The 140,654-nt window shown below is 38.3% G+C and overlaps 18 protein-coding genes across 26 annotated transcripts; 7 read left to right on the top strand and 11 right to left on the bottom strand.

The window, feature by feature from the left end:
• Positions 1 to 5,131: 5,131 nt before the first annotated feature.
• Positions 5,132 to 8,082, bottom strand: LOC116215348 (N-alpha-acetyltransferase 40). Of its 5 annotated transcripts, none has more exons than XR_004158453.1 (10): positions 8,052 to 8,082; positions 7,678 to 7,880; positions 7,491 to 7,593; positions 7,273 to 7,352; positions 6,820 to 7,149; positions 6,470 to 6,546; positions 6,208 to 6,363; positions 6,063 to 6,131; positions 5,679 to 5,738; positions 5,132 to 5,462 (listed from the first exon to the last, which is right to left on the bottom strand). XR_004158453.1 is itself a non-coding variant. In XM_031551029.1 (9 exons), the coding sequence occupies exons 1-8, from the start codon at positions 7,909 to 7,911 to the stop codon at positions 5,727 to 5,729; spliced, it is 948 nt and encodes a 315-aa protein (XP_031406889.1). In that variant the 5' UTR covers positions 7,912 to 7,947; the 3' UTR covers positions 5,132 to 5,462; positions 5,679 to 5,726. The 5 variants fall into 5 exon arrangements, 1 of the variants encoding a protein (XP_031406889.1); XR_004158454.1 differs by lacking the exon at positions 8,052 to 8,082 and having other exon boundaries at positions 6,208 to 6,250; positions 6,333 to 6,363; positions 7,678 to 7,954; XR_004158452.1 differs by lacking the exon at positions 8,052 to 8,082 and having other exon boundaries at positions 7,678 to 7,955.
• A 1,750-nt stretch (positions 8,083 to 9,832) lies between these two features.
• On the bottom strand, positions 9,833 to 10,527 carry LOC116212743. The gene has a single exon (XM_031547419.1). It carries the CDS (start codon positions 10,460 to 10,462, stop codon positions 10,097 to 10,099), a length of 366 nt encoding a protein of 121 aa, XP_031403279.1. The 5' UTR covers positions 10,463 to 10,527; the 3' UTR covers positions 9,833 to 10,096.
• A 3,001-nt stretch (positions 10,528 to 13,528) lies between these two features.
• Positions 13,529 to 18,063, bottom strand: LOC116215086 (pentatricopeptide repeat-containing protein At5g16860). Of its 2 annotated transcripts, none has more exons than XM_031550655.1 (2): positions 15,147 to 18,063; positions 13,529 to 14,994 (listed from the first exon to the last, which is right to left on the bottom strand). In XM_031550655.1, the coding sequence occupies exon 1, from the start codon at positions 17,931 to 17,933 to the stop codon at positions 15,336 to 15,338; it is 2,598 nt and encodes an 865-aa protein (XP_031406515.1). In that variant the 5' UTR covers positions 17,934 to 18,063; the 3' UTR covers positions 13,529 to 14,994; positions 15,147 to 15,335. The 2 variants fall into 2 exon arrangements, with proteins under 2 accessions (XP_031406515.1, XP_031406516.1); XM_031550656.1 differs by having other exon boundaries at positions 15,153 to 18,063.
• A 2,186-nt stretch (positions 18,064 to 20,249) lies between these two features.
• LOC116214932 (putative 3,4-dihydroxy-2-butanone kinase) lies at positions 20,250 to 26,727 on the top strand. 4 transcript variants are annotated; one of them, XM_031550441.1, is made up of 20 exons: positions 20,251 to 20,540; positions 20,636 to 20,709; positions 20,806 to 20,869; positions 21,250 to 21,362; positions 21,611 to 21,658; positions 21,966 to 22,037; positions 22,118 to 22,207; positions 22,476 to 22,649; positions 22,905 to 22,988; positions 23,377 to 23,432; positions 24,020 to 24,150; positions 24,226 to 24,327; positions 24,603 to 24,667; positions 24,813 to 24,956; positions 25,047 to 25,090; positions 25,353 to 25,436; positions 25,558 to 25,625; positions 25,704 to 25,816; positions 25,909 to 26,004; positions 26,331 to 26,727. In XM_031550441.1, exons 1-20 carry the CDS (start codon positions 20,501 to 20,503, stop codon positions 26,454 to 26,456), a joined length of 1,788 nt encoding a protein of 595 aa, XP_031406301.1. In that variant the 5' UTR covers positions 20,251 to 20,500; the 3' UTR covers positions 26,457 to 26,727. The 4 variants fall into 4 exon arrangements, with proteins under 4 accessions (XP_031406299.1, XP_031406301.1, XP_031406300.1 ...); XM_031550442.1 differs by having other exon boundaries at positions 20,252 to 20,540; positions 24,226 to 24,318; XM_031550439.1 differs by having other exon boundaries at positions 20,250 to 20,540; positions 20,636 to 20,869.
• A 1,095-nt stretch (positions 26,728 to 27,822) lies between these two features.
• LOC116213041 (calmodulin) lies at positions 27,823 to 30,081 on the top strand. The gene is made up of 4 exons (XM_031547846.1): positions 27,823 to 28,025; positions 28,460 to 28,617; positions 29,611 to 29,691; positions 29,782 to 30,081. Exons 1-4 carry the CDS (start codon positions 27,950 to 27,952, stop codon positions 29,914 to 29,916), a joined length of 450 nt encoding a protein of 149 aa, XP_031403706.1. The 5' UTR covers positions 27,823 to 27,949; the 3' UTR covers positions 29,917 to 30,081.
• A 1,370-nt stretch (positions 30,082 to 31,451) lies between these two features.
• Positions 31,452 to 32,362, bottom strand: LOC116213059 (zinc-finger homeodomain protein 9-like). The gene has a single exon (XM_031547863.1). The coding sequence runs from the start codon at positions 32,256 to 32,258 to the stop codon at positions 31,686 to 31,688; it is 573 nt and encodes a 190-aa protein (XP_031403723.1). The 5' UTR covers positions 32,259 to 32,362; the 3' UTR covers positions 31,452 to 31,685.
• Positions 32,363 to 41,284: 8,922 nt separating this feature from the next.
• On the bottom strand, positions 41,285 to 43,188 carry LOC116215344 (protein BASIC PENTACYSTEINE2-like). The gene is made up of 3 exons (XM_031551022.1): positions 42,996 to 43,188; positions 42,790 to 42,851; positions 41,285 to 42,666 (listed from the first exon to the last, which is right to left on the bottom strand). Exon 3 carries the CDS (start codon positions 42,541 to 42,543, stop codon positions 41,647 to 41,649), a length of 897 nt encoding a protein of 298 aa, XP_031406882.1. The 5' UTR covers positions 42,544 to 42,666; positions 42,790 to 42,851; positions 42,996 to 43,188; the 3' UTR covers positions 41,285 to 41,646.
• Positions 43,189 to 50,711: 7,523 nt separating this feature from the next.
• Positions 50,712 to 53,526, bottom strand: LOC116212681 (zinc finger protein SHOOT GRAVITROPISM 5-like). Its single transcript, XM_031547324.1, has 3 exons — positions 53,279 to 53,526; positions 52,767 to 53,166; positions 50,712 to 51,741 (listed from the first exon to the last, which is right to left on the bottom strand). The coding sequence occupies exons 1-3, from the start codon at positions 53,388 to 53,390 to the stop codon at positions 50,979 to 50,981; spliced, it is 1,275 nt and encodes a 424-aa protein (XP_031403184.1). The 5' UTR covers positions 53,391 to 53,526; the 3' UTR covers positions 50,712 to 50,978.
• Positions 53,527 to 71,897: 18,371 nt separating this feature from the next.
• Positions 71,898 to 73,205, bottom strand: LOC116214957 (CASP-like protein 4D1). Its single transcript, XM_031550488.1, has 3 exons — positions 72,850 to 73,205; positions 72,459 to 72,594; positions 71,898 to 72,327 (listed from the first exon to the last, which is right to left on the bottom strand). Exons 1-3 carry the CDS (start codon positions 72,999 to 73,001, stop codon positions 72,070 to 72,072), a joined length of 546 nt encoding a protein of 181 aa, XP_031406348.1. The 5' UTR covers positions 73,002 to 73,205; the 3' UTR covers positions 71,898 to 72,069.
• Positions 73,206 to 79,484: 6,279 nt separating this feature from the next.
• Positions 79,485 to 82,080, top strand: LOC116213040 (methylecgonone reductase-like). Its single transcript, XM_031547845.1, has 4 exons — positions 79,485 to 79,877; positions 80,644 to 80,884; positions 81,361 to 81,540; positions 81,774 to 82,080. The coding sequence occupies exons 1-4, from the start codon at positions 79,576 to 79,578 to the stop codon at positions 82,002 to 82,004; spliced, it is 954 nt and encodes a 317-aa protein (XP_031403705.1). The 5' UTR covers positions 79,485 to 79,575; the 3' UTR covers positions 82,005 to 82,080.
• A 7,673-nt stretch (positions 82,081 to 89,753) lies between these two features.
• Positions 89,754 to 91,674, top strand: LOC116213376 (methylecgonone reductase-like). The gene is made up of 4 exons (XM_031548264.1): positions 89,754 to 90,126; positions 90,418 to 90,661; positions 90,894 to 91,073; positions 91,245 to 91,674. The coding sequence occupies exons 1-4, from the start codon at positions 89,795 to 89,797 to the stop codon at positions 91,467 to 91,469; spliced, it is 981 nt and encodes a 326-aa protein (XP_031404124.1). The 5' UTR covers positions 89,754 to 89,794; the 3' UTR covers positions 91,470 to 91,674.
• Positions 91,675 to 94,555: 2,881 nt separating this feature from the next.
• On the bottom strand, positions 94,556 to 96,181 carry LOC116215125 (RNA polymerase II C-terminal domain phosphatase-like 4). The gene has a single exon (XM_031550716.1). The coding sequence runs from the start codon at positions 96,002 to 96,004 to the stop codon at positions 94,724 to 94,726; it is 1,281 nt and encodes a 426-aa protein (XP_031406576.1). The 5' UTR covers positions 96,005 to 96,181; the 3' UTR covers positions 94,556 to 94,723.
• Positions 96,182 to 98,227: 2,046 nt separating this feature from the next.
• LOC116212955 (methylecgonone reductase-like) lies at positions 98,228 to 100,546 on the top strand. The gene is made up of 4 exons (XM_031547724.1): positions 98,228 to 98,694; positions 99,048 to 99,291; positions 99,397 to 99,576; positions 99,960 to 100,546. The coding sequence occupies exons 1-4, from the start codon at positions 98,363 to 98,365 to the stop codon at positions 100,182 to 100,184; spliced, it is 981 nt and encodes a 326-aa protein (XP_031403584.1). The 5' UTR covers positions 98,228 to 98,362; the 3' UTR covers positions 100,185 to 100,546.
• Positions 100,547 to 101,939: 1,393 nt separating this feature from the next.
• On the top strand, positions 101,940 to 102,925 carry LOC116213649 (methylecgonone reductase-like). The gene is made up of 3 exons (XM_031548671.1): positions 101,940 to 102,053; positions 102,378 to 102,557; positions 102,641 to 102,925. Exons 1-3 carry the CDS (start codon positions 101,940 to 101,942, stop codon positions 102,923 to 102,925), a joined length of 579 nt encoding a protein of 192 aa, XP_031404531.1.
• A 101-nt stretch (positions 102,926 to 103,026) lies between these two features.
• LOC116214728 lies at positions 103,027 to 105,081 on the bottom strand. The gene is made up of 4 exons (XM_031550163.1): positions 104,792 to 105,081; positions 104,198 to 104,280; positions 103,389 to 103,444; positions 103,027 to 103,288 (listed from the first exon to the last, which is right to left on the bottom strand). The coding sequence occupies exons 1-4, from the start codon at positions 104,961 to 104,963 to the stop codon at positions 103,210 to 103,212; spliced, it is 390 nt and encodes a 129-aa protein (XP_031406023.1). The 5' UTR covers positions 104,964 to 105,081; the 3' UTR covers positions 103,027 to 103,209.
• A 266-nt stretch (positions 105,082 to 105,347) lies between these two features.
• On the bottom strand, positions 105,348 to 114,064 carry LOC116214726 (potassium channel SKOR-like). The gene is made up of 14 exons (XM_031550162.1): positions 113,875 to 114,064; positions 113,470 to 113,771; positions 109,541 to 109,765; positions 109,388 to 109,451; positions 108,737 to 109,076; positions 108,366 to 108,661; positions 108,164 to 108,244; positions 107,886 to 107,984; positions 107,572 to 107,793; positions 107,103 to 107,291; positions 106,907 to 106,982; positions 106,418 to 106,712; positions 106,201 to 106,319; positions 105,348 to 105,963 (listed from the first exon to the last, which is right to left on the bottom strand). The coding sequence occupies exons 2-14, from the start codon at positions 113,757 to 113,759 to the stop codon at positions 105,671 to 105,673; spliced, it is 2,589 nt and encodes an 862-aa protein (XP_031406022.1). The 5' UTR covers positions 113,760 to 113,771; positions 113,875 to 114,064; the 3' UTR covers positions 105,348 to 105,670.
• Positions 114,065 to 119,562: 5,498 nt separating this feature from the next.
• Positions 119,563 to 120,763, top strand: LOC116215318 (mitogen-activated protein kinase kinase 9-like). The gene has a single exon (XM_031550976.1). It carries the CDS (start codon positions 119,645 to 119,647, stop codon positions 120,587 to 120,589), a length of 945 nt encoding a protein of 314 aa, XP_031406836.1. The 5' UTR covers positions 119,563 to 119,644; the 3' UTR covers positions 120,590 to 120,763.
• A 3,393-nt stretch (positions 120,764 to 124,156) lies between these two features.
• Positions 124,157 to 134,710, bottom strand: LOC116213648 (NF-X1-type zinc finger protein NFXL1-like). The gene is made up of 11 exons (XM_031548670.1): positions 134,444 to 134,710; positions 130,549 to 134,027; positions 127,525 to 127,750; positions 126,920 to 127,162; positions 126,767 to 126,820; positions 126,626 to 126,670; positions 126,257 to 126,517; positions 126,118 to 126,170; positions 125,902 to 126,025; positions 125,530 to 125,784; positions 124,157 to 125,342 (listed from the first exon to the last, which is right to left on the bottom strand). Exons 2-11 carry the CDS (start codon positions 133,897 to 133,899, stop codon positions 124,288 to 124,290), a joined length of 5,667 nt encoding a protein of 1,888 aa, XP_031404530.1. The 5' UTR covers positions 133,900 to 134,027; positions 134,444 to 134,710; the 3' UTR covers positions 124,157 to 124,287.
• Positions 134,711 to 140,654: the final 5,944 nt, after the last annotated feature.

Raw genomic sequence — 140,654 nt, 5'->3', positions numbered from 1 at the left:
ATGCATAAATTGACAAATAACCGGTAACCGCATCGATAATTTAAGAACGGGTGATCTTACCTTTTTCAAACTCAATTTTTTGCAAAGTATTGAAGCGCGTGATCCGATGTAGCATGGATGTCTGAGAGTGACTCGCGTACCTTGACTCGGATATTCGCCTGATTCTAGGCGGTTCAGGTCGGGGCGCATGAGTCTTTTTCATACCACTTCCGAGCAGATCGATCAGTCTTTTGATTCCTTCGAGGTCCTTGCATAACCCTAGAGGACCCAATGGATCGGTTGGCACCGGCTACAGGTCGAGCTGGCCTGCATCACGTAGTTTCATCTTTTCTCAAAATTCATTTTCAATACAAGGACAATATTGTTTGTTCTTAATTTACCGACAACCCTATGGTTATGATAATCGAAACACTTCGGGCAACGGGTGGAGATAGGCAGCCTGTGTAGGCTCAGGTTCATCTGCATTGTCCGCTTCACCTGACTGAAGTATTCCCGTTATCTTAGCATAGCTCCGGGCATTTAGAACGGGTTCATCTATAACAAAACGTGAAATTTGGCTAATTATACACTTTGCATAATCAAACATGGGCAATTAGGCAAAAGGGGGATAGATTTTGGGTCCTTAGGCGAAAATATGTCTCTGTCATAATTTGTAAAAAAAAACTGTACTGTCACCATGCAGAACAATCTAAAACAGACCCATACATACTTAGTTGGCCTAGCACTGCGCCCACCCATATTCTGTTTAGGGTAGGGTTTTGTTTGCCAAGCAACCCCGGTTCATAATTTGTTATTCACGTAAATCCGACAATAACACACAATTTGTCTATTCTCTTCTGTCTTGATATGCTTTTTATCTATTTTGTCTATTTTTCATGTGGTTCAAGCCCAAGACTATAGGATACGAGGCACACAGGGTCCAAGGCCGTGATGTTCTTACGAAATCTGAAAACAACATTTAAGGAGAGCACGTCATGTATGCCATGAATCCGCACACAATTTTCGACTTTGAGCTCATACAGTTTGGGTGCATCGATCGCCAGACCAGCTACGCCGTCAGACAAACAAATCAATCTCACCTTCTCTAGGAGAGGGCAGCTGGATATGAGCTTTTCGAGCAAGTCTTTAGCAATCTCGACATAGGAAAGCTCCAGTGTTCTCAGGTTCTTGAATGCTCCTCCTAATCCGGACGAAGGTGGTCTTACAGCACAACGGCATAGATTCAATGGATCAAATCATGAAAGGAGAACAGACTGGACGACAACTTGCAGATGCCCTCCGAGAAATGCAGAACCAGTTCACTAACTTTAAACCTTGACAGACAGGAAATCAATCGCTCGACCTCCGGAACAGGTGGAACTTTTCTGCTAGAGATCATGAACTTCCGTATCGGGCCAGGGTGAAACAGTAGGACACGATACTTCATTTTCTCCCACTCAGAAAGAGCGGCATCCAATGAGGATTTATTCCCAAAGAAACTACGTTTGGGTGGATCGCGCTGATGATCGTCGAATACGAGCTCGGGCTCGGGATGCATTGTCCACTGATACCTCCAATTGCTGGACAAGACGCTGGTTCTCACTGCCTCTTTGAACGGCAAGAATGACAGAATCCGGTCTATGATCCCTGGCAATTGGCCTAGTCTGTCCAACTCTTCCTCCGCCTCCTTATGAGAGGTCATTTGGACCGGACGTACGTTCTGTTCACATAATTTGATCGATCACAATGAAAATTTCAGTGCATGCATGGCAGGTTTTCATCAGATTTTAGATCATACAATTAGTCATAACAAATTTCGTGAAAAATAGAATTAAAACAAAAAGAAAAAAAAGGATATGTAAAGAGCAGAGAATATAATCAAATCGAACAATCTAAAACCAGATCTCTAGCCGGCCACAGATGCTAATAATTTTTACGAGCGATCAATGACATAATCAACTCAAGAAGCCAGGTTATATATACTGCTATAGTGAAGAATAACAGAATGATGATATCACGGCCAAAGCCTTCTATCGATGTGGAGAAATCAAAGAACATAAACGTTTTTTTTTCTTTTTTGGTAATAAAAGAACATACACGTTGGTTATAAGAAAATCAAAAAAAAAAATAATCATCTTTTCTTGACGAGCAAGCAGGCTGCAGCATGCAAACGCATAGGGAAGACGACAAACGAACCACTGAACCATGGTTGCAAGTAAGATTACAAACACAAACTCAATAGCATATATCACAGAACTTTGGAGCTCAACATGGAATATAAATAATTTTAAAAGAATTTCACCTAATACAGAATATGAACCATGGTTCTCGTGCATAAGAGATCGTATGGTTGTAAGTAGGAAATTTATACATGTGATTTTCTCGTAGGTTTTGCGGCTTCTGTCTCAAAACTACTCTGCAATTTGACGATTTTGAAAATAATTTTGCTATTTACAATGAAGAATCCTAAAAACATATAATTTGATTTTTAAAAAATTTGGTAAGATTTTAATTTCCAAAATATTTTGGCAAATAATTTCAGAAAATATTAGATTATATAAGTAAGTATAATTATTAGAATAATATATATAGATATCTATATATGCAGCAGCTGGGTCTTCGTGTTTGTGTCTTTACTTGATATACCGCAGCAACTTGTGATATCTATATTCTATATTATTATAATATTTGTGTTTCTATATATATCTCTGTATATAATATATATATATAGATTATATATATATATATATCTTATATCTATATACAGATTCTATATATACTATTGCGCTCGAGCTTTCCTGCTGGTCCACAGCGTAATTTGCCTAGAAAAATTCTCGACCACAAGTATGTCGTAAAATATATCATATTCTCTTACTCCAGGGAAAAAAAAAAGATTGAGTTAATAACCATATGCTGTCTATTTGATCAATGAACTGTAATTTGTACGTGCTTGTCATTATTCTTAAGTTTTTCTTTGTTGTCTGCAAGTTGGCCCGGAAACTATAACCTGACCGACCGTCCAAACCAAAAAAAAAATATCAATTGATGCCATGAAAAAATAAAAAATAAAAAAGATCCAATGCCCGTGGATTTGTTAATTAATGCATCATATATTTTAGATCTAGGTTTGTCATGGAAATGCCCAGTAGGTGAATCGATCTAGCAAAATAATATAGACAACAACAATAATATCGCGAATCAGAACAACAACAATAACAATGATAATAATAATACGGGAATCTATCATGTCGATACCTTTGCATATACCTTTGTTTTGACCAAACATCCTTCCATCAGCATCTTTAATATATAAACATGAAACATGTTTAGTAAATTGCTGCAACTTGTCCACCAAGTTGTTCAAGATATGAATAAAACAGTTAACCCTGACGTATAATTTTATGCATGCACCGGCCGGGCGACGTCAACTTGTGCAGCCGGGTGATATGGCTTGGGGATCTCTGCCTGATGCTACAACTCGATTGCTAGTCGAGAGTAGGAAGTGCAATGTTTTACTGGAAAATGATCAGGTAAATCGTCTGTTTAATGACGGAGCAAATATTTCATAGGATAATTTACATGTTTTCTCAAGTTCGTATTGAAGTTCTCAACGACGTCCATTACATGTTCATAGATTACATATAACTGTCAAATCCTTCTGCGATCTAACTGAATTATCATCGATAACTATTCAAAAGATCTCGACCGGAAGTTTAACCGTGTAAAGCTTTGTCTCACCGTACTGTCTGAGGTCACGCGATCGTTTGCTCATCGGATGTCTCGCATCAGCCTCTATGAAGGGGAATCACACTTACTCATCAATCTGTCTCTAATGGTTGCATGATTTTATATATTGAAATTCCTCATAATTTGTCCCTCCAAGGCACTCAGAAGAATATTAGGCCTCAATATTATCAGTTGTCTGTTCGTGAAGTTGGGTTTTGTCAATCAACCACCGTTAAAGTTACGCAGTACTTAATTCATCACTCGACGTCCTCTTGATTGGTTTGAAGCAATCAATCCTGCCCGATATGAAGCACTTGAAATCCAACGCGTTACGAAAGAATTCGACCTCTGTGCTGAAGATTGCCCTCTCCAGCCTGTGGTCCGATAGTTTAGACTCGCCCCTGTCATACAGGCTCTGCTTCAGGCCCTGCCAAATTATCCGGTCATGCCTGCAGGAAAGGCCCATTACTCGTATATGTTCATTATCAAGCATGACTTTATCTACTGGCTCCCCATCCAATAGATCAGATCAGGTAAGATTTACCATGCAAGAGCTCGGAACTTCTTGCTTTTGCAGATCTCTTCATTGCAGCCATAGTAAACTTCAGAATTCGGGCAATATTTGTAAGTTCGGGAGGGAATTTGATCGCTCCTTCTTGCCAACCTTGGAAGACGCGGCCCTCCGTGAGCTCTGCCTTCAGCTCTTGTATCCGAATAAACCCATATTTTTCAATAAGAATCCATGACCACGACCCTGCACAAAGCTTAGGGTGGACTCAAATACAATGTCTAGCCATCACATCGTGTTACTTGCAGAAGCCCTAATCAACTATTGACGAGTAAGGTTCGTGTTACTTGTATAATGATTGCGAAGCTCATTGTTGATGAGCTGCCATAGAATCTTAGCCTTATATATCACCAGTCGGATGTCCGTCAATGTCCATGCAATTACACTACAGAAGGAAGGTTCAGCTTTCCCTAAACAGCAATCAATTGTTGTCCACAAAGTAGACTGTCATCGACAACGGCTTGATGAATACTACTCAATCTTGACCTTTTAACTGCTCTGAAGTGCCAAGTCCTCGAGTAGTCCAGAACCTCCCAATAACCAACACCTATAAGCTATCTGTAACTAATAATTCATTTCTTAATTCGGCAACTTGCCACCATCGTGCTAAACAAATCAGCCAATAGAACATTAACCTTGAGTGCGAAGAACAACTTCCTAGTGGCATGGGTCTTTTTTTTTACTGTAATATTCTATGCAGAACAAGAACAAATAATGGAGTAAGTAGCAGATAAACACGATCCTGCGATATATTAATAGGATTGTTTAGCTCCTTTCTCTTCCAAAGGCACACTGAACATCAACTACGGGCTCATCGGATTCTTAAAAGCAAAATAAAACAACTTGCTGCAATTGCAATGACGACAAAGTGAAAGACGTAACTTAGATATTAAGTGCACTATTATAACTGTTCAGAATAATCAAGAATCACCCCCCGTATCGACTATTTAAATAAGAGGAAAGTTAAACAATAAGGAGTCAGAACTGATAAATCTAACATGTTCAGTGTCAACTAAAATCTAAAACTACAACTTGAATAGAAGCCTTTTTAGCTTGTGAAACGAGGATGATGAATGTATCATCAAACATTTGAACTCTTTGAGATCAAAGCACACTGAACCTTCAGCAATATGCTCTTGTCGGTGATGTCCTCTGATAGCCTCTGTTATCACGATGCCAAAACATAAACCTGCCAGTGTTTCATGTGGACAGAATCAGCCTACTCAGAGAAATGCGAGACATTACACATTAATATAGCTCCTCCAGACACATCTTACAGGTAAAGAAAACACTGACGACTAGATCAAGCCCCAACCACCGGAGCAATTATTCTACTAGTAATCATCATGTCATTTCATTTCACATAAATGACAGAAAACATTAGAAAAAACAGCGGCAGACAAACCTCAGATATATAGCATTTGGAGCTGATCACAGAATCATCAGTGTCACCTCAACAACCATCCTAAAGCAAAGAAGTTATCACAACCATCAGTTATGTTCTTCCCTACTAGACGAACTCAATGGAGAGGGAATAAAGGTAAAGCCCTCCAAAGGGAAACTCTCCAGAAGACAAATTAATTTCATGGTCTTATCATTATTAGGGTAACCACAATCTACGAAAAACAAAATCAAGTGGAAAACTTTCATCTACAGTCGCAAATGTTCTTTGCACGTTAAAGATGTGGCACAATATCTAATGTTCGAGTCAGTTCTAGTGCTTAACATCAGCACTGACTTAATGAACAACTTATGTTTGTGATAAGAATATTTTGAGATTTGATTGTACCTCCAGTATAACTTTTGCTTCAGGATCAAATGCTTTGCAGAGAATTTCATAGCTCTTTTCAGCCAATAGCTGTCACAGATGAAGTATGTGAGAGATGTTGAAAAGAACATGGGGACTTGAATGACTTCATAGTTTAAAATGGTACCACTAGATCTACTCTTGATGGAGATATAGCTGAAACAACATATCTGCAAAAGAGCAGGAACATTCATTAATTATCAAACACCGAATGAAAAGGATGGACATATTGGGAGAAAGAAAAAACACCACCTGATCTACAGCTTCAATTTTTTTCTTTTCTCTGGTCACAAGGGAGGCTCAAAAATTTTTAAACAAGAGTCGTGATTATAACCATGGAACCTCGTCAGTCAAAAAAATCAATTAGAGAATTTCAAGATAGAATTTACCTCAATCTATTTGTGTAGAAATTCAGAGCCGGCACATTTGCTTTTTGAACAGTTAGCATCACAGCACCCATGCGATTCTAGAACACACAAAGAATGCGATCGTAAAAGATTTCATGCCCGATGAGTTTCTTACATAGGAGTGACATTGGAAGTCAACGGCAGAAAATCGAAGCAAGATCATCTTTGGCAAGGAAACTATAACCAGTGCAAGATGCTCACAGATATGAGTACTGTATTTATTAGGAGCCAAATGTATTTCCACAAACTTGTCCATGTACTAACTATTTTATGAGCTCAAGTTGAGATATCAATGAATTGTTTTAAAAGCCAAAGAAGAAAAGGTTTGGCACCTTGCGAGCAATTAGCTCAACCAGTTGCATTAAGAATTTCCCCAGTCCCTTTCCTTGAGCACGAGGTTCAAGCTGTAGCTCGTAGACATAGAGGACGGGTAGTTCCTCCTCCACAATAAACCGGTAGTGGACAAAACCAATCAAAGAACCCATCTGTCCTGCAGTTTTCTTGGTAACAGCTTTATCATCTGATGCCAGTGGCACCACGTTCACACCTTCGTTGGTGGTCTCATGCACAAATAAATAAAGGGCTTCAGGAGCAACCGTTTCCCGGCGCTTCACCTTCTCCTCTTCGGGCCATTCTGGTCCATATGGCCCCTCCATGTTCATCTAAATGTATACACTCCAAATAACAAACGCCACTGGAAGATTCAGTTCCAAGACAACATTCGGAAAGAAAAACCGTCCACTATTAAATTTCTGAAACGATAAAGCAAGTGCGGCTTCTGCTACCTTGAGTATGTTTTGTATGTACTGCTTAACCGAAGACGAGAGGTGACTCCCGTGCCCAGATTCCAAGCACACAGATAGACCTGAGAATCATCAAAGAACGATACTTTTTTCCTTCCCTCCCTTTCAAATGAATTGTCAAAGCACAACCCAATAGCAAAAGCAGATCAGAGCAGAACAGGACAGAGGAACAACGTGTTACTGCCAGAACGAGGAAGTACCATCTTTACTGTAACGGCGGAAGTCAGGGAAAGAAGCGAGAGGGTCGCCGTCGGAATAAGCCGCTCCGATCAGCTCATCCACCGCCTTCTTCTTCTCCAGTACCTGCGATGATTCGCACTTCATCAGTATGCCTATCTAAATGCCGAAGCCTCAGTTCAGAATTCAAATTGTCTCGTGCTCACCTACCTCCCTGCGCTTGAGCTTCTTCCCTCGGTTGCCGCCGCCGTCTGAGCTCGGCCTCTTGGGATCCATCACCGAAACCGTAAATGACCGTCGACTCCGCAGCAAGCCCTCCTCCCCCACGGATGAACCGTTCCCTGCGATCGAGCTTCTATGTCTATGTCCCAGAGGAGGACCGTGGGCTTGGGTCCCGTCGGGCAGCTGGTCCACTAAAATGGAGAGAATTATTAGAAAGGGCATTTTGGGCTTTTGCAATTCGGGTTTGCATCAGTTTCAGGTTCGATTCTGGTGACATAACTCGATCCTCATTGAACAAACTTCTATATCGTGCATGACTTCCCCATTTCCTACCCTTTACTTCTAGGCCAATAGGTTCGTACCTGATGCTAAACTCATTGATCCAGGTCCGAAACCCAAGAGGGGGTTATGGTTACGGGTCGGAATTTCTTCTGAAGTCAAAAAATGTTAGCAAATATCCAACCCCAAATGGACCTTGTATCAGCGTAACTGGCCGGTATGTCGAGATCATATGTGTTGATATGATCAGATAAGGGACCCTGGATTGGATGGTGGTTATATGCAGATTATGCCGGTGAAGGCTTCTGCAGATGTTAACTTTGGAAAGGATTGGTCGAGCTTGGTGATGGGTAACAGTTGTAGTCGTATAGCCAACTTAAAATGCTGCAAGAACCGGCATCCTCTCGGCCTGGACTTGTGTACTGAACATATCGATGTTTTTAAGACCATTACCTGCATCTGGAGAAACCGAACAGACAGATGCGGTTGTTCGCTACATATGAGTGCATCTGTTAGGTGAATTAGGTCACCAGAGCAAACTACAGCTCGACAGTAGATTATTTCCGAGTCTTAATCACCATGGCATCGACTTATGACCTTGGTTTTCCAATACTAGAAGGGAAGCGGAATTCACACGATGGTTTCACCACGATCCCGGTTGTACCTTGCCAAAAATTCTCTCTTCAACTTCAAGATATCTCCATGAGACCAAGAGAGATGCTAGCCGTGTATCAGTGATACCAAGGACTCTCTTGCTACACATATTGAATCACTTCTCCTCATGTCCATGATCAGATGCTGAGGCCCCGTTTATTTTCCCGAAATTTGATTTTAACTTTAACTTTAACTCAACACACTACACAACAAAAACACACGTTTTCCAAGTCAAATTTATAACTACATCTTATTTGTCTTTTTCCACAATCAAAATCAAAATCAAAATCAAAATCAAAGTAACTTTAACTCTGAATCCAAACGGCCCGTGAAGTTCCAAAGAGTCACGAGCTTGTTCAATGGCTAAAACCCACCTATTAGCCTCACCATATACCATGCTGATTTATAATGGGAGGGTTCAGGAAATTTGCTTTGACAAAGTACGTATGAGATCAATTATTTAATCAGGACGAATCTAATCGAATGCTTATTAACGAAACTAAGAATTCATTCGCTTTAGATTGCCCCTCGACTCTCAACCGGAAAATTTGAACCACTATTCGGAGTTACTCGTGCACATGGATCTGCAAATTCATTTGCCTATCCAATCTTCAGCTTTCAGGAGATCCTAATAAGAACACCGGATTCATCCAAAGCAATATCGATGGCGGTCAAATCAAACCTTGCAGGATATAAACCTCCCACTGAGAAATGCAGTCTTCAAGAACCAAGAGGAAGAAAGCATTCTTCATGCCCATTGAATCATTTCATTCGATTTCCACACAAGTATCCGTTGCGAATCTGCCTTCGAACTGAAGCCCCACACAACATTCCAATCGACGATAATTTGGCAATAAGCAATCCCGACTATAGTATTGCATCAATCTTCCTAGTTTCCCAGAGCTTCTTTCTTCGAGATATTACTTCCCTCCTCAACACTAACAGCTAATCATGTAGCAGAAGCAACTAACTAGCAATCTCGAGTTCTCAACCCTAACATAAACAGAGATTCCGCGAACGAACATCTCAACTAACTACCAATCTCGAGTTCTCGGCCGTAAAATAGACAGAGATTCCGGGAATGAACATCGCAACTAACTAGCAATCTCGACTCTAATGTAAACAGAGATTCCGCAAACGAACATCAGCAACTAACTAGCAATTTCGACTTTAACAGAAACAGAGACTCCGCAAACGAACACCGTTCCGGTTCACCCAAAATTCAGATCCATGAAATACTAATCTTTTCTGGAAAATTAGCAATTTCGAGGTTTCCCCTGATGCCAACAGCTGAATAGGCAGAGGAAATCACCCCCTTCGTTTGTACAGAAATCGCCATGGAAGTGACATACATGCTTTCTCCAATGTCATAGTCATACATCTAAGTACTGCTACAGAATATCAATCAAACTGACCGTTCTAGGTTTTCCAGCCCGCAGCAGGAAGAAGGAATAAGAATCAGGGCGGGAGAGAGCTATTTACAGTAGCGGTCGGCCTTCTTCTTCACGCGGTCGTCGAGCGCGTCCTCGACTGACTGGGCCTTGAGCTTGGGGTCGTACCCGAACTTCTTCGTCTCCACCGGGAACAGCTCCTCGTACTTCATCTTCTTCGCCGCATCGATCGTGTAGATCCCCTGCCCATCTCCGCCGCCGCTGGCGTCGACGTCGACCTCACCGTCAGGGGCGGCGGCGGGGTTATCGGGATCGCCGCCATGGTCCTCGGCCGGCTTCTTGTGCTTCTTCTTCTTGTTCTTCTTGTCGATGGACTTGCCGCGGGTGGCGAGGGCCCCTCCCTTGAAGGACAGCCTCCCTCCCTTCGCTCTCTCGTAGGGATCCGACATTGCCGAGTGGTGGACGGACCTCTGTGAGCGGGCGGATGACTGGAAGAAGAAAACTCTCCGGCCGTCTTCTTAGTCGGCCCACCGCCGCCTCCAGAAGGATCGATTTGGGCTCATCACAAAGCGGTTGGTTGGGCTTTTTTGGGCCGCCAGGCTTGAGTTTGAGACTTTTCATGGCCCGTGGTTTGACTTTGGGTCTGCTCTCCTATGTTAATCGATCGATTGATTGATATTAGAGGTGTTCGGTTCCGAGTACCCTGTTTTTATCACGATATCTGGACCCTGCCCTATAAAGAACAGGTTCCAAGATTTTGGAACCGAACCTTACCATGTTGAGTCATGGAACCGGAACCTACCCGAAACCTGTATTATCCCACAAGTTTCGGGTACCCTGTTGGAACCTGTAAATTTTTTTGTCTCGCTAAATAAAATCGAAAATATCTCATCTATATTCAGTAATTATGCATAACAGAATGTCGACATAGATTTAGATTAAATCCACAATACATTTACAACAAAAAGTAATATGTCTTATCAATCTATCTACAAAACTAAACATTTGTAATATAATTAGGCCTCACCAATGATGAACCTATCATCGTCAGACCAAAACTGCCGACGATAAGGAATGCAAAGCTTCCACCAAGAGAAAAGAGAGACGGAGAGGGGAATACGATAAACTAAAAGGGATAAATATATCTGAATACAACTATGTAAATTATTATTTGGTCCAAGTATCCGTTCCGGTTCCGATTATGGATACCTTATATGTAGGAATCAGAACCGGAACTTGTTTTTACTGATTCCTAATTTTAATACTCGGACCCTACCCTATTTTCAATACAAGCTACCCGGACCCTATCCTAAATGGTAGGTTCCAACCGATTCCTAGTATACCCGGTATCCGTGCACACCCCTAATTGATATCAATCGGTTGATTGATTAATTATTAGGGGGTGTTTGGCATGAGAATTGTTAGATCTCGGGAGAAATTAGCACTGGAACGTGAATTTCAGCAAATATGTAAAATAAAAAACGTAACATTGTTGTGTTTGGTAATTGATTACAGTCGTTTTGTTCTTAAACTCTCTCCTTCGTTAAGGATATCCTTTGAGAAATGTGAGTCATTTGAATAGAAAACAACTTTCCAAAATTTTCTGATAGATTGTCATATCTACAAGTTACATTATAACGGTGACAAAATTCGAACTCATGAACATTGATTGCGCAAGATAAAATTAGGCGACGTTTTCATTTTATCCAGCCTATGAACTGCTGCTCTCGGGGCTCAATTCGTCCCTATCCATAATTTACAATAACTCATCAGCCTCTTGCCCCTATTCATTTTTCTTTTCGCAAACTATCTTTATACATCTCAAAATCGCATCGAACGTGGCAGGCAAACTTACATCATCCCCTAACTTCATAGATAGCATGCATTTCATTATTGGCAAAAAAAAAGATAAAGAAGATGGTTAAAAAGGAAAAAGAAAAAAGGAGGTACCTTGAACCGGGCTGGCTGGATAAGGGCTGAGGTGCGACTGAATCGATCGAGTCGGAACAAGGTTGCTCTCCAGACCAAAATGGTGGAAAAGTGCTATATAACTCTTTATTTATTTTTTTTATTTTAAATATAAAAAAGTTAAATATATATGAAAAAGTTAACAGTAAATTCTGAAAACATCAACAGAAAATCAAAAGGAATAAATTAAAATTAAAATTAAAATAATCAAAATACAATTTTTCATTTCATATGTTTTAAAATCTTAATGGAGATTTAAAAAAAAAAAAAAAAGAGCAAGGAGACGAAAAGGACGGAGGGGGTCGGCAGGAGATCGAAGAAAACAATAAAAAGAAGAAAGAGGAAGAAGAAGAAGAAGAAGAGATAGCCGAGAGAGTTTGGTCCAAGTTGGAGTTTCATTGACAGTAATCGACTTAATTAAACTCACCGTCGAGAAAATTAGGTCCTTCTCTAGAGTTGAGCATTCGTCTATTTGAACTCTGTGTTGACAAAAACGATGTGGAAACCCTTATAAGAGCTCTGTGAGTTTGATGATTGCGTTAATGCGGTCCTGACCCGAACAAGGGAAACACACCGCATGAAGTTTTGTGGCTCGGCCAATGATGGAGGTCATGTCTCATGATCGAGCAGCAAATTATTACAAAAAATGGAAGAGAAACAGAAACAAAATTATTCAGGACATGACAGTTTGTATATAGTTGTTAGTGTCTTTCCGTTTTAGGAAATAAGTTAACAAACAAATATTAAAATAAAAAAATGACATCGTGCATCACAGTTTGAAAATAATTTTCAGAGTGCATCATATTTTCATGGCCAGACGGGACTCAGATGCAGAGTAAGCACGGTCACATTAGCACCGTTTGTCCAAATAACGTGCCATGTCAGCTTTCCGTCCATCAGTTGACGGAAATAATGCATGGTGAAAATTTTTAAAATTTTCGTGATGCACCATGTTAATTTTTCGAAATATGATGTACTGTAATACTTGTTTTCAAACTGTGATGTATGATATTATTTTTCATTATTATTATTATTATTATTTACTTCACAACTAAATAAATATATATATTATTATTACATACTTCATGGTTAAGGAATGTATGTATTTACATTAATTTATTCGTAGTTTCTAAAAATAAAAGAAACTCGAGAGTATGAAAAACGAACGTAGAACTTCCCAAATACTTTCAGCTTATATAGATATTTAATTAGATATTGTATTAAAATTTACTTAACGTGTATGGATCATTCAGTGTGCGTCTGGCTTGTGTTGGGCCTTAGGGATTTTGTACATCTCATAGACATTTTGAGATAGATCAATTCATAAGGCGAATTTACTCTCCACGAAAACTTCCGAAATGCTTTCGGTTTATATAGATATTGTATTAGATATTGTATTAAAATTTACTTAACGTGTACAGATCTTTCAATGTGCGTTTGGCTCGTGTTTGGCCTTAGGGATTTTGTACATCTCATATACTTTTTGAGGCAGATCAATTCATACGGTGTATTTTGAGATATTCTTCAATCACAAAAGATTCTGTTAGTTATAGACCTTCAATGTTAAATTATTGGAAATATCTGCCTTTCAACTTCTGTTATAATTCAACTACAGACGGATGTCGAAAAGAACACAATGTACCTTATCGTTCGTTGCATCTTCCCGCCTCGAACAAGAGCCTTTACTAACAAGTATATTTCACATATGAATGCTAACTGAATCGATGTCAGCTAATATATAAATAAGATCCAAGTTCTCGAGCTTGTTCTGTTCGGCCCATTGACTTGAGTGAGGCTCAAAACGATTTCTGCTAAATGCTTCAAAGTGGTTAATCTTTTCGAGCTGATCCTTCACCACTACAGCATCTATGTTTTCCTCAAACCACTGATATCGCAGAATGGGTATGTCCGTAACCCCTTTTCCTCTTATGATGAAGCTTGTTAGATTCCACACAACATCGCTCAACTCGGGCAATTATAGCCGGTGTAGCATTAGATTAAATCCCAATGAGCAGGACCTTATCAACAGCAGAATCACGCCACATCAATGAACGAATTACGAACAGCATAAAACAAACTAGCATCTTCCGTTTGCTTTGGACCAGCTTTCTGCAGATGTATTTAGAATCCAACAATCTGTTCCTTACTGTACTTTTGACACCAGTCAAGTTCCTCTCAGCATCAGGGTATAGCATCAGAATGATTCCCCGTTTCCAGCTTTCCAAATGAGATCAAGACGAGCTTGCCAAGCCAGTTTGTAGAAAAGAGCTTTGGACAGACCTTCCCTTCATATATTTCACACCCCAACCGAATTCAGTAAACCCGTCAGTAACTTCTCTTGAATAACCATTAAGCATCGAACTTGCTCCTTACTTGTTTAGCAAAATTGCGGCAGAAAAACAGGATTCTTATTTTCACTAGTAGCAACGCGGAGCACTCGAAACTACTATTCTCTCCTGAGTAGGGAGTTCGTCCAAGCAATAAAGCTATGCTTCGGAATGCTAGGATGGAACCAGATCATGCTTTATAATGCGGTCAGCTTGTTCTCAGACCAGAAACATGTCATCTCCTGATCCATCCCATGCTTTATATGTCATCTCAAAGCATAAGAGCAGCGGCTGTGAGCCGAGAGTGACCAGAAACTTCTCTTCTTAATAAGATAAGCAGGGTCCAAGCTATCCATGGAGGTCCGGCTTTGCTGAACAAAAGGCCAAATATATATATCACATGACATTAGCTTCATTCCATTCCAAAAGCAGTCAAACCCCAAAACCACCTTCCCTTTTTTGGAGGCGAACAATGTTCCAGTCTGCTCTGGCTCCTCGTGCATCAGAACAGACACAAACCAGTGGCTTTACTTTTACAATCACGTAACTAAAGCGACTAGATCATGATGCATATAACACAAGGATCTGCAGCGAAGAACCGTGCCCTCTCAATATTTCCGTGTAATGTCCCAGCTCAGAATCTAACCTTCGCATTTGCATTAATAACCTGCCAAGACTTTTAACACCTGCATGTAACAGTTGACACTGATAAATTTCGAGGACCAGAGGAGTAAGGGGATAAATCTATATGAGATGCAAAAATCTTGTCTTCTTCTTTAGAATGACTAAAGATTTGACGATGAAAAGAACAGGGTTCAGCATATGAATCTGTCTTTACATTTACCGAGTGTTGTCTTCATCACAACCAGGGCCATCATTCAACAGCTGGTGATGTTCTAGCACCAAATTCACCAATACCCTCTGCAGGAGCAGGACCCCTTCTTGAAATGATAGAAACGGCTCGAATCTCTTACTATGATATCGTGATCGACTAATACCCTCTGCAGGTGATGTTCTAGCACCAAATTCACCAATACCCTCTGCAGGAGCAGGACCCCTTCTTGAAATGATGGAAACGGCTCGAATCTCTTACTATGATCTCGTGATCGACTATGATCGATATATAGGTAAAGGCACTGTGACAGTCACCGCAGACCCGTAAATTCTTCGTGATCCGTATTGGCACCCCAGGAGCTGAAGTTAAGATCCCATAAGCGAGAGCAAGCTTCTCACTGTGTTCTGAGAGAAGATCACCTTTCTCCTCATCATCCACGTCATGGAGGGCAAAGCTCGTCTGTGGGACATACCCGATGGCTCTAATCCTTTCGATCAGATCAGCAAGAAGATTGCATATCTCTTCAGACCGTGGGTGAGTCCGATCTCCCACAAAAAAGCTCACAGTCCCCTTCTTTCCCTGGACCCAACTGCAACCTGGTCTCTTCTTAATTCCCGTATGCCTCATCAGAGACCTTATGCGGGCCACATCTTTCCAGCGTCGGGCATTTGCGTATATATTCGAGAGCAGAGTATAAGACCCGTCGTTTTCACACCCCAATTCCAAAAGTTTGTTCGCTGCATACTCCCCAAACTCAACATTTCCGTGGACCCTACAAGCGCTGAGCAGTGCAACCCACACAATCAAGGTTGGCTCCAGAGGCATGTTCTTAATGAGCTTCATGGCCTCACCTAGTCGACCTGATCGGCCCAACAGATCGACCATGGAGGCATAATGCTCAACTCTGGGAACTACCCCAAAGTCCTTCTCCATGGCATTGAAGATTTCCATCCCTTGGTCGACCAACCCCGAGTGGCTACAAGCATATAGGACCACAATAAAGGTGACTCCATCAAAGACCAAACCTGCCTTCTTCATCTCTTCAAAGACCCAAAGAGCTTCCTCTCCTCGGCCATGCATCCCATAGCAGGTCATGAGGGTAGTCCAAGAGACATCATTCCTCTCCCTCATGTGATCAAATACAATTCTAGCAGAACTAATATCGGCAGATTTGCAGTACATGTCCATGAGACAGTTATTCACGTGGACTACAGACCTATATTGATTTCTCACCATGTAAGCATGTATTTCCTTCCCAAATCTTAATGTGGCCAATCGGGAGCAGGCCATCAGTGCACAGGACATTGTGAAAGCATTGGGCTTCAAGTAGTAATTTTTTTTAACCAACTCGGAGAAAAGCTCAAGAGCATGGTTGGCATCCCCATGTTGTGCATACCCACCAATCATGGCGGTCCACATAACTACATCCCGGTTCTTTGGTGGCACCAAGTCAAACATGAAGCGGGCAGTTGCGGTGCTCTTGCACTTCGCATACATGTCAATCAGAGCATTGAGGACCATAATATCGTCTCCATGCTCCCCATTATGGTGATTCAAGATGCGCTTGATTGCATAGCAGTGAATCTCCTTTCCATTAATTAATGCCCCCGCTGAAGCACAACCCGAGAGTAGAGAAACAAAAGTGATCACGTTTGGCTCTGATCTAGACAGCTGCATTCTCCGGAATACATCAAGGGCTTCGTAGCCATGTCCTCTCTGGGCATAACCTGCAATTACAGCAGTCCATGTGACAACATCAAGCTCAATGTTTTGTTCCTCCATCTTCTCGAACAAACTGAGAGCATCATTAAACCTTCCTACTTGGGAGTACCCCGTTACCATAGCATTCCAAGAGACTACATCCTTAACTCTCATTTGCTCAAACACGCGATTTGCTTCCTTTAACATCGCGCACTTTGCATACATGTCCAACAACGCATTCCCCACGAAGACATTCTTAAACAACCCACTCCGAATTGCATAACAGTGGACCTGCTTCCCCCTCTCAGAGGACCCCACAGAAGCTATAGCAGGCAGAATGTTCGCAAGGCTAATCACATCAGGGCGAATGCTGAAATCGCTCATCATCCTCTTCACCATCCGATCAAACAGATCGATTGCTTTCACAGCATCGCCCGCCTGTATGTAGGCTGCCACGATCGAGTTCCATGAGACAACATCAGTGATCCCTCTAGCAAGCATTTCGTCAAACATTTTCTTTGCGGTATCCAACTCCCCGCACCGACCGTACATGGCCACCATCGAGTTGGAGACGAACACGTTGGAGTCGAACCCGAGCCCACACGCAAGGCCGTGGACAGAGGCCCCGGCTCGGAGAGAGGGTAGGTCTCCGCAGGCCTTGACAACGAAAGGGAAGGTGTAGTGGTCGGGTTGCCACCCTAGCCTCATCATGTCCCTGAATAAGCCCAGGACGTCGCCGTTCAAACCCAAGTGGACGCTCCGGCGGATCAGCATGTTCCACCAGAAGACGGAGAAGTCGCAGGGGAGGGTCCGCTTGAGGAGGCAGAGGGCGTGGGCTGGGGCGTCGGAGGTTATGTACGCGCCAATGATGCGAGTGGACAGGTGGGTGAGGCCTTGGACGAGTACTTGCTGGTGGAGGAGCTTCGCCCGGAGGAGAGAGCTGCATTCTTGCAGGTGTTGAACAGTGATAAGAGGAGGAGAGGCGGTTGGCTCTGCGTTGGAGAAGGACGAGATGGGAGCTCTGCCAGTGGACCAGTGGAGCAGGAGACAATGCTGCTTTCGGGACACGCGGAGGACGGGACCGAGCATGCTACTACTGCGGCTGCGACGGAGGCGGAGGCGGAGGCCGTGGCGGCGGAATGGATTGCGGCCGGTGATGGGAAGTCATGAGAAAGGATGAAAGGATTGCTCCGTGTTTACGCGCGGAGATGGGATGCGATGGTACCTTTAATTGATTTATTCAGACAAAACGTACAATTTGGTCCGGAAAAATAGGTCACTACTAAATTCATCCCTAGAAGGTTTTTATTACACAAATTGATATCGCCGTTTGAAATATCTTGACAAATTAGTCCTTCTGTCACATTTTCCATCTCGTCCCCTACGGAGCACGCTGACGTGGCCGGTTATCTTATATCCGTGAATCTCCGTCGTTGTTGAGCTTTTACTTATATCTCTTTTTTTAAAAAAATATTATAACCATGTTGTCATAAGAGTGATGCTCATAATTGGGAAAATATCCATAACAGGCAGTGCATAAATGACGTTAAAAGTATTAGGTCAAGTAAAATATCAAAGGTTTCGTTAAATTTCTCTTTCTAAGACTTTCTCCTGTATGTCATTGAAAATTCGGCGAAGCGGATCCGGCAGCACTCTCGAGGGCTTTCGCACTCACTATTTCGAGCATGTCAATGACTCTAGTTCATCCATCATGTGCATGGCGCCTTTTGTTTTCTCCGCAGTTCATTCCCTCTTCCGACTATATTCGGAGCTCATGTCCTCCTGCTCTTCTCCCCGTCTTGCACAATGACTGTCGTAGCGATCCTTGTTAAGCTCTGTCATTTGCGGATGCTCAGAGGTAATGAATTGGATTGAGACATAACAAGGATGGTCCAGGGTATCGACAAAGATATCTTCTTAAACTGGGTTTTAGTGAGATACAATACAACCATGGGATTGCAATCGAGATCTACTCAAGCCCAACAAATCAAGTGAGATTCCCGGTCACCGTCGCCCAAATACTAGCCAATTAATTAGCTTTGCTACGTTTGTTTCACGATAATGGAATAAGCCATGAATGGAATTGAATGTGAACTAATATGTAAAGAAAATAAAGATTTCATATGAACTTACTTGTTTGGTTAAATGTAATAGAGGAGATAAGAATTACAATTCAAAATGGCGGTTTGTGAAAATTAATAGAGAGGTTTAGGATAAAAGTATGGAATTATCCTTCCTGTATAAAGAAGAAAATGTCCCCAACAAATATTAAAATTTTATTTATTAAAAAATAAAAACTAAAAAATTAAAAACAATTAAAAAAATAAAAATAAAAAAGACGAAGAAGTGTTCAACTTCTTCCTCTTGAGCTCCGACAAACCAAAGGCTTCCAAGCCACGGTCAGGGGTCCGAGCCCAAGGCCGGGTCTTACACTAGGGTTGCGAACCCTGCCATTGGGCTTGCGGGCCCTAGGTTCGTCAAATTAGGGCTCAGGGCTAGAGAGAGCTTAAACCAGGCTCTCTCTCTAGCTCGAGCCTTGGTTCGACAAACCCAGGGCTCGCAAGCCCCATGGCAGGGTTTGTGACCCCAGCGTAAACCCGACCATGGGGTCCGGACCCTTGGTCGTGGCTTCGGAGTTGTGCTGGTGAGAGGGATCAAAACCTTAGGGAGGCTTCGACTCTGATCTAGCCTGGTGAGGTCAAATTGGGCCTCATCGACGTCGGATCTAATTCGGTCGGCTCGAGAGCATTAGATTAGGTATCTTTGTTTCTCTGGAGATGGAAGTCCGGCGAACAGCGAAAGGGGCGACAACGAAGGAAGATGGGTGGTAAGTTTGGAAAATTTGAAGGATAGTTTTAGCAATTTCGTTTCTAGCACTTATGCATAACACCTATTAGGTACAATGAAGTGGGGGGTCTATTAGGATAAAAAAATCTATCTATAATTGTGATTACGATTACTGGTCAAAACAAATAGAGAAAATATATTACGTATGTAATAAATCTGTAATGAAAATCTCATTCATGTGAACCAAACACACCCTATAGTAGACCCTAATTATTTCGAAATACAAATCTAGTGAAAAGCCTCCTATCTTTCTCGATTTTCAATATTGGATCAAGCCATCCGTTCTAATGGGATTGCTAAAATCAGAAGTGCCATTGCCGGCCAACTCTTTCATTGGCTTGGTTTGGGCCCATCACATGCCTCAGTCGAGGTCGTCGGGCGCGATGTCTTCCAAATTTGACTGCGATAGGGAACGTTTTGACAAAAAAAAAAAAACAAACAGAACTAGAAAATTACCACAAATGGGGAAAATTGAAGAAAGGAAGACTTTCTTGGACTGGACATAAAATTATAAATAAATTAATAAATAAATAAACAGTTGTTTTCTTTCTTTCTTTCTTTCTTTCTTGCTCCGACCATCATATCATAAGCAATTCAGCTCCTCTTCTCCAGCAGATGGACTCCCGGCGAAATCCGTTTCCTCTCTCCTCCGTATAAGTAGAGACCCACCACCTAAAATTTCAACCACTCTCCTCTCATTTTCATTTCCCCCTCCCTCTCCGACCGCCCGCCCGCCCTCACTGCTTCCTGCTGCTGCTCCTACGGTTTGATCCTCCGCCGCTAGGGCTTCGATCGCTCTCCGATCGGCAATGGCTTTCGAGGCGAAGAAGCTCATCAACGACCCAAACAGTAAGCTCCCTGCATTTCCTCCATGCAATTGGTTCGGTAAATTCCCGTGATATCGGCCGAATTCAAGCACGATTGCTGAGTTTGTTTTGCCGCAGATGCAGTGACCGAGTACATCGAAGGCCTGATGGAGACATATCCGGGGTTGCAGTATCTGGACGGCTTTCCCGAGGTTGATTACGGCTTATATGTTATTTGGCCTTTCTGTCCTGTGCATGGAGTAGTTTTTATCTGCTCTGATGCATCCTTCTCTCTCACTATTGGTCAGGTGAAAGTTGTCCTGCGCGCTGATGCCGCAGGCGGCGATTATAGTAAAGTAGCAGTGATATCAGGTTAGCATTCGAACTGCATTTTCTGCCTTCTCGAATTGATGCTATGTTTTTTAGTAGTGATGTTGCATTTGCATGATCAAACGCTCTGTGTCTGTTTTTAGTTCTCCAAACTTCTGCCAATTATCTTTGAATTGGATGGATATTTTCACAATCACATGAAATCTGTGGTTGTTTTAGTTTGCCTTTACGTCACTCATGAACATGCATAATGTGAAACCTACTATAACAATTCCAAAATGTCCTTACGCAAGTGACTCCGGTGTTGCTTCGAGTGGAAATTTATATGTCAGATCTTGTCTGTTGTTCGTTTGTGGTGCTTCTGGTTAAATTAATGAAGTACAAGAATAAGCTAGCGAGCGTGTAATCTATTCATACTATAGGAGGTGGGAGTGGACATGAACCTGCCCAAGCTGGTTATGTCGGTGAGGGAATGCTTACTGCAGCAATATGTGGAGATATTTTTGCTTCTCCACCTGTTGATTCTATTCTAGCGGTACCTTTCCGCAAACCCTGTTGCTCCTACTCGATTATATGTTTGCTCCTCTTATTTTGCACTGAATCAGGGGACCGTCGACTCACAATACCCGAGTAGTGTTTTATTATATATCAAGTTATTTTGCATTTCTCCCTCTTTATTGGAATGGGTATGACCTTTTTGTATTTCCACAATATCATACTCGTTTACGTCTTGATATGACGTTGATTTTTTATTTTTTTTTACACCATTGTTATCAATGATAGGGCATACGAGCTGTTACCGGTCCTATGGGGTGCCTTCTTATTGTTACGGTAATTCTCCCGACCTATTAGGATTAACGTGTCACATTTATTAGTCAGTAGTTGCTTCAAGTGTTTCTGGCTATTGAGATTTCATATTTTTGTTTGAATTTTGATGTTGTTTTAGAGCCTCATGGAAACTCATCGAAATCGAGATTGTGTTTCATTTGCTAATCAGTGCTTGGCAATGGCTGCAATGTGCTAATCATGCATGGCTTCAATTGTATTTTTTTGTTTGTAGGTTAAAAGTTTGGGAGTTCATCCTTGGCATTGTGTTTCTGTTTTCGAATTGGTAGTGTTCTTATTTTTGCACTTGCAGAATTACACAGGTGATCGTTTATACTTTGGTCTGGCTGCTGAGCAAGCTAAATCAGAAGGCTATAAAGTAGAAGTATGTTCTGTTTTGCTCTTTTCTGAATATCATTACTCGTAAGTCAAACGAAGTTCTTGAAGTGATCTTTGTACTTGCAGACTGTCATTGTTGGAGATGATTGTGCTTTACCTCCTCGTCGAGGTATTGTTGGACGAAGAGGGCTAGCAGGGACAATTCTTGTAAATAAGGTATTCTTTGTCAGTCTCCCCTCATACCTTGTCTTCCCATTAAAATTCAGCCATATGCCACTGAGTACTAACACAAATTCAGTGTACACTTCCCCGTGTATTTTGTACCTCAAACTTAATAAAGACTTGTAAGATGTACCACTATATTGAACGAGTTATTGTTAGATTAATCCCTCATTGCTTTCTTCTTCTTTTTATTTCCCTCCCTCCCCTTTGATTGCTGTGATGCTAAATTCTTCCAATTGTTTGACTATTAACTGAATGACAGATTGCTGGGGCTGCTGCTGAGGCAGGTCTTCCTCTTTCTGATGTTGCTGCTGAAGCAAAGCGTGCTTCTGAACTGGTTGGAACAATGGGGGTTGCTTTATCAGTTTGTACTCTACCTGGGCAAGTCACCTCCGATCGTCTGGGTCCTGGAAAGATGGAACTCGGTCTGGGAATTGTAAGCAGTGCTAAGTCTCTATTGTCTCGTATAATTAAGTACTCAAAACAACTTCAGGTTCCAACTGCACTTACAAAGCTAGCAAAGGAAAGAAAAGGTTACAGTCTAACTTTATATACAGCAGATAGTTTACTTCTCCTGGTGAACAAATTGCTAGGCCTAGCAGATTTAGTTCTCATGAGCATTTCGCCTCCATTTCATTTCAGTAGGCTCACTGATTAGAGATACTGTTATTTTTCGATTTTCTTATTTCAGCACGGAGAACCTGGCGCTGCTGTGGCCGACTTTCAGCCTGTGGACATTATAGTTTCCCATGTTCTTAAAGAAATTCTGTCAACTGTATGTCCCAATTTCTGATTCTAGTACCATCAACAAATTCAATGTTCTTTGTTTTCATAGAGAAATTCAAAGGTTTTCATGTGGCACATTTAGAAGTATTTTACACATTGGTCATAATGACAACTTCTGTTCTCTTTGAATCTCTCAATTATGCCTTGGATAGAAATGTGTGTTGGAAATCACTTTCCTGTTGACTTCTTAAAATTCTGATTCCACTGTTGATCTCTTAGCATAATGTACTAGGTTTGTGATTAGTAGACTTCTATTCAATCAGACAAAGCCTAGAGTCCTTATTCTAATTTGGATGTTTTTTCTACTTGGGATAGCTTATCTCTGTAAATATTAATAATGATAAGTTTCTTGACAAGCTACACATGTATTTTTGCAGGAAACTGGTTATGTTCCAATTAAACGGGGTAATAGGGTGGTCGTCATGGTAAATGGGTGGGTCACTGTTTCTTCTTGATGCTGTAGTTGATCATGTACTTGGTGAAGTCATTGAAACTGAAAGGTTCCTATAAAAGACATGCATGCATACTAAGCAATTGAGAAATTATTGTTTCTTTTCATTGTTGAGCTTGCATATTGTTTAAGAATAGGAACCTCAAATGACCTACAAGGAGTGAATAAGAACAACTTGTTGAAATTGTAACTATTTGCTGTAAGTTACTCTTGATTATTGTGCAAATTACTGACTATATTGATCCTAGAAATCTAATAGGCAGCTCATAGGTGCTGCCAGTACTGCTCATAGATAGCAATTATTACAAGCTCTGTTTGGAGTTGTCAAATAGCCATTTGGTTGCCGGAAATAACGTAGTAAGGTCTTTAATGATGCAGAATCGGCCGCGGTTGTGTTTGCCTTTTCCTTGTCAGATTCATATGGAATATCTGACTTGCAGATGCTGTTTCTCATATATTTTTAGTGTTAAAGAATCTTTATTTGCCATTGTCTTGCATTTATTTGAAAAATCTGAGCTCTTTCTTAGAGTTAGTTGTTTAAGCTGTTGGTGTCCTTACTGCTGTTTTAGGTTAGGTGCCACTCCAATGATGGAGTTGATGATCACATGTGGAAAGGTAGTTCCAAGGCTGCAGCTAGAGCATGGACTGGCGGTTGACAGAGTGTACACGGGCTCTTTCATGACTTCCCTTGATATGTCAGGTTTGTTATGTCTGACAAGAACATCATTCATGTGGAGAGCTGTTTTAGTTATTTCATTCTCTACACTGTTGTCAGGTTTCTCAATTACCGTCATGAAGTCGGATCAAGCAATTCTGCAACGATTGGATGCTCCTACTAAGGCCCCTCACTGGCCTGTTGCTGTTGATGGTACTAAAAGTACATTTCAATGCGTGATTTCATTTCATGTGTGCCATATGTTTGCTTATCCGTGTTATCCTAAGCATATTGTTTATGATGATAAAATGACACCAGATTGTGAAATAGACAAATCATTTGCTGCTATTCTTTCCCCTTCTCTTTTCCTATTTTGACTTGTATACTATGTGACTCTAGAAATGGTACTCTAAATCTACTAGTAGTTCATACAATTATTGTTAAGAATGAAAATATTATTCGATATCTTTTTCAGTCTATTGCTTCTTAATTTTCAGGCAATCGCCCACCTGCAAAGATTCCCATCCCAATGCCAGCATCTCGTGTAACAAAGAGTGACGAGGTTTGTGCAATTATTTTTTTCCTTTCTGCGCATCCCATTCCAAACCAAGCGATCTTCTTTGTATGTGCTGAAATCAATTTTGATTTCCCATTTGTGAAATATTATCACCACGCATTTTAATTCATCTTCTGCCGTATTTGATTAGTCATTGAGTCGCCCAACACAATTAACTCCTGAGGGCCATATACTGGAGGTGGCTATAGAAGCAGCTGCAAATGCAATTATAAATATCAAGGACGACTTGAATGAATGGGATGGAAAAGTTGGAGATGGTGATTGTGGATCGACGGTTAGTTTATTTCTCTCTTATTATTGATCTCCTTTGGTGACATATCAAACTTAGATTATTGATGTTGTGCACTATTTACTGCTTTTACAGATGCACAAGGGGGCAATGGCAGTCCTTGAGGACATGAAAAAGTAGTAAGCCCCTATATTCTGGTTCTATCCCACAATATCTTCAAGAACAGAAGCTCTGTTTTATTGTGCTCATTCATCTCCAGAAAGCTTGTGCCGCTGATTTTAGTAACCCCATGGTAATATTTAGTGATAGACTTGAATAGTCACCAATCACAATAGCATAGGCATTGAACCTACAGATGAGGTAGACCTGCCGCTGGTTTCGCGCTTGCATCCAAACATCGACTTTTGCATGTGAAGTTGTAACACCTATCTCTGTTCACAGTTATCCACTGAATGATGCTGCTGAGACGATAAATGAAATTGGGTTGTCCATCAAGAGAGTAATGGGCGGTACCAGCGGGATAATGTACTCATCCACCCTATGGATGCTTGATGTTAGTCTAATTTACTCGTAAATTTTAAGCCTGTGCTCATCTCTCTCTCTCTCTCTCTCTCTCTCTGTTCTTGCCCTTTTACGTATTTTGCAGATATCTCATATTCTGCAAGGCAGCATACGCTCAACTGAAAGCAAGTGCCCAAGTCACAGCAAAAGAATGTGAGATGATGCCAATGCTGAATCATTTGAATTATAGGTCATCAGCCATAGAGATTTTTTACCAGAATTTTGATTCAGGGCTGGAAGCACTCGAAGCCGCAATTGCCGCAGTCAGTAAATATGGAGGTGCTAGTGCTGGATATCGCACGCTGTTAGATGCTCTTATCCCGGCATCAGAAGTCCTGAAAGAGGTTATCTATTCTGTATTTCAATTATATAACGGAAGTTTGAGTTTCAGGTTAAACACGTACACATATATATTAACAAAATATAACCGTTTCAGAGGTTGAATGCTGGAGATGATCCGTCGGCTGCTTTTGCTCTCTCATCAGAAGCAGCATTGGCAGGAGCAGAATCCACCCAACATATGCAGGCACAGGTAGAGATATGATCTTTTAATTTGGTGCTTTTACTCCGCTCTTCGGTCAGATTCCTTGTCTCTGTTATTATCATTTTAGTGCTGTCATCAAAAGTAAATTTTGACGGAACAGGCTTTAAGGATAAGCTTTGACTTTTGAATTCGCGATTGCATTGTGAGTCTCTTTATGACTACAAGTCAGAATCCAATCACCCTGGCTTTGGTGTGATCGGCTGATTCAATCAACTCGTCTCATTTGTGCTTGTGAAGGTCTCTCTGAGATCGGACCAGAACTGTTGGTATGACCATTGAATGAATACCTCACCGAGACACTGCTTGTTTTGCAGGCAGGCCGTTCGACCTATGTCTCAGAAGAGGCACTTGCGACTGCGCCGGACCCTGGTGCGATGGCTGCAGCCTCATGGTACAGAGCAGTGGCCTTGGCTGTGAAGGACAATTGCTCAGCACCCTAAACGAGCTGTAAAATGCACTTACTTCACCCCAAGGCTATAAATTTTTTGTGTCCGACTCCGTACACCGTTCCCAGTACTTGTCTAACCATTTTGCTTTCCGCTTATGCATCTTCTAAATGCATAAAGCCGAGAGAGCCAGTTTTCTCCCCTCCCAACCTCGATTGCTTGAATTTTTCCTTTTTAACATAATTTGTACATCTAAACGGGCTGAGAATAATGACAGTGGATTGTAAGGCATAAAGTTTTTCAAGCGGAGTTTATACATGTTTCATGTGGCTTGTGCTCGATAACCATAGAACTTCAGTTTTAAGTCGGATGGAAATACATGCCGACACGGTAGGGACTCGGTCCAAGCACGGCGTTGTCAAATGCCAGGTCCGTGCACGTGCTGTAGGAGTGGGTCAAAGATTGCCACCCCTCGGCAGTTGTACTCAACAACGTAACCATTCTTTTATGGACCGAAACTATGTGCCTTTTTCGAATTTCTGTTTGAGAAAAACCAAGGATGCGACAAAAAACAAAGTTGTCTCTTCTACAAACTCTTTATTGGTACTTGGAACTGCAAAGCATCTCTCTCGATAATATAATTACATAGATGCCCCATTACCAAAACCTTTTCTGCGTTTCAGTCTTATTGTAGGGGGGAGGAGGGCTGTGAAGAAAACTAATAACATCAAACTGAACTATCGATCCTAATTGAATTGAACGAAAATTATATGAATATTTCAAACCGGTTCTAACTGGATTCAATTTTATCCAAAAAGATTCGATTGACGACTTATTATCTTTAATTTATATTATTACGATTCATTGAACTGAACTGCTTTAATTAAGATTATTTTTTTTTAAAAATAAAAATATTGTTAAAATAAGATATACTAAATGATGCAAATCGTAGCACAACTTTAAGGGATCTAATTCAAGTTCCAATTGGACTGGTTATGTGAACACGAGCAAAGAAATTTTTGGCGGGAATCGCATCACTAAATTAAGATAATCAAATTAACTTAAAAAAATAAATTTAAAAATAAAACAATAAAATACTAAAATTGGCCCCTTTTTTTTTTACGGTTGGACTTATAAAGATTGCGTCCAAATGAGCCGAACCCTTTTATTTTTTTTTCTTGGCGTTTTATGTTTTTGTTTAACAAATTGGAAAAACCGGCTACATGGTTTTGGTTTTTTTTTTCTCCTTATAAATTAGTTAAAATTCGTACTATAGGGAGTGAAATGGTCCATAGTATAAACCCAAGGGTGCAAATTGAAACTTTCCCAAAACATAGACACTTGTGCGAAAGTATCTTGACGTCCAATTTAGAGCAAACAGAAAACAGTTCACCCCAACAAAAATAAAAGCAAACAGAAAACAGAAGTCAAGAACTGAATCAAAAACAAACTACAAAATCAAGGCCCAAAAGATTTCAGACACATTCTCTCTCTCTCCCCCCTCCTGTCTCCCTATCTCTCTCTGTGTCTATCTGTGCTTCGTTTTCATGGCAGAGCAGCTGACGGAGGAGCAGATCGCGGAGTTCAAGGAAGCTTTCAGCCTCTTCGACAAGGACGGCGATGGTACTCTCTCTCTCTCTCTCTTCATTTCAGCTGCATTGATGTTCTTCAGACACCCATTGGCGAGTTAGCTCTGTTTTGGTTCTGCTCTTGCGGAAGCTTTTGTTTGCAGACATTTTCGGCATTTCTAACTAGTAGCATTTAGCAGCTTCTGGGTCTGCCAGGGAATGCTGGTTCTTATGTTTCTTGAAGGCGGTGGTTTATGGGCTTAAGAGCTAAATAGTCCATTCTTCGGTTGTAATTAAAAATAGGACCTTGTGCTCTTTGACTTCCCTTTTATTGTTTCTTTGGAGCCTGTGATTGTTGACAGATCTGTTCCCTGTCACACTTTGTGCTTCATGTTCTTATACAGTTGCTGCATGTTCACATTCCATCGAGTTGATGCCGGTTGAGGATTTCTCCTTCCCATCCATTGATATCTGCATTTGTTTGTGCAGGCTGCATAACTACCAAGGAGCTTGGAACGGTGATGAGGTCTTTGGGACAAAATCCTACGGAAGCTGAACTCCGCGATATGATCAATGAGGTCGATGCTGATCAGAATGGAACAATTGATTTCCCCGAGTTCCTGAATTTGATGGCGCGTAAGATGAAGGTTAGTGTCCTTGTGCATCCGCTGTCTTCGAACTGGAAGTATGTAGCAATTTACGCGTTTGTCTTGCTGTTTGCATCTGAAGTTGCAGGCAATACGTTGAGGGGTGTATTATGTATCTCTTAAGAGTTTATGCAAAATCATGTTCTTCCTTCCGACCAAGAAGGAATACAATATTTTGGATGCAGCTTTGATGGCTGATGAACGGTCAAGAATGATTGGTGGCTTATCGGGCATGCCATTATTTTTTTTTAAAATAAACCTTTAGAAATATGATTTTTGGAATTTGACAGTTCTTTCGTAAGATAGTAGAATGCAAAGCTGCTTGGTATTTGATGGAAATATGGGTTCCTTTTTTTTTTTTTTGGTGGTTTGCAAGAGGAAGTGAGTCATGGTATGTCTTGTTACAATGTTATTTGACAAGTCGTATGCACCCAAAGCGGAAAGGAGTATTCCACATAAGTATCAAATGGCTTCTGTTTGTTATAGTGCCTGTTAGGACCAAATGCGTTTAATTTGTTCTTTCCCATATTTAAGTCCTGAGCTAGCAATTGTAGGTCATCCGTGTCGGTTACTATTTTATTGAATGTTTAGACATGGAGGGCTAAGGTGCCACCATGCCATCTGCAAGATTTATTCCGATAGAAGAAGTAATTATCTCAGTTTTATTTCTTCGTGATATCAACCTCTTGTACAGTTGACCTTGCGTCGTGCTTCTCTGTGGGTATGAGTTGTAAGCTACTCGGTAACTCTGTTGAGGACAAAACCTCTACTTCTCTTAGCACTTGTTGGCTTGTCATAAAACTTGTAGGCCTATAGGTTTTGGGTTTGATTCTCATAGTTGTCTTTGGTTCAGTTGTTAAGGTTCAAGGGTTCTAATAGATTCTTATTTCACCGGAATTTCATCATTTGTATATGTCCACCCTTATCTTTGAAAGGACTGCAGACATGAACCCCTTGAGTTGATTTCTTTTTCCTTTTTTGTTCTTTGTGAAGGATACCGATTCAGAAGAGGAACTCAAGGAAGCTTTCAAGGTCTTTGATAAAGATCAAAATGGCTTCATTTCTGCTGCAGAGGTAAACCCAAATTATCCCTTCGACTTATCTGCCTCTTCCCTCGATATAGATCTACTACTAATTGTCCATCTTTTTGACTAATCAATGCAGCTCCGCCATGTAATGACAAACCTCGGAGAGAAGCTAACGGATGGGGAGGTTGATGAGATGATCCGGGAGGCCGACATGGACGGCGATGGCCAGGTCAATTATGAGGAATTTGTTAGAATGATGTTAGCCAAGTAAAATCCATGGAATCCATTCGTCTGTATCTATGAGTTTCTTATGGTTCCTCTGGAATGAACTACAAATTATGGATCTCCGGAAATATTCGATTTGCTCGGATGCTACCGGGCTTGTTTGACAGTTAATCTGCGGTTGCTTTCAATGAGCTCGTATGTCTTAAAAGTGGGATTCATGTCTCTTTACTATTTACTGCTCTTTACTATTTACTTGTTGGATAAGAATATTCTGATGGTCCTGGGGCTGGAATGGGGAAAAACTATTCTAGCCGTTTTACTGAAAGCGTAAACTGAATGTGGATTCCCGCACCAGGTAAGCGTCATATAATGTTTAGTTTAAACTGAGACTACAGTGGTAGCAACAGGGAATGATCATATCTTGTTTTCTGAATGCGGGTTCTCCTCGAAGTATTGGACCAAAAGGAGCAAAATCTTTGGCATTTTGTTTTCAATTTCGTCCCACTGTATGACTGGGCTGGATGTGATTCTATTTGGCATTTTGGCTACAATGCAGCGTTAATTGTGAATATGGTCGGGTTTTAAACCTAGATCAATCTTGAATCTAGGATTGAATTATGTTTAAAACTTAGTAGGATAATTCTCTCCTTTACATTTTACTTTGCGTATCAGGTAAGAAACCTGATCCCTCCCTACTAAATTATGACCGTTTTGATTTGATTTCAGCTCTTTATCTGAACTATCACGAGACTCGGTAAAAAGTGAACGCCCGTGGTCTCATCAGGGGAAAAAAAGCCCAATACACATTTGTTTCACTAATTATAGATTATCATGAATGAGTTGATGAACCTAATCACCAAAAATTGTTTTTCAATAAGAGTCGAATTTAATTGTGTAAATATGCATAATTCTAGTGGGACGGTCTATTTCTTCAAGCCTTTTCCCTTCTCAACCTTAATAAAATCTATAGCATTTCATTTTGAAAGCCATTTTTTGCGCGATAACATGGATTCATATCAAGCATGTGTAATCCATCTTGAGCAATCCACTGGTTAATAAACGAACTGGAACTCGGAGGCGGACTAGAGGAAATTACTTCCTTGGCCGGCTGGCGCAATTATCAAGCGAAATTACTCTTACCTTATTATCATTTACCAATTCCAGTGTCCCCTCCAAATAGCAATGAAACAGAAGACTACCATATATGCAAAACCCCACATATTGATGGTCCTTATATATATAGATTATTATAATTCGAGAAAATGGGTTTCGTGCAGCAACACTTGCTCTCCACTTAAATTTAGGAGGTGCCAAACTCGATTATCATCGATGAACTTCTCATATCCCTTTATTTACAATCTTCTATCCTTTACTATCCCATAAACCTTTCTTGTGATAACAAGAACCATCATTTTTTTTTTTGGATGGAATAATGTTGTTTTTAATCCTTCATCGAGCCCATCACTTTGGCTTTTGAAGCCTTCATGTTCTTTTACCTTTTGAAGATTCCTTTATATTGTGAATAATGACACATGCAAGATTGAAGAGAGAGGGGAAAATGATTCCAGAAGTGGACACAAAGGCAAGGCAAGAGGACATTTAGCTCCTTTTTTCCTGATATAGCAAAAGGGCAAGAATTACAAACAATTAACCATTATTAAGCCAATTGCCAAGGCATCCTTGGCCCTCGAAGTTAGTCCAATAGATCAGGCCAGTCACATTATATGTACCATCTTAGCTATGAACGGGAAAGGAATGTGAGGCCTACGTAAACACTACTAACGGAACTGTGATTGGCTCGGTCTATCTATATGTCTACCCGGTGAGGGAGGAGGCATTACCCGTGGAAGCGGAGGAGGATGAGGAGTTCTTATGGTTGTGCATCCACACCTTGAACACCTGCCGGCTCACCCCAACGCTCCTGCAGAACCTCTCGATCTCATCCTCCAGGTCCTTCCTCTGCAGCTTCCACCCGAGCTTCTCTGCAAACTCGAGCATCTTCTCCTTCTGCTCTGGCGTGAACTTGGTCCTAAACCTCTTCTTGCTGCCTCCCCCGCCGCTCCTGTCGCTCTCCGAGGGAGACTCCGCTGCGGTGACAACCAACTCGAGGTGCTGGTCTCCCCGGCGGCTGCTGAAGGCTCCAGGAGCTGCCACCAGGAGCCCTCTACCGCCGCCGCCGCCTCCTTCGTTGGCAGCTGCAGCAGCATACGTCGTGACCTTCCGGTGGAAGTTGCGGTGGCAGCCGCAGGCTGCGCAGTGGAGGCTGCCGCCAGGGGAGGAGGAGGAGTCATCTAGTGTGAACTCTCCGCAGCCATCGGTGGCATAGCTTCCCAAGCTGGCCGCATGGTTTCTAAGGCACTCTCTGTATACCTCTCTCTCCCCTTCCATCTCTCTCTCTCTCTCTCTCTCTCTCTCTCTCTCTCTCTCTCTTTCTGCAGTTTATTTTGTGTATATGTCGGGAGGTATATATTGAGAGGTTTTCTCAAGGGAGATGGTTTGATGGATGAGTCATATTGATTGGTGCTCATGGGAGGTGGTAGGATGGGACTATTCACATTGTCCTAGCCAGGGGTAGAATTGGAATTTTGAAAGGGTCGAGGGCAAAATTGAAATTCTAAATAATAAGGATAACATATAAGAAAACAAAATGATATTAGTCAGTAATAATGAGAATGTAGTTCAACGGTAAACTGAATTTTTAGTAAGCGGATTTTATCTGCAGTGCAATAATTTGAAACTCGCCAAAACAAGTCAACCCTTAAACGGGATTAATTTCATCTAATAGATTGATGATACCTGTGATTACACCAGTAAAAGCAAAAAAAAGAAAAAGAATTGATATTACCGAGTAATATTTGGTCTAGTGATGAGCTGATTCATTGAGCAAGTTAATTAGGCTTACAATATTAGTAAGTTCAGGACATCCTCATGACATACATTGAAAGAAGAATCGACAATGGTGTTCGATAAGAGTATACCGCGTCTCCGTAAGGAAGTTACACTACTTAAGCGAGTACTATACATAGTCTGAGATACCTTTCTAGGGGATTCATTCGCGATCGTTGTCACCTCTATCTCTCTAAACTAACGTTCCAGTAGATATAGTATACCGATGAGTCATGGGAATGATCCTAGATCTAGGCTTGAATGATAATGATGGGAAAACAATTGAAGAGCGTTCTACAAAGACCCAACACAAAACTGGGCCAAGCAGCTAGAATGCATATCTCAGGAAAGGGGTTTAGCTATAATCTTAGCTTTTCACTAGAAATCAAGAGGTCATAATAGATTTTCATCAGCGAAAGTTTTCGTAATTTAAAAAAAGAACGAAAAAAATAATACATTTAATCGTTTTTCACACTATCAATCTTGTCTATCCAAAAATGCCGATCGTTTTTCACACTATCAATCTTGTCTATCCAAAAATGCCGAGTAGATAACTTTTCTTTTTTTTCCCCCTTTTTTTTTGGGTGATATATCTTGTCGACAATAGTTTTTTTATGAATGATCGCCAAAAGGAGTGATATGGTGGTTTCAAATTTACTCTTATATGACTTGATAATCCTAAAGTCATGGATTCATATTTCTTCTACGCATTTGAGGCGAATACTAGTTAGAAGTGTGCTTTTTCAGTCAAAACTTAGGACACACCGGTTTATATGGATTATACTATGTCTTTGATGGTGCTAAGCTAATAGAGTCAGTACTTAGTCGGTTATTTAATCCGTCTTATATGTTTGCAGTTGAACACAAAAATTCAAACATTGCAAAACGGGACAGTAAAATCGCCTCAACTGCCGTCACCCTTTTATTCATAAAAGAATTGTTTCTATGAATGAGGTGAGTTACGGAGCACTATGTTTGTTTGATACTGGGGCACCTTCTTCCCTATGCTGGGGTAGAAAATGTCCCCTTACCAATGATGGGCTTTTCTATACATCTTTTAGCATGCGTCTACGCTACAATAAGAAGACTCATCACGTCACTTCCTCTATGGAACTAAACAAAAACATATATTGGCCATTAAAAAAATAATAGTAATCGCCTTAACAAAAAAAAAAAAAAGAGTTCGCCTTACCGAAAAAAAAAATAATGGTAAACAATTTAAAACTATTCCAACTTTAAGTAATTTGATTATATATTTCCCATCAATTAACCGCCTCCTTTTTTTATGGACAATACTTACAATTCGATCTATTCTTTGAAGCTTATATCGCATCTCATGACATGATCATGGCCATACATGATTATGTACTATTTAAGAAGAACCAATAATCTAGCATTCCTCCCTGCAATGCCAGCCTAACCGGATAATTTGTTCAGCATAAATGATACAAGATTTTAGAAAATTGATTTAAGATGCCGATAATGATACATTTTGATGCACAAATATATATAGTAACCCTTGAACAACACATGAGTCAATGGATCAAATTCTGGAAATTCTCTTAATTTTTGATGATTTGATAGTCATAAAATGTCAGGACAGGTCTATCAAGGGAACCGTCAATTTTTTTTCCCCTCTCAAAGAACAACTGCTTGGGGGAAATTCCTTTATGTAAGGAAAAGGGGTGGGGAAGCTTTTAATAAATGTCTTCGGATTTGCAATCATCTCCCTCAGATATACCATTGTCTACCAATATTGCAATAAGCCACATGGTCTGCCTCTCCACAAAATCATTTGCCCATCATGTATGTATACATAATTGTTTTGCAACTTGCAGATTAATTAAGCACATATGTACCAATATTAATAGTCAATGCTATGTGTTTATAATCTCCAAAATGTTCGCAAATAACAGACAAGAAGCTTCTCTAGCTAGAGCCAACTCAACCAAACTATATATAACATCATGAAATGCGGTAAACGTCATAATTTCAAGTTAATATGGGGTCCGGGACATAACCAATTCTAAACATCGTGCAATTAAGTCTACACAAGAGATACACTAATTGCACATATACGCCGGACTGTCCATGGGATCCTCAAGACATGAACGATTAGGCTTGTAGACAATTATACTAGACATATGTAAGGTTTGGAATTGATCAGGAGTTGGAGTTTAAATCATTTCAATAGGATCCGACGCTTAATTAGCATTAATAACTAATTTAGGAGGTCAGGGTACGATAATGGTCATAATTGACCACGTAAACGTGGCATTCACCATTCCAGTCTCTCTCCTTGTCAAGGCATGGCCTGTCTAATTTTTTTAAATTTTTTATGTGAGATTAAATGTTGTGCATATATTTTATATAGTATAAAATGCATATATATTTATGAGATAAGTTATTTAAATTTTTTCTATAGCTTTTGGGGCTATTATTTTGGTAATTGTCTTGTCTAGATTCACCGTGCACATAGCTGATTCAATCATTCAGGACAACCTTTGATGACTCAGCCCAACTTAAAATCCGACATTTATGTGTTCATTAGCATCCCTTGTTTAGGTCCTCTCAATTTTCATTATCATGGTGGACAAATGCTCTTATATATTACATCACAAGCGGGGTCAGGATTTAGGGGTGACGCCAGGGGCGCTCGCCTCCTTTAACTTGCAAAAAATTAAATAAAACTTATAATATATTTTGGCATGTTCATCATATTCTTCATGAAATTATCGTATTTCGTCTTCTTTAGTTTTGTAGTTTTACTATTAGTTTAATTTAGCTTGAGTTTTGCTCTCCTTGAACCATCCATCCCCGATCATAAGAATAATACACGAAATAATAATAGACATGTAAATTTGACCTCTTTTTTGTATTGTAAATGCAAAAGCACTCCTAGCATGACATTACAAAATATTTGACATTGATACGCAAATAATGAAATTAAGTAAAAAAATTAAGCTGGTTTTAGATGGACCGATTTGTGATGGGTTTTATATAATATTAGTTATTGAAAATCATTCTTTAGATTTGAATGTGAAAAGCGTAACTGGAAAAGAGGGGAGTGGGCTCAAAAGCAAACCTTCAACCTCTTGCTTAAAGTTCATGCATGAGAAGAGGGAGCGGCCCTTCACGGGGTAAGGAGGTTTCATTAAATAATGATATCATATTTTCATTTATTGCAAGTAATAATAATTTCACGTTGGGACTTGACAATTCAATTAAAATATATTTCAAATGGAAAAGAAAAAGAAAAAAAATGAAAAGCCAGAATTGTCGTTGGGAATTTCATCATTTCATCAGCAGTCCTTTTGTACTTTAGCATTTTGTGTAACAGAAAGATAACCCTTCATTTTTTTTTTGGTCGAAAAAAAGATAACTCTTTGTTGCATGTCATCCACACGATACTGCACTTCATGTGAAACTTATTACTAGGGTTTACAAGTTACATTACAGCTACTCTACCAACACGTCGCGAATCGTCTAATGAAAAGTTTGATCGTTGAGAATTAAGTTTTAGTGGATATTTGATTCTTTAGTCGCGATCTAAACAATTCGGTTAGGCAAAGAATTTTCTCGACAACTATCCCCCTAATGAATATGACACTTGAGAGAAGTAAAAGAAGCAGCACATGTTGCCCTTAGCAGGAAAAGTGAAATCGTTATCATTTGCATATTGACCCTAAGGGGGAAAACAATGACACAACGACATCATGCGGGCTCATGCATTTAAAATGTTAACTCCCATCCTCGCTAATTTCCCGATATCTGCATGCCACTACGGGGTCATGTCCTGACGACAGACTTGAAATAGCACCACGCGGTCGTAAGCAATATAATTCATACTTCGAAAACAGGCCTCTAAGCTATGCACACGATGTGAAACATCATACAGGTCGACGTAAGATCCCATACATCCGATCTCTATGCAAGAATCTTTACGTACGGTAAGTGGACGGTAAGAATTCAAGAACCGGACCGAAGAAAAGCAAAACAAAGGGGTCTAATGCCCCATGATTCACTTGGCATGTTGGGTTGCGGGGACAGTGTCTTTGGAGGCATCCCTCTGCCTCCCATCGTGGATTCAGTGTCCAGTCACTGTGACATAAAAGCCAAGCCAACATAGCCAACAGCCAAACACTGACTTCACTACCCGACGTTTTTAGGGCTGCCATTGAATTTGGATTATTGGGAACAGGCAGCTTCCCATAAGGCTGCAAAAAATTTTCTACTTTGGCACATACCAATTTTGCCAGTGATTGGCCCCAAAATTTTCATAATTTATCCTCCTCCATTGCTTTTCAACAACTAATTATTATTTATCTTATCTTTTTCTTTTATTTAATCAATACCAGTATTGTCGACTCACAAAATCTAATGGACCGCAATGAAAACTCGAACAAAAAAATAATTCTAAACTCGAAAATTTGAATTAAACTCCACCTATTGACTAAGAGTTTATATTTATCCCGCATTTGTAACAATTAAGTATAAAACATTTCAAAATGTTTCAATGAAGTTCATTTTGTTAACTTCGCGCTGACACCGTCAATATTTTTTGACGTATATGACTGTAACTTTAATATAAAAAATTCTTTTTTAATTAAATTAAATAAAAATAAAAATAAAAATATGAAAAATGAAAAATGAGAAAAACTCTCTCTTTTCCCAGATCTCTTCCTCTGCTTGTTCACTGGAATCGTGGTCTCAGGGGAAAAAAAAAGGGCTGGATTGTTGGTGTTTTCGGGAATTCATTGGAAGCTCGAGCAATAACATCCAAAAAAAAAAAAAAAAAGCGAGACATACCCAAATAAAAAAACGCGAGACATACGGGCTCTCCTTCGTCTTCTCCCTCCTCCTTTCCATAATCACCATTCCTCATTGCCATTAGATTGTGTAATCCCATGCAATTGTCAATTTTGCTATGTTTATCTTTTCTGATGTGCTGTACCATCAGATATGCAGATCCACACATTCTTAGGACTATAAAAAAAAAATACATAATTGAGGGAGGCAACTTATAGTACAAATCGCCAACTCGAAATCATGAGATTTTAAATTCAATTTTTGTTAGTGAGACTTTTAGGTACATCTTTTATTTAGTTCTATCTATTCTTGTACTAACCCACGAGCCTCTTTCGTAACTGAAAAGTACATAATTAAGTCACGAAGAATAATTTTGTATGAGCTTTTGAGATTTATGAGTCGGCAAAAGTATGTATATTTATTTAGTTCCATTTCTTCATTTGCAGGGACAACAGGACCCATTCCACCAACATCGATACCACTGACATCGGGCATTCCCGATTATATTTAGGTTCGTTCATGAACCAGCATATGCATGGCGGTATAAGAATAATAGGATGTTGCTGTATATAGCTAGCAGCCAGCAGCATTTACTGTATCACTTATTAACTAAATGCACATGATTATCTCTGTTAATTAATCATGTCTGATGCAATTGAACAAGCAATTGTACTTGCTATAACCTTAACGTCCCGTTGACTATTCAACCTCATATTTTGTACGACCTAGTCATACCTGTAAGACCCAAATTTTCTGGGATTCATGGGCTCGTAAAGTGTACCTATTCAGATTTCGAATCGATCATTGGCAATATTGAATTTTTCGGCATGTGCTATTGGATTTGGTTTCATGCATCTTGCCTCCATTCATCGGACATTTCAAGACATGGAGAGAATTACTTTATGTGCTGTTGCCAGATCTCGTACTATATATATACACAGACATAATATATGTATTGCTGCATATGTATAATATGTAGCCAGGGAAACGGGAAGTCAGAAGTTTCTTATTTTAATCGAAACGTGCTTAATTATTGATCGACTCCCTCCACAACTAATAGACCATGCAGTGAACTTGGTCTATCTATCTACGTGGCGAGAAGACATCAGCCGGTCCCCTTTTAACGTTTTATCATTTTTGTGTATGCATTAATCCGACACATCAAACACTTAAATATGGTCAAACATCAGTAGTGGTTTGCCTTCCCATCTTTCACTGTGGCTTCAAACGTGTATTCCGTTCGTGTTTCGGCATTAAAACGTAATTGCCCGATGCTCGTGCTACGAGAAGTTGTCTTATGTAACATCACGAACTGTAGATTGATGGCAACACCACATATTATATGTCATCGTTTCCAATCACTCTTTCCCCCAACCCCTCCCCTCTTTTGATGGGTGTGTTTCAATCCCTTTATGTTTGAAAGCTTTGAGTGACGAAGCAAATTAAATCTTAATTTTTCCGACAGACTCCCATTGCCCCTTTGGCCCATCACATGGGATTGGGCTGGCGATGAGTTTAGCCTGTCAGTTAGATTTCAAAGTGAAAGTGAACAGACAAAGCCCAGGCCCTATTTCATTTAAGAGTTTCTGCGATCACTTTAAGTGATTATTATTCGTTCATTTCAATTTATCCGATGGTTCAGTAATTAACCTACAAATGAAGAACAGTCTGGTCATCCGTGTCATACATATAATGGTTGCTCAAAGTGATCATAGACCAAATCCATGAGATACTTGGATCGGTGTATTGCAATAAAACGGTAAGAACTCTCGCCTTCAAATTCGAGTCAGCGCTTCGTTTGGTTTCGGAGTCGCGATTTAAAATTTTAACTTTAACTTTAACTCAATACACTACACAATAAAACATACTTTTCTAAAGTCAAACTGGTAGACCCCATATATTATTCAATATACAATCTCATACACTACCAAATATACTATACAACAAAATTGGTGGGGTCCACAGTCCTTATATTTTTTTTTGTCTTTTTCCACGATCAAAATCAAAGTTACAAATTCAAAACTTTAACTTTGAAATCAAACGCAATGTACAAATTCAATCCAGAGGTAAATACTCTGTTAGATTGATTACCCATCCCGTGATTCAAAATTGCGGGATTCCTTAGACTACTCTCGAGTAAACTAATATTAAAATATAAAATATTAATAAGTAAGAAAAGCGTCAATATAAATTCATTCAAAAAATGACTTTCTTTGAATTTATATGGAGCAAAATTAGAAAATCATCATATTGAAGCTCAAATCATGGCAGCACAAGATATTATGGTATAGACGTGGAATGATTCTGTAATGATTCATCTTGCATTACGACCTTTACTACAACCATGTTGCCATTAGCACAAAAGGATCTCAAGAAAGACAGATTCTTATATTCAAATGATCAGCACCGATGTTCAACACGGAGAGATACCAGATCTCTTCACCTGATTCCGACATTAGAGATCAAATGCTATCTCTCCTTACCTTTCCATGCCCGAAATCTCTCTTCAGACAGCTAGCGTTGCTGTCCTCCGACACTTCCAAGAGCTAAAGCTCAAACCTCATCTATAAAAAAAAAAGAAAAGCAAATGCATAATCTTGGGAACCCCGTGGGTGCCCATCTACAAAACACATACTCTATTGACAAAAGAAGAGACCGGGCAACGTAAATAAAGAAGCTATCAACATTTCCGATGATCCAAATGTTATAAAGGGCCACAAATCTCTCTGTCTTCTGAAGAATACTCTCCACCACCTTTCTCAAGAAGACAGTTCAGGCAGAAGAAGGAACCATAGACATAAACCAGTCCCGTAGACAACCGTCCAAAGAACAAAGCAGCCAGCAACCCAACTTAAGTTTTATCATCCATTTCACCATTCTATAACTCTCCCTTCTAGAGGTTCCTTTCTTGCTCAATATTCAAGAGCTGTATGACTGTGCTGGAGCAGACTAACGCACCTCAGAATTTTACCGAAAAAAGGAAAAAAGGAATGCATTTATAACCTATTATGCATCAAGTAAAGAGTGATTTCAGCAAATTGCTCCAATGACATATATAAATATTGGAAAGATGAAAGCTGCTCGAGGAAACAAAGGAAAAGTCTATGTTCCTCTTCGTACAGGCACAAGCAAAGATTAGAGAAATTCAGAAGACAAAGCTCTGTGATAGTAAACAGGATTGCCGTCTGCCCTTGAGATTAGTCCAAGACATGAAAACAACACAAAAACAATAACGATCTTAAGGTATGAAGTAATAAATGGATATGAGACGAACCATAAGAAGCACTAAAACTTGATTATTGATCGTCCCAGGCATAATTGTAGGACATACACAAACCAAGAAGCAAGAAATTCTGTAAGAAATATTGTCACCATTATCGAAGTAGTAAGATAAAGTATAAACCCAACATATTCCTTGTCTTAAAAGAAGGCCATGTTCGGTACGAGGTTTAAAGGGAATTCAATGCCATTCCCTTGTACCAAACAAGTCAAATGTGCAAATAAAAAGATGCTTATCAGAAACAGCAGCAAGTAAATAATCAAGAAATCACACCATGAACAGGCATTCAAGTTTAAGCAATAGTGTTAAAATCATCTACTTATTGAAATTAACCGATCAACTCCTCCACTTAATGCTACTATGCTAATCAGATGATTCAGTGATAATGTTCTCATAATATATATATGCCTGTCATTCTAGGTAGATGATATCATAATAATCAGTGAATATCGGTAAACAAAAAGAAGTTGCAGAATATCCCAAATGAGACAAAGTAATCTATAGAAACTTTCAGGAACTATGATTAAACAGATAAAGAAGTTAACCTGCAAAATGCTAGAAGGGGAAGCAAAAAACCTCAGCTATTCCACTGTTTTGTTTAACCAAAAAAGCGATACTTATGATCCCTCAACTAACAAAACAAACATATCTGAGCACTTGAAAGGCAGCAGTTGTGCCGAGAAAAATCGCAAGCTCTACTCGTCCCTGCCATCACATGGCTTTTTGCTTTGGGCCACCAAGATAAGTATATACAATGAAAGACGAGGTGGACCCTGCTCAACCATGAGCCAGCAAAAACATCTATCTGATGGTGACGAACTTATTAGTTCCGTGTTTAGCCCAGTGAGTCCTTAGGTCAATCGGGTTAGCAAAGTTGTATCCCTCAGCGGCGTGTTTCTCTAGGACCTTCTTGAAGGCTCCGAGACTCATTTTCCTCCCAGCAATCCTCGCCCCTCGCCTCTTGGTGCTCATTGGGAGAGGGTACATGGAAAGTCCCGTCGTACAGCACGCAGACTGCCACCCCCCTGAGCCCCAGCGGTAGCACTGTTGAGGTGTCCCAGTGCATGAGCAGACTGGTATTGGAATACTTGAAATATCCATGTTGATCCCATTTATCATGACCTCAGTTGTCTTCTTCACAGTCCTTGCCCGAGGACCAGAAGGTGTGGTGGCGACTGCAGTTTCAGGCTTGGGAACCCGAGGGCCCTTCTTGGCCTTCTTCGGCTTTGGTGACTTCTGGGCCTTCGGTCCCTGCTGCCTCTTCTTTGAGGGGCCATTCACATTATTCTCCATCTCGATACCTACTTCGTCAACTTGAGTCATCGCCCCTCTCTCCTCCTTGACCAAGTCAGATGGCTGAACCATTTGCATATGGTGTTGAGCCGTGGAAGAAGTCTCAGGGATCATTGAGTAGTTGTGGTTTACCGGCAACAAGTTGGGGAACTTCTCCCTGTTGCTAATCCAGGGATCTCTCATGAAGTCCATGGGGAACATACCGTGTGAGACTCCAATATCTCGGTGGTGCTGGAAAGGCCCACCACTGGAGGGCCCCATGAGACCGGCGCGTGTATCGAGGAGCGGCTTCTCAGGCATGGTCGACATGAGCTGAAGAGGAAGGTGGCTTCGAAGGGAAGGCCCCGCCGGCCCCGCATCGTAATAGCCCCAGTTCCGCATGTTGAGGCCATTATCTCCATCCATCAGAATGAGCTCCGAGGTGTCGAGCAAATACGAAAATCAAATCCTTCTCAACAACTTAATAGTCCTTATTCTGTTCCAGGGAGATTCGTCCAAGGCATTGATGTTATACCTCCCTAGTAAACCCTACAATGCCCACACGACCACAGACACAATCCAGTTAAATCAAACACGCGCGAACGGGAATCAACGAGCAAAAGGAATCCAACCAACGATCAGGCAAGAAGAACAAAGAATCGGGAGGATTACCCAGAAGAATACAGCTACCGAACAATGTCAGAGATCTTCCCAGACATCAAAATTTCCGATCTCTGCACCGAAAAAGGGAAGATTTTGAGCCCAGATCTCAGACCAAAGCAAGCAAAACACGACGACCCACATCAAGATTCCAAGGAAAGGAACAGAGGACATTGATGGGTCAAATGATTCCCGATAGGAACATGAAGGAGACTTACCGAACAGACCGAAGAATAAAGAACAAGGTGGTGGGCTCGTGTCCTCCTCCTCCTTCTTCCAAAAGGGGCGCTGTTGTTGGCATCTAGAGATGACGATGATGGGAGGGGAGAAGAGAAAGAGAGAGAGAGAGAGAGAGAGAGAGAGAGAGGAGGAGGAGAAAGTCTCAATGTGGTTTTAACGAGAAAGCGGCTATGAATGTTTTGCACGCCATCTTTATTTTTTTTCTTTTTCCTGCAGAATTCTTGTTCGTAATAATATATAAGCAAGGACTTAGAAGTGATATTTGTCTTAATTTTGGGGTTATATTGTAATTTTGTGATTTTTGGAGACTCTCTCTCTCTTTTATTTTTTATTTTTATTTTTTTGTGGCAAATGTGAGATTTTTTTCCTTTCAATTTTGAAGATGACACCAAAGAAAAGGCATGGAATTGCTTTGCTGCTCCTTCACCCTCCCACATTGGCTTCTGTTACAAGGAGCCCCACTTGTAGACCAGCATCAAAAAGATGTTATGCTCCTTCCCGGTTTGCCATTTCCATATCTTGATTTTTGTTCGAGAAATTTCCCGGGGAACCTCGACCCGAGTAGCTCCCGATGTATTTAGTCGCCGGTCCGATCAATACTGTCTCGCTTGCAATTGTATCCCTTCGAAGAACGCGAAAGTTCCCGATACTGCAAATAGTTGTTCAAAGGCAAAACAACAAGGTTGTATCTCTTCAATTCGATATGCTTGAAGACATCCCTCGAGTTGACGTCGTGTTACACCAACACCATTGAATAATCGGTGAATTCTAAGATTCTAAAGAGATTTTAGACATGGATTTGAAATTCAGATTAACGCTTATGTCCGGTAGAAATACATAAATGATAAGAATTTTCTTTCCTTCACTGCACCTCCTCAGTGTTACTTCTCGTATCCTCTCGAAATAAGTGCACAGAGTTTGATAGCCTACTCTCAAGAAGTGTTTTCTAATGACATTTTGGGAAGCTTTCCTTCAATGTTGCCCTTGACCTTTGACTAGAAAACGAGGGTTTTGTTTGATTTTTGAAAGTGCATGGCACTATTAATGCTTTGGTCTTTTCATCTTATGGATGGATGGTCCTTCCCGTGTAAAATTAATTAATTAATTTAAACATTTTTAAAAAAGAATTCCATAATTTTTATTTTTATTTTAAAGATACCACCAGAAATGTCCATAACTGGCGAATTTTGTCAGTACTAGGATGATTTCCAATTCGGGATAAATTATCAATTGAATAATCAGTGTTCTTGCAGAAAAAAAGGCAACGGTCCAACAAAAGTAAAGGACAACTTCTGCATGAATCTGATCTGTAAAATAAGCCTACTGAACATAGGAGGCCACGGCCACGGCCCACATTTTTCTATGATTGGACGGGCCGTATTCTTACCATTAAAGGTATCATCTCCTTGGTATGAGCTGGACAGAGATTGTATAAGAATCATATTTGTTTGATCTGCATATATCGACTCTCGGCCTTGTATCCTGACCTTTTTCCCGTGCGTTACGGGTTATTTACTCGCTCACCAAATATTCATCTCCACGACTGCCAAGAATTTCGAAATGACTACTCGCGATTAAGAGTAACCGAGGATTGAAAACAACATACTCTGGGCCCAAACGTGACGATACATTCCAAAGGCCCCAACTCGGTAAACATATGGCCCACGCTGAGGCCCAGCTATTTTGGGCCAAAAGGCCCAGTAGTGGGAAAACACCATTGGAATACATTATTATCGTCATGGACTCATGCATAGTCCTAAAAATGAGTTCTTTTCGTACCCCGGGTTTAGAGTCTGCTTTGAATGCTCGGTCAAGAACAATTTAATTCGGATCGATGAGTGGATTTAAATTTCGAGGAGAAAACGGATAAATACTCTTATAATTGATATCAGATATAAAGAAAAACTGGGACATAGAATACAATTGTATTTCTTTTTCCAAAGAAAAAAAAAAGCAAAAGAACATCACTAGGTTGAAATTCAAAAAATTAGTGAATCGATCCATTTCTTCATTTAATTATTGATTAGACAAATCCGATTTGGACCGAGGCCCATTATTTCAGTGGGCCACATAGGACGAGCATGTTATTTCTGCAATACAATTGGGCTGAAAGATGAGGGCTCTAAGCCCAAGTGCAGAATTCAGTTAAGAGTATGCGATAAAATAATTCAGATGTTTTGTGAAGTTATCGTGATCCTACATGCATTATGAGCGAACCAATCGACTAGTATCCGATAAATTATGAGTTTACTTCAGCAGTTCCCATCAATGGAACTTCCCATGTCCCTATATATCCACTTTTCCTGCATACTATACTACGCTGATACGTGGTAAGTTAATATATTTGCATTCCTAATATATTCAATGATAATAAAAGAGATAACATTTTTATGTGAAGTCGAAATTAATGAATGACGTACAATGTCAAAATGAAGGCCAATTGATGTAACATGTTTCGGTAAGAAATGGACTTCAATTGCCCGTTTTGGTCCTATCTTATATCCCCCGTTAGGTCCATTGACCTTCCTTGTGATGAAAGAAAGAACAAAAACTACTAGAATTGCCCCCAGCTTTCTCCCAAACAAAAGTTCCTTTGAGTGACATGAACATAGAGATAGATTATTTGCTCCATCTATTCCTCCCCGCTGTGAAAAACAACTGGAGCCCAACCATTCCCCAACTAATAGTGCGTTTGGTTTCAGAATTAAAGTAATTCTGATTTTGATGGTGGAAAATGACAAATGTTGTGTAGTGTGTTGAGTTAAAGTTAAAGTTAAAATTTTTGACTTGAGAAATGTGTATTTTTGTTGTGTAGTGGGTTGAGTTAAAGTTAAAGTTAAATTTTTTGTTATTTTAACCCTGAAAACAAACGGGTCATAACATTTTCTTGGAAAACAAATGTTAAGAGCATTCGCCTCAAATTACGCTCATAGATTTCGATTAGCGGAATTATGGTTCGATCAGATTACAATCTAAGAACTAGATCAAAGGATCGGAGAGTCTGGCCCCCACGGTTGGGTAATTCGTTAGGGCCATGCCTCGGTTCTTCAGTCCGAATTTACTAATTAAAACATATGTAAAAGGGCACAAGAAACGGTATTTCCTTATGTTTTCTTCCTGCAAATCATAAATCGAAAAGGTAATATGCGTTCAGCAGAATTGCTCGATTCATCCATTTTTCATTTAATTTATTCATGAATTTGTTTATACATTTTTCTTGGTACTATATATGTGTTCAGTGATTTCTTCTCTCCCTTTTTAAGGAACCGTTTTTTTTTTCTTGATAAATCGTTGAATCAAACATTTTTTTTTTATGTGGAATGCATGTTATGAAAGTTGACACGGCTGCTTAGATTGATTTCTTGAAGGTGGATGGAAGAGTATTCCGTGTGAATGTTAAAATTTCTAATCTATTGGAAAACAACACATATAATTCAGTGATCTACGTAACTGCTGTACTTGGCTGAAGACAAACTGGATGAGGTTTTAAGTGCACCTCGAGATTTTTGCCACATTTTCGTAGAATGTCGGGGGATTTTATGATGCCATTAATGGGAGAATTGTGGCATTTTATGTGAAAATGTCATTTAATTGATGATACAGTCATCCCACCTCATGGACTCTTTTGCCAAACTTGTGATTAGAAATTGAAAATACAATGTGTCCTTATCTTTTTTGGGTGAAAATATACAATGTGTCCTTTACCTCCACCTAAAGCACATGCTCGTTGATTTATTGTTTACCCGACCAAGACTTTGTTTTTTTTTTTTTTGGGTTATAAAGGAGATTCATAGAGCCAATACAATGAGTACACCTACTTACTAGAAAAATAAATAATAAAAGAAAGATCCATAAGCCCAGTACAAGGTGATGAACGCTAATTTGCTTTGTATGTTTCATGGGATTTTGCATGCTCATGTTCAGACTCTTAGTTACATTATATACATAAAGATCAGATGTTGATCGACTCTGATTCAGTGCCGGTTGGGATTTATGCTTGTTACATGGGAGTGCGAGCATACCCGACCCCTAGCAATGAAAATGTCTAAAAGAAATTAAGAGACCAACTGGCATGTCGCGATAATCTGTGTGATGCTTTGTTTTTTTCCCCTCTTTTTTTAGCTGGTTCATGTTTTCAATAATGTTTCCCAAAACCTTAGTTGTAGAAAGAACTGGTGTTGATCAATCGATGTTAGGATCAAAGTCCCCAAATCCGAATCCACCGATATTAGCTCAAGATTTTGGATCTTATGCTCTCGTCTCTTTTTCATGCATTGCAGCTCCGACGGCAAGAGCGCTCTTGTCTCGTCTCCTTTCTAGTCTTTACAGCTCCGACAAGAGCATGATTGCAGCTCCTTCAACAAGAGTGCTCTTGCTCTCGTCACATCTCCGTGCTAGCTGCCGTCTCTTCTTCGGTCTCGTCTCTTTTCTGACGACAACTCTACTCAGGACGTCTCCGCTCTCCGCGACTTTACTCTCTCACCGATGTTGGAAGCATGGCGCTCTCATCTCCTCTCCTCAAGCTCTTTAGATCTACGCTGCCCGCTCAAGCCTCCTCGCTATCAAGATCTGCCGCCCCTATCGGCGACCACGTGCCCTATCGAGTTGCCCATTTCTAGCCGCGGCCATGCGCCCCTCCCGAGCTGCCCCCTAGCTAGCTAGCCAGCCGTGGCCAACACCCTGCTTATGACCATGATCGAGATATATATACTAATCCACGGTATATGTATTAATTATATATACCTTTTATATTATAATTATTTTTATATTTTTTTTGTTGAATATATATGTAATTTATTTATGAATATATATGTTGAATATTATTTGGAATAATTATTATTATCAAAATATGAATGTATTTAAAATTTTGATTTCTTTCAATTAGTTCTAAATTTAAATCTAATTTTAAAAAGTACTTTTAAATTTAAAACAGAATTTTCATGTAATAATTTTAGGGTTTTAGGTATTTAAAGAAATGAATATATATATATATATCAAATTTTAAAAAATTAAATATAATAGTATATGCAATTTTTTATATAATAAATATAAGTAATTTTATTTAATGTATGTAATAGGTATTTTTTAAAATTTTGGAAGCACATTCAATTAACGTACTCTATCGATTCATTATAAAACGGAAAAAACTTATGTATTATATTACATTGTGTAATTAAAATAATTAATGTACACATATATTAAGTGTTTAAAATATTGACAAATATTTCATGTTATATTCGATGTATGGACTAGGAATAGTATACTAAGTGTTTTACTTTTCGACAAAATATAAATAATTTGTTACATATACCATATTAAGTAAAGTGTGTATGAACTTTATTCCGTCGATTACTAGGTGAAATTATCAAGGGAAAATCCTTGGATAAAATGACTCATTCCTATCGTATCATTAAATAATAAAAATTTATTCTAATTTAGTTAGATTAAATTATAACAATTTTGTGTTGATAAAACATAAAAAATTATTTGAAATGTAATTAAAAATTAATATTTTGATATATATATATACATATATATATATATAAAATAAGCGCAATCGATTGTGGGTAGGCTCAGTGGAGTTGGTAAGGGGTTGGAGGTCCAAACCCCGAATCTCGGGTACGAGTTACCAGATGGACATAATTTCCATCAAGGGAGGGGTAAGCCTTTTTTTTTTTTCTGACTTATTATTTTCCTCGTATTTTCTCGTTTATAGGGGTAATAAAGAAAAAAGAAGAAAAATAAAGGGGTATTGCACAGGAATTGAACTGGAGAATCTTTTAATTTTAAATAAGGATATATATGATTATTATGTATCTCTATATTTATTTTGCTAAATTTCTATTAGTAATATTTTTTTTAAAACTTAGGCATAATGGCATGTACATGTCCTCACTTAACAATCAAGAAATTTTAAATTTAATTCTTGTTAATGAAACTATGTATACTTCTTTATTTTTAATTTTCTATTTTTTATAGTAAGATCTATTAACCTCTTTTATAATTGACAAAACTTTTTTTTTTTTTATATCAGAAGTGAAATCTTTGAAGAGGATGAATGGTCTCTGCAGAAATGGAAAAGATGCTGTGGGCTTTTTCTGAGAGGGAGAGAGTGAGAGAGTGATTGTGATATTGAAAGGATGAACGGATGGGAAAGGACTCATTCTGATTTCTTTTCAAAGAAGTGTTGGGGATTGAGAGGGACTACTCATTCCTCTGCCATTAAACACTGTCCAACCCCTCTCTCTCTCTTTGGGCACTGAAAACCATGCACTCCCCTTTAGAAATATTCAATTTCTCATTTAAATCGAATAATTTTGCCACCTGTATATGTGCTTTCGTTTTCGGGACGTAGCAATTATCACATGCTTCGGAGCTATCGATTTTTCATGAGCTTGACGAGATTGTATACGTACGCATAGGTGCAATTCTTGAGTCGTATCATTCTTCATAATTGGCTCCGTATAGGGTTCCACATACGGTCATACGATGATACATGAGTACCCAAGATGGTGTGGGTAGAAGCTAATATTGTATAGTATGGCATTGGGGTTCTTAGGAAGGAAAATTGCAATAAACCCTTTGAATCTCACAAGCCTGATCAGCTTTGAATGGGGTATTTATCATTGTGCAAAAGTCCAATGAATGCTGTAGCAGCTTTGGTGCTGACATACATATTTACAACGTGGTCCATAAAGTTGTAAGATTAAAGTGAATCCCCATGTTTAGTATGTAATTTACGATGCCTGTGAGATCGTGATGGGCCCGGAATAGATTCTATTTGTCGAGATTTACTTGTCATGACCCGTGAACAAGATTAAATCTATAGTTATATATTATCTAGCCCCTTATCAAACTGATGTCTGTAGTGGACTGAAGTCTTGTCTAATTACCAGAGTAGATCGATGTAATATTCCCACGCGTATGTAATGCCATCCCGGAATATCACATTACTACAAACGATACGTCAAGAAAACTACCTTTAACTTGAAATGCATAGATTATGAGCTCTAGGACTTGCTTCTGCTTGACAAATCCCAAACATGCATGAGATCCATTCGTTATGAAGCTCGATCCTACTTGAGCCATAATCACCGAAATCATATATGGTACATACATGCACACACCCCCAAATGCATTAAACAAAAGATATATAAATTTTGAAGGATCTATCCAAGGAGTATGAAAAACTATATGAACATGAGAATCAAATTTATAATCTGTGCGAGTATCATCACTTACTGTGACAGCATATCAATATGTATATATATATATATGTTGGGCATATTAACAAAAAGGTGATGAGACCATTTAAGTTTGGGGCAGGAAATGTTGGAGTCAGTGCCGAAGACCCACGAGAGGGTAGGAGAGAAATGAAGGGCCTATGACTGACCCTCACTCACACCTACAAAGATCTTCCCCAACATAGTCCAAGGAGAAAATCCAACACACTTACCCAAGCGGTCGAACGGAAAAAGTATACTACGAGAGACAATCGATGTTGAAAACTTCTAATTGGATGGACCAACAATTACAAGATAACGTCAAGTTATGTGTACCGTTCAAGAAGCGAAAAAAACCCACCTGATTAGAGAGTGTTCGGTTATGCATTAATTGAAAATAATTGATAGCTGGTTATCTGATTGATGTCGGTGATGACTGTATCAAGAATGATTGTCGACAGTAAGTGGCCATGATCAGCAATTCTATACACTCTTTCTATTTGCTAATCAATCCAAGGAATTATAATGATACAGAAAGGTATAAAGTACGAAGGTACAAGTCAACTAAATCCACTCCCACCAATCAAATTCAACACACTATACTTAAGACTACGATAAACGTAGCCCTTTTTAACCCTTTCTTCACGTGTTTAAAGTTTCTTTTTAAACACATTAAACAAATAATGCCCTTCCCAAAGAAAAACGAAAAAAGATTTTATGACTTTGAACTTGGATCTTTCATAAGCATCGATCTCCTTCTGTAATGGCGGATGAGCTGTTAATCCCATCAATGGCCATGCCAAGGGCTCGGTGGTCATGGTGGCAATCCCTACCTTGAAGGAACTGTTGCTTGCATGCGTGGCATGTTATCATTAAGATAGCCGAGTCGATCTGCTTCCTTGCGCTCTCCTTCATTGCCCTTGCCCTGTCGAGCTCAGCCTGCGCCTGCTGCCTCATTCTCCTCGCGCTTGCAAACTCCCTTTCGGCTTCTTCCACCTCTCTCCTTGATTCCCTCCTTGCATCCTCAGCATAGGCCTTCTCCGCCAACGCCAATCTCAATACATCAGGCAGACCAACCATCTCATGTTTCATGCTGTTGTAACTTTTATTGGCATTATCATTCTTCTCGTTCTCCGGGAAATTCGCGTGGAAACCCTGGTTCCTCTTGGGCCTGGTGTCGCTTGAGGACCCGATGGAGAGCTGAAGCTCCAAGTTATGGTAGTGCTGGAATTCAGGATCACTGTTGCTGTTTCTTGACAAGGGAGTACCTAAAATAATTATATCCGGAGGGCTTGGACAACTCTCATCCTTGTTACAAGGATTTAGCATGTAACAATTCAGTCGGCTTCCTGGCCTTGGAGTTGTGCTGAGATTGGTGTCGCTTGACGGGCTTGGACTCGAAGCAGTCTGAGACAAGCATGCTGGCTGCAAGCCCTGTGAGTCGTCGGCTCTCAGGCGGCTCATACTGCAGGCATCTTGGTGCTCGATGAAGCTCTCGACCCTACATTACGGGAAGAACCAACCATTATAGGATATCTGTAATCAACGACTGCATGAAAACGCATCATAAGTTTATCGTGAGTTGATAATATAATATAATACATCGACGATAGCCGAAGTTGTTCTTTAAGGATTCTCCTAGGTTTGATAATTGGATTGTTCTCATGAATGAAAATATCAAAGTCTACACAACAAAATTTCATAGGCCCTCAACAACAAAAAAACGATAGAGGATTAAAATACTATATATGCATGTAATCGACTCACTATCGAATAAATAGTACTAATAATTGAATGAATTTTTAAAAAAGGGGGGTTTTACGAGGAAAGAGCAGTAGTGGTCCTGAATAATATTAAGAATTAATGAAAGAAACACACGCATTTACATACACATACATACATCAACATATGCAAAAGTATGAATCTCACGCTGGCACACAATCATTTGCCATAGTGTTACTCTTATCTGTGACTATAAGTTCTCCAGTGGGAGAAACTAATTTTATATTAATAAGCTAAACAATGCAAATCAAAATGGAGATGAAGAGGATATCACATTCGATTATCGTTAGCGTGACTTTGTGATCGAAAATCAAAAGAAAAGAGTTAGAAAGGGAAAAGTCCTAAGAGTTATAAGTAGTGTTAGGCTGCTAAAAGATTTAAGGATCCCTTGGGAATCGAGTTCCAACAGTCGATGAACAGTGTTGATCTTTATTCAGAGATATGGGAGAGATTAAGGTTCCATCACTTCAATCGTGTCCTTGATCACTGACTTCTGTCAGAAAACAATCTACTGTATATGCTCAACCGTAACATGTTTCGAGAATCACGTGGATGTTCCGAAGAACAGTACACTGATGTAGCTAGGAAATCATAGGAGAAAAAAAGAAAAAGAGAGGGTACATTTTGTTTGATCTTTTTCGGCTCGTTTTTAAATTTGTACGATGAAACATTAATGGTAATGGATGAGATTGCTTGGCCATTGGGGTCTATGAGCTAGGAAATAGCAAATTAAGCAGATCGAACCTGGAGAAGACGCGGCCACAGTCGCAGGAATGGCCCCTGGTGCCGCAAGTCTTGATGTGGGCCTTGTAGTCGGACTGGACGGCATAGCCCTTGGAGCACTTCTCGCAGACCCACTGCTTGTGGTTGCTGTGCTTCCGGCGGAAGTGCTTCTTGATCCCAACGAGGTCCCCGAGAGCGTGGCACGGGTTGTGGTGGAGGCAGCTTGGCTCAGGACAGACGAACACCCGCTTCCTTGCCACGGGGGTCTCCCGCTTGAGCAGCTTCCACGGCACCTTGTGCCTTCGCCGGTGCATCTGCAGGTTCTGGTCCCTCTGGAAACCCTGGTTGCAGATCTCGCACACGTATTGGTCCGACTCCAGCAGCGTCTTCGGCGACAACGACACCACCTCCGCATCGGGATCTTCAAAAACCAACCAGCAACATCACTATATTTGTAAACACATCTATCCCAACTATATGATCAAACAAAATAGAACTATATATACCACCACCGGAATCATTCGTAACTGTACCTGGGGTGCCGGCCGGTCTTCGCTTTCTCTTGTTGATGGTCCCATTGAAATCCAAGCAATTGGAGAAGGGGTCAGAAGGATGGAGGGGTGAAGGACTGGTGTTGACCAACATTTTTTTTTTTTGGAGGAGAGAGCTTCTGTGTTTGCTGCTGCTGCTTCTTCTTCTTCTGCCTTAATTCCTTGTGGTGTGCGATTGGACTTCTATAGGCCAACAGACAAAGTTTTTGGAGAGAGAGAGAGAGAGGGGGATAAGGGCACGAGGGGAGGGGTAAAAAAGGGCACTTTTCTTTCGGTTATATTCAGCTTTTGTGGTCTTTTTCTAGCTTTCAGCTTTTTTGTTTTTTTTTTTTGAATTTTGCCTTTTATTATCTTTCAGTTTTTTATTTTTATTTTATTTTATTTTTGGTGAATCTCTCAGTCGTGTTTTTATCTCTTGCCAACTCTTCTTTCTCAGGTATGCGTGTGGAGTTGTCCTTTACAAACTTCTCAAAAAAGTAAGAAAGATGAGAAAATATTCAATGTGCAATACAAACATGTAGCTATATAAAATTTAATCAATAATCGATAGGTGAGAATATGAAAAGATAAATTTTTTGGATTATAACTGTTTTTTATACACATGTCGATTGTTAATTGAGTTTTTATACAGCCACGCGACTATGTGATACTCGCTTAATATTTCCTTGAGAGGAAGAGAGTTGTGTGTTATGATAAGAGGCAAGAGTAGTACTTAATTATTCAGTTAACAACTCGTGATAATAGATAATAAACGTAAATCGTGCCATTTTCATGAAATACATGCTAATACACTAGAACAGTTGATTCTATGCATCTCAAACTTTCCACATGATTATATCAGAAGTCGAGGCCGGGTTGCGATGGCCTTACATTTAGCTCCTGATGAATTTTTCATATATAATTGTTTCAACTCTCACGTGATCAAGAATAGTAGCTTATTTATGATAAATGGCTCTTTCATATAAACGGTTACTCTTTTAAAGCAAACGTGGTCGCACAGATGTTAATTATAATGGTAATCTCAAAATTTTAATTTTCTTTATAATTAGTTTTCAATAAGAAACAAATATTAAATGGTATGAGGATCTTTCCTAATAATCCTGACACGCGAGTTGTGCTCATATAATACGCATCGCACAATAGACTTGGAAGTTAATACTTGATGTATTTACCGAGGAAAAAATTAGCATGCCGTCTGAAAATTTACAAACTGTGATAAATTAAGAAGACATTCTATGTACGTGGCATATTACAATTTTAAGTTATAATTCAAATCCAAGAAAATATATCACCAATCATCACATCACACACATTTCCATAATAATTAAATCTGAATGCACGATATTACAAGGCAATCTTCTTTGTGAAGGAAATACCTTTTTTTCCCTTTCATATATAGCCCATCATTTTTGTTTTATTAAAAATAAGGTACACATGCTATTAAAAATAAAATGATTCCACCTGCCTAAAATCTGTTTTCTTCATCAGTGTAATAATAATGGGTCGACTGCATCTGTATACACAACACATAAAGCTTACACAATTTTTTTTGTCTTCTCTCATTGCCTTTATGTTCCATAAAGGAAGAAGGAAAAAAGGGGGGGAAAAAAAACTTATCTCATCTCATAGCCTCTGAGCAACGTCTGAATGGACAGAATTACCCCTTCCATATATCTGTTCAGACATCTGATAATTAATAATTACATTTACAGGGGAAGCAGCTTTTGTAAAAGGTGTTCATCAGTCAACTTCGTGGGCGAGCAGCAGCCCAACATATACATTGATCCCAAAAATTTATCTCAAAGCACTTTCTTAGCAAATGAAGATGTTGTCATCACCATAAGATTTAAACCCAGAGTTGTTGTCTTCTAATAATCAATCCCTAAAAATTTTTCTAATTAAAAAATCTTGTTGACGGTGGCGTGCATTGTTGTTTACACAGTATATAAGTGTCATTTGATATATATAAGTATTATGAGAATTATTAAGCAACATTTTAGGAGTATTTAATATTTTTGTTAAGGATATTAATGGTGCATTTGGTTTCAGAGTTAAAAGTAACTTTGATTTTGACTGTGAAAAAAGACAAATGATTGTGTAGTGTGTTGAATTAAAGTTAAAATTAAAATTTTTGACTTGAAAAATGTGTATTTTTGTTGTGTAGTGTGTTGAATTAAAGTTAAAGTTAAAATTTTTGTGATTTTAACTGCGAAACCAAATGGAGCATAAGATTATAAAAATACTTGGCATGCAAGTATGTATTTTCCCTATTACAGGAGACCATGAGTTAATTAGGAGTATGAAATGAAAATAAAGTACAAAAAATTTCACTAATAAAAACTGTTGGGTCAATATAATTTATTATTTTAAGTCAAGAATCAGTGCCGCTAATTAAAAAAAAAAAACCTTCTCTTGAAGGTAACCGTTAACTATTCTAAAATTAAACCATTTTGGTTACAGTATGCTTTAAAAATACAGTCGTACAGTAAGAGTTTAGCTAAAAAATTATACAAATTAAAATGGTTAAAATGAGCATTCATGAAGATTCAGATTTACTACAGTTAAGTATAACTAAATAAAAGACTTGCTCGTACGCACAGAGCTGGATTGTTGGCATAGCAAAGTAACCAATGAGGATTATATTAAAACGTCACATTTACAATATAATTCGGATAGCTGATGTGAGAATTAGAATTTCATCATACCAATAACTTTGCCTAATATGCAATCTAATCTTTAAAGTATAATTGTATGTTTATGCAGTATATAACCATAATTGAATAACTTTTCACATATATTTTTTAAAATTATGTCATCACTTGTGCCATAATAGTGCATTCCTGCGTCAACATGATAAGAAACAATCCGAACATATGCTCACAATATTCCTTCGATCAACAACTATGGTATGTACAAATTAGAAATCTCGTTAACTTCAACAAGAACATCAATAACCACTTTAAATTCATCAAAACGGTACAAAAATAAAAAAATAAAAAAATAAGAACAAAAACTGGAAAAGTCCATTGCCTCCATCTGACTTTTCTCCACATAAGCCATCAGGTGGAGCAACTAACAAATGCACATTAACAGAATCGGGAAAGGGAAATCCTATTATCATCACCTTAAAATTGTTTAAAATTCCACTGACAAAGGAATTGGAAGTAAATGCATGGTGTTTGAGATCAATCACACATCTGAGGGCCCTAATGCTCGAAGAATTCGAATCATGGAAGGGTTCGTCCAACAGTTCATAGGAGATGATCTTGTCCACTTGACGCACCTCAAGTCCTCAACTTCAAGAACAATTAGGTTCCTTATTAAACTTAATTGTTGGTAAATCACATCGTCACCGCATTCTCAATAAATAAGAAAAATAACGAATACTTTGAAATAATAATTGAGAGAATGAATGGGAAAACAAAACTTAATTTTATGTACATGACTTACCAATTGACATGGACCAGTACTGAATGACAATGAGACTCAGCAACCTTTTTTTTTTTTTTTTGACTCAGCAACTTGAGTAATCAAGTCTTGGACTTAGATTTGCCAAGGCGTGCCTAGAGCAGCCCTTTTTAATGCCAAGGATATGAGTGAATAAGTATTTTTGTAGAAAGAAAAAAAAAAAGCAACTAGATGAAAGGCTCGTACATACACATGTACTAGAATTGTTTAGTATATGTAACAAACCAGCCACAGCTATTGCAATAAGCATATAGCTAGCACAAAATTCTTTAATCTTTAAGCATATATGGTTTACTCATGGGAAATTTAATTTATTCACTTTTTTTTATCATTTTTGATCATGTATTTGATTAAAGTTCTGTTCTTTTTAAATATATATATATATATATACACATATATTATGTGGCATGGTAACAACACATCATTTGTCGCATTATAATTCGTGAGAGCTCCAAAAGTCGTTCAACCACACACCACTTACATGCGTGGCCTAACCCGAGGAGTTGTTCATGCTTTTGTGATTGTCCTCATAGATAGCAAATCACAATATCAATCACAAAATTGAACATACAATCTGCTTAATCAATTAATTAGGTGTATAATTAATTAATTAGAAGATTCCGCTCGCACGCGCGCGGTGGGAAGAATCTAACGTGGGAAGAGTGCCAAAAATCCGGCCGCCTTGTTTGGTGACTGCCGGACTAAATTGGGGCCTCCCCGCTGGCCCCTTCTCCTCAGGGCCGCCACCATAATTTTCACCAATTCCCCCGGCCCCCAAACTTTATCCATTAATGGGTTAATTGCAATGAAAGCTATCTAGCTAGCCGCATATAATGAATGTAAACTTATTCAAATTAAGCAAAAAGTATGTACATAAATTCGAACCAAATCGATAATATTTATTATCAAATACTAATAAGAATATTGGTATGTACACTCATATACCGCTAGAAATCTCGTCATTTCCTATTGACTGATCCGTCGGAAACGCAAAAAAACAAATACCCAATAGGTGCATAGCGAAAAAAAAAGGATTGAACCCGCGGCCTTCCCAATTATGCCGCCCTGCGCCCAGCGCTTTAACCATTGATCTATCGCCATCACAGCAATCTTCAATTTAATTGTATATGCTATTTGCACCATTTATATTTATTTATTAAAAAGTCATCTTTTATATTTTATATATTCAATTAATTTTTCAACCCTAACACATTATATAACACGATTAATAATATATTCACATCAATAATTTTGTAACAATCTAAAAAAATACACATAGGTTCAGTAGGAATTCAACATGCATAAGTTCATCAACACAGGCAATAAAGTCGATATAACATTAATCCGAACTCACAAATATGCCCAACAAAGACTTAAATCACAAACTAATCGTTCGACGAGGATTGCTCATCTGACTCCTCGTGGCTCTAGCAGTGCAATAATCGAACTATATGGTAGAGAAGAAATTCCAAGAACCGAGTTTGTTGAGTAACCCATCCTTGAGAATCTTAACCGAATTCAAGTAGGAAATCTATTATCTAATAGATATATGTATATATATATATATATATATATCTATCTATCATCTATTATCTATTATCTATTATAAAGTAAGAGCGTTGTCTTCTTTTCTTCCATTCTTGAAATTTCAATAAATTAATGTAATGAAATTACAAAATTGGCTAGTATAAAATCTTTACCAATTAAAACTTAGATAGATGATGGCATATGTGTTATTTCATCAAATAAACATATAATTTTTTATCAAATTGAATAGATTAGCAATTAAATTAATTATTTCTAATTTTCATCATATATTATAATTATATATATTTTTTGTGAAATTAATTTGTCATATAATTTTTAATTACACATCCTAATTTTCACAAAATTAATTAATAACTCCATAATTTTAATTAAATAATTTATAATTACATTGCAATTACATTTCTAATGTAAGAATTTAATTTTAATCAAATAAATAATTACATTGATCCAATTACATTTTTATTAAGAATTTAATTTTCATCATATAAATTATAATTACATATTAATTTCTAAATTAAAAGTAGAAAATATTTTAAAAAATTGAAATTTAATTATTATAAATTAAATAAAACAAATTGATATGTCGAAAAGAAAGAGAGAAAAAGAGTTTTAACCAGTTGGTCAACGGTCAAAAATATTTTGATTGTTGATGACCTTTTTCTTTTCTCCAACGGATTTTCAATGGAAATTGTCAGAAATCCGTCGGAATTTTTTTTCCCTGACGGATATCTGATATTATGGTGCATCAGAAATTCCATCGGAAACTTTTTCGACGAATTTTTGACGGAAATTTTTTGATGGATCCAGTCTGTCGGAAAAACCTGAATTTCTAGCCGTGATATTTGATAGCATTCATATTTATTCGTAAATATTCAATTATTCGAAAATGAGCACGTAGATTCTATGCGTATATTATATTCCGAAAAGGAGGTTAATTAAACTACGATTATTTAGAGTTGGGGGCAATTGAGAGGAAACACTTGGGAAGATGATTGCAGAAGGACATCGGGCTTGTGATGGTTGCATGTGTTTGAGAATCTGCCCTTCTCACACACCACTAAACTAAGATCCCAGTTTGCCTTTTCATTTTCATGCTTCTTCTTTTTCTTCTTCATAAAATATAATATACATGTAAATGAATAAAGTATATTTTTTCCGATTATAATGGAGATTTATAGACGGAGTAAGGAATAAGTGAAGGGGAAATGAAGGAATATAAAATCCCACTAATGAGAAGTGATCCCAAGACCTTTTAGATGTGAATCAAGAACGTTGTGAATACACTTTACTCCTTTTTCAACAAATAATTAGAAAACAAAGACAATCTCATAGTAGAGCTAGTTAATGATATTACAACTAGACCAAATAACTCATATATATATGTGTGTGTGTTGCTAGAGTTACTAAAGCCATATATATATATATACATCATGAATTATAAATGGCGCACTTTTTTACTTCGAATGTTTTGGGAAATTATAGATCAACTGTGGAAGATAAAAAAAGAAATATACCCAATATATATATGTGCAATTATTGCAAAGCCATAAACTTTCTGATATTTCTAACAGTAATAAGATTAATGATATTGTCAGACTCATATTTGTGGCTCAAAATACAAGCGGCGACTTCTTATAATCTTCCAATTTCCAAAAGGGATGATTTGAAATCTCTGATAAATATATGTGTATATATAATATATTTCAAGAAATAAAGAGAAGGTAAGAATGTCAGTTTCATAATATTTTTTAGGCATTTCTGTGACCAAAATAATTTATTTTTGTTACAAAAAAATTTATGAGTATAATGTAATGAAATATAAATCATAATAATTAATAAGTGATTATATTCGAGTAATTCCACCACGAGAATCGAATTTGGAATTTCGAGATGGGTACACAAAGGCGGCGGGGCCCTGTATGAGCATATAATCTTACTGTTCCCTGATTCTTTCATGCATTTTCTTAGTTTTTCTTATGTTGGTATATGAGCCTGAAAATATATAATAAATAATTTGCTCGATCCTTTCAATTATTCATTTCCAACATTATTTATGTAGTAGGAAGATAGAAAAGTACTATATCTGTTACATAATGGGCCTGAAATTTTGTTTGTTTCTTCATCTGGAATTGAGATGATCGATAACGCAAGCCACATCAAATTTTCGAGTAATGCCTTTTTCTAATTTTCGGTTACCAAGGTTAAACATGATATTAATTAAACTATTTCTTTTATTTTTCTCTCTTGCTAATTGACATGCTTTTATTTCTTTTATGTATAAATTATATATGTATATACATTAATTAAAAAACGTTACCATGGTTAAACATGATAATTAAGAACCTAGAAAAGCTATCCGTTCGCGTCCATGACAAAGGAGATCAATATTCGATCATATTAATTCTACATATATTTTATCCATAAGGTAGGTTTGGCTTGGTAGTCTAACGATACGACTTTCTTGGATAAAATTGAAATTCAAATTATTCTTAAATCATAAATAAAAATACTCCTTAATTATTGAACAATTCGCACAACCTGTGTGGTCTAATTGACATGTACTGTGAGATTGCAATGTGTTCACAAGATTGTGAGAATCTGGGCAAAGTCCAAACACATTCGTTACAAAAAGAACATTTACGTAGTTAATTAATAATTTAATCAATTAATTTCTATAATTTATACATATATAAATATAATAAAAAGATAGATTCTTCACGATAGGCACGTGCCACAATGTGTATTACTATTACAGGACGTATCTTACGATATTTTCTTTCTCATCCACTTTGGTCTTTGAAAAGCTTGTGCAGTAATCATAACGTCCACCCCCCAAAGACAACGGTGCACATTATCAATTTTATATTCGGCACGGCGAAAACGTAATTAAAACTTCATATATTTTTGTTTAGGAAATTCCCTCCTTATTAAAGTGAAACATTTGATATTTTGATTCAATTATTTAATGCTTCAGTTTAAGTGTTTATTATTTTTACTACTTATGATAAATTATATAAAATACTAAATACTTGAACTGAAATGCTAAATAATTGATCTGAAAGTAAAAATAATAAACACTCATACTAATCACAAGTAGTAAAAGTATTAAACATTTGAACTCAAAGTACAAAATGTGTTACTGTGGCAAGATATCATATTAAACGAGAACTTTCTTTTGTATACCAAAATTTAGAGTCCGTATTATATATTTCTTTTGTTTTTGGCCAGCTTTTATATATATATATATATATCTATATTTTGTGGATTATATGTTTCTTATTTAAACACTAATAATTAGGTACCTAATTATTAGTACCAGTACATATATTTAAACACTAATAATAAATAGTACCGGTACTTAGCTTTGAGCAAAAAATTAATTTTTTTTAAAAAAAAATTAGGTACACTATCACATTTTGTGAGTCCTTTTCATACAAATTATATTAATTTGGCTGAATTATTGGCATACTTAAAACAAAGCTCTTCCAATAAATATATATCAAACATATGCATGCCGCGGATTATTTTAAAAATTTCGAAAGAATCCGTTGTTGTAATTTATCGTGTATTTTCATTTCATATGATCTCTAATTCCCAGTAAAAGTTGAAACGCTTTTATAATAAATAAAATAAAATTTGTAGACTATGATAAATATTTATGATCAAATTTAAAAGGAAAAAGGACTTAGATGTACATTTAAGAAAGGGAGAGGAGAAAGAGATAGGAAAGAGAACCGGGGCAAGAGAAAAACTGGGAAGTGGGGTTGGATTTTCTTTTTAGGTAAATAGTGGAGTTGCAATTTACTTAATAAAATGACTATTTTATCGAAAATCTAATGGTTACAATTAATTAGAGTTTAAGGATAATTTATGAAATAAAAGCGAGATCAGTGAGTTTTTTTTTTGTGTGTGCTACAGAGTTTAGCGAAATTATATTTTTGGAAACATATACGTAACACATGTATATGTGTGAAGATAGAGAGATATACGCATACATGACATCCTTCCCCTTCCTCAAATTATGTTTTCTCATGACTAATCACGAAGGCAATTGGCAGATAAATTTGGAAGGTTCACCAGCTGTGGGTGCCGAATATATATAAATATGCAAATAGAAAAAAAATCATAAAAGATTATCTTAAAGGGTGTTTATGGGCAAATATCATGTGATATAACTAACAAAGTATTAGTTGAGTAGTAAGTAACTTCAATCCCCGTAAGAAGGGGAACAAAAGTTCGAATTCTGGGAAGTGCACTTATTGGGAGAGAAAATAACCTTTAATACTCGATCTCTCGAAATTACGAGAGCAATGTCTCTCATAATCTAATTTACTGAAAAATAATAATAATGTGATATATAATGTCGTCTTGGGTTGAAGACAACTGATGTTTATAGTACTTTATGATTTTATTGACCCCGCCGGATCCTAAGAAGACCATTGATGCTAGCATGATGAAGGACTTCAGGTTTATCATATATGAGAGGCAAGACCACATCAGGCAATTACTATGTTGGCTGATCATCATCACAAATTTAGTTGTCCATACCAATCATATATAGCATTGCCTAATAAAGACACAGCTACCGCGAAGGCTTTTGATCTGCTCACTCGATTGGTGTTTTGAAATTATCACTTTCGTCATCAAGGTATTAGCTGCTTTGCGCATGCACCATCCGTTTTCTCTCGACGGTCATCGGTTATTACTTTAAAAGATGTTTTGTGTTCTATGAAGTCTAGCTCTCATATATATCGGGGAAAGATAGCTATAGAAATCCTCTATGCCGATTGACATGAGCTATTGTAAGTGTTGATCTTCTCTATATCAAAGTGGACAGAGAAGACCTGGAGTTCAAGTGAGTTCGGTTCGGCGACATATAACAACATGATGTCCGTTCCGATGAATTAACTTATGGTTAAATTAAATCCCTATGTACATACGCGCAATAATCAATTCTCATTTAGTTCTTCCACTTCCATGGACGTATAATCAGCTAGCTTGATGCTGGCTGCAGTGGATCCACCAGGACAGTTTTGTCCAGCTGTCAGGTGTCAGCATCACGTAGGCTGACCAGCGGCTCTCGGGTCGATAGAGTTCGGGTCGGGCCGAGCTTGATTCCAATAAGCCTTCAGTGAGATATATTAGTTTTTCCACAAATGCATAATATTAATTAAATACAACATAAATTATAATGTGATCAATATTGCATAATCAAATATGGGTTTGCGTTTAGGCTGGCATGACTTCATCCCGCTCTCCTACCGAATTTACTCGGTTTCATACTTTTGCATGCATGTAGTATGTACATATCGATATAGAAGTTGTAGCAACACAGGTCATCGAAAAACTTGGAAAGATAGGCAGAGACACGATCTAAAGTTTATAGAGCACATGTTGTTTTGGAAATTTTCGGTGTACTTTTGCGATAAAAGCACACATAAAAGCAGATTAAGAAAAGATATGAATTCCTTTTTAAGATGAATTTGATAATACGAAAAAGTTGTTTGTTTTGGCAGAAAAGACTAAAAATGGATAAAAATGAAACATATATTCAAAATGAAAATAAAGTAAATGATTTTCACCCAAAAAAAAAACAGTAAATGACGAAATAATGTCGCAATTTTCTCTTTCGTGACAAAACATGGGCCTAAGTATTATTCTCGTCGGACATCCATTTCGTGAAGTTTCGCTTGTCATTTTCGTACTTCAACCTAGTCAGAGAACTAGAAAGATATTCGAGTGGTTGTTCCCACATGTTACCAAACATTTTCACCCACCAGCATTCTGTTCAGTGACTTCGGCCGGTATCTTTAAATAACATCGATCATCGGTATATTTGGGATTCTCCACCGTGTTGGATTGAGCTCTGTCGCCAACGTCGTTAGATCTCTCCCTACCATCTGCCTTGTGTGGAGGGAGAGCGTGAGTGTTCCAACGACAAGAGGAGAGGGCAGGAGCCTTCCCCAATAGTACTGCAGAATTTTCCTTTACATTTTCAGGTAGAATTTTATTCCGATATTTCGAATAAAACGTACTTTACCTTAAGTTGAATATTACATCTTATATGAGATGCATCAGACATTTTAACTCGGCCCGAGCAAATATATATTTCCAATATCTTATAAATAATAAGATAATTTATTAGACCATTTCAATTGAATGAATATTATAATTTCTGTTCATATAAATGGTGCAAATAAATAGAGAAAAGAATTCGATCACATACTTTGGTGTCTCTCAACTATATATGGGAAAGTGTGGGCTCCCTTTCATGTCCATCATGAATCATATAATTCATCTATGCACATTTTGTCTGAATATGATAGTATGGTTCTCTCTTGGAAATAAGTTAAAATGCTCTGGTCGAAGCCATTTGCTCAACAATGAACACATCTCCTCATATTGTCAACTCTTATGGCAACAAAATTTTCCTTGCCTTGATCCTGAAGTATATATCCCAATGATGGATCGAGACAAATCCAGAAATTCCATATCACTTTCGTGTTTACGTATTAAAAGACAAAAGCAATCGGCTCATCACGAACATGATATATCATACAATTCAATAATTTATTGGTTTCATCATATATATATATATGTGTGTGTGTGTGTGTGCGCGCATATATATACACACACACACAGAGTAACCGCATATATTTGATATTCACATACTTACCTATACATTGATATAGGTCGGTTGTAATGATCATATCTGGTCATATTTGATTTATTCACATATATTGATATAGGTCGATATTCACATACACCCATCCTTCATACGTCGGTTATAATCATGATGATAATGATCATATCGGGTTGGATTTTTTTTTTTGGGGTTAAAGTCCGGGACGAAAGCCAATAAAATTAACTAAATTAAAGAGTTATAGAGGACAAAAAGGGGAAAAGGCAACCCTACAATTATCTGCAAAGGGCAGACTATCGAGCTCAAGTTGATAACAACTAAGTTTATGAATTCCGAATGGTTTGTGTCGAGCCTTGTCCGCAAATCTGTCTACATACCTATTGCCTTCCCTGTATGCGTGATGAATGATAAAAAGTATAATAAACTATCATAAGAATTACATATAAATACTACAATTTATCATTATATCATCAAGTTTGGATCCCAAATATTGTTTTGCATTCAACCTTAATGGAGATGAAGCCAAACTGTCAAAAAAGAGAAAGACAATAATAGAATTCCAGAGGGTTCTTTCCAAAAGGTTTGTCACTTCTCAAAGGGAAAAGCAACCTTTTACTCCATTTCTCTTCCTAGTGGAAGTTGCTTCAGTTGTCCTTCCTATTGTTTTGTGTGATTCCTTTCTTCACCCTTTCCCTCTACAAATTTTATGATCCCTTCACTTCTCCCTAATCAGGAAAATGTAAAATCATCAATGAGAATTTAAAAGGAGAAAAGAAATACAAAACCATAAAATATGGTACAGTTGACAAATTGCGCTCCGCGTGAGCAGATCTTATTACCTACCATTCAGGAATTCAAAATGCACTTATAGCACCACGACTCGTGACTAGTGCCAAGTACATACTTGAATAGAGATTACTCTCAACTAATAAAATCTCATTATCAGTCCAAAAAAAATATGGATGATATTAATGGATTATGAATCTACCCGAGACAAGGGAGGTGTGGGCTGTTCTTTCCTTTTATCAATCAATTATTTCCTTTTATTTTCTTTTTCTTCTCTCCTTTCTATCTTCTTTGCTGTTCCCTTTTTTCCTCTTTATTATCTTTTTGGTTTCTGATGCGTAACCTTTTTTTTCTGGGAAGAACACTCCTCTCTTAGTCAGTCTTCCATGTGCTTCCATCACTTCACTCCTACAGTGGTGGGATCATCCCACACATGAAAGACAAAACCCTTCCCGAATAAAAAGCATCTTTCGATCTCGATCAGATACGAAACTTATCGAGCTCAACTGTTGAATGATTCCGATGACAAAATGATTGAACTAACATATATATTCGTATTAATATACTATATTAAAATCTCGGTGAAAATAGAAGCCCGCGATTACATGTGCAGCACCCTTAAACGATATTGCTTTTCATCTCTGTCGGCATCGCGCTTTGAAGCTTATTATCTGTCAACTTTATGTTTTCCTTCCTCCTCTAGGCGCTAGGAATCCTCCTCAGATATGTGTATATGTATGGATTGAACTAGCTTGTGTATATATATATATACCCACATGCTTGTACATATATATGATACTCCATAGATCATTTTTGCTTGAAAAATGAAGTGACGGGGAACTGCATTCAAACATCTTCTCGATTCTTCCAAAAGTTTAAAAATGACACATGCTATATTAATTAACTACATCAGGTGCATTCATGTAATCTATCATACATTCGATCTCATGCAATGCTCTGTTCCAATCACACTGGGCACCGATAAACTTACATAGTATTTAAAACGGATGTTATAACAGCTATGTGCCACTTGACAAATAAAAGTTAGAAGGGTCTTGTAACTAATCATTTATAGAGCTGTAAGAGGAACCCAATGAGTATTTCTTCCCCGATTCCGTTAAAAATTCCGAGATGCATAATAAGATGAAACCTATCCCTCCTCTTGTCATATTGTTTTCCTCTTTTCCTTTTTTTTCCCCCCCTTCTTCCGCCTATCTTTTGTTAATCGGCAAGATCTTGGTTTCCTTGTTGCGAGTATGTCATTGTCTTGTTAGAGAAAATGCAAAAAAAAAAAAAAAGAGCCTTGAATCGAATTCTCTGGCTGTGAAGCAACCTTAGGATTAGGAAAACAAACAAAAAGTGACCAAAAAGAAAAGCTCTAGCGAAGTGGTAACATGTCACACACTATGGCACGAATAAAGGTGAAATAAAGGGGTCTTATTTACAACGAAAAAGCTTCCTGGAGAAATTGACATATGCTAGCTTTGCTAGGAAGGATCTATAGGAAGGATCTAATTCATCATTTCATTTCACTTCGAAACCAGTTCACTCAACACAATCATTTGAAATGAAATGAAATGAAATCCAAAACAAATGCCGGGTTCGATAATTCAGCACTCCTCCTGCAAGCTATTCTGGTTAAATTAAAACCGTACGACAAACACATCTAGAGCATGAAACTGGTTGCGTCACAAGTGGTCATGAGATGCATGCATTGATGTGTTAGGAAAGTGTTAAAAAGATGATAAACCCCACAAACCCTAATGATGAAATGGGGGTGGTGTCCTTAGTTAGGGCATCTTTTAATATCCATCAGAGGCCTTGGAATTTTCCAAAGAAAAGTGGGTGTTGGGTTAGGGGATAAGTACTCAAAGGAGAAAACAAACCATGTGAGGAGTGAGGGGGAGACACACTCATCTTTTTTCATAAATCCAAAAAGAGAGAAGTTTGCCTTACTGTGTGACTCCAAAAAAGTCAAAATAGCATCAAAATCTTTAAAAGATGAAAAGAAAAGTCACCTCTGCTTTTCCAAAAGGAATACACCAACGTGCAATCATATATTCATCTTGTGGCCTTCATTTCACGTAAGCAAATATTAGCCAAGTGATACCAATTTTTACAGCTGCCAACCATCAGCTTAATTAGCATCTCTATCCAATGTGAACCTTTTTAAGGGATCATTTCTCGAAACATAAGAACCCCAAGAGACACTTTTACAGAGACAAAGTGCCGCGCCATGATCTTCTTTCGGACAATACGTAGTTGAAAATTTGTGATCATATAGATATTGCTTTTGGTTCTCCATGTCGATATAATTTTGGATAAGTTACGAAATTATATCCAAAAGATTCCTCGGCGAAAGCGACCAAGAGAAATAGAGTGGACGGCCTGCTATGGATAATTATTCATGTGGGGAGGTCCTCAATTTCAAACAACGTGGCCAGGTGCAATTAGAAAAATTAAGCTGTCAGTAGTGTACAATCGTTCAGGGCTTCGTAACCCATAAAAGCAGTTTCATGGATGCTTAAATGAGAATTATTCTCAGATTGAGAATATTACGTGGTATCATTGAAAATCTAGAATAGATGGAGATAAAATTATGGCATGTAAAACTTATGCAGAACGAGGATTTAAAATAAAAATAACGACTATGATTTTAAGTACCTAAGTATCTACCAATGTGGATTAATTTATTGGATTAATTTAGATAGTTTGACACATTAATCAGCGAGGTCTTGGATTTAAATTTTATGAACGCAAAAAATCAACGATTTGGAGAATCTTCCCCTTGATGAGCTGACCCATCTTGAATATTAATTAGTCGGGTTCTTTGAATATCCGAAGTAATAGGGTGGTACACCGGGGGAACAAAAAATAAGCAGCCTTCTTTTCTGTGGAAAAATTCATTAATCAGTGGCTTTATTTTTCTAGGGGCTCTGGCTCAGACGGGCCTTGTTGATTTTGACTAAAGCCCACTACGCCCATGGGCCTAGGATTCGCAATTCAAGTCACCGTGGTAGATTAAATCAAGATCTGATAGTATTAACGTGGAAAGGTTATAACTTCGCTTTAGGTGACATTTGGTCCGAAGTGATGAAACGAATGGAAGGATTCCAGATTGGAGATAAAAGCACGATAATTTTAAATAAACTATTTTATGAACATACGATGAGCTTTCTTATTGTTATTCAAAAGACGTTCAAACGAGATTAGAATCATGAGAAATCGAAAAATAACGACACCAAATATATGTGGTAAAATTCTCAAACTGATGGAAACATCCATGGATAGAACAAGAGTATCTACTAGATCGAAAAATCGAATATTACAACCGAGATATCACTCGTGTTTTCCAAGCTCTCTTACCGACCCGAACCTCACCGAGACGAATCTTTCCCGACTTCTCAATTCTCTCGCCTTTCTCACTCTAAAATCCTAGAGTTACAGAGAAAATATTCTCGAGAGAATTCCCGAAAGATCTCACCCAACACTCACCGTCCTTTGCAACATTGTACGCTTGAGTACAAGACTCACTTCTTATATATAGATACAGACCTCTCATATCTCAAAGATATCATAAATCCCTCTGGAATATTATATAGATATTTTCTTTTTAAATAATTTAAAGATATCTTAGAAATATCCCTAATATCTCATAGGAATGTTTCACTCTTCAAATGTTCAAAAGATACAACGAAATCCCTAGAAAATAGGAAATATATAGCCCATTCATCTTTTCGACCAATCTCGTCGTTGCCTACTGGGTCTTCGATTCTTCAGGTCTTTCGAGTTTAATGCGAGATATCTCCAACACTTATCAAGATTATACGAGCTTACTCAGTTACAATCTTAGCGTACAGCAACTAATGTAATTTTGATCATGGGACATCTATGCGTGATTAATGGTGCTCACGGGATTAATGACCTTGGTTGATTATAATCCAAGTTAGTACATCAACTTGCCAAAGGCACAAGGGTCTACGGATTCCCGCTGGACTTGCCCCACAAGTATAATCGTCTCCCGATGACTCCGACACCATTTCAATGGACGAGAGAACTGAAGCGATGAATGCGCAAAAGAAACCGAGGAACAGTAGACTTGTGGCAACGTTCCCCTCGTCAACGAATCTCTGCAATTCGGATTCATTTGTTGATAGAAGTACTGAACTTCAAAGGGTGGTGAACCGTTTCAGCTCAAATCCAATCACAAGACCCGCACTGAACCCCATGGCCAGAAAGATGCTTGTAACCTGAATGCTTAACCGATTAATTTAACCTGCCATGAGCATTGAAATAAATGTGGCAGGAAAAACATAGTACAATAAACATGTATATGTATATTAGGACCTTATCCCCGTACAAATCGAAGTGTTGCCAAAACCCACTTCTTGATATCCTTTCCTGTTTGCAGACGTATAGAGGCAGTTGCACCAGCTGTATGCCATCCACCGACCACGGTAGCCAGCATGAATCTGTGCATCGAAAATGGACAAGTTGAACATGATTCTTTTCCAAATCACGGTACGTATCGATATCTATCTATACGAGATGATGACACTGAAATCCTGCTTTTTCCCGACACTGTTCATGAAGCTGTCGATGGCCATTACAATGTGGGAAGCAGCTAGCAGCACGAAGGCGACAGACCTAAGTATCAACATCGAGAGCACTATGGCTTTCTGGCAGGCCATTTTATGTGGGGTCTAGCCGAATTTTGTTGCTGTTAGAAGTAAGAGATAAGCCCTTTTTATACTCTAACCACACACTAGCTAGGCACGTTGATAAAGAGTGATGTTTCTCTTGTTTATGTCAAGTAAATTTAGATGGTGGAAGCGATGTCATTTTCGGGTAGGAATATCCAGGATAGAGTCGCATATTCCGTCTCAGAGCCATCGTCGAGAGTCCCTTTGTTGTCCATTCTTAGTTAGACTGAAGGCGTCTAGGGTTTGGCTTATTCGACTGTCCACGATGAAATACAAATCAATAAGCGTATCCAATAAGATATAGAGATAGTCATTTTCGCGAAGAAAATTGCACTAAATGTTAAAAATGTGCAATAATAATAACTTCTGGGGTTAGAATATTGGCAGATAAGTATCATCGTCATACATTAAGGTATAAGTGTATGTCCATTTAGATCCCACGTTTTCTGCTAAGTGATTTTTCAATCAGATCCGGAAACAAATATAAGGGGGAAATTCTTGGGACCAATCACTGAATATTTAATCGACTGCTCAAGTATAAAACATTTACTATTGTACAAGAGTTTTAGATTTTGTACAAAAACTTTTTGTACAACACAAGAGTAAATGTTTTGTACTTGGGATAACTGAATTTTCAGTTGACTGAACCCAAATATTATCTAATATAAGGATGTCTCTATTGGTGACATTGAGCGCGTCTCATAAATAATACCTCGGGATTCACACAACAAAAACATCGGAAAATGGGATTTATAAGTTCGACATAGAATATTAACGCGGATTGATTCAAGTGGTTCAACACTTGTTTCTCTTAAATAAGGTTTTATATTTGAATTTTGTGAATGAAAATTTAAGATAAGAGAGTTTTACTCTTTAATAGACCGACTCGACTGTTAGTCGGGACTTACTAGGTTTTCCGATACCAAAGTATACATTGAAAGAAAAAATGAAGGATTCACATCCCTTTTGGGAACAAATCCATTCGTCTAAGATAGCATTCACCCTAAAACCAGTTTCTGAGGTTCTATAGGACAGGTCAGTTTCACGACGTTGTCTAATAAGTGTGCTCAAATGCCGAGAAGATTCCTAACTCGGAATCGGCGTTTATTTAGTCGCATATATTTCAGCAGAATTTTTTTTTTCCAGTAAAACCATAGAGATATTTAATCCTCATTTGGGAGAATCGGCTTGATACTTGGCTCGAGGTATAACATACTTTTTATATCTTTTACAGAAGTTACTTGATGTCGAAATTTTCTTTTCCTTCGAGATGTTTTACCTCATGTGGGATCACCAGTACCCATGTGATTAAACACGGATCATGCAGTTCTCCATAAGTGCATTGTGCCACCAACGGCTGCAAACGATAACTGTTCCGATGCGCGGGCTTGAGCGATTAGTTCAAAATCATTTCGACTTAGGTTCAAGGAAAAAGATGTAATTGGAGAATCACTTAGAGATATATGCTCCTTTTTTTCCTTGAGGAACTACAAATTATTATACTGCGTGAAACATACCAAACGAATAACCTTAAAAATCCTAAAAACCTAAAACCAAAAATAATTTCTTTTCGAATTTCAAAGACTAATTACAGCCGTCTGATCGATCAACCGGAGGGATTCCGATTACTTGAAGAATCCTCTGCTGCGCAGGGTGCGGTTCATGGACGAGAGGACCGAAACAACAGCCATGCAGAGGAATCCTCCCGCAATTAGGCCAGTCGCTATGCTTCCCCGGTCGAGGAACTTATCCGCCTTCGATTTATCCTCCTCCGCGAGCTGCAGCAAGCCCCTGAAGAAAAAGAATCTGTCGACATATCTCTTGAGCTCGAAGCTCACTGCGAATCCCGCGCCAACTCCCGAGGCCAGGAAGTAACTGATAATCTGTAGAAATTAAGATCCAATAAATTTCCACGGAAATAGCTAGGAAACCATGAGGAAGTTTAATTCCAATTTGATCTATCTGTACATTTCTCCGGTTTTAATGTATATCATTGGGACGGAGAGAGACTGACCTTGTCACCGTAGAAGTCGAACTCCGGCATGTAATCCTTGAGTAGGAGTCTCTTCTCGGTGTAAGCATAGTATACTGCAAATGGCAGCTGCAGCAATCCATAAGCTATTCCACTAGCCGCAGTTGCGAGCACATACCTGCATTTACGTGTCGCGTTCGGGATGTTGTTCATTTGATCACATCATATAGCTACTTCTACTTCATGCATTGAGAACCACGTCCGTGAAGCTCATATCAAATGACTTAAAAAGACCTTTTCCATGGCAGTACGCCCCGTCCTCAATTATAAGTGTAATTTAGCTTAAACTACTTTTGAGTTCACCGTCCCTCGATCTGTGAACAACATGAATAATAAACGTGACCATGTATAATTTTAGAGGGGAATTTTATACCTGTATGCGATGATATCCTTGAAGGTTGTTTTAGTCCCGTTACTGTCCGTGTACTTGTTCGTGATCATCAGGGCCATCGAAGCAGCCAGAAACATGGTTGCCAAGACCCTAAGCATCAGCATCGAGATCGCCGTAGCCCAAGCACTCGCCATTTTGTTCTGATCAAATCTACTATTTCTATTCTTTATCTTGCTCGGGTAATTCTTATGATGAAGACCCGTTTGGTCTCTTTGGAGAAGTCTTATATAGTGTCAACAAGGGGCTTGACGTCTCCTCGATATTGTCAAGTTTTTTTCAGACTCTTCCATGTTGTTGTTTAGGAGCAAATGCTAGGGAACCGGTGGGCCTGATAGAGTTTCTTGACGAACCAACATTGTTCAGCGGCTAAAATTGCAAACGACATATATATATGACAAACTAAACCGATGGGATCAATTGATGTAATGTGAAAATAAGCCGAGGCGACGTCCGGATTGCGATTTCTTGGTCAAGCTGGATTTGAACTCCATAGAAATATTGATAACGAATATAGACAGTCCGTCCGCATTGAGTGCTCAGGCATCGGCCGAGGAAGAACCAATTTTAGGTTGAAAGATTTTTTGGTTCCCAGTATTTTCGACCTTGGTTTCTTACTAGCAAGACAGAAAGATCGAGAAATAAAATCATCTGGTTTGTTTCGTTCTCAGTAGCCGTGAGAAGATATTTTTAAGATAATATTTTCATTCATATGCTCATATTACATTCGTAGGAAAATTCTAGCATGATTATGTGTCCCATGACACGGAATCCCCCCACCATTAAATGTTTAGTGAGCTGTGGAGTCCACATGCATCTAACGCTGGCGAAGCCGTGTCCCCATAACACGGAGCCATGCTAGCAAAACCGTACACTCATAGCTATGAAAGAATCATTAGCCAGACATAATAAGCGCATTTATTACCCTCCGACATCTCGGAGAGGGAAGGGTATGTGGCCTCCTACGAGGCTCCCACCCGCCCCTCTAATCTCCACTTAATTTTTTATTTAAATATATTTTTATTATTTTTTATATTTTCATTAATTTTGGAATATATTTTTTATGGAAAAAAAAATTTTGAAGGAAAAAAAAGGATGGTAGGACCAAAGCCAAAAAAAATGTGGCACTTTAGAAAAAATAATAAAGGTTTTGGACAATTCAAAATTGAGGATAAAAATGGTTTTATGGATGTCATGTTTGTCACATAGCATGCCAATTAAGTCTCAGCAAATATCAGCACGGACACGGTTATATCAGGGTCATAAATGACGTGATTTACTTTTTTTTTTCCTGTAAAGTAGGCTCATGGATCTAGATAAAATAAAAATCCTAACATAACTAATAAAACGGTACGGACTGATAATCCAATTAAGCATCATATCCGGTACCTCTTAGTTATCAGGCGAAAGCGAGGTCACTGCATTATACCTTCTTTTGATTCGATGCGGTTTTTATCTTTTAGTACTTACTAATTATAATTAATTAATTATATGCTCTATTAATTGTAAAATCTAATTACTTGAATTAATAACTCCTACTTCAATGAAGTAAGGACATATCCATATCCATATGTATAAGTAAAATTGTATGCTATTGTAATAAATGCTCTCTCATTAAAAGAAAAAAATATAAAAAATTAAGAGAATTGATTTAATCAGGTCAAACCCAATTATGTAAAGTGTAAACCCAATATTTTCTTGACTTATTAGAGAATGCCTAATTTAAAAAATAAGTGACAATTAAGTATACTAACAATTAATTATTCAATTAGATGTTAACCTAATTTCTATTGGTTTAAGGGTAAAATTATTGTAATATATGAAATTACGGTAATATAAAAAATTAATATTGTCATCAAATTTTGTACATAAAAAATACTTAACCAATTTGTTTTGTAAATATCTATTAAGATATGTATGTTATACAATTATTAGATAAATATATAATGCATTGAGGCCATTAGTTGGAAAATATTTGTCAAACCATTAAAAACTAGCCTAATTTTATTAAATGATTACTGCATAAAACTTCAAATTAAGTTTGAGCACATTATACTGTGTTAGAATGCAAATATATTTTAACTAATTTCTATTATTATAATGTCAAAATTATTGTAAATATGAATTTATGGTAATATAAAAAATAAAAAATATATATTTGAAATAATAATGTCATTAAATTTTGTATTTAAAAATACGTAATCGATTTTGTGTAAATATCTATAAAAATATGCATATTATACATTGATCGATTAGATAAATATATAATGCATTAAGACCATTGGTTGAAAAATGCTTATCAAACCATTTAAAGTTAGTCTAAATATTATTAATTTTGAACATATTTTATTGTACATTAAATAGCAAATAAGTTACAAAAATCAGAGTAGTTGTTATAAGAAAGGATATATATATATATATATGTATGTATGTATGTATGTATGTATATGTGCCTGTTAAAAATGAAAATATATATAAAACACCAAATGATATAAACACCACAAAAAATATAGAATTTTTAAAAATATCATGATCTTATAAAGAAAAGAAATTTATAACAAAACGCTATTAACTGATAATAAATAAAAAATAAGATTTAAAGATAGGGATGTTATAAATAATTTTTTAAATAATAAAATTATATTATATTTACAAAACTTGATATATGTGATAACTTTTTATTAACAGATAATTTTAAAATGTGATGCATATAAATTGAAATAGAAATTATTATTGTAATAAGTTTTATTAAAAAATTTGAAGATTATTATTTGAATATTTGAATTAAAAGTTGAAAATTATTTTTTTTATAAGAAATTTCATGTTCAAAAAAGTAAACACTTACAATAAAAATGATATAGATATATGAACATAAACTCATGCAACGCACATGACAAAGAAAGCTAGTATACAAGAAAACTTGGAGTCTTTTTTTTCCCCTTTTTTTTCTGAATAGTTGGCAAAAAATGTATAGTTTATGGACCAGATAACTCGGCTATATCTTAAACAAAACTAAAATATTGCAACATGGTGACCAGTATCGGACAATACCTGTTGAGCTATCCCAGCCGCACTTTACAAGTTACATATCTTTGGAACTACGTGTATATACTGGTATATCCTTTTTTCTTATTGATGATTATTTACGGATGCCATCCGTTCACTGGTGGGGTATTGAGCAAATATTTACGCCTTCACGACAAAGTGTGTAAGACAATGCTAGTTATATACGCAGTCGAAACCGGTTGAGCTTCTTTGCCATAGAATTGCAAAATGACATAAGCTTCCGGCAAATGAAAGCAAAATATATGGCCTACTAACTAGGGGTGTGCACAGGTACCGGGTATACCCGGAACCGGTCGGAACCTACCCGTTAAGATAAGGTACGGGTAGCTCATATTGAAAATAAGGTAAGTTCCGGGTATTAAAATCAGGAACCGGTGAAAATCGGTTCCGGTTCCAGTTCCTGCCTACAGGGTACCCGGAACCGGTTATTTATTAAAAAAAAGATGAAAGAGTAAAGTTATTGTCTCTTCTAATGAATCAAAACAAAGGCACTTTGTTATGTGAGATCGTATTATGGATGTTTAATTTTGTCGATGGATTGATGAGACATATTATTTTTTTGTTATTATGAATTAATATAAATCTTTGTTGATATTTTATTTGGCATGATTACTGATTATGTATGTGATATTTGTTATTTTATTTAGCCAGAGAAAAAAATTTACGGGTTCCAACAGGGTACTCGGAACCTGTGGTATAATATAGGTTCCGGATAGGTTCTGGTTCCATGATTCAACAGGGAAGGGTCCGGTTTCAAAATCTTGGACCCTGTCCTTTATAGTGTAAGATTCGGATATCGTGAAAAATTCAGGGTACTCGGAACCGATCACCCCTACTACTAACATTTCCAAGTCACCTTCATGATCCGTACGATAGGCTGAGGTATCCAAATAGGTAAAGTATGTGGGAGATCATCACCACACAATCAAAGAAGGAAAAATTAAATATTACCTAAAGAAAACCAACGTGAGTTGATTCAAACAGTTTTGCACTTGTTTACTTTAAGTAAGGTCTCGGATTTGAGTCTTGTGAATGGAAAAAATTCATACTGCGAGCATGTTACTCTTTAGTGGTCCAACTCGGCTTGAACTAGTTTATTCGGGGCTAATGGGCTTTCGGAAACCATGGTATACACCGAAAATATTACAAAGAAGGAAGAAGCAAAATAAAAAATAGAAGAAAGTGAGGATTGAGTATAATGGCACACTTGATTTTGACATAAAATTGAAAGGTCTTGAATTAATTCTTATCATTGTTTTTTCAGGGAATCGCTAAAATATCACCACGTACAAATTCTCCTAATTCAAAATTTCAATCTCATTTATTGAATAGTACTTTACAATTGGATAAATTATAACTCATACCCTTGTGAGCTTGATTTTGATTTAAGAGAATTGTTTAGTTAATTATTAGGAGGATATAACAATATTATTCTATTTCTTACTAAAATCGTAGATTTTTTTAAATTAAACAGAAAATAATATATGCAAAGAAAATAATTGAACATTTATGGCCTAGGTATTCCCTTTTCTTTTCTTTAATTAGTTATGACCTATGAAAGCTAGATCTCTTATACAACATGTGAACTTTCATAGTCTCACCATGAGTTTCTAATTAGGAGAAAAGAAATGGTCTAGTGCAGTGATATTATTACACTTACCCTGATCGATTTTTCCTTCTCTTAGAAGATTAAATAGGCTTCCAAATAATCGGAAAAAAAAACAGTATCATGGATTTAAAAAAAAAAAAAAAAAGAGCTTACCACCGCTTCTGGGAACCCCAATAAATTGATCTTATCCAAATAAATAGTATTTAAGTCCTTCTTGGTGTCTGATAACAAAAGAAAAGCCTCTTCTAATTTCCACCTATCTACTATATATAAAAGGGGAAAATATATTTATTTAATTTAATTACAAACGAAATCTCTCTAATAAAAGTCAAATCTAAAACATTTTGTTGTTAAGCGTGAAACTGTGTGCAACTATATTGTATTTTTTTTAAATGAGTAACTATATTATACTTATTTTCTTCAAAATTTTACTTCAAGTGAAAAATGAATCATGACTTCTTTCGTTTTTTCTGGAAAAGGTTTCAACAATCAGTTGTAAATGCCTTGAACAGGCTGAGCCAATGCATGAAGTTGCACTAACCAAGACATCTGGTCCCTTCTTCTATAAAACATTCTGGAATTTCCGATGTGCTACAGATGAAAACGAGGGTGAGTCCGAGTCAAGTGACATGCGGTCTCACCTAATAATTTAGAGTTTTCAAATTTGATTACTGTGATGGGATTATATTCGATTCTCGTTATTAGATTTTTATTTCATTGCAATTAGATTCATAATCCTTCCTTATAATTAGAAAAGAAATATTATGTAGGCAGCTGGTATCTATACCTTCTAAAAAAACTCTTGCCTTGGCCAACAAATTAGATCAACACAACAAGGGTTAATGGACCAACGGGAAATAGTAATTAAAATGCCATTTATCTTCGAGAGGGACGCCTTATAACGTGCCTTGTTAGGTATGTATTGTACAAGGGTGGTTTGTCTTGAACTGCCTGAATTTTTTTATTTTTTTTTCTATTGTATCAGTACTTCCATCAATAAAAATTATAACTATGATCATGGATGACAGGAAACGAAATGATTGAATCGAGTAAAAGTTTATCCATCGATAAGGGAGGCATTTGTCTGCCATAATTTACCAACTTACGAGGACTTTCTATTGATTTATCAAATTTAGGTCAATTTCTTTCTCCACCACCCACTTCAATATTTGCGGATTTGCTAAGCAAAATTTAAGATCATATTTGATAAGCAGAAATTAAATGAAATAATATGAAATGAATCTTATTGAATAAAATGTAATGGTATTGCGAGAAAATGATCTTTTTGTTGAACATGATATATGACACTCATATTATTAACTTTTTTTTTATAGAAAACATTAGAATTATTTATCGAAACATCATTCTATATATATTTTTAGCCATACGAATACAAAAGAAAATATATGATAATTGCGCAAAAAAAAAAGTTGAAATGAAAGAATGACCGTTACTTATCACTTCTGAGGGAATTCTCATCCTATCAAATTGAATAAAGTATGTTACTACGAGAGAATATCATTTCCAACTCACATAAGTGACTAAATGATGAAATAGAGTATAAAGATGGAATGTTCATCCGATTTCATTCTTGGATACGTGGGACGTAAGTGTCTTTAAAAACACATGTAAATCGGTCGCATTATGCATAGAGGTTCTATTTTAATCCCCACCACTTCATTTCCTATTTCTCGGAGATCACATCTATTGTGTTAGCGTTCTAATTCCATTATTGGAGAGACATATAGGTCATGAAAACACTCTCTAGGGCTCTTTAGTTTAGAAAATTCATTTTGGAGAAATTCCATATATATTGAGCATTTCTTCATTTCCAAGAAAATTCCTCTTCTTCATTTTTTTAGTGAAAAAAAAAAAGAAAAAGAAAAAGTGAGCATTTCTTCATTTCCAAGAATGCCCCTTGTCCACAGTATAAATCATCTCCACTTTTTTTTCTTTAGCTAAACGCCAGCCAGGTTCTTAATCTCCTCTCTCCCATTAAGCAGTCCACGGGAGAGGTGGGAGCATCGACAAGACCCATGGCCGAGGTGGCCCTTAGTTCCGGCCACAAGATGCCGCTCATCGGGCTAGGCACTGTGGCGATGCCTCTGCCGCCTCCTGAGGCCCTAACAGCCATCCTCGTCGAGGCCATTGAGGTGGGTTACCGCCACTTCGACACTGCTGCAATCTATGGCTCCGAGGAGTCCCTCGGTCGTGCTATAACAGAGGCCCTTAAGCGGAGGCTCATCAGGAGCCGCAATGAGGTTTTCATCACGTCCAAGCTGTGGTGCACCGACGCTGATCCAGCTCTTGTTCTCCCCGCGCTGAGGGAGACTCTAAAGTAAAGAAATCACATCACGTACTCTCGTTCACTGGCCGGCGTGGCCCTTCTTTTCGAGGTTTCAATATTATATTTGATGTTTCCTGCCGATATTAAGACTCATTTGAAACCTGAAATTCTAAAATCGACTGAAAAGCTCATCCAAACTTTTTGACATGCATGCATGCCCGTAATATACTATTTCCAATGCCAATTATACATCATTATTTGTTTTTTTTTTTATAACCATATGAATTATTGTGGACCTAGCATTACCTTGTTCTTATCTATGTCCATGTCATCATGCGAGAACTACCACAAAAGTCGTTTTCTTGATAACGAAAAAAACGCACGAATCCCTGCCTGCCCCTCGATCGAAATGTTAGTCTGTGGCAACTCAATAATTTGCGTATTAATTTTGTGAACATAAGGATTATTCACTGGCCTAGTCAAGGGAACGGTCAAGGTAAATAAAAGGATATATGGGATAGTCCCACCAGCTAAAATCGAATTCAAAATTGCTTGGTTTCAAGGGAGCATGTCGTTGCACTGCAGTACACCTTCAATCTCAATATATGTATTAATTACATGCTCAGAGAATGAGAGGATGGGTTTAGTGTAATTACACCCCACTCTAGACCGCTTCTCACCAATGAAATTAGCCATAGTTTATTCACTTCTTCTATCCCCTATTAGCTACGCTGATATGCCTTCCTTATATATAAGTGGGGAAAAAAATTGATGTATAGTTAAAATATTTAAAAGTTTTTTTTTTTTTTCAAAATAGGAGGTTGGGGCTAGAGTATGTGGATTTGTATCTAATCCACTGGCCAGTGAGGCTGAAGGAGACGGAGGGCTTCAACATCACAAAGGAAAGCCTGCTCGACTTCGATGTAAAGGGCACATGGGAAGCCATGGAAGAGTGCTCCAAGCTGGGCCTGTCCAAGTCTATTGGGGTCAGCAACTTTGGTCCCAAGAAGCTCTCCCAAATCCTCCAATTCTGCTCCATACCCCCTGCTGTCAATCAGGTACTATGATTGATTAATGTTATGAATCCCACGCCAAGTACATAATTACGCATAGGTGCCGTGCATATATGGCTCGAGAGATGGCATTGTGTGGGGATCAATGAATTTCTGTGAAACTCGTCTTCAGATGACGGAAATTCTGTGGTACATACACTTAAAATGCACATATATATGTATTTATTTGAAAAACTTTGAGTAATCTACTTATTATTCAAGTGAACTAAGCAAATAAGTAAATTACTTGAGATTATAAGTAATTTACCTGAAAAAATACAAGTAACTTACTTATACTAGCATCGTCAAACCCTATGTATTGTATTCCGACCCTCATATGTTATGAGATATTGATTGTTGAAATGACAGATTTACTATTGCCATCACGATTATAGGCTTGGGATTTATGTACCGGAGCGGGCAGCAAGGAGCAAGCTCCGTGATTGATCTTATGCGGTCTTAATCCGATAATGACTATACAGGTGGAGATGCATGTCGCGTGGAAGCAAGAGAAGCTAAGAGAGTACTGCAGGGAGAAAGGGATACATGTGAGTGCATGGTCTCCCTTAGCAGCTAACGGAGCCCGCTGGGGTTCCATGGCCGTCATGGACAGTCCCATCCTTAAGGACATCGCCGATGCCTGGGGAACCACTGTGGCTCAGGTAATAGACTATAATCTAAATCTCATATATTACGTTTGCTCATATACTCGGTCTATCAAATCGAGATTGAAGCCGGCATATTGAGCCTGTAGTGAACTGAAGACCAGTTTCAATAAATAACGTAGAATATATCTTGATCTCGCCAGAAGAAGATTATTGAGACTGATAATTCTACATATTGTTATAAGTGGCTGTCACTTGTGTTTAATATCCTAACACGGGGTGTCGAGCAGGTGGCGTTGAGGTGGGTGTACGAACAAGGCTCGAGTGTGATAGTGAAGAGCTTCAATAAGGAGAGGATGAAAGACAACCTTAGGATCCTCGAATGGGAAAAAGGACTGACAGAGGATGAGTTGGAGAAGATCAGGCAGATCCCACCATGCCAAGGATATCCTGGGGACATGTTCGTCAATAAGAGTGAGAGTGGGCCCGGTTACAAGTCGTTTGATGAACTATGGGAATAACTGAACTAGCATTTTACGCAGCCTTATAACTGATCTCTTTCAATTTAATTATATGTGCTGAATTTTTTAGTCTAAAGCAGTGTTATCAGACTCGGACCGGCCCGGGCGGTTCGACCGGTCGGACCGGAAACCGGACCTGTGTCCGGTCCGGTTACCTAAAAAACCGAAATTGCATAAAAAACCGGTGAACCTAGAAAACCGGCCGGTTTTTAAACAAACCCATCAAACCCATTCGAACCGGCCGGTTGATGGGTTCACGATTTTTAAGTGAAATCCGGATCTCCCGACCCGAGCCCGAAACCAAATTCGGTGTTCAGTCGCCCAAACTGAACAGAGAAGGATTGAATCGAAGAAAAAATCGAAAGCTGAAGTCTGAAGGTGAAAACCCTAGTCGGCGATCCTCTTCGATCTTCCTTGTTCTCGTCAGTGTCGATCTTCCTATCGATCTTCCTTCGATCCTCTTCGATCTTCGATTCTGCATCTTCCTTCGATCCTCTTCGATCTTCGATTCTCTTCGATCTTCGATTCTGCAAAGTACTTGACCCCCTCCATAGTCTTCATCGCCGCTTCTTCAGATCAGAGGACCACAGTTAACAAAGGTAATCGGCACTCTTTCTCTGATCCGTTTTGAGTAATTGATTTGCAGGGTTAATGTTCTAATTGATTGTGTTGCAATGTTTGCTAAAAGTAAGGCTGAAAAATTTGACTGAAGATTGGGTAGTTGCTGAGGTGATGGTGGAGTTCATCAGCTGGTCTTGATTTATTGTCTTTGGTGATTGGGTTGTTGCAAGTAGAATATAATCAGTCTTAATCCTGGTTAACTGTTGCTGATGATGCCGTGGATTCGATTTGCCTTTTTCGTAACAGTGTTTTACTGCTTTTGTTTTGCTAGAATACGATATGGCTATACCGAGAGGATAGCACGCACATATATTTACCGGTTTTAGTTAATAGTATGAACTTATTCTATGCAGCTGACCCTACCAGAAAATGCTTTGTAAGTAATACCAACTACAGACCCCGACTGAGATGCAAAACGGCTAAAGCAATTCGCATGATGCTTTATCACATCGCCAACACATAATTGCTCGCTAATATGAGTTGATTGTTTTGAAAAGCAGCGCCAGTTTCTGAACTTCTCTAATGCTCCGATAGAAGAAGAACGAATAATTATTAATTTTTCCATTCCAAAGAATATCATTTTGGTATACAAGAAATGGCTTTTATACCACATTTTCTGGCACATGCGTAATCAAAATGCTTCCTTTTGCTTTTCCTCAGCTTTTCATGCTATTCTTGAGATTCCGCACGGTCATCACAAGCTGTTGCCTCTCACGGTGAGACTAATCTACCTCGGCAAATCTGAGACTAATCTCCGAGTATCTCTCTTCCATATCTTTCAGCTATTTCTCCATGAGTTTGTTCCTTTCTTTGAACACTTTCAGCTCAGCCAGCAGCTCATTAATGTTGCAGTTGTCGTTCGTGTTTGAAGTGGATTGTTGGCTTCCTTTTTCTGAGCGGTCTTCTTCTTGCCTGAAGAAAGAGTGGAAAATGCTGAACATAGAGGCATAGACTATTCCGGATGATATACTTAAGCTTCATAAATATTCGGTTATCCCCAGAAGCAGAAAAACTAAATCTAACAACAAAGGTAAATACATACCTTCTGAGGGATGCTTCACTATCTCCGCTGGCAGCACTTTTGACCCCCTGCATATGATTGTCATGATTTATGGTGTCAGTCTGTTTCCAATGCGGACATTACGGAAAGAAGAGAGGGATAAAGAGAAAAAAAGAAACATGACTGATTCAGGAAGGAGGAACTAAGGAGGAAGAAAAAGAAAAGAAACAGCTAAAGAAATGTATAATGTACTGAGGAAAGGTTCCTCAAATATATTTCTAATTTTTATATTATTATTTTTAAATAATAAATATTTATTTATTTTTTAATTAAATATGCGGTCCGACCCATCGAACCCCGGTTGAACCCATAAACCCGTGACCCCATACCTCGGCCGGTTCGATGTCCGGTCCGGTTCTGATAACACTGGTCTAAAGTAAAATAAGTGTTGAAGTTAATTTTGTTTGGTGAGAGAAATGTTAAAAGTTTTATATTATTTGAAATTTCAGATATATAATGGCTACAAAATGTTTTTTCTTTTTTGTATTTAATAAAAAGTCAGGATTGAAATTTGCAGGGAAGGGACCACCATAATTAAGATCGTCAGCCTGTCAAAGGCTGCCGGCCACCTCGTCCAAACAATAATGGCCAAGGTCGCCGGCCACCTCGTCCAAACAATAATGGCCAAGGTCGGGGCCGTTGCTGCTCTCAATCATCCCTCTCTCTCTCAAATTTTTGAAGAGAGAGAGAAAGAGGGCTGATTGCAAGCAGTGATGGCCCCAATTTCAATCGCCATTGCTCAAGAAAAGTTGTCGATAATCGCTGATATCGCTAGTAATCTCAATTAGGACTGCGGTTGCCAGCGTTGGGGGCCACCGCTGCCTTCCTCACCTTAGTCCCCCTTTCTCTTCTCTCTTTGCTTATCCCAAAACCAAATGGGATTGATTTGTAAATCGCGTAAAAATTGAGAGGCACTGTTGCAAATATGATAAAAAAGGGGCCCCGGCTGAGCGATTCAGCAAATATATAAAATAACTTTTCAATCATTAAGTTCTTTCTTCATAATGAAATTCCAAAGTATAATGTTTGGGCTAATAGTTACTGGGGGCGAATATCATTTGTAGGAGAGCTTATGACGCGGCCTAATATCGTTCGGGTCTTTTTAGAATGACACATTGTCGCGGTGATTCAGAGATCGGGATCGTTGGATTGCGTCAGATCCCTATCACCATCCGAATTCTTTTTTTTTTTTTCTTTTTAATAGATAAACTAATCACCATTCGGATTCAAATGTAAAGATATGGTGTCAAGATTCATAATAGAATTTCGCATAGTCACAGTCATGATACGCCCGAGGCGGGCGGAACAGCAAAGGAGATGATATTTGAATAATCCCCCGCACAATTTAAAAACCAAAATTTGAAAGGAAAAAAATTATAATGCCCTCAACAATTTTTCCCCTTTTCAGTCTTTCTGATAGATTTATGATATTACATTTTCAATTTTTAGAAGCACATCTTAATATGTTGGGGAAAATCCTATTTACAATCGTCAAAATCAATCTAAATGTTTTTTATGCTTAATAAGGAAAAACCAACTCAAATGTTGGTTTACATATATAATATTATTTCTGCCCTAAAAAAAAAAAGGAAAAACCCCTTATTGAACGTCCTATATTGCACTCCCAAACAAACTATCTTGTTTATATATTTTTATTTTCTAAACATGTAGGGTATAGATGTATATGATTCACAAAATATATTAATATAGATATAAATATTATGTATAACATGTTATAAATATGATGTATTATATATTTTATATGGTATCGTTAACCCGCGAGTCATTTAAATTATTATGTATATTAAATTGTGTAGGATCTTATATAAAAATAGATCATATTTGTATTTCTAAGGATCTATTATCATATTTTCTTTTCAAAAAATGAATCTGATTATATTTTTTATAGACATGATTTGTTATTGTATCTACAAAAATTTTAAAAAAAAACATTTTTTACCGTATCATGCATATATATCTAATATATAGTCTTAATGACGGTAAATTGTGATTTATAAAATTTCAGAATTCACATATAATATATATAATAAAACTAAAAAGAAGCATAAAAATCGAGCACGTACGATATTCTCTGACGTTCGTGCTCTACCGACTGGTATATATATATAGAGAGAGATGCATGTATATATTTAGTGTTTTATAGGTAAGAAAGAAATTTGAAATTGAGATCACGATGAACTATCTATTATGATATTTGCCAGTTTGAAACATAATTTGATGAATAAAATTTATGTTTAGATTGCCTTCTATAGAACTTCTTTTCAAAAATATATATCTAGATCTAGATATACGTGGAAAATTGGAGGACGATATAGACAATTCATGCGATATTGTTTTTAACCCAAAAAAAAAAAACTAGTCTTCTCTCTATCTCTATCTCTATCTCTATCCTTGAGGATTTCTCCCTGCAAAACTCCTAAAATAAAAAAAGGGAGAAAAGGAGGTTCAGAATATATATATGGAAGTCTACATGCTTTTTTTTGATAGAAAAGTTTACACGCATTTTAAAGTGTAAAGACATAATGTCAAACGGGATACATTAAATTCTTAAATAATGTTTTAAATTCAAAAGTTCCTAGTCCATGATCATACAAAAAGTACTTTTTTCTGAGCTATTGAACAAAAAAAGTTTTTTTTTTCGAGAAACTAATAATGCAACTACCTCTACGCCCTAGAGCTCACATCGACCGGAACGTTTGGCTCTCCGTGCGCAATGGTTGTGGTGGTGCCGATGATGATGATGAGTGCCGCAGTCAGTGTTATCAGAACCGGACCGGATGATGAACCGGAAGGGGTACGGGGTCATGGGTTTATGGGTCCAACCGGGGGTTCGATGGGTCGGACCGCTCGTTTATTTAAAATAAAATAAATATTCATATTATTAAAAAAATTATGATAATTAAGATAAAAGTATGATGATTTTAAAGAAATATAACAATAGTATAAGAAAGTATCTATATTTAATATTTCTTACTTCAAAATAAATATTTTATTTTAATAAGTACTTAAAAGTAGAGTTAAAAGAACAAAAAAGTGGTGGTGGCTTGGTTGGTAGTATGCTAATATGAAAAGCAAGAGGTCATGAGTTCAAATCCTTACACAACCAACCAATTTTTACATTAAATAAGAAACCCATAAAAACCCATAGAACCGGCCGGTTTAATGAAATTTTGCTTAAAACCGGCCGGTTCAATGGGTCCGGCGGTTCAAAGCTGCCATTTCGGTTTTTAGGCGAACCGGACCGGACTTGGTGCCGGTTTCCGGTCCGACCGGTCGAACCGGCCGGTCCGGTCCGGTTCTGATAACAATGGCCGCAGTTATCGGCTAAAATGAGAACCGAGGAAAAAAAGAAAAAAAACAGAGAGAGAATAAAATAGAGATTGGATGAGGATCTACTAAAATGAAAAAGGTGTTAGTTTTTTCGGTAAGAGAGAGGTGTTAGTCAATTCCTTCTCAAGGGAAAACATCTAACTATAATCAATGGCCGGGCTTTGTCCGCAAGTGTGGGCTTTCGACCTGGGTGGCTCACTGGGCCTATTTTATGGGCATTATCTCTATTTCTAAGCCAGTTCATTATTCCTAGTGAGATGTTGTCTGTGAATTTCAAACCACTCGACTAGAGGTATAATTGGTTCACATAAAGCACAATTTATTAATTATATCATGTCTCATCATTATTGTATTCTATATCGTATCCACTAGAAAAAGAAAGTTTTTCCTTTCGGTCAAGAAAAAGGAGTTAAAAAACCAAAAAATCACGCTATACAATACAACGTTCGGCTTTTTCCAAACTATAAGTCATTTTTTAGAAATTATCTGAAAAAAGTTACACCCTTATTTTTCGACATAATATTAAAAAAATTTGTTGGGAACGGGATTTCAGGCTCCTACCCAATGCGGCTCGAAAGACCCAGCCCCGAACGAGGCCCAATCCAGTCATTCGCAAGACATGTCAAGCGCCCCAGCGAGGCCCACTCGCGAGGGCCTGTCAGTATGAATTATAATAGGAAATTTTCTATAACTACGGGATACGCTTCCTAATATATCAAGGTATAAGATATTGAAATATACCGAATATCTCATCATGATGGCAACGTAATCTATATCCAAACCATCTATAAATACATGCACTTTACATGTGTCTATGGTTGATCAATAATTCATTATTTTTTTGCATATTGATTGCCCACTTTGATTTAAGCGTCGGAGAAGGAAATCGGGGACCACCCCGATCTCCCATTTGTGTAGGTATTCATGACTAAACATGGGCTTTGAATCAAGTCTCCTTATCGACAAAACACATGTGAATCACTCGTGGTTTGGATCCAGATTTTGTGATCCTAACAAGTTTCAAGAACGAGCGCGCTATAATAACACGTCATTGTTTAAAAGTAAATTATCTTAAATTGATTTTCACAAGCAATTAAACCACAAATATCTCTTGCCAAGGCCGCATTACTACCCCCGCCATCCCGATTCGAGCGAAGTAAATTCACGACCACCTTTGAGTCGATCTCCAAAATGAGTTTCCACACCTAATTGCCAAAAGCCCATTTATGACAGGATTTAACCTCCCAGAGTTCAGCTGTGATGGAAGTAACAATACTGATGTTGTGTGCAAAGCCACCTAACCACCTGCGAACTCATCGCACCCTAGTCCTCAACACGAGCAGGAATTAACGGTGTTAATTTTGGAGTTCAGTTTGGACATTTGACATGATTTTATGAGACTCCTGGGGAATTTGTACTGAATAAAAATCCGCATATTAATTACACGAAGCTTACCACAGGTCCAGTAATATTTTCCAAGTCAAATTCTCATGGATTGATCTATAGTTATCGAAACTTCAGGAGCACTGCTGCAAATAATAAAAGTTATTTAAGTAGTTGAGCGATTCAGTCAAAAACATAGGTAAATTTTAAATTGCTTATGATCAAACATATGTTTTTCACTTATTAACTTAAGTCATTATTTTTACCATAATTGGAAGAGTTTTACTCCTTATTATTGGATTGAGCCAGCTCGAATTAAATTAGTCGGAGTCTGTTAGATTTCTGGATACCAAAATGCACATAAAAAAATATTGAAACTTTAATTTCAATACTTGATTTGAGTAATCAAATATTACCTAAAATTAAGACATAGTTTGTCACTCACAAAAGATGACATCAGTGAATTTCGAATCAATAGGTAAAATATGGACAATTCACTGCTGTAACAACTTGTGGTTACTGCATTCTAGAAATAAAACTCATTCTACCCAAGGAAACAGAATATATATTCTTCTCTTTTTATTTGAAACTTTTCCAAGTAGTAGTCAAAGCTTCCAAGAGCATATATACAGCTAATGCATGACGTCTCAGGTAAAAAAAGCTAATGCATGACGTCTGGACCCATCCAACAAAGACAGAAGATTTTAAGATACATTTTGGAATTGTCTATGTACGTGTCCAATTATTTCATTTATATGAAGGATAGTCAAACCCATTTAAATAAATAAATAAATAACATAAACTTTTGAATATTTTAAAGTTTTGGTTAAATTTTTCTTTCTTTTACTATGACACGACACAGAGAGAAAATTAAAATAAAAGATTTCAAACATATAAACCGTCACATGTTATGCAAAAATTTCAATTTATTTTGTCTCACTTTATTCTCATTTTCAATATATCTCGAAACCACATTTGTTCTGTGATTTAAGCTCTTGGCGGGACAAGAAGCTCTTCGAAGCATTTCTTTTTCTGATGAGATCACATCGTATTGGCATTTTTGTATTAGTTAAGACTAATTCTTATTTGGACGTATACTTTACTCTGATCACAAGATCGTTTCAGTAAATTTCAAACCCTTATACTAGAGATAATTAAATATCGCTTACGTCAATGCAATTTCCCAACTTCACCATCTCGACGTTGTCTTGGAGGCGACTTTTCACTTTAGAAAATATACCTTGAGTTCCAAGAGTGGGCCTATTCAGTATTCACTATCCACAATATAAATACACACGACTCCCACCATCAGCCATACACAATCCTTTGGGCAATTAGTATCAAATAATCCTGAATCCTGAAAATTAGGAATTCCATGGGAAACGTGGGAACACCGAGAAGTGCCATACCGGAGGTTCGCCTTAGCTCCGGCCACAAGATGCCGCAGATTGGACTAGGCACAGGGGCGGCATCTCTGCCGCCTCCACAGGCCCTAACCGCCATCCTCATCGAGGCCATCGAGATGGGTTACCGTCACTTCGACACAGCAGCAGTCTACGGCTCCGAGGAATGCCTCGGCAGAGCTGTGGCAGAGGCCCTCGAGCGGAGGCTTATCCGGAGCCGCGACGAGGTCTTCATCACATCTAAGCTATGGTGCAATAACGCTGACCCGGATCTTGTCCTTCCCGCGCTAAAGGAGACTCTCAGGTAAAGAAATCATGTCACGAGGGTTCTTGAGGGAATAATAATTTTACATTTGACCTTTCGCTGGCTACACCTAATAGTTAAACTCATCCGAAACCTTAAAACTTCAATTATCGATTGAGAATCAGTGGGAATAGACTGCGTCCTATATCAAAGTGAGACTTTTCTACCCCATTATTTCACTTTTTCTATCCCATACTAGGTCCGGATCTCTTAATTGGTGACCGAGAAAAATCTATGCTTTCAAAATATTTAAAAGCATCCGGATTCTTTTTTTTTTTTCATTCAAAATAGGAGGTTGGGGCTGGAGTATGTGGATTTGTATCTAATCCACTGGCCGGTGAGGATGAAAAGGGAGACGGAAGGCTTAAATTTTACGAAGGAGAGCCTACTGGAATTCGACGCAAAGGGAACATGGGAAGCCATGGAAGAGTGCTCCAAGCTGGGCTTAGCTAAGTCCATTGGGGTTAGCAACTTCGGCCCCAAGAAGCTCTCCCAAATACTCCAATTCTGCTCCATCCCTCCTGCTGTCAATCAGGTACGATTGATCCCTCAGACACTTGTTAACAATGTTTGGTTTTTCATGTCTGGGGTCCGGCGGACATATGGCATGCCGAAGATATGAAAATTTTCATCAAAGTTCTTATGGGACTGATGAAAAGTACGCTGAGGACGACGACAAATACTTACTGAATTTATACTTTGAGTCAGTGGGAATATATATCCGCCATGCAATGCATAAGCTCGATTGATGTATATGTGGTTCGTAGGTGGAAATGAATGTCGCATGGAAGCAGGAGAAGCTGAGGGAATACTGCAGGGACAAGGGGATACACGCAAGTGCTTGGTCTCCTTTGGCATCCAATGGAAGCTCCTGGGGCTCAATGGCCGTCATGGAAAGCCCCATCCTTAAAAGCATTGCAGAAGCCAGAGGAACCACCGTGGCTCAGGTAAATTCTTGGCTGTCCACTCCATGTCTAATATTACGTATGTACACAGTTTATCGAACTGAAACTCAGCGGTATTGAGTACAAAGGGGGCTCACACTTTTATTGTGGGTGCACTATATTTTTGCTTTCATATAAATATATATAGATTCTAATAGATTGAGTATCGAGCAGGTGGCGCTGAGATGGGTGCATGAACAAGGCTCGACCGCGATAGTGAAGAGCTTCAATAAGGAGAGGATGAGAGACAACCTTAGGATCCTCGAATGGGACGAACCACTAACGGAAGATGAGTTGGAGAAGATCAGGCAGATCCCCCCATGCCAAGGAGTTCGTGGGGACGTGTTTGTCAATGAGAATGGACCCGGCTACACTTCTGTAGATGAACTATGGGAATAACTTAGTTAATAGCTTCGTGCTCGTGCAGTAAGTGGGATTGATACAGTAACACAAGTCATCGACTTTAAATAATTATGAGATTTAGATTCGATCATTGTCAATAGAATCTCCGTGCTCATTTATTTAGCTTTTTTTATTCTTGTATTATGGCAATGGCCCTCCCTTATAACCGACCAAAAAAAGAATAAAATCATAGCTTCATGTATAATATTAGAATTTACACGTAAGGGCTTCGTTTGAAAGTGCTATTATGGCGGAAAGGTATTGAGATGAATTGTTAAAAAATAATTACTAATGTCAGTCTAAATCAAAATATTCAAAAGATATTAATTTAAAATTGTCGAAAGTAAAAATAAGTGACAGGTTAATGTTTGAAATATATAATATACGAAAGTAATTTCATAGGCACATTAATCTGTTGGGAAAACCATATAATCAATACAATGTTAATTCTTGTACCAAACATTGTTTCTACTTAAAGAAAAATCAACCCAAATGTTGGTTTACATACCAAATATTATTTTTGCTTAAGAAAATATGAAAAAGACCCTCATAGAACATCTTACCATACGCCCAAACAAACACTAAATCTTTATTTACATGCATTATGGCATTCCTGCTATTAATGTATATGTTTTCATATATATATATATATATATATATATATATTAATAAAAGAGAATCATGAATCGAATTGAAGATCTAAAAAATAGAAAGTAAGCGAGCATATGAAAATTTAGTGACAATTTCAAACCTGCTGATCGAATTCCAATACATAATGTGTAGTGTGCATGCATATCACCCGATTCAACAATCGTACTTCAAGTATGCTACATGCTGTTTCCCGAGAGGAACCCCCAGTTTGGGCTGCCCAGGCTCCGACATTTTCTCTTTCTCTCGGGGCAAAATTTGGGCTTGACCGAATTAATTACGACATGTTTTCAATTAATCTTTTTAGGTGTGAACTCTGATATTCGAAAGTCTAATTGGATCCCGACTAATCTAGTCGAGCGGGTCGGCTCACTAATGGTAAAGCTCTCCCAATGTGAATTTTTTGCATTCACAAAGACTCGAACCCAAAACCTTATTTAAGCGAAACAAACAAAGAACTGCTTGAACTAATCCATGTTGGTATTAATCTTTAACCCTGTAAAATTAATCTATCCATATGGAGTATAAATTCACCACAATATAACACAGTAACTTACTGTATTCTAGTTTGTACCCACTAAAATAAAATTCCTTCTTGTTCGGGCGGTGTTTGGTTCACGGATATTATTAGATTACGATGAATGATGAGTTGCTGAGAAAATAAGTACGAAAATGTCATATTTTTAAAAATGTTAGATTATCATGTTTGGTAAGTAAATTGTATTTTTGGAAAATATAAGTTAAAATAATATTATGGTATTTCGTATGAAAAATAGATTGATGGAAAAGATATGTAATTTTACTATAATACCCTTATTATATAATGTTTTAAGGTGAATAATATATAATTAAAGTTAAAATTGAAAAATAAGACATTAAAATCTATTTTTCAAAAAAAATTAATATGAATATATATATTATTTCTTGGTTAAAAATATAAATAAATATATTTTATTCAATTGCAAGTTCTTTTAAATAATACTACAATAATAATACCCATATATTAACTATTTAATTGTACGAATAATAAAAATAAAAACATTTATTTTATTTTAAATTACAAAAAATATGAAATATTTATAAAGAAATTCATTTTTATTTTTAAATAATAAAAAGTTTAATATATATTGTTTTTGGGAGAAAGCCTTTACCCCCAAGAAAATCACCCCTCCAGGTGGGAAATTGGAGGGACTGTTCGTGATTCCGAAAGTCCCACAAACCAAACCATGGATTATAAAATGCCCTCCATCTAGATAATAATATGCCCTCCATCTTGTCTTTAATTACAATTTTGCCCCTCAGACACGTCCAGAGCCTCCCAAGTCAGATGATATATCATCACTCTTCAAGCATAAAAAAATGTCACATGTTCTAACAGATCGAGTGCCAAGCAGGTGGCTCCGAGGTGTGTGTACGAGCAAGGCGCGAGCATGATAGTGAAGAACTTCAAGAAGGACAGGATGAAGGACAACCTTAGGATCATCGAATGGGAAAAGCAACTGACCGAGGAATTAGAGCTGGAGAAGATCAACCTGATCCCACCATGCCAAGGTGTTCGTGGGGAAATGTTCGTCAAGGCGACCGGGCACGCCCGACTACAAGTTGCTTGATGAACTCTGGGAATAACTTGATTGGTCCTACTAAATCGTTTTGTATATTTATAGCACTCTGCACTCATATATATAATTCATGAATACATTTTCATATTGACGACGTTATGAACTTCAGTACTATGAGTTATTCCGGTATTCAAGAGTAGATTCAATACAGTGTCACACCCTAACTTTTGATCTAAAACAAACAAAATACAAGAACAAGATATTTTTAGTAATATCCACGCCCTTAAATAAAATTTAGATGTTTTAGATTAGACTCTTATCATCTAGATTACATACGTTGTCTTTTGATTCATTTCTCATTAACAGGGTACTCTGCTTCCCCAGTCATCCTTCATCTTCAATGCAGATCGAAGATGAAACAAACTGAGTACAGATAGCTCCTTGAGTATGAGTCATTAATGAAGACTAACTATGGCTCTGGCTGTATTGGGAATACTATTGATTTTCTTCAAACAAAAGTTAAATGATACAATATGGGCCAGCAACCCCTAAAATGTCGCCCGAAGATATTTTAGATTCGATTCTTTTCAGCTAGATTACGTATGTTATTTTTTCTTTTTTCTTTTTTCTTTTTTCTTATTACCTACTAGCCAAGGATCTCCTCTTACAATAGGCGAAACAAAGAACCAACAATTTCGTGATTCGTCTCTCGCTAACAGGGCACTCCGCGTTCCCTTTTAATCCTTCTTTTTTCTGCTCCTTACTAGATCAAAAACGAAATGATATGGACTGGGTGATGCGGATTGAAGATCAAAGATGAAACAAACTGAGTATGACATCGTAACTATAGCTATGGCTGTATTTGGGTCGGATCAGAAGAATACTATTGATTTTCCTTTTTATGTTTTCATCATACATAATAAATCAGTTCGACGACCTAAGTTGGAACTTGGAGTAGAGATTCAAATTATCTAAAGCATCTAAAAAAATGAAATAAATCAAATAAAGAAGAAGATATATAGTTGATCCCGATCCAACGTATCTTCACCACCCTCTGTATTTCCTGGGAGCTTTCAGCAGAAACTCATGCTCGGCCGGCCTCTTCCATAGCCTATATGCAGCAAAGACCCATTCGGGGTGGACAAGGAACTTGTTCTGTTGCAATGCCCATCGAGCATAAGTGCAGGTACTGCTTTCAGAAATCACGTGTGTGACCGACGAGGACGGCTCCCAGACAATTGTTGCGCCCAACTGTCTTGCCATCTCTGTTACCCAATCGGCTCTTCCAGTGAAAATTCGGCAACCCTTGAGAACATCTCGGCGCAGTGACAAGAGCTCCGTCCTGACGTCAACCAACCCTCCTTTTCCATGGTCGTATTGATCAAAGTAGCGCTGGTGGATGGCCTTGAGAACATCAAGGATAATTGCCAGGTGGGGTCTTTCACCTTCGCCGTCGGGATTCTGCGGAGGGCAATCTTTACGGTAAGTGCTCCGATCATTGAAGAAGTAATTGTATGGCTCCACCGGTATAAGATTCGTCGTGTGCTTGGGCCAAGCCTCAGAGTCGTCATCAAGGATTAGTGTGCAGTACTCCTTGGCGAGAACATTGTCGAGGCTCTTGTAGTTGCTTGTTAAGTCCGACCTGGCGATTACCCAATTCCCAAAATAGCAACCTTCAGGATCAAGCAAGTGCACCATCCTGTCAGCATAGGACCGTGTTCCCGTCGTATAAAGGGTCAAGTCGAACATGGTGCTTGCCTCTCTGAGGAGTGAGAGGACGAAAGGTCGTAACTTAGTGATCTTTATGCCCTTAGGGTCGACAAACAGGTCGCCCGTGGTCTTTCCCGGAACATGACATTCTGCAAGGAGGTGCTGCTCATCTGGGATCAAGGCAGAGCAGCTGATAGTGTGGAGTAACGTGTTGTCTAGATCCAAGATGAGGTGGAGCTTCCTTGTGCCAAGCAGATTCCGGGATATACTCTCACGCAATTGCCCAACCTCCTTTCGGCCAACCCTAAACCCCGGCTCGAGATAGTCCAGCTGAAGACCGCACCAGTCGCCCATGCACTCTTTGCACGCGAGGCAGGTTCCTTTGTACATCAGAGGGTGCGTGCACCCGACCTCAGGTTCCAAGCTTGAAGCCTTCTCCAGAATCGAACAGAGGGAGTCGATCATATACGGACCCGAACAATGGAGAAGAGGGAGATTTTGGGGAATTTTCCGCATATTACTCAATGGCAAGAGAGTTTCCTGGACAGCATCCTCGCCGGAGAATGGGACCAGTGGCACAGCCGATGGCTTGTGATCAAAAGAAGACATGCTCATGCTGTACTGGCAATTCAATTCAAAGCAGAGAAATGATTAAATGAACGAGGGAGAGTGGGATGAAGAGAGAGAGAACTATTGAATGTTTCCTCACGGGATGAGTGTTTAGAAGGAAAGACGTTACATATATATAGACATGCACACACATATATATATGTAGCGTTGTATAGATATGCAATCTGGAAATAACTTGGATTCTGTCTAAGATCAGATGAGGGAGAAATTTAAGATTGATATAGATGGATTCTATTGCGATTGTTACTTGCCACTTTGAAAAATAGTATTTTCGGTGAATAAAATTCATCCCATCATCAATTAATTGATTTATGTATTAGATTTACTTTCATATACCTTCTTTCATAAATATATCTTAGATATCTATATTAAAGGAGGGAATGGGAAGACGGTATGGTGGAAAACTCATGCTATATTTTGAGTATATCAAAATAGGGAATCCGAATTTCTAGTCTCCTCTATCCCTATCCGCAAGGATTTATCCCTCTAAGACTCCTAATCTAAAAAGCAAAAAAAGGAGGAAAAAAAATGGAAATCTAGACTTATTTTAATCATTAAGTTACAGATGAATATATGTGTAAAGGCATAAATTTCAAAGGTTGCTAATCCATGATCATACAAATAATATGGTGGCTGACATGGTGACAATGATGATGATCGCCGCTGTCGTGAATGCTTTCCGGTGAGAGAGAGAGGACCGAGAAGGGAGGAAAAAAAATGGAAATAGAGATTTTTTTATAAAAGTTCATTTCATTCATGATTAATAAGAATATACATAGATACGGTCATATATATAACAAACCCCCACTAGAAGCAAAAAAACATATTAAGACCTATCGAAACACAATACTAAGAAATCGATCAGTTTGAACAAGTAACAGATTTATCGACATAAACACGGTTAAAACTATAAGTTGCAAATTCTGAGACATAAATAAACCAACGAAAGGGAAATCTTAATGTGGACATAAATCACGCTTGCCCTTGCCGTTGCCGGAGCCTCCATCCAAACTTATTACCTATGCTTCTTTAGGACCTGTTGCCAAGCAACGAGCTTAGATAGGAAGGAATTAGAGATTGGATGAGGATCTACTAACATGAGAAAGCTGTTAGTTTGTCCCCTAGTGTGGGCTTTTGACCGTCGGGCGGCCCACTGGGCCTAGTTTTTTCTCGACTTTATTAACATTTCTAACCCAGTCCATGTTCTTTTTTTTTTTTTAATCCAGTGGGATTACTAGATATCCTCGACTTGCTAAGACTAATCCTTACTTAAACATTGGCTTGATCATGGTGAGATGGCTTATATGGATTTCGGGCAATTGAACTATAGGTAAAATTTAATCACATGGAACACAATTTATCAACTGTATCACTCTTTATTATTATAGTGTTTTTATCCTTTGAGGTGTATATAACACTTTTGGCTCATTTATATATCATTTCTTATTGCAATTGTTTCGAGTTTTGAAAAACGTATATACTTTTTAACACAATAAAATACTCAATATGATTAATTTTGAATTTCATATAAAAAGGCACGTTTTAGGTAGAACCTCCACTATATTTTTTATCTATTACACTTTATTTCCATGTCCATTTCTCGTAGCCACACTTGTTTCAAAATTCTGATAGAATATATAACCTAAACCCTTCAATGGATTAAAGGGGATCCCGTTGATCACATGGGGACGTGAGAAGTTCTCCAATTCTATTTTGGAGATTATAATACGTTCGGAGTTCATTAATTGTGACTAATTCTCAGCCATATATAAGCTTAATCCTGATTATAACGTGATTCCTCTAAATTTCAGACGTTTACATTTCGAATAAAAAATACCTACTAGATGCAAAATGCGATTTGTCAACCGCACCATCCCGATTCTCTCTTGGAAGCATTCTCGAAACTTTTCGCTTTAGAAAAAGACTTCTCAAAACTACTTTAATGTGAGCATTCCTTGATTCCCAAGGATGTCCTTCCCACCCCCCACAATATTATAAATCCCCTCCGCTCCATCGTCAACCACACATCAATTCTTTAGGTTGCGTTTGGTTTCATAGTAGGATTTTAAAATCAGATTTTGATTTTGATTTTGAGTGGAATAAATGGGGCCCACCTTTAACTTTGTATGAGTTATGTTGTTTTGTTGTGGAAAAAAGTGGTATAAATGGGGCCCACTCTTTGACTTTGTATGAGTTATTTTGTTTTATAGTGGGTAGAGTTAAAGTTAGAATTGTGATTCTAAAATACTATCCTAAAACCAAACAAGCCATTAATCTCTCTTTCAAATATAAGGCAGATAAATTAGGGCCAACCAATCCTTAATCTTGAAAATTAGGAATTCCATGGGAGAAGTAGGAGCATCCAGAAGCGCCATACCAGAGGTGGCCCTTAACTCCGGCCACAAGATCCCGCTGATCGGGCTAGGCACTGCGGCGGGCCCTCTGCCACCTCCCGAGGCCCTTATTGCAATCCTCGTCGAGGCCATCGAAGCGGGGTACCGCCACTTCGACACGGCCGCAGTCTATGGCTCCGAGGAGTCACTCGGCCGAGCAGTAGCGGAGGCCCTCGAGCGGCAGCTCATCAAGAGCCGCGACGACCTCTTCATCACCTCCAAGGTCTGGTGCACTCACACCGATCCGGCTCTCGTCCTCCCGGCACTCAAGGAGACTCTCGGGTAAATTAAGATATTATTTCGCTAAAGTCTAACCGTTTTGGATTTCTGAATCAATGAATTTTTGTAATCATACATAAATTTTTGTGGACTTCGTTACCTTGTTAACTGAGTTCATCCAAAGGCAATAAAATGAATTTGTCGAGATTGTCTACGCGCACATCCACACGCTACTTGACCTTTTTCTCTACCGTCGGTTCCTCCAGGTTGTACGATTAGCACCATCAATGTTGATCTAACGGTTTAGAGGGACCAACATCTCACCCTGATTCTTTCTAAATATTAGTGTGATTATAATTGGATTGAGAGTATCAAGATTCCACAACTACGGCTAACTTACTATTCTTTTACTATAGGAGGTTGGGGCTAGAGTACGTGGATTTGTACCTAATCCACTGGCCAGTGAGGCTGAAGAAGGAGACTAACAAATCAAATCTTACAAAGGAAAGCCTGCTCGACTTCGATGTAAAGGGCACATGGGAAGCCATGGAAGAGTGCTCCAAGCTGGGCCTGGCCAAGTCTATTGGCGTCAGCAACTTCGGCCCCAAGAAGCTCTCCCATATCCTCCAATCCTGCACCATACCCCCTGCTGTCAATCAGGTACATTATGCAATTATATACTTGGAATTAACGCATGTGCATCGGCTCGGAGACAGCAAGAAGTAAGCTCGATCGGTTTTCCATGGTCCTCGATAATGTTGCTAGGTGGAGATGCACGTCGCCTGGAGGCAGGAGAAGCTAAGGGAGTACTGCAAGGAGAAGGGAATACATGTGAGTGCGTGGTCTCCTTTAGCAGCTAATGGAGCCTCCTGGGGCTCCAAGGCTGTCATGGATAGTCTCATCCTTAAGGACATCGCAAATGCCCGAGGAACTACCGTTGCTCAGGTAACTCTTATAAATATGTTGAATACTACTCGATGGGTTTATCAAACTGAACTCGATACTTCTCTGTATTAACTATGAAGCGGCTCACACATTTATTGAGGGTGCCATATTATTGCGTCAATTCTGTGCTGTGTCAAGTTCATGACTAGATGACGTTTATCCAACTGGTTTGATTGTCTTAACATACTTGGACTCATATATAGTGGCTGACTTATCACGGAAAAGTGTTAAGGTCTATACACATTTGTTGAGATTTCCGAACCACCTAACCAGATACTGAGCTTTTGGATGAACCGCTCTACTCCGAGCTCTTTTGACTACAAATTAAAGAATGGAGCATCGGCATTATATGTCATATTCTGAGGAGATCGAGTGTCGAGCAGGTGGCGCTGAGATGGGTGTACGAGCAAGGCGCGAGTGTGATAGTGAAGAGCTTCAACAAAGAAAGGATGAAAGACAACCTTAGGATCATCGAATGGGAAAAGCAACTGACAGAGGAAGAGCTGGAGAAGATCAACCAGATCCCACCATGCCAAGGTGTTAGGGGGGAAATGTTTGTGAATGAGAGTGGGCCCGGCTACAAGTCGCTCGATGAACTCTGGGAATAACAATTTTGTATTAGAGCTTCCTGGCAATTTCGAATTTACACAGCCCCGTAAATCTCGGAAAATTATAGAATTCCTTAGACGGACCGTCCCTTATACCCTCAGTATGTTGGATCAACATGGGGTTCACCACTAATTATTGATCTAACATTCGTGAGGGACCCAGGGACGGTCGGGTAAACCTTCTGTGCCATGTACTCTTTAGTATTCGGGTTCGAGTCAAGCTAGTAAAATGAACTCTAAAACACATTGGGAGAATCACAGGTGACTTTTCCATTTAATGTGTAAATGAGATGGTGCCTGTAAAATATGTTGGTTGGTGTTTGATCAGGATAACTTATTATGAGAGCAGTTAACCGCCTGCAGACTCCGATCGATCAAATTTCATTCGGGTTAACGTGTATATATTATTAACCTCCAACTATTTCACAAATTCTATTAGATAATTTCCAAATTGATGGCTTTTCTCATATTGCAAAAAGATCATCATATAGGGAAAGTATGAATCTCACGCCCGTGATCCTACCTCACCACGTGGCGTGAGAAAACACCAATCAAAATGCATGAAACTAGGGACTTGGTGCTAATCACTCGGATAATTGCCATAATTATTCTTCATTAAAGAATTCTTATTGATTCTTACTCACAACGTCATTTGAGGTAGAATCATATAAAATTTTCTCCACGCCCCATGTTTAATGTGCTAAATTGAATTATATTAAAGTATTGCTATTTCCACCTAATAATAATCAACCTAATTCAAAATCTCACTTACAATGATCAAAAAGGGTGTAGCGCAGGAGAGATTCTTAGGTGATTTTACCTCGCTATGTGGTGTGAGGAAGCACCAATTAAATTGCAATAAACATAATAATAAGCGTTAATTACTCGATTAATTGTGGTAAGTATGTTTAATTAAAACACCCTTATTGGTTCTTCCTTAGCACATTATTGCGATGTATGATCATTTAATATTTTCTCATAATGCAATGACGCATGCCCTCATCTAGTTGTCAAGAGATTCCATATTTAATACGTAGATGGGTTTACTCTTGTCCCTTTATTAAATATTTAAGATTTTTATTTCATTTAACTAGGCCAATGGACTTCTCTTATAACCGTAAAAAAATTACACTTACAATAGTATGAGTTATAAGTACATAATATTTAAGGGGTATTCAATAGAGGTGAGTAGAATTTTGGATTAAGAGAATTTTTAAGCAAACCAATCAGAAGAATTTAACATTTTCAATCCCAAAAATTGTAAGACTTTATTGGGTCAATGATCAAATCAAACTTGATTGCGTGGATTTAAGACAATTTGTTTTAAATTCATTAAAACTGAAAGTATATCGGAAAAAAGAGCCACGTCTTTTTTTTCTTTTGAAAAATTCTAATATGAATCCGTGTGTGACCATGATATACGCTTAGTACTTTAGTTCAAATGTTTAGTGTTTTAGTTTAAATGTTTTGTATTTTTACTATTTGTGATGAATTATATAAAATATTAAACAATTCAATCTTAATACTAAACACTTAAATTAAAAGTATAAATAAAAAGTACTTATACTAATCACGATTATTAAAAATACTAAATACTAGAATTGAAGTATTAAACTCTTGAACTGAGAGTACTACTACATTATGATGAAACAGAGTCATGTTAGTAAAACTCTTTTTCTTTTTTCAATAAGCAGAGCCAAATCAATATAGCTAAAGGAATAGTGTGACTTCGATGTAAACGGCACTTGGGAAGCCATGGAAGAGTGCTCCAAGCTCGGCCTGGCCCAGTCGACTGGCGTCAGCAACTTCGGCCCCATGAAGCTCTCCCATATCCTCCAATTCCGCACCATCCCTCCCGCTGTCGATCAGGTACAGTTGATCCAATACATAAATGTCATTAGGCATTAGGCGTTAAACACTATCCTTAGGCACTTATTAAGGCTCGGTATATAATCTCCGTGCATCGAAAGATATGAAATTCTTTGTCGAGGTCTGCTTTTATCTCAGAACTGATAAATTGTACATCGAGAATGATTTAAGTTTGATGAATCTATGCTTCTGCTGAAATTGGTGGTAACAAGCACCAGAAGAGAGCTGTATATCTAAGGTTTAACCCAAGGTCGGTCCCTCCGCTATCCCGGGTTTAATTAGCCATATAAATAAGCAAAAGCTCGATCTATATGTGGTTAGTAGGTGGAGATGAACGTAGCATGGCAGCAGGAGAAACTGTGGGAGTACTGCAGGGAAAAGGGAATACATGTTAGCGCTTGGTCGCCGTTAGCAGCCAATGGAGCCTCTTGGGGTTCCATGGCTGTCATGGACAGCCTCATCCTTAAGAGCATTGCAGAAGCTAGAGGAACCAACGTGGCTCAGGTATACAGATTACGGCTTCCGGTGTCCTTTTGTCCCCAAAAATCACTACCATTTTCATTTTCGATTGCCCGTCGATCGAGCAGGTGGCGCTGAGATGGATACACGAGCAAGGGACGAGTGTGATAGTGAAGAGCTTCAACACGGAGAGGATAAGAGGCAACCTGAAGATCTTCGAATGGGAAGAGGAACTTACAGGGGATGAGATGGAGAAGATCAAGCAGATCCCGCAGAGAGGAGGAGTTTCTGGGAGTGTGTATGTCAATGAAAGTGGGCCGGGTGGCTACAAGTCTCTTGATGAACTCTGGGAATGGCTAACTAAATTCGTGGACATTTGTATGCCTTGGCTGCCAATGTTATTACTGTTATAAGCGATGCATTCCGCAGATTGGTTACTCAGCCGTGCAATATTCTTGGCCTTGGTGAAAAACTGAGAATTTGAAAGAGTATCTACAATCTAATGAGCAGCAGATGGAACTGAAATAAGACTCATAATCTTCATTTCTAAGTGAAATTTCACATTGTAAACTGTAGTATCCAGCAAACAAAACAGAGGCAGCTACAAAAGTCAGATACACTCAATCACAGATCTCCAACACAAATGTGGTACGAAGAAGAAGACTAGTTACTGAAGATGAGGAGCATTTGATGATGTCTACTGCTCCTTGTACCTCTTCTCCACTTGCTCCAAGCTCTGAATCTCTTTGTAGTATTTGCAGATTCTATAGATGCACCTGCACCCACATAAAGATTCAAACCCTCATGGTCATCATTCCAATACAAACGAAAGGTTCATTCGATAAAATATGAAGGAAGAATTACACTGGAATGTACCAGTAGAGGAGGCAAGCTGAAGCACATAGAATAACATTCCTCTGAGCTTTGTAGATCTGCAATGGCAAAGCTTGAATGAGTGGTCCAATAAAGAGAACCAAAAACTAAATCCATTTTTCCCAAAAGAATGGCTGTTGAATGGACACAAAGATACTCATACTTAAATAAAATTCTCATCTCACGTGTTGACTATCTAGGGGTCGGTGGTCTAACTATGAGCGCAGTTAGCAAGTCCAGGAAAACCAAATCCAGAGACAGCACAAGAATTGCAAAGATCACTAGTGATGTGAGTAGGATCGCTCGAGGAATATTACTGAATCTAAATTCCGATATGAAGAGATCCTCCTCGTTTGATAGGTAAAATAACTCTAACTTCCATATATCCGCTTTATCATAAAGGGATTAGACATCATTACTTGAAGAGGATACAGAAATGCTGCTAGAAGCACATAAATAATAATCTCCTCACAGAAGATAAAGTTGCAGGACTAGCAACTCAAGACATGCTCATGACCAAGCAAAATATTTCCAGGACCGAATCAGGACAATAAGATACCTTCATCCATCAGTTTGTTTTCCACACGGTTAAAAAGCCTAGAGCCCATGTTTCTCAACAACTTCTCAACTTCTCATCTTCAATCCCGCATCCATAACCATCAAATTCAATCCATGTCTCACAAAGTTTGACTATTTGTGTTTGCAATCATGGGAATAGCCAATCATATAGATCGCTCACTCATGTAGTATGGATCATAGACCAAAAAGGTAGTAAATCAGGTAAATTACTAAGCCAAACTTCTTCTACTCACAGATTTCTCATATCGATCTCTTTCAGCAGCAGTGCAGATCTCAGACGTGCACATCATGCGGTGCTCATTCTTCCAGTAAATATCTGCACCGAAAAACATACAACAATCGCAGAAACATTAGCAGCCCGCCACCAAAGATCGGTTATCATTTAATCTCCTCTCTACTCGAAACAGCCCCATGTCAGCACACCAAGAACCGCATTCGGGACTCCCGCCATCCAAGCATTACATCAGTAAATTAAAGCAAAACTGGTTGAAATCGAGAACTGCACCCTCATTTACAACTCAAATCCAACCTTTCAATCAAAGATTTCGCTGTAACATGGCAAATCGACTCCCCAGAATCTCAAAATGCACTGTCGAATACAGTAACCCAAGATCTCATCCACCCAAGAACACCAAATGAACAATTTTCACACCGCAGCTCACTTTCAGGAGTCCCAATCCGAAAAAATAACGGCAAAACAACAAAGACCCACTTTTCCTTCTCTCCTAATGATCCTCAAGATCAAGAAAAATCCGAGATTTATTAATCAAACCGTCGAATTCAAAGCATCTTCTCATGCGGTCAGCGATTGTAGAAGTTTCTCTTACCCAGTAGCTGGAACCCCACAAAGGGGACGATGAAGAGGGCTGGCTGAAGGATGAGAGAGACGAAAGAGACCAATTTTTCCTTGAGTAGCTTCGGGGAGGGGAGGGTCAGGATGAGAGCTACGGCCGCCTCCGCCGCCACCACGTACGTCAGTATCACCCACTGCAACCCCATCTCTCTCTCTCTCGCGCGGGCGAGCTTCTCTGCTTCAGCTTCTCGCAAGTCCTTCTGCCACTCGCGAGACCTTCTTCACTGCTCTTTCGTGTTTGAACTTCGAAGCTCTATTTTGTGCTTTCCTTAATTGCAAAGAAAAAATATCAAAGAATATAAAATTGGAAAAATAAAGTAAGAAAAATCCATTTATTTTAATTTTCCGATTATTTATAATTAATATCTATATATAAATAACTAAATTTAATTAAATAAATTGATATTCGATAGAATGGATTCATTGTAATGGCACTTTTTTTTGTTATAAGGAACATTGACTTAATATAATGAAACAAGATGAGGCGAGAATTTACATTATACACTTTTTGATATGGCATTCATTTTTAATTGGATGCAATTAACATCGGTAGAATTTCCCTTTTTTGTTGCAGTCAGTCATAAGGGATTTTTTTTGGATATATAAGGGATTTTTTTCGATATGTAATAGTTTTGCTATCATCGATCTCGAGTATTACACAGCAGCAATCAAACATTGCATATGATTATGTGATGCTACCCGTCTTTCTTCCAAACCCGATTACATAGGATAGGGCCAATCTGAGCAAGTCATCGGTAATACAGTTAGATCTGCTTGATTGATCTCCAGGAACTTGAAATAAACGTCGATCTGCTTGCTTAGATGCCGAAGCACCTGAATGAAGTCCGCCGCATTATCCTGCTTTTTGTTCATCACTTACTAGGAACAGATCCTGATCATTGCTGATCATATCAGGATCGGTGATTCGACCGCCATTTGCTGCCAGCAGACAGCAATCCAATGAAACATCCAGCTGCACCTTCGCTTCCGAGATAAGCTCTTCTATGGTCTGTGAAACCCACAGAATGATTCCCGGTTTCCTCTGACCATCCCCGCGGTCCCTGGGGTGGTATGGAAATACCGTGCATTTCCTCCGTGACTTTGCTTCCGTGATAAGCTCATCTATGGTCTGCAGCGTGCCTGTAACTGGAATGTCATAGTCAATATAGGACCTGACCTTGAACTGGCGAAGTTATACGTTCATGATTAGTTCGTACTTCAACTGTGTCTATACTGTCCATGGCTCCAGTCCTGGTCAGATTGGCTCCATGAGTTTGTCCGGCTTTTAAACTATAAGACTTACAGCATTTTCAGCAAATTGGTTTTACCTGAATCATGTAGTGATGGATGGCATTATACTGGAAAAGCTATAACAATGATTACCTTGGGGTCGAGAATGATCAACTATCTCATATGATTGAGAGTTTTTTGCGTCCTTGAACAGCGTAACGAGGTTCTTATCTCCACATAAACGAGCTTCATCGATTGGAGTGTTTCCCCATCTGCAAGCACGAATCAGCCAATGAAGTGTACAGACGATAAAAGTTAACGGTCTCCCGTTTTTTCTTCTCTCTGCTCGGAAAATATTGATCCATCGAACCTGTCTTTACACAGAACACTTGATCCCGATTCTAGGAGCAACCTTGCCACTGAATATAATCCTTCTGAAGCAGCTACATGTAATGGCGTTCTGAGATCATAGTTTCTTGCATTCGGGTTGATTCCATAAGCTAAAACCCTCTTCAGGAGGTCCTGGTCCTTTCGTGCGACAGTTGCACAGAGAAAATCACCAGCGTCATCTACCGCAAGTGATGCGCCCGCCTTAAGGAGTAGAGCCGCTATTTGGTCATGGCCATTCTTGATAGCTTCGAGCAACGGAGTGTTTCCAAACTTATCTAGAATGACAGCAAAAGATGGAAATATCTGAACGTCTCATCGCAATCAGAATTCAAAAAGAAAACATCAAAAGAAGCTGCCTTTCAGAACTGGGCTGTTCTGTATTGGGATCCCATTCTAGTCCATTCCATTTTGTCGTAACAAAATTGACCTTAGAAAATTCAAGGCCATACTATGAAGGAAAGTAGATCACCTGAATCGTTTAAGGCCACTCCCTGCTCAATAAGGAAAGACGCAATCTCTTCGTGCCCTGTTGATGCAGCAACGTGCTGTACAAGAAACGACTATGTGATTTTCATAATCTTCAGGGTGAAAAATGCCAGTAAAGATTGGATATATGCAGCATGAAAATTCTTTTGTTAGATGAGTCCTTGGTTTGGATCTCATACCAATGGTGATCTCCCATTGTAATCAGTCACTCTGGGATCTGCACCGGCTCTTACTAAACGTTTTAGCCGATAGAAGTCCCCATCATAGGCAGCACAGTTAATCCTCATTGCCAACTCCGACTCGTGTTTTACAATGAGAAGAGTGATATCTGATTCCAGCAGCTTCTTGCGGAGATTGGAGTCTTTTCCCTGTCGATTACAAGATGACAATCATGGGTCAATCTGTTCCATTTGTAATCGCATGCTACAGCTGGTAGCACTGGAACTCAACAGGAACCAATGACAATATGGTATTCTTTGAATACAGTCTGCATTGATCATGCTTCATATTCACCATAACCACCATCCTATTAGGACACATTGAGTAAATTTCTTGGGAAAATTAAAAGAAGAAAAAACATGGATCAACTGTCTAGAGACCATACGGAAAAACAAATATATTGGAAACAAACATCATCAGATATTATACCTCAAGGATGATGTTTAAGATTGTCCTGCCATCAGAAAAGTTCATTTCGAGGATATCGGTTAAAGCCTGCTTATCAATACGCAAGAGCCTGCACAGTTCGCATGCCTGAACATTGTAAGGCAGAGTAGTGTTCGAAAATATAGGAATTTCGCCAACGGTGCTGTATGCCGGGAGATGCATAGGGAACTCCTCTTTACTATCGTCTTCCATTCTCACTCCTTTCTGCAGATAACTACATCTTGTCAAAAATGCCTGTAAAGTACAATGAACAAGAAGACGATGCCATCCTAAATTACACATAACACGGCTCGTACCAGTGTCCCATTACAGACAATGTAAAGCTGATCCACTGCAGTTTCCTGTTCTATAATAGTTTCTCCCGGAAGAAAAAGTTCCTCGTGTACTTCGACTGCCTGACAGATCGGAACAATCAGTGGTTTGCAACCCAAACATTTTATAAGGAACTGAAGCTACAAAAATGAATCTCATAATAACGGCAAGAAAATGGATCAACATTAGACGTTCAATAGCAAGATAATGGCATAGCTTCATTGTTTGAACTTCAGAATCTATCTAGAGCAAGACTACTCACAATCTGCTTAATGAATCCCGGGGAACAACCCTGGAAAAGAGCAACCTTCTTAAGGTGTGGTTCATATAACTTCTGTTTGATCTGTAAAGCAGTAAAGGTTCACCGCAATTACAAATTGAACTTTCAGCTGAATGAGGAATAAAACAAAAGGTTTCGATTACTTATTTTCTGAATAAAATTCGTTTGATCTGTTCAGTAATACCTTTGTCCTGATGGAATTCGGGATGTCCTGAAGAACAGTCGCCTCAGTGTACTTGTGACTGTATTGTAGTCGTAGATGGCCTTTGACCTCGTTACTTATTTGCTTCCCCAGATTGTTCTTATTCATGTATCTGATAAGATCAGTCATCTTATCCCTGAACCGTTCCGTCCTCGATCCTTTCACTATCAGAGCTGTCATGTTACCGAGCAAGTACGCACCGAGAATCATGTCGAACGACACATAAATCATGATAAATATCATTTCCCGGACATTCACCGCATGTATCTCTCCGTAGCCTGCACATCACAAGCTACATCAAATCAACCAGAAAATCTTTAATAAAACTGATGGTTTCATTGCTAAAAACTTACCGACAGTAGCCATGGTAACGATCGCAAAATATAGCGATGTTATGTAGCGCTTCCAGAGATCGATATCCCTGAAGTGAGAATACTTATAGTCACCCATCTGCAAACTTCCTATCCAAGTATATCCCTCCTTCGAGGCGGGCATGGTGGTAGCAAGATAGTAGAAGATGCATGCAGCTGTGTGCGTGCAGTACAGTTCAACAACTAGGAGCTTCACGATTCTCGTGAACAGGTAATTGATCCTGATGTCCTTCTCCAGCTTCTCGAAAAATTCCGTCACTCTCATTGCTCGACTGAGCCGAATCCATAACATATACCTGATTGGCTCCTTTCTTCCACAAACCTATTCAACGAATACGGATTCAGATCTCAATGTAACATCTAGTGCAGAAAATCAAGCACTTTGTTGCAGCAAAAAATGTCGAAACCTCTGATTAATCGATCTCAATAACATAAATAACGGATAACTTAACAAGAACTTTGAGTGGCCTTTGAAACATGAACATGAAAACCACCATTGACGTTGCAATCGGTGCCGACTTGGCAATACCAAAATTGAACATATAACGGTCCATCAAGCTCAATTTCTTAATGAATTATCTTCGGAGAAATGATCAGTGGCTCGTACCAAAAGCTGAAGCGGGAAGACAATACCTTATAAATGGTATCCCAGGGCATGCATCCGAGAAGATCGACAGTGAACCGAGACTTCAAATACCTTCACCAGCAAGAAGAAGAATATCTATTCCGCCTACAAGAAATTCGATTTTGAGAATCGAACCACAGCTCAATGAGCAATACAATTACCTGAGAGCGATGAGGTAGCGGTCGTAGACCATGGCGTGGGAGTGGGAGTCCTTGTAGGCGACGAAGAAGTGGATGGCGATGTCAACAAGGAAGGCGAGCTGGCCGGCTATGTCCAGTAGGAAGAGGTTTTCCTTCAGCCCTCTGAAGAAGCCGAACTCGAGCGGCGTGAAGAAGGACGAGTAGACCGCCCATATCAGGATGAAGTGGGTCCACAGCACGTACCACCTGTGCCACCGCCAACTTCGTCAGAGACAGAGCTCTCCCCGGAAGAGTTTAAAGGGCAGAGAAGAGGGCGGGAGATTTCTGGCGCCGAAGTGACCGTTATATTATGGGCCGAGCTTGGGCTAGGCTCGGACCAGTTCATGGGCTATGAATGGTTTGTCCTCTCACATACATGTGATATTGGTGGGCTATTTATGACAATGTCATACAATTTCTCTCTCTCTCCCCTCCCCAAAAATCAAGTCATACAATTCCATCTTGAATATTTGCTACGTGCTTGGCAAAAAAAAACAAAGAAAGAAAGAATATGTACTTGGTGCAGGCCCGAGTTTTGTGTGGGTCGGCAAAATAGAAATAAAATTGAGTTAAACTCAATTTTTATGGAGAAATACTTTAATTTATTTTGTAAGTTGTTTTTTATATTTATTCGCAGTTGAAATTTTTTTAAAATTTTTCAACAAAATATTTTATATTTATTCGAGAATTGAGAAGTTTGTTTTATTTTTATCATAAAAATTAATTATGATGGCTATGACCAGACAGTCGAAAAGTCACTCAATTACGAGCTGAGGATATTAAAGGAACGAAAAAAAAACTAATGTGGCACCCCCTCACTGCCCTTACCAACTTTTATATATTATAATTTACTAACTCGTCCGCTCGCTCGCACATTGCACGGGCTTTGATATTTATATTTTTTAATTAATATCTTGCGAAATATATTTTACAAATATAATGCATTGACAACTTATAGTAAATTCATTCCATTGATTGAGAAAACTATTTGGATAGCGACTAGAATTAAATTTTAAGTAATTTTGCATTTTTGTGATCTAAATTAATACTTTGTAAAGTGAATTTACAAATTTTATAGTAATTAGAGATGACGATAAATATATAATAATAATTGAGAATAGTTTCAACACTAATTATATATCAAATAGTTGATTGTATGTAGAAAAACATTTATTATTGAAATATATAAAGAAATATTATACAATCAACTATAAAACTATGCAAGTGATAGAGAAATATTTCAAGATCGGAACCTAAAGAATAATATGATAAAGAAAATGTTGAAATAAGTTGAAAAATAATATGAAAAGAAAATTTTGAAATACAACATTATTAAAATTTAATCTTTTTTTTAGTTTTTAATCTATTTTATAGGCACTTGACTCTCTTTTTCACTTTATCAATTTACCTTATGTTATTCTTTTTTAAAAAAATTTAATGAATTTTTTGTGTGAGGAATCTCTTATATATTAGTGTAAGTGTAGATTTGGATCAAATAATAAGATGAAAATTTATCAAATATAAAGTAAGGAAAATATGGGTCTAAAAACTGGAATTGATTCAAAGATATCCGTTCAATATGTAAAAGAGAAATATTTAAGCAACCTATAAGAATATAATTCTAGAAATGCATATTAATTGAAGGTATCATATCAATTAGTTAAAAAAAATGAATTTACATAAAATAGTGCGCCTATGTTATAATCAATAAATAAAATAAAAATTTTGGTAAAATTAGAACTGAATATTAATAATAACAATTGAAAGAAAAACAAAAGGATTTGATTTTGGGAAGTCAAAGACTATATGGAGTAAGCACCTTGGTTCTATTGATGCATGTCAATTAATTAAAATTATTATAACTATTACGTATGGACTTAAAAAAGATCTACTAAGAATTTTAAAAAAATGTGCAAAATAATTAATTGTATGTATAGATGTTTTAATGTACATAATGGGACAATAAACCACAAGTTGAGGATGTCTTGAAAAGATTGACGTGAAAACTCCTCATCGAAAGAATGGAAGTTCTTGCGAGAGTACTCTAAATTACCTATATATACAGATATACACAGAGATTAAAAGTTGATAATATGTGTTTATATTCTCGTGTTTTATAACTTTCAATAGCTGAAAATTTCAAAATATGCAGTGGAGTATTAATATCACCGGGGAATTAAAGACTGAAACAATGTCTCGTTAATTCTTTGAAAAAGCTAATGTTTACTTCTAGAGATTTTTTTTCCTTTTTTCTAGAAATTTTTTTAAAAAGTAAAGGTAAAAAATGTTTAATTATATATAGAAATGAAAAAAAATAAAAAAATTCAACTATTCAAATTTGTACATGAATTGGAAATGCATTTTTCAATCATAAAAGATGATCAAGGACCAAGTACAAGAATACGAATTAAAGCGAAAAAAAATAGGCACATAAATCTCATTGATGAGAATTGAATTCATGACCTCTTGTTTTCAAGTTGACGCCTTATACCACTGCATCGAGATTCCTTCATTAGAAAATCATTGTTTTTAGTTCTCCACTTTTCCATTAGTTAATTGTTTCCATTTCTATCTTCTAATTTATGAATTTCTTTTTTTATTTTCTTTTCTATTCATAAATTGAATTCAAAATTTCCATGAATGATGATTATCTCAAAGTAAAGAATTTTCTAACTTTATATCAGTAAACATGTTTTTATACTTTTCTATGAAGAAATAAATTAAGAAAAGCAGTAGAAAAATAGAGATGGAAATGAAGAATTAATTCTTTGAAAGTAAATACGGCATGGTTATGCATGAAATCGAAAGCTTGAAAAGAGCAATATGATGATACCATTTTGTCGAAAACGTGAATTTCACATAGGGAACCCGTGACTTTCTTTTCTATATCTCTTTTGGGTAAAGCGCGAATCTATGACTTTTGAGGCAATATATAACTACAAATTGAAAGTTGCCTGTGGAGTTATTTCTAGAGGGCAAGTCACATCCATCTGGAAAGGCCAAAAAAAAAAACTCTCATTTTTCCTCCAAAAATCTTTTCAAAAATAAGTTTGAAAAAAAATCTGAGTAATACTGGCCTTGATAATTTATTTTTGAGAATCTATTGGTTAATTTCTTCTCTTTTTTTTTTGAAATGGTTAATCTCATTTATTTAGATTATATGATCCAAATTAAAAAAAAACCAAAGAAGGAAATTGGCATTTTTTTTAATTAGGTCCCTAGGTCTAGTACAATAAAATAAAAATTTTAATAATTAATAAAGAGATACGGATAGTCGCATTGACTATCAAATTTGGAATCTCTTGAATATTAGACGAGATAGTGCGCAACTGCGCTATACCCTCTTTTAATGCTGGCATTGGTTATATATCATTGAGAATCTATAGGCTCATCTTCCTCTTATTAGATCATATTATCCAGAGTTTTTTTTCTTGGCTACATATTATCCAGAGTTTTTTTTCTTGGCCACATATTATCCAGAGTTTAGGAAACAAATATAATAATTGGCTTTGTTAATTTTAATTGGACTATATATAATATTTGGACAGTTTGCATGAGTTGCTACTCCTAAGGAATAACACTATATTAAAACAAGAATAATTTTATGATGATTGAGGACATACGTACGTTTACCAGCTCATAAAACATCCCATGCAACCTCATCTACTATGCCATCTAAGATGCCGAGTTTAAATCACAGCAACCCAACACGTCTGGTAACGTGATAGATATGTTGATGGGTCCAGCTCCGGATGGGTCCAAACATGTCTTCCTTCGAATGGTCATATTCAATAATTATTGCGACCTCATCGACTGTGCCATCTAATTGTACGTACCCAACTAAGGTATGCATCCACCAATAACTCGAATGAGATTGAATATGTGCGGAGAGTGAAGAAAGAGGGAGGTACCACTCATCGGGATGGATGACAAAGCCACGATCGGGAAGAGGTAAAGAAGAAGAAGAACCATAACGTCTGATATTCCTCCAAACTCTGCTGCTTCTGCTCATTGACTCGTCATCCTTTCCGCTCACCAACTCATGAAAAACTCTCTTCCACGACCATTTTCCAGCTGTATCACCCGACTCTTTAAGCTCGTCCTCGTCATCGATCTCAAAATCGCCGACTCCTTCTTCCTGGTCCTCTTCCTGCCTGCCCGACTGGCCACTCCCCTTCACCTTCCCTCCTCCACGCATCATTGTTGGTCAGACCTGCATCATTAAGACCCTCGTTTAATCGTATCAGTGCAGGATTCACGGCTTCATTAGTTGACCAGGGAAAAAAAAAACCAAGTATGTCCTAGATCTCTCTTACTTAAAACAAAGCGAATGCCTCGAGGAGGAGGAGACTCAGAAGTATTGTTAGTGAAGTGAGGGCTGATGAAGTCGATAGCTTCTCTATTGATCGATTAGGTTCTATACGACATCGTATTTGACTATATTAGGGTGCTGCCTGTGTATGTTTCGATCAGCTGTCTGTGGATAGGACAGGCACGGAATCGTATCCCTTTAACCAACTTTTGCTCGGTCCATTAAATGAGAATTTATAAATAGTGTTGACAACTTTTTATTATTGGCGACAATTAGAATCCCAAATGTACAGAAAACAATCTTTCCGAACAACGTAAACGATGTTATCGGCAAAACTCGAATCAAGTGCTGTCTAAATTCTTTATGGACTGTCAAAATTTGGATGTTCGTATGCGGTCGTCCAATTTACTGATTCATATACATAAAAGTAGGACTAGTTTGTAGTTTATACAAATGTCAAAATATTCTGTAATTGGAAAAAAAAAAGTCAAAATATTCCTTTTTAATTACTAAAAGAATATATGTTCTTACCCTAGCAAAAGTAACATTTTTGTTCTCGTCTCCGTTCAAGATTACGATTATGATCTATCATTCAGAACATCTTTAAAAGTGCACTTTTAAAAATATTTCGAAAAAATATTTTAAGTTTCTTATTATTTTGTAAAAGAACTTACTATTTAATAAGAGTTTGTTGTATTTAAAAAGAATAAATTTCGTACAAAATAATACTTCATAAAATGATAAATTTCTTATTCTTTCGAGGTAAGTTATTATTTATTATCAAAAGTAATAATTTTTTCTTGTTAAATAATGAATTTCTCGTTGAATGGCAAGGAAATTTATCGACAGGATTCCGAAAAATAGTAACGTGGGACTCTCCAATTGCCCTCTGCAATTTACTCTTTTAACGAGGCTAGGGGTGGAAGTTTATCCCTATGATTACTGTCCCCGTCAAGTCTTCTTTTGTGTAATCAAACTTCTGATTATTTACTTCCCAAGGAATCTTCAGCCCAGCCCAAGTTAGTCATCGGGCCGGGCGAGAAGACTTGGATATTGGCCCAAAGCCAGAATAGGCCTAGCTATGAAGCCCAAATGGGGTTTAAAGCGGTGGTGATGCCTCGCACGTCTCAATGAGTCAATGGACATCGAGAGGAGATCGAGCCGAGTCGTTTCGCTTCGCGTGCCCTACCTCCTCTCGCAGCAGCCTCTCAAACTATATATTAGTAAATCATGTATCCTCACCCGATTTCGGGTTAACATTATGATTTCTCGATTTTGCGGTGTCAAGGTGCAACTACACGAATTCTGATACACTACAGATGGTGATGTCCTGCTTGCTTGCACGAGTTTCGGCATTAAAATCGGAGGAAATAACGGCCCTCATTTTTTTATATATATATTTGAGTAGAAAAATAAAGGAAAATAACAGAATACCTGACAGAGACAATTATATTATTGGAGCCGAAGAAGGAAAATGGTCATCCTCAAAGAACCCGAACGAACACGCACGTATGCAACTTGGCACTGGGCAACTAGTGTACAGAAGATACTTCGAAGCTACAGCTAAGCACTTTATTTTAAAAATTATTAAATTAAATTATCCTTCTCCAATTAAAAAATACCGGGAAAATAATTTAAAATAATAATAAAGATACGAGATAAGTATAACTTAGAGAAGAGGAGCACGTGCTTTTTTTTTCATATCCCACAATTGAATATCATATTCTTTATCTCTACTTGCAGTATACATAATGGAAAATACCTAAAGAATAAATATCATTTTTTTTCCCGATTACAAACGGGAAAGGGACAAGAAAAGGCAAATAACCAAGAACAGAAAGCTCGACCGGTAGAGCTAAATGTTGAACTTCGTGATTTCATGTATAGCATATAGCGTATCTATGCGACATCTCTTCTCATTATCTATAAATCATTAAAACAATAAACGATTGGGGCGTGGAAATAATGTCAATTTCCTTAGGTTGTCTCCACACCATGATGATATATGAGTACTTTTATGTTTCAAATTCGGCTGGCATTATAGAATTTTCGGTGTCTATAGTCATTTTCGAATAATTCTGTTTATTACAATTCTTCCCGAATTCGGTAAGAATTTCACGTGATTTTAATTTTTTATTTTTGGGTGACTTAACATTTACGTGATAAAAGTCTCCTTGTCTTGTATCGTCGCTATCTATCTATCTATCTATCTATAAGACATAATTGGCCATTATTTTCGTCAGTTAGAGGGGGCAGCCGTCACCATTGCCCAATGCAAAACAATTCAATTCATATTCATAATATTTAGTTATGAGGTCAATTATATTCTCCACGCAAGTCCTCCATCTATCTATCCGTCCATTTATTCATTCATCTTCTACTTATTATTCAAAATTTCCTCGACGATATTGTTTATTTCTCATTTGTAAATTCTTGGTGGGGATTTTCGAACTATATATACAATTCTTCGTCAAAATCGTAACATTCTTCCGCAACCTCGTATACAGTCTATGCGTTCATTTCAATTATTCTCACTAAAAAAATTTCAAGTTATCTATCAAAAAAAAGAAAAACTTTCACGATGGATATTTGGCCGATCTAAACTCTTTTTCCCCTTATATCCTCCTTCAGCTGGCAAATTGTACATATAGATCCACGGATTAATATTGCGACGTTTTGCCAGGATCGCGAAGGCAGCAACCTTCTTAATTAATTAATAATTATCTCATAATTAATTAGTTAGATGGCAGTCCCATCAAATTTATATTTAGTGGCGGCTAATAATCACTCTGACGCACCACTTTTTTTTTTTCCTTTTCTTTTCCCTTCATTAACTTTTCTCAATGGCTCCATATCCATTGGGGAAAATCTTCGGATGTCCTTATCCGAATGGCCCTTTAAACCCTTTGTACAATCAAATCAACACTGAAGCTATAATAACAGCATTCATCTAATGAACCAAAAAGTCCAAATGACTGTCTCTAAAAGGAATGGTAAAACTTTGTATCATGAAATACTCCTAAATATTTACTGTGGTGGATAAATAAAATCAAAAACTTTCATTCTTAAATATTATCAACTAATTCGCACATCCTGTAAGGAGTAAAACTGAACTCGAAATATCCTTGTTTCATATTGAGCCGTCTTTCCTTGGATATACTGCTATTTGTATCGATATGTTTATGTTAAGTTACAAAAATACTCAGAGCCCGCTAAATATTATGCAGTTTCCATTTTGTCAAGAAAAGGATATGTTTTAGACTATAATTACAATCACGACGTGCCCCTTTGTCGAAGATACCTCGGCAGTTGTATCGATACAAATTGGGCAAGTTGCTAAGACGAGGTACGCTCCAATGTACAATATTGTAGCTAGTGACAGGAAACCAACCGATATATGAATTAAATGCTATCTTATCCTCATACCCCATTGATTTATCCCAGTGTGGCCAACTTTGGTCGGCTTATATTTAGAAAAGAATCCACTATAGGGATACCAACATTGAACTTTCTACCAAAGTAATGAAATAATCTAATCGGTTCTTCAATTATCAGTATCAATTCGAACGATTTGCCAATCAGAAAAGGATAAGAGAGGATGGTACAAAATTATGAATATATTTTTATTCGAAACAAATTGTGTAAGTCTCAATATCTGTAAGGAGATTTCAATTTGCCCCCTCGAGTTTTAGAAAATATATACTAAGGCTATAATAACGAATTGCCCCAAAGTTGCTCCATATCTATCTTGCCCAATAGTTTTGGTTGTCTCAATTTGATACATAAGGATTTCAATAGTCACATTCATACTAATTAATTAATTAAATATCTCTAGTTAAAAAGAAAAATTTTATATATTCGTTTATATGAAACAGCTAGCAATAATATATATATATATATATATATATTGACTTTCGAAGATATTTTGATAGGATTATTTGTCATCGTATTTATTACAAAATTTCAATTATTTGGTAAAATAACTTGGAGACTGTTATATCAATTTTAATAGCAAATTAGACAATACATTTTCATTATATTATTGATTAATGTACTTTTCATTCTCAGATATTAAATTTTATCATTGGAGTTCTTATCGGAAAGTTACATTTTAATAATTAGATAAGGTTGCGGCAGCATAACGTATATCTGATCAATGCAAACATGTATGTTTCTAGGAATGAAAATAATTATGACTTCAAAATAATAGAAAATCCATGCGGCAACCTTCACGCGAAGCTATTATTAAACCTTGATGACACAAATTCTTGTTTGACACTAGGATTAGTGTTATATAAATGTTACTATCCATATACACATATTATACGTATATATATTTTTTAAAAGTTATATCTTGTCCTCATAATTTAGAAATTTTAATGCGCATTGTTTTTACATATATAATTTCAAGTTTTTATTCGTAAATCAACTACTGGCTGGAATTATAATCAATGTTAATTATGTAACCACAACAACAATGTATTATATTTTTCGTCATTTTTGATCAGTAATTAATTTTTTTCTTATGTTGTTGATGGCTTCACGGCACCAACCATACATAAAATATATAATATAATTTAATCAACAAAATAATTAAAACATAAAGAAATTAATAGAAAGAGAGAGGCGTGCTGGAAAGTTAGCTCCCCTCATTTGGCTCCATCTGAGGGCTGGGTCACCTCGTGATAAAATGCAGTACAATGGAATCTTAAACAATGGGAAAAGGTTAACATTAAACTTTAATTAGATCAAACTAATCAATTTGCCGACCAAAGCTTCAAGCCAATTTTTAGAGATCAAAATATGGTCGATAGTTGCAGCATAGCATATTTTATGTATTCGGAAACAACAATTACGCCGGAACATATGTGAACCGTGATGCAAGCGAGCCTAATCTTCAAAATTTCGTGAGAGAAAAATCTGGCAAGTATAAGTTTATATCAAGTAAATATAAAAAGTCATCGATGGATCACGCTTTAAAAGACTTCGGAACACTCTCCTCTAGCAAATGGTCACATAAACGGATATTGACTGGATATAGTCACGAAGGGCTTTGTTATCATATGATGATTTGTCCGTTGCTTTGTATTGGATTTTAATCATTAAATAAGGAAAAAAAAAAAAAGAAAAAAAGAAGGATTTGTTTAAGTTGGAGGGGTTGGCTAATTGGTCACATGCAGATATTTCACAAGATTCATTAAAAAAATGATAAACCTAACTCCTAGCTTGGATTGATCTATATAAAAATAATATTGAAAAAAAAAAAACACTCCTAGCTAAAGAGGAATAGGTTCGCTCGCCAACTTTAATCAAACCGATGGCTCGCAATGATGTAATCGGATCGATTCCCGCCACGAGAAATAACGCAGATTGCCAACTGTATCAGATCATTCGTCCGCAATGAATGAAATGGACTGAAATATGAATTTCATATTATGAGCATACAATGCGATGAATCACCCATTATGCTAGATCATCGCAAAATGTGCGGTTTGTTCCGTAAAGATCCTTGAATTGTAAAATTAGTCGGAATTTTGTTTTTCGATGACAAGGGAGGTTCAAATTCTGTCTGGGATTTTACCATGGCCCCCACGTGGCCATTAGCCCTCTATCCTTCCACCTTCCTTGCTATCTCCAAATCCTTTTCAGCCGGCACTACTCAGCTCGTGCTTCCACCTTTCCACTTATATAAACCACTTTTCGTCCGTTGGAATCCAATCACTCACTCTCTCTCTCTCTCTCTATCTGTGAAGCATCCCGGAGCTCCCCCGTCTATGGCCCTAGTCCGCGAGCGCCGCCAGATCAACCTCCGCCTCCCGCTGCCCGAACTCTCCGAGCGCCACCCCAGGTTCCCGCTCCCGCTCCCGCCTTCTGCAGCCGGCACCGCCAGCTCCTCGATATCAGTCTCCGACCTCGAGAAGCTCCATGTGCTCGGCCACGGTAATGGTGGCACAGTCTACAAGGTCCGCCACCGCCGCACCTCGGCCTTGTACGCCCTCAAGGTGGTCCAGGGAGGCTGCGACCCCACTGTCCGCCGCCAGCTCCACCGCGAGATGGAGATCCTCCGCCGCACCGACCACCCCCAGATAGTCCGGTGCCACGGCATCATCGAGAAGCCGAGCGGCGACTTCGCCGTTGTGATGGAGTATATGGACGTCGGGACCCTCGACACTGTCCTCCGCTCGCAGGGGACTTTCACGGAGAGCTTGCTCGCCGATGTTGCGAGGCAGGTCCTCGCGGGACTGAGCTACCTCCACTCCCACCGGATCATCCACCGGGATATCAAGCCGTCGAATCTGCTCGTGAACAGTAAGATGGAGGTGAAGATCGCCGACTTCGGTGTCAGTAAGATCATGGGCCGGACCCTTAACCCGTGCAACTCCTACGTCGGGACGTGCGCTTACATGAGCCCGGAGCGGTTTGACCCGGACGCCTATGGCGGGAACTACGACGGGTACGCGGCGGACGTGTGGAGCCTCGGGCTGACCCTGCTCGAGCTATACCTAGGCCACTTCCCGCTCGCATCGGGACCCGGGGAGAGGCCCGATTGGGCCACCCTCATGTGTGCCATATGCTTCGGGGACCCGCCCAGCTCCCCGGAGGGCGCGTCGGATGAGTTCCGGAGCTTCATCGAATGCTGCCTGCAAAAGGACTCCAGCAAACGGTGGTCGGCCCAGAAGCTCCTCAACCACCCGTTCGTCTGTCCACCCCGGCAATAGGTGCCGGGTCTGGGTCGACCCGCCGGAGATCGATTTTGCGAAAGGAATTTATTCCTTTTTTTAGTGAGATAACTTTGTATATACCGGACGGCGATTGGGGATTTGAATCTTTGGCTGATCCCTTTACCCAACTTCCTTGTAAATTCTTCAATTACCGGAATTTTTTTTTTTTTTTGGATAAATGATGAAACTTCATTGATAACATATGAATTTACATCAGAAACCAATACCATTTTCCTCTATACGGAGTAAAATAAAAAACACCCAAGAGCTACTCCCAAGTCAACTAGTTGCAGTATCAAAATGGTGAAACATATGCCTCGCAATGATAGAGTGTGCAATTTTGCATGAGAATCGAGGGAGAACAGACAATTTTGCTTTCACATCCGAGAAGATCCTTCGTATTATAATTGTTGGAGGCGAGACTTGATTCCGGTAGAGCCTGGCGTTCCTCTCCCTCCAGATGCAGTAAATGTAGTGAGTCCAGAGAAGTTTAAGACAAATAAATTCCGGAATTTCTTCAGTTGTAGCCTTTAAGAACGGCACAACTTGCTGTTCGAAATTTCAATGAAGTTCTTTCATTAGATCTTCTTCTATCCGATCCCGATTTAATCGAACTCAATACATTTTCGACAAAAAGATCCACACCGAAAGTAAAAATAATTCAATCGTGACCCCATTTCACGTATGAAAAGATAGCAAAACAAATTATGTACATCTTATCTGGCAATAGCACTGTCCAGTGAACATTCATAAACATATGAAATGAAAATTGTCATCCGCTAAAAAATTCCCACCAAATAACCGTTTTGTCATGTTTTGCCAAGCGTGACGGTGTCGGTTTGATGAAATAAAACCCAATCTTAATTCCCGTCAGATATTCACCTTGTCATGATTATCTTTTCTTGGAAGACCCGAAATTAAACTATGATTTCCCACCTAATTTAAATCCAGCCCGGAGGATAAAAAGCGATTAAAGAATTAAAAAGGAGTAAAACTAACGCTCATTAATGTTGTTAAACTTTTTTTCTATTAGAAAGGCGGGAAATAATCGTAATAAATAGTATTTTTATATCCCTAAATTATACAATCTTTGTCGCACTATCGATAATAATAATAAGATTGATTCCTTCTCCGATAGGCAAAATCTTTTCATTAAATTGGATTTGATAAGACTTTTCTTGAGAAAAGGGGAATCGATTTTCAAGGTCAATTTCAATTTCATTGCTTAGATGGAGAGTTTAGAAATTGGGAATTTACCCAGCTTCCAGGTAATGTCACATATGTCCCACGTGCTTATTTCATATGGGGAAAAGGGTCTTTGCCCCTAGTGCTCTGCTTTTTTGGCAGGATTTGCTTTGCATGATAAGATTCAGAGAATATTGCCTTCGTTTATTTTTTCAATAAAATATTTTACCCAATCCAATTCAATTATATTCTTCGTAAATTCAAAAATATAATCATTATTTTTTTTAATTTAATTAAAAAATTATTTATTTATTTTCACATCTATATATAGATGATATTTTTTTAATGATAAATTTCGCATCTATTTTCATAACTATCTATATATATAAATATATATTCTCACACAACATATTTATCAACATTTATAATTATTGTATAAAAACAAATTGAATTGGATCATTATCTAGCAAATGCAAGCTCACCAATTTTTTTAAGAAAAAATTCAATTATTAATTATTTTATTTGTTTTTACCATGGGCAAGTTCTAAGAACCCTTCACTTGCAAGTTGCACATGCTGCTTTCCGGCCTTTCCCTTTCGGATGTTGACATGATCCATCTGGCAATTATTTATTTGGCACATCTCATCTAAATTTCCGTCAAAATCTCCCCTTTTAACTGTTTTTAGTTAATTTCGTATTAAATCTCTGATGTAATTAATTCCGGTCTATACACTAACATGTATTAATTTAAGCAGCTCGATAATTATTTTCTTCAAATAAGATTTCGAATTCGAGTATTGAAATAGAAAAAATTCGCGTTTGGAGAATCTTATCCCTTAATAGGTCAATCCAGCTCAAACTGAATTAGTCGGGACTCATTAGACTTTTAGATAACAAGTTACGCCCCTAAAAAAATTCACCGGTCTATTCGGACGTTTCAAGTCGAAATGCACCGGAAGCATGTATAAGAGAGTGATGTGTATGCACTAGAGCCCTAAATCACCCGATTGTTGAATCTGTCCGCCCTCAATCGCGACGGTCTCTTGAGAAATGATCAATAATCCTATTTGCTGATGCTTCGTTGTACATTCATTTGTTTGTTTACGATTTTTCAGTTGTTAGAGCCAGTCGCCGCCGTTCTGGTTCCGTGTAGGTTCGAATTTTAGCTTGCATATTTGATAACGTATATTCGGCAAAAACTTGTCGATTTTTTAATTAGATGTTTCGATACGGCTTCCACAGTTTGCCATTGGATGTAATATATATGAAAATATGCCCGAGAAGTTGGATATAGACAAGACGGGGGATGATTCCTCCCCATATGCGTACATCGACGTCGCCATCCCATGCCATAGTGCCGTGCTATGATGTCCCCATCATTGATTGATTACATACTTGCTGATGCATGTACCTAGACACCATGTCAGCTATTAGCACACCACTTTTGCAGCCAACATCATACATGACGTCAGTCAACCACTTTCTCCCATCCAAGTCGTATGCGTACGGTATACGTCTGTCGGCATACTATTCGGCATGTCATTGCGGTTAATTTGATGAGTCACTGCTGTTGCTTGTCAATGGGCTGTCACTCCGCTTCCGTATGTGCTTTGGTTCCTAATTAATACCGGCTTGGCCAATATCACATGGTGTTCTTCGCGATGAACCGGTCGGAATGTTATATACAACCGACAATATTGCTGAAATGATGCATTGAGAAGCCAAAAATTTAAATCACGTTGCGTGCATTACAAGGACCTTTAGGCCCATGATCTTTAAGTCGCCCCAGTAGCACGAGGGGATCAACTAGGCCCATTCCATTCGAGTCGCATCCCAAGCTCGGGACTTGCTGATTCGAGTCACTGCTCGATGAGTGAAGAGAGGTTAGCTTCCCTCTTATTCGGGATGGTCCCTCTACCATGAGAAGTATCAAAGTTTGAGGATGGGATTTTGCCCTAATTTTATGACCTTCTTTTCGGTTATACTAATTTTATGACCTTTTAATCCAGTCACTTTTTGTTTCCCCTCGTTTCGGTTACCCAGGAAGAAATTATAAGAAAATATTACATATTTGTATATATACACACGTATTTATCATAAAGAAGTCAAAACCTCATGTTCCTGACTAAAATGAGTTATTTATTGTCCTTTAACACATCCAATATTTATTGTACTTTAACACGGAACGCAAATGCATAGTGATTTTATCATTTGTCATGAATTATATTAAATGCTAAACATTCGAGTTAAAATACTAATAAGTAAAAATAATAAATACTTGTACTAATTACAAGTGCTAAAAATACTAGATACTTGAACTGAAATAACTAAATACTTGAACTGAAAATACTTACTAATTCATGTTACGGAGACTTCGAATTATGCTAAAAAGACCCCTTAGGAAATGGATTATTTAACTCTTGGTTTGAGACCACATTTATATATACATGTGTATGTATATGACACAATTAGATAGATCATCACATGGTTTCGTGCCCAATGTGATGTGATCATATGGTATAGACCATGCCGACCTCGACGAGGGCCACATGAGGGATGTCCAGTGCCAAGGGTGGCTCCCGCGAGTTTTTGTCGAGAAAGACATACACCGCAATCAGCATTCTCTTCAGGATGTTTGATCCGTCTCGTACCATCAGATGGGACTGCCCCAGGAAGTAGGTCATGCCGCTCTCCCGAGCATCGACCAGTTCCTGCAGCTCGTCCCTTGCTGATGCAGTCATTTTAGGACTCATCGATGGAAGGGTGAACCGGACTTTCTTCCTCTTGACTGGGATGCCACGGGACGGCCCTGCCAGGGTCTCCTTGCTCGGCGAGACTGCAGGGCAGATCAATGAGTCAGTGCTGTTGACGGATAGAAGGGCCTTCTCGTCTTCGTTTGGCGTCCTAATGGCGATCAATCTCCCTTCAGGAGAGGTGAGCGATTCGATGTCGCTCTCTTCCAGGGATATGAACTCTCCTATCGAACCGATGATTTGCTCCTCAAAATCGTTTGTGTCCCCGAGACCGTCACAGTAACCATACCTTACGATGCAACGGTATATCTTATAGTCCTTATGGCCCACTCGCCCGATAAGGTACCTCTGATCTGCCGAAACATATGGGAGGGGAAGAGGCTTGAAGGACACAAAGATCAGGACTTGATGGAAGGCAGGGAGATTCGTGATGAAGTGCGAGAAGAAGGCAGGGATCCCTGAGATGATGTCGGTGTGGATAAATCCGATTCCGGGTACCCTTGAGATCCCAAGGCCAGGGCCGAAGTCTGTGAGCCACTCGATCGAGACCTTGTTCTGCAGGTCGAACTCGTACTTCTGCATTGTCCCGTAATGCCAGGCAAGCATGATGGTCAGGAACAGAACTGAGAGCACGACGAGGTACCACGCTCCCTTGTGGAAGTTCCACAGGCAAGCTGAGAGGTACATGGCCTCGACGAAACCGAAGGATATGAGGAAGAATGCCGAGAGGACGAGGCTCCTCTCCCAGTACAGAGCGATCACGAGGGACATCAGACAAGTAGTCACCAGCATCCCGCAAACAACAGCCACGGCTGCAGAAAACCGGATTGTTATTTATCAGGCCGAATTTCCAAAGGAACAGAACAAACTTTCTCCCTATTCCAATAAATACGAAGGAATGGAAACGTAATAAAATCTCGATCCAAAACTAATGGCCAAACATAAATTTCGATGCCAACATATACTACCCAACACGAAAGCTCGAGTAAGAAACCGAACCTGCAGAGTACCCTATCCGCTGAATACTTTGAAAACCGATCGTCACAGAAAGGCTGAGGGCCATTAGCACCCAGTTCACATCGGGAATGTAAACCTGCCCGTGAATCTTCTCCGATGTATGTACGACCTTTAACCGTGGGAAACAGCCAAGTGCCAGGCACTGGTTTATGATGGAGAAACTGGCCGTTATCAAAGCTTGGCTCCCAACTGCTGAAGCAAACAGCGATAGAAACACAAAGACGTGCCGAGCATGTTCTGCATTCAACACATGTCCCATCCCCGGTCAAGACTAAATGACTTGAAAACAAGCTAGAATTGAGTGGAAGCTCGAGAAAACAAATGAGAGATAAGTGATGGAAGTCGTTGAATTACCGGGTATAGATTTACCGAGATGATTGAAGTCAGTTACCCTCCTGCCCCAGTTCTTCGATATGAATGCAGATTGCCCCGCATAAGATAAGATGAGAGCTGGATAAACAAAGGAAGCGAACGTAATCTGCAGCAATGGTGATGTTTACTTTTTATCAACATGTACCTTTATCAGGAAACTAATTCTATAACAACAGCAGAGGACTATCTTTTATGTACCTTAATCGACTTCTTCGAGAAGTGACCCAAATCAGCAAACATTGCCTCAGATCCTGTTGAAAATTAAAAAAGAAATGAGAATCCAAAACGAATTGTTATGAATGGAAAAGAAAAAGGCGACTCTTATTGTATTCCCAACCTCCGATGCAAAGGAGAATGCTGCTCAAAGATCTCCAGCTGTTTCTATCGATGTTCCTGATGAATCTGTACATGTAAGTCGGGGATATTGCATAGAGGATCTTCGGGTTCCAGTGTATGATGTTGTAGAGGCCCATTCCGCTGATGAAGAGAAGCCAAATGGTGATGATCGGTGCAAACAAGAATCCAATCTTGTGAGTCCCGTAGTGCTGCAGGGTGAAGAGGACTATCTGTATTGCGCAAGCGGAAGGAACTGGTACATCTGTGGACAAATTCAATGAAGAGATCGATGAACATGATAAGGCCAGAATTATAACCTCAGTCTAACAAATCCGATAATCCTGCCCCTTAGCTAAACATCCGAACTTACATTTTTCCAAGGCATCCGCAACTTTCGCATGGTTTTTGAAGGGCACTAGCAACAGCGAAAGGCCAATTAGAGACACGAACCGGATTAGCTCGAGAACTGAAATGAGTTCGACAACTTCCTAAAGAGTTGGTAAGGACTTACAGTGCTGAGAAATTTCAATTAGTGATCGTTCAACTTCTTTTGAGGCTGATAGAACTGGAACCAGAAAAGATTGGAATGAAATGTAAGCAATATTATCGAGTTGGTTGCTACTAAACACAAAAGTAAAGCAACAAATTATCGAGCTTCTCGTACCAGAGATAGCAGGTGTGAAGACCCCATCGTTGATTATCATACAAGCACCGAACAAAGCCAAGATCAGCATAACGTAGTGGCAGATCTTATACTTTTGAAGGGCCCTCCGAGCCCTCGAATCCCTCTTGCTCTTTTTTTCTGGGGTCTCATCCAAATGCATAACTTCATCAGCACTCCTGTCGCAGGGCAGGAGGCCAACTTTCGCGTGCCTGCACAGTAACGAGTACAGAGCAAAAGGACCACCTACAGAAGGTTTATGGAAGTAAGTTACTAGTGAAAGTTTCACAACAAAGTGATCTGAAAGCTTTGACTTTGGTTGTATTCGTTACTCAATACTCCTATCCCAATTTATGAAGCTTCAATACGTGATGAAATTTCAATTTTTGATACAAAGTGATCTGAAAGCTTTGACTTTGGATGTATTCGTTGCTCAATACTCCTGTCCCAATTTATGAAGCTTCAATACGTGATGAAATTTCAATTTTTGATGTGCCATTGCTGGCTGATCTAGAAAATTTAAGTTGACTAGATGAAGGCAAGACGCTATGACATATCTATTACTATATAATTACATAGGCATAAGACGAGATTACTGGTTTTTTTACCTTCTCCATCATCATCGGCCCTGAGAACTATGAATGCGTACTTGAGCAAGGAAATGATGGTGAGAGTCCAAAAGATGAAGGAGAAGAACTCATACACTGTCTGATCTGATATGAATTCTTCTGTCAGGATCATCTGGAAAACGTACAACGGAGCCGTGCTTATACGGCCATAGACTACTCCGAGGCTCTGGAACGACAAGAGAGCAACGTGCTTCCGTGTCTCTTTCTGCATACCCATCATAGGAAAAAGAATAATGACCGTCTTTACATTTATTATGTCAGAAATTTCCTTTGAAATTATCATGTCTTTGCGATCAGTAAAAAAGAACTTAAAGGCTGGCTGAGAACTATTCTGATCAAGAAACCAAGCAAAGGACTTTTGGTGCCCGAAAATCTGCAGTTTAATGTCTTGCACAGATTCCATACGGCTGGGATCAAGGTTTAGTGCGTGTTCATGTTATTGTTGTTAAGAAAGCCGATCTCGCATCGGCAACATATATGTGCTGCAGACGATATTTGGTTTTTGGAGATAACAGTGTACTGTTTTCCACATCAACAGCTGATTTTCCTTCAAAAGCTCAATGAAAAGGCATCAGCAGACGACAGAAAACCGAAACACTAACTTCACCTGAGTTCCATGAGAGAAGGCACCGAGGCCTAATGCGGCATCCATGAAACAGCACAAGGATTTTTTCAGAAAGCAAAAGAACAAACTTTCAGCAAATGACAATGAAAAACCAAGAAATGCGTACAGATAAATACCATGATAAACCAGTCAAGGCGACGCGCAAATGATTGGCCAAAGGTCCGGAGAGTACTAAGCAAAGATGCGTATCTCGAGAAAGCGGAAAAGAAACCGAGAAAAGGAAGAGAGGAGCTACCGGGTAGATATTGTATATTCTCTCCTGGGAGGCCAAAGAAAATGTTGTGTTCTTGAATTCTCAGCTCTGTGGTTTTTGAAAGCTACACTGTATGTTGTCTGTGGGAAGTTGGAAGGGAGGGGGGAAGCCGGCCCTGACACTGACAAGGACCGTTTGGATTCTGAGAAAAATGTTTTCCTCGGAAGAATCGAAGAACCATAGTAATTTAATCCATCCACGAAGTTCACATGCTCTGCCTTTACATTCGGACAGCCTCCTTGTGTCCTCATTGCCCTTTTCGTAAATAGGGATGGAAAACCGATTCAGTGTAATAACGCTCGGTTCTTTACGGCAGTTATACGACTATTTCCACAATAACACACAAAAACTATTTGAAACTCCTCAATTTTTTATCCCTTTCCCTTGCATTTCTTCATGCTGATGTTCGGGCCGTTGTCTGAACACGTTATCGAACGTCCGTAGCTGCAAAGGAGGGTCTGCAAGCAGAAGACAACCCTTTTTTTTTTTTTAATACCTCATTCATTTGTAATAAATTGTGCAACTAAACGTCTCATATTTCTTTCGAAAATATTTGACAGTTGGAAATGATGGTAACCACGATATATAGTTGCTTTCTTTGTAATTTGTTATATAGAATTCTAACAAAAAATTTGTCCATACCAGCAAAACTTGTTGCTTATTTTCCTTTTCATCTGTTTGTTTTGGTTCTTCATTTTATTATTTAGTGTATGGCATAGGCAATGATCTCCGGGGAAATTCATGGAACTGATTCAATACCAAAAATGTATTTTCAAGGAGCTGACCCTTCATACTTTGGAAGGAAAGAGATCAGAGGAAAGGGAAGCAGGCTCTGCACAAGGAAATCAAATCAAATCAAATGCTTAGGTTCCAGTTTCCTCGTCTAGTGTCACTTAACGAGATTACGCGCATACAACACCGAACAGAAACGCAATTGCAACAACCTCTAATTTCCATTATCGTACCGTCGGCCTGACAGATAATCGATGGAGAAGATATATTCTCATGATATATACTCTTTCCTTGACTGATCTCTTTAATTTGTTATACATATACCCTTCTCTCTATAACTTGGTAAACTCATCGTAATCCATCGGGACCCTGCGGCTGGAACAGGAAGTTTCGGGCAGAAGATACATATCCAGATATATCGCAAGATTCTCAGCTCCTCATCTTGACAGAGTGAATGAGGAAACATGATCAAAGTCTCATATTTCATCTATATAAATAGCTAACCAAACGCACACTACTCCATCACTCATATACAAACTGTTCCTTTCTTTCTGCATTGCTCGGTTCATTCTCCTTGTTCGGATCTACAGTCCAATCAATGGGTTCGAAGCAAGCAACTCTCGTGGCGGCTGTTCTGATCATCTCTCTCATACTCTCTCTAGGTAAGTGAATAACATAGACGTCCTTTCAGATCTTATCGTTGTCCCGACTCGCTTGTTTACGCTGTTTAACTACGAGAAACTTTGGGGTCCTTCTGCAGGAGTCGAGCAATCGGAAGCAGTGGACTGCAAGTTTGTGGGGACGTGCCTATCGAAATATCAATGCAAGCAGATGTGCATGGCCAATGGATTCTCTGAAATTTATGCTATATGTGTTCCTCACGAGGGGCCGCTTCCTCAATGTTGCTGCATCGTAGACATAGACTAGATTAACCACAGTGAAATTAAATCCGAAGATTAGATGGAGTACCGGAAAAAACTCAGATCTTTTTTTTCCCTCAGTGGCTATTACCTTTTAATAGTACCGCAATGAAATACCATTAGTTGTTTTCTTTTCTCTCTTTTGGTTTCGTGTTTTGTTCATTACTATCCCGAAGATGAATAACCATACGAACGGCGAATGTATTCATCAGCAATGTCCGTAGAAACAATATCTCTTTTCTTATATTCCTCGATTGTAATGAATTACGAGAGAAATTCTTCAAGGAAAACGCAAATACAGCAAAAGAAAATCCATCCATCTCCAACTAATATGAGGAGAACTACCAAATGTTCCAAACTCCAATTCGACCTAACGGGGAAGGGTAAAGAAAATCTTCCTTCTCAAAATAGAAAACAAAATCCGACGAGGAATAGGAATGGACAAGGCTTATTTCGATACGCATGCCCCATCAGTCGTAAGCCTTTTCCCAGTCGTCAACCACCTCGCTTGACTCCATACCAGGATTCGCTGCCTCCGACACCGAGGAAGAATGCGAAGTCCCTCCTGCCGGTTTCGAGGAATCCCCAATCCTAAGAGAAGAGGACGGAACAGAGGAAGCAGAGGTTCTGTTGCCTGTTTCAGAATCCAACACGCTCCAGCGGTTAACTGAAGCAGAAATGGGCGGTTCTTTCCCGCTCAGAACCGTGGCCTGAAGGTCGGAAGAACTGTTTCTCGTGCTCCAGTCATCTTCCTCCTTCCATCCTGCCTCTTGTATCACAGCCTTCTTCCATGGGTTCCCCTTCGAAGAAGCGGACACCGCTGCTCCCCCCCATACATTAGCTCCCAGTGCGGAGGGGGGTCCATTCTGAACCACCACCACAGCCACCCCATAATAAACCGAACCATGGTCTAGTCTCCTGAGGGCAGTAGCAGCCCGAGCAGGGTCCCCAAAAACTGCCAGCGCATTCTTGTCATTGAGCCAGACGAGCTCACATTCCCCTCCAAACCTCAGGACGAGCCCGGTTATGTCGGACTCCCTTGGGAGGTCAAAGAATGACACCACAAGCCTCGGGTCCATATCCACCAATGGGTCAAAAACTGGTGGATGAGGGGAATTCACAGTTTTTACACCTAGAACTCGAGATGGCGGTTTTGATTTCGAGGTCACATGAACCACCACAAACCGCTTGGGCTCCCAACCAGCAGAGTTGACTGCAAGCTTCCATCTCCCGGCAATTAACCTGACTGCATCTCTCTTCTCCTTGAGCATAGGGCAAAAGACATGAACCTTGAGACCATTGCTTCCTGTTCGGCCTTTCCCAAGAACCAAGAACTTGCATCTCTCCTCAACAGCCATAACCCACTTTGGATCGCGCCTAAAGAGATCCATAACCGACTCAGAGATTGTTGAACTTTCCCCAAAATGGAGGGCCTCCAAGTTCGGGGTCGCAATATCAAAGGCATCAGCAAGAAGCCGCTTCCGCTCCAATTTCGAGCATTCCTCATCACACATGAGCTTCCTCTGCCCGAGTGGGACTTTCTTCCCCCCAGCAGTACTTTCCACAGGTTGAAGGGGTGCCGGCAACTTCTGAATAATGGAAGCTTCAAATACATTATCAGTAGCAAAGTTACCACTCAACCCGCCAGCATCACAGGGCACAGTGGCCGACAAACGGCCACATGAGCAAGTGATTGTGGCGGAAAAATCACATCTATTATCAGGGCAAGGAGCCAAAGGGTGACAAGGTGCTTTACATGTATGTCTACAGTCTCTCCTGGGGGCCCCACATATCTGCCCGCACGAGCCCTTCTGGTTAGGGTCCTCGGGCATGTTCATATCACAAGGTGGTGGGTGGCAAGTCCGCCCGCAAGCATGGAGCCCACACTGCCGAGTCTTGCCACAGAGTTTATTGCATCGAATATCCTTGGATCCACAAGGAATGTTACGAAGGATCACATGTCCTCCAACGCATTCCTTTGCCACCGGAACTGAGCAAGGAGGGCACTCCCCGAAGTGGCAGCTGTGAGAGGAAGAGTGCCCGCACGGTTGAGGAGCCGAGCAGGGGAGTTGGCACGAGGGAGGAGGGGTCCCACAAGGCAATGGAGGAGGAATTGAGGTCCTCCCACAGGCACAGGTCAAGTCTGTGAAGATTGTCTCAAGGCAAGGAGGGCAATGCCCACTGTGACAGAGAGTTTCACAAGAGTGCTGTCCACACCGAAGCTTCTTCCCACACGGCATTGAGCAGAAATGAGGGTCCCACTCACCACCAGTCCTACTAGATGAGGAGGAGGAGTTCGACAAGGGGCAGCACCGCTCACTGCATCGGTGTCTACCACAGTTCTTCTTCCTCCCACACGGTTTGTCGCACGTGAATGACTCCTCTACTGTCTGATAGCACTTGACAGTTCTAGAGGTTAACCCGCATCTGCACTTCTGTGTCACAGTCGCTGGACAAGGTCCGCAATCCCCAGCATGACACTTGTCTTTACATGAGTGGATCTTACAAGGGAGAAGCTTCCCACACACTTCAGAACAAGTCGGAATCGGATCCAAACAGCTCTTCCTTTCCTCCATCTGCAAGTTTGTATTCCCACAGTAGCAGGTTCTAACCTTTCCCGGTGTTAAGGCGCAATCCCCGCAAGGCCCTGGGTGGCACACTTCGAGACAATCGTGATTACCACAACTGAGCTTCTTTCCGCAAGAAGAAGTACATGAGAAAACTCCACTCTCCATGTCCACCTCACCCTTCACAGCCATGTCTCCACAAAGAACAACCTCAACCTTTTTCTTGCAGAAGCAAGATGCATTGAAGAGCACCTGACAGGGATCACAGGGGCCCACATGGCAGGACCGCTCGCACTGGTGGCGTCCACAATCAAGAAGCTTATCACAACGCTGGCCACAAGTGAGAACAGGCTTCCTGTCAGAGCATCGTGTCGTGATAGTTTCCTTGCCGCAAGGGCAAACCCTTGGAGGAGCAAATTGCTTGCAAGGAGGGCATGGACCTGGATGGCACTGCAAGACACAGACATGGGGGCAGAGATCCTCTGCACTCTCACCCGTAGAAAGTACATTTCTCTCCAATGGCTTCCCACAGGGCTCACCACAGGAATGTGGGGTCAAGTACAAGTCAGACGGTGGGTCGGTCCTTTTCCCACAGAAACACAAATACTGAATTTCCTTGGACGATGTTAGCTGCACCCGTTGGCATCCCGGGCAACGCCAGTTATTACCACTGCTCTTCTCAGCAGACAAGTCCACGGATGTGGGGGCGCGGGCCCACTTCTTTATGCAGTTGAGGTGGAAGATTGAATAACAGCTCGAGCAGGACCAGATGGTAGCAGTCCTACGGACCATCTCATAGCAGATCATGCATTCAACAGCGCCTCTGGTAAGCTTCTCCTGAATCTCCTGCACCAGTTGGGGAAGGTTCGGGTCCTTAAAGAACTTGGATTCATCAAGGGGATCGCCACTCCGATCTTTCTCCTTCTCTTTCCCCCTTCGTTGGCTCATGGGTCGACTTGAGTGGCCCCTCGGTCCATGATTGGCCCTGGGAACAGGAACATGATCACTCAGCCCATTGCACCCATGAGAGCTAGCAAATCTCCGTCCATTGCGCACCCGACTGTCAGGTGCAGCTGTGGAGTTATTCGAGTCACCGCCATTTCCATTAGAGTTCAGATTAAAGCTCGATGGTGGGTTGACAGGAGTAGCAGCAGGAGGAGGAGCATTCGCAGATCCTCTAGGGACCCACTCCTGTCGGGCATTCGGAGCTTGAAATCTCAACCCGGCTCTGCGCTCATTTCGGACATGAAAGCTCATATTTTGCGATCTACACTGATGATCACCAGTACCCGAATCCGCCAAGACCCAACAAGAGTAAGCACTATCTGATTGAACCTCCGCCAAGGTCGAGTACACAAATTCAAGATGCTCCGATCACTTCGAAGCTGCAGTCGATAGCAAAAACAAGTTGGAGACCGAATATTCAACAGAATACAACAATAAATCCATACCGATAGAATCTGGTACTGGGAAATAATACAATATCCTAATGTTTTCAAAATTCCTTCTATCGGGTTGAAATTCCTCATCTTTCACATGGAAAAACAGCATCGGACATGGAAAAAAAAAAGAGCTATCAATCGATTGAAATTTCAGTTCTTGCATCATGCCTTAGAAATTTCTCAGCAGCCAAACCCACATAAACTGGAACTGATCCCACAATCAAGATCACCGAGTACCGAAAACCCAACAACCTAATCCAATCCCCGCCTCCAAATAATCGCCAAAATGAAGAAAAACAAGGAGGAAAACAAAAATCGATGATTACGGAACCGTCCAGGAGACTGGCTGGAGCTCTCACCTCAATGACGAAGCTGATCCAAAGAAGTCTCCCTACCGCCCTCTGCGGCCACTCAGCACTCCCAATTATCGGATTGGGTTGCAGAAGAGAAACTGTTCACCCGATTCTTGAAAATAAGGGGCAGCAGATGAAGGGGAAGAGGCTCCTCACCGGCTCGGACCGAGCTTTCTTTGATTTCGGGTGAAAAAATAAATAAATAAATAAAAATCGCCTTTTTTCGGCTTCCTGGGTCTAAACCGACCCGACAACGTGAGACTGCAAACTTCTCCGAGGGGCAATATATATATATATATAGGTTGGGTGCGTGCGGGTCAAATTCCTTAGCCCCCACGCACATGAAAAAATAAATTCAAAAAGAAAAATAAAAAATTGTCCAATATTGACCGACAAGAAAGAAACCGCCTCTTTAATGAGCTTCAGCCCATAGAGATCCTGTCACTGTTCTGGGCCGCCATTATGGGCATCGGCCCGTTCAGCTGGTCTCACTTTGGGCCCAGAGATCAAATCCTCCGGCCCATATTTTTGGTTGAAATCCTCGGGCCCATTTTATTTTGTTGCATTGCTGGTAATCTATGCCCGTGGGTAATCGGATTGCAGCAAGATGGGTTCCTGGTAACTCGCCTGCAGGTAACATCGAAACCTCGGCACTCCGATTTTTCTGCCCTCGGGTTGTGGCATGGCAGGAGCGAGGGCGGCAATGATAACTGGGGGCAGCAGTGATCCGATAAACGAGAAAAAGACCACTGTAGTGTTATATTGCCATGACTAATTCAATTTATTTAAGGTCGGTCCACTAAAAGGGTAAAACTCTTTTGGTGTGAACTTTCTCCGTCCGTGAGAATTGAATCTGAGTGGATAACAAATACTTAACTAATTGGTTTAGTGAAATTCTATATTGAACTTCAGGCGATAAAAGTTGGGATTCTTATGCTCCAGTATCATAACATAACTGAATTTTGGTAGGGAATCCGAATGACTGAATAAAAGACGCCAAGCTTTAATAGCCAAATTACAAACTTATATTTGGAGCTTATTAATACACCGATAGGAAATGCGGTATAGGCCTTCATTTCTCCTCATAGGAGAGTCACTCGTCCCTCATCCTGATCCGTTCCTTCTTCTAGAAAGAGTGAAGACGACGAAATGATAAAGTCAAGAGAGAAAAGTCAAGGGATTGATAGATGCACCTACATCTACATATATATATATATATATATATATAATATAATATAAAAATAAAATTGACTCCAAAAAAAAATTAATAGAATTATATTTAATAAGATTATATTTCTATTACTTTAGTAATAAAAGTTCGAGATATAATATAATTTAAAATTACTTATACAATTACAAATTGATGTTTTAATTATAATATCTATATATCCACACTCTGTATATATTCAAAGACACTCTTTAATGTGTATAAGAGCAAACTCATTCGAAATAATATATTCTAGAAAATGATTAAAAAGTGATAATATATGTAGAAATCGATTTCTAAATAGAATCTAATATTTAGATATATATTTATATATATATTAATCCAGCTAAAAATTTGTTTATGTCTGAGTATTAATGATTCAAGAGATATATAACTCTTATTGAAAGACAATTTGTTACAACATTATTATTGGATTATCTATACTTAGTGTAATGTTATTAAAAATTATTATTTTGAATTCAAGTTAATCATTTGTTTTTATTAATAAGAAATATGTATTTATAAATGTGAGTAATTCTCATAAAAATGATGCCCAAACCTTTTCAAATCTGGATCTGAGCTGATAACTTGTGAGTTGTGATTAACGATAGGTGCCTCGAAGAAATCCTTGACAGTAACCTCTGGTGACAAGGCGGTACCGTAATACCAACGACAGTACCGCAACTAGTCCGGAGTCCCCTGTCGAAAAGTCGACCGTTCCGCGTCCCCTCTGAGAGAAATAACTCCTCATCAGGGGGAACGAAGCCCTACTAAACTCGGAAGTCTTCATCTCTTTACGTGAGAAGTCAACAATGACACCCTTCCAGACAGGATCCCAAGTTCACCCTTGATGAAAGAGGTATCTCGGGTAGCCAGGGAGTGTAATTAATAGGTAATGATAGTCAACCAGTGCAATACACGGGATATGATAATAGTATATGGATATAATATAAACAATATAAATATATGCATAATTATTGAAGGACTAAAGTCTATAAACTGAGAAACGATAATGAATGAAGAAATACTTTATATTGAGAAAGAGGATATAGCCGAATAATGCACATTCTTATGATTAAGGGAATATATAATTGATAATTCTATTGGTGGGACTGATCGTAGTCTTTATAAGCTATTAAATTTTGTATGAGATCGTATTTAAGTTATGAGTCTCTCTTATAATTAAAACATATACAGTAATTTTTAAAAGAAAAAATCCCTAAACTTCTCATCATTCCGATAGCTTCTCCAAATTTCTATGCTCGCAAGATATTAGATCAACCTTCATATGGTGAACGTATACTGAACATTAATTAAATGATGACGTTTTATAAGAAGCAATTTTTTAAAAAGAACGTATAGTTTTTTTCTTCTCACAGTTATTCAACGTACAGAAATAAAACCATTACATATAATTAAAACTCCCTCTTTTTTTCTTTTTTCTTTTTCCAAATTTTGTATTTTTTGTAATTTTTTATTTAAATATAAACTCTATTTTAATTAATCGTTCAATTGAAGTAATCTTTTTTATTTTGTGATGTTAGAGATATTCTAATTCTTTTTTTGGTGAAACATAAAGTTACGCCAATCTATTCACTAATTATTGTGGCTATAGAAATATAATAATTCCTTTTTCTATTGAAAGACAATGTTATACCAGGCAATTAATTGAGACTAATTTTTTATTGGACTAACTTGGTCGTGACCTTCATACACTATTAATAAATTTTGCACCCACTTAAAATTTACGGGGCCACTTAAGTCAATTATATTGCAATCATAATTTTCTAATTTAAAATATTTCTCTCAGGTGGAATGAGTTTCCCAACTTGTTGATGGGATTACAGATTGTTGAGATGATATATAGGACGTAATCTTCGTTGCATTTTTGTTCCCCCACCCTTCTTTATGATTGTAATTCTGATGTCTTAATAAAATCAACCTTGTTTATAAAATAAAACCGATTACAACTGATCACTAATTTAAATAACCTTTTTCTTTATTTACGACATTAGAAATATCATATTATTTTCACTGAAATAAAATATTAGGCCAACCTATTGATGAATTCATATGATGTGATATACGTCCTGATTCATTTTTCAATGCCTAATTCTCGATTGAACATTAACTTGATTGTGCCGCGAGAAAGTTTTAACGAATTTCAATTTTCAAACCCCACCCAAAATTAGTGGGCCAATTAAGCCAATCATACTTCTGCAATAGGAAAATTCAAATTAAGATTAGTTAGGAGAAATCTCAGCTTTTATAATGTATAGATATTTAATTAGTATAATTTTCTGAAAATTTAGATCATTTACTAACAATTAATAGTTTATAATTTTTTACATAAATAATTTTATAATTAGTTTTAGTTGTACTCTATAGTTTTTATTAAACAAACTAGTCCAATACACCCCAAAGATTGTTGTATTTTCTTTTTTTAGCCGGGGCGTCGCACGGGTTGTGTGCTAGTGTCTATAAACATATGTGCAACTAAATATATTATGAGGTTATTTCGAAATTAGATACTCCCAAGAAAATCAATAGACTAATCTCACTGTACGAACAAGAGAACCGCAAAAAAAAAAAAAAAAAAAAGCTCTGATGATCAGGTGAGACTTCATCCAATGGTTACCTCTAATCGTTTATATATCATTTGATAGGAGAGGTCTGAAAATAGGGAAATATACGGCATAAAATCTAAAAGAACAATCATGTCCCGACTCAAGAAGTTCGAAACTTTGATCATGAAATCGATCCTAAAAGACAGAAGTTGTACAAATACAATGCAAGAGGGACTTATACTTTTTCGGCCATCATTATAACTTGCTTGGATGTCATTGTGCAACATAAAAGAGGCCAGTTTGGTGTTTTTCTTGGACATAAATAGGTGCCAATTTGAAACTCATTGTTTTCCTTGGACAGTCCAATGCATAAATTCTTGTTCTTGTTGTCACACCATCTACAATGCTGTCCACAAATAAATTATTTACATATACATATATATCCATTAATTTATCTATATATATATATATATAGATATTTAATCTATATAGACACAGCATCGATTAGTTACGAAGCAAAATATATTTTCGATGTCATTCAAGTTTCTGAGCAGGACCATTGACATACGGCCAAGAACTACTACCTATTAAAAAAAGTAGAAATAGAGGTCCCACTTGCAAATTTTATTCTCAAAATCTCTTCCTCTTAATTTGCGGTGGATGGACTACAAAATTTTTAGCAAAGTTACAATATGTAACTATAAAAAAAACAAAATTAACAAGCAAATTTACAAAAAATAGTTGATATAAGTTAAGTTTTCATGATGAAAGACATCATTGAGTTGAAATCACCCTATGAATAAAGTTAAAAGAGAAAACAAGGATCATAATTTGATATTAATACAATCTTATGTAAAGCCAAGATATCTTGAGTCGAGTTTTCAAAATTGTTGATGTTTATTTTGTATCTGTATATGAAAAGAGGACGTCATGGTTACGTTAATCTTTATTAGTCATAGAAAGAGACCGATAAAATATTCATATTTTTGTTGAGCAATTAGTCGAGTAAGTGTATACCTTACAATTTATATAGATTGACCAAAACTTAGATTAAAAATTTTAGATACCATATACATTGATTTTGATATTTATCTATATGTATTTATTAATAGGTTATTAATAGGAAAATTCTAGTATGGCACAATATAATACGAGACAGTTGTCTATTTATCTATAGAAACATGTCAACAACATTGCCTCTTTTCCACCAACTCTTTTTTTTTCCCTTCCCTACCTACAACACTCCCTCCTTCTGCCCCCACTTACCACCAACTCTTTTTTTTTTTTTTAAGCTTGCAGGCAATACTAATTCTGTTCTGAATCTTCTGATCATTTATCTCGAATTATTTTAAGGGATTTTTCAATACTGGGATTTTTTTATAAGCAATACTGGGAATTAATTAAAGAGTCAATGATGCAAGCCAAGCCGTTTGTCGTTTCTAGGATCCAAGAAATCCCAATCTCTGATTTTGCGATATTGTTAATGTTTTATAATATTTTCACATTTATTACAAATAAGTGTGATACCCATTCCAACATGAAGGTTATTCAACTAAAAAAATGATTTTTCTTTTATGAGGCCACAAAAAAATCTGTATTGGAATTGATTTCATTCGAGTCAGCTTGACTTTAATCATGAGACCCCAACTTGCTGAAAGGAAATATAAAAGAATAGCTACATTGCAAGTGTGCAAACAAAGTTTTCTCACCATGAGTTTAATTTATTACGAAGTCGCATCCTTGTTATTAACATGACTTTTAGATCTATGAAGAAGAATAATGCGCAACTCTTTTCATGAAAAATTTTCTTAGAATTTATGACAAAAAATCATTAAATTGAAATAGCTACCCAACCATGGGAAATCGAAGACAGAAACCTTTCGAAACCATTTGGATTCAAAGTTAAAATTATTTTGATTTTAATTTTAATTTTGATTGTGGAAAAAGGACAAATAAGATGTGATTATAAATTTATTTGGAAAATGTGTGTTTTTATTGTGTAATGTGTTTAGTTAAAGTTAAAATTTTTAAATTGAAAAATGTATATTTTTATTGTGTAGTGTATTGAGTTAAAGTTAAAGTTAAAATTAAAATCAATTAACTCTGAATTTAAACAGGACTTTCAACTTCCAATATCCTTAAGATCTTGTCACACAATTGACTTTTCTCCTCGCATAAATATGGAATCTACAAATATAGGAATATGAATATTTCCATAAAAAAGGGGATCTGCAAATACTACATATGTATACACACATATATATCACAGAAAAAAGAAAAGAAAAACTCTCAATGTTGGTGGGTCCCACCAAGTTTTTATGGTCATCACTCATCACCTACCATTCTTGAATTAGGCAAAATATCAAATAGTCCATAAACCTTGTAACTTTTTTTTCGATTATAAGAAAGGCTCATATACTTAATTTATTAAAATAAAAATTTT

This window comes from Punica granatum, chromosome 7, assembly GCF_007655135.1.
Source record: "Punica granatum isolate Tunisia-2019 chromosome 7, ASM765513v2, whole genome shotgun sequence".
In the NCBI taxonomy this organism is placed as follows: Eukaryota; Viridiplantae; Streptophyta; class Magnoliopsida; order Myrtales; family Lythraceae; genus Punica; species Punica granatum.
The sequence above is the reverse complement of the archived record's forward strand: the minus strand, read 5'-3'. Positions and strand labels throughout refer to the sequence as shown.

Bases quoted from the DNA above. Each gene is read 5' to 3' on its own strand.
- LOC116213648 (XM_031548670.1), bottom strand. From the start codon at position 133,899: ATGAGCTTTCATGTCCGAAATGAGCGCAGAGCCGGGTTGAGATTTCAA. The intron at 126,821-126,919 runs GTACGAGAAGCT...TTCTGGTTCCAG, and splicing joins CTTCACACCTGCTATCTCTG to TTCTATCAGCCTCAAAAGAA. The intron at 125,343-125,529 runs GTTCGGTTTCTT...GGTTTTCTGCAG, and splicing joins GCGGATAGGGTACTCTGCAG to CCGTGGCTGTTGTTTGCGGG.
- LOC116214957 (XM_031550488.1), bottom strand. From the start codon at position 73,001: ATGGCGAGTGCTTGGGCTACGGCGATCTCGATGCTGATGCTTAGGGTC. The intron at 72,595-72,849 runs GTATAAAATTCC...ACGTAAATGCAG, and splicing joins AAGGATATCATCGCATACAG to GTATGTGCTCGCAACTGCGG. The intron at 72,328-72,458 runs GTCAGTCTCTCT...TAATTTCTACAG, and splicing joins TCGACTTCTACGGTGACAAG to ATTATCAGTTACTTCCTGGC.
- LOC116214726 (XM_031550162.1), bottom strand. From the start codon at position 113,759: ATGATGCGTGGAGGAGGGAAGGTGAAGGGGAGTGGCCAGTCGGGCAGG. The intron at 107,985-108,163 runs GTGAGTAGTCTT...CCGATCTGTCAG, and splicing joins CGGGATTCATTAAGCAGATT to GCAGTCGAAGTACACGAGGA. The intron at 107,292-107,571 runs GTATAATATCTG...TGTAATCGACAG, and splicing joins TCTTAAACATCATCCTTGAG to GGAAAAGACTCCAATCTCCG.
- LOC116215086 (XM_031550655.1), bottom strand. From the start codon at position 17,933: ATGCTCGGTCCCGTCCTCCGCGTGTCCCGAAAGCAGCATTGTCTCCTG.
- LOC116213040 (XM_031547845.1), top strand. From the start codon at position 79,576: ATGGCCGAGGTGGCCCTTAGTTCCGGCCACAAGATGCCGCTCATCGGG. The intron at 79,878-80,643 runs GTAAAGAAATCA...TTTTCAAAATAG, and splicing joins GCGCTGAGGGAGACTCTAAA to GAGGTTGGGGCTAGAGTATG. The intron at 80,885-81,360 runs GTACTATGATTG...ATGACTATACAG, and splicing joins TACCCCCTGCTGTCAATCAG to GTGGAGATGCATGTCGCGTG.
- LOC116214932 (XM_031550439.1), top strand. From the start codon at position 20,501: ATGGCTTTCGAGGCGAAGAAGCTCATCAACGACCCAAACA. The intron at 20,870-21,249 runs GTTAGCATTCGA...TTCATACTATAG, and splicing joins TAAAGTAGCAGTGATATCAG to GAGGTGGGAGTGGACATGAA. The intron at 25,817-25,908 runs GTTATCTATTCT...TAACCGTTTCAG, and splicing joins CATCAGAAGTCCTGAAAGAG to AGGTTGAATGCTGGAGATGA.
- LOC116212743 (XM_031547419.1), bottom strand. From the start codon at position 10,462: ATGTCGGATCCCTACGAGAGAGCGAAGGGAGGGAGGCTGTCCTTCAAG.
- LOC116213041 (XM_031547846.1), top strand. From the start codon at position 27,950: ATGGCAGAGCAGCTGACGGAGGAGCAGATCGCGGAGTTCAAGGAAGCT. The intron at 28,026-28,459 runs GTACTCTCTCTC...TTGTTTGTGCAG, and splicing joins CTTCGACAAGGACGGCGATG to GCTGCATAACTACCAAGGAG. The intron at 29,692-29,781 runs GTAAACCCAAAT...TAATCAATGCAG, and splicing joins GCTTCATTTCTGCTGCAGAG to CTCCGCCATGTAATGACAAA.
- LOC116215348 (XM_031551029.1), bottom strand. From the start codon at position 7,911: ATGCCCTTTCTAATAATTCTCTCCATTTTAGTGGACCAGCTGCCCGAC. The intron at 6,251-6,469 runs GTAAATTCTATC...GCTCTTTTGCAG, and splicing joins TTCTACACAAATAGATTGAG to ATATGTTGTTTCAGCTATAT. The intron at 6,132-6,207 runs GTACCATTTTAA...CATCTGTGACAG, and splicing joins CATCAAGAGTAGATCTAGTG to CTATTGGCTGAAAAGAGCTA.
- LOC116215125 (XM_031550716.1), bottom strand. From the start codon at position 96,004: ATGAGCATGTCTTCTTTTGATCACAAGCCATCGGCTGTGCCACTGGTC.
- LOC116213649 (XM_031548671.1), top strand. From the start codon at position 101,940: ATGGAAGAGTGCTCCAAGCTCGGCCTGGCCCAGTCGACTGGCGTCAGC. The intron at 102,054-102,377 runs GTACAGTTGATC...TGTGGTTAGTAG, and splicing joins TCCCTCCCGCTGTCGATCAG to GTGGAGATGAACGTAGCATG. The intron at 102,558-102,640 runs GTATACAGATTA...TCGATCGAGCAG, and splicing joins GAGGAACCAACGTGGCTCAG to GTGGCGCTGAGATGGATACA.
- LOC116215318 (XM_031550976.1), top strand. From the start codon at position 119,645: ATGGCCCTAGTCCGCGAGCGCCGCCAGATCAACCTCCGCCTCCCGCTG.
- LOC116214728 (XM_031550163.1), bottom strand. From the start codon at position 104,963: ATGGGGTTGCAGTGGGTGATACTGACGTACGTGGTGGCGGCGGAGGCG. The intron at 104,281-104,791 runs GTAAGAGAAACT...TTTTCGGTGCAG, and splicing joins TGTGGGGTTCCAGCTACTGG to ATATTTACTGGAAGAATGAG. The intron at 103,289-103,388 runs GTACATTCCAGT...ATGTGGGTGCAG, and splicing joins TCAGCTTGCCTCCTCTACTG to GTGCATCTATAGAATCTGCA.
- LOC116213059 (XM_031547863.1), bottom strand. From the start codon at position 32,258: ATGGAAGGGGAGAGAGAGGTATACAGAGAGTGCCTTAGAAACCATGCG.
- LOC116215344 (XM_031551022.1), bottom strand. From the start codon at position 42,543: ATGGATGGAGATAATGGCCTCAACATGCGGAACTGGGGCTATTACGAT.
- LOC116212681 (XM_031547324.1), bottom strand. From the start codon at position 53,390: ATGTTGGTCAACACCAGTCCTTCACCCCTCCATCCTTCTGACCCCTTC. The intron at 53,167-53,278 runs GTACAGTTACGA...TGGTTTTTGAAG, and splicing joins AAGACCGGCCGGCACCCCAG to ATCCCGATGCGGAGGTGGTG. The intron at 51,742-52,766 runs GTTCGATCTGCT...CCCGTAATGTAG, and splicing joins TGTGGCCGCGTCTTCTCCAG to GGTCGAGAGCTTCATCGAGC.
- LOC116212955 (XM_031547724.1), top strand. From the start codon at position 98,363: ATGGGAGAAGTAGGAGCATCCAGAAGCGCCATACCAGAGGTGGCCCTT. The intron at 99,292-99,396 runs GTACATTATGCA...TAATGTTGCTAG, and splicing joins TACCCCCTGCTGTCAATCAG to GTGGAGATGCACGTCGCCTG. The intron at 99,577-99,959 runs GTAACTCTTATA...AGTGTCGAGCAG, and splicing joins GAGGAACTACCGTTGCTCAG to GTGGCGCTGAGATGGGTGTA.
- LOC116213376 (XM_031548264.1), top strand. From the start codon at position 89,795: ATGGGAAACGTGGGAACACCGAGAAGTGCCATACCGGAGGTTCGCCTT. The intron at 90,127-90,417 runs GTAAAGAAATCA...CATTCAAAATAG, and splicing joins GCGCTAAAGGAGACTCTCAG to GAGGTTGGGGCTGGAGTATG. The intron at 91,074-91,244 runs GTAAATTCTTGG...AGTATCGAGCAG, and splicing joins GAGGAACCACCGTGGCTCAG to GTGGCGCTGAGATGGGTGCA.